This window comes from Stegodyphus dumicola, chromosome 1, assembly GCF_044657685.1.
Source record: "Stegodyphus dumicola isolate Sdum_Otavi_A_Nest chromosome 1, ASM4465768v1".
Taxonomy (NCBI): domain Eukaryota; kingdom Metazoa; phylum Arthropoda; class Arachnida; order Araneae; family Eresidae; genus Stegodyphus; species Stegodyphus dumicola.
Window position 1 is genome coordinate 235,639,360 of NC_140768.1, and position 144,179 is coordinate 235,783,538.

The 144,179-nt window shown below is 33.2% G+C and overlaps 1 protein-coding gene and 1 long non-coding RNA gene across 5 annotated transcripts; one reads left to right on the top strand and one right to left on the bottom strand.

Annotated features, from left to right (window-relative positions):
• Positions 1–6,088: 6,088 nt before the first annotated feature.
• LOC118185484 (uncharacterized) lies at positions 6,089–74,369 on the bottom strand. 4 transcript variants are annotated; one of them, XM_085826525.1, is made up of 5 exons: positions 74,143–74,369; positions 23,840–23,927; positions 13,782–13,908; positions 12,499–12,585; positions 6,089–6,616 (listed from the first exon to the last, which is right to left on the bottom strand). In XM_085826525.1, the coding sequence occupies exons 3-5, from the start codon at positions 13,896–13,898 to the stop codon at positions 6,260–6,262; spliced, it is 561 nt and encodes a 186-aa protein (XP_085682651.1). In that variant the 5' UTR covers positions 13,899–13,908; positions 23,840–23,927; positions 74,143–74,369; the 3' UTR covers positions 6,089–6,259. The 4 variants fall into 4 exon arrangements, with proteins under 4 accessions (XP_085682651.1, XP_085682647.1, XP_085682662.1 ...); XM_085826521.1 differs by lacking the exon at positions 23,840–23,927; XM_085826536.1 differs by lacking the exons at positions 23,840–23,927; positions 74,143–74,369 and adding an exon at positions 63,110–63,589.
• LOC118194635 (uncharacterized) lies at positions 43,605–50,026 on the top strand. The gene is made up of 2 exons (XR_004759120.2): positions 43,605–44,010; positions 49,465–50,026. It is a non-coding gene; the product is annotated as an uncharacterized LOC118194635 (long non-coding RNA).
• Positions 74,370–144,179: the final 69,810 nt, after the last annotated feature.

Sequence of the window (144,179 nt, forward strand, 5' to 3'; positions counted from 1 at the left end):
ATATTATGTTAATACATAAATTTAAGAAGTTAAGAATGATATTCTTGAGCCACTAAACCAGCAAACAACTTCCATCATGGAGGCCCTCATTTTTTTTCAGTTTTTAATATTGCACTTCAAAATCGTTTGCACTTTAACGTATAGTTTCATGTTGCGGCCATTTTCGTATATTCGCTTGTCAGGTAAAAGACCTCTTTCTTGAAAAATTATATGGCATCCACTTCTTATTTGGTAAATTAAAGATTTTTAACCGCATATTCACTGAAAATCAAGATACTTTTAATATATTAATGCTAATTTGAAACCTTTATTCACGAAGGTATGTCATATGGTCACTTTACTTAACCTGTTCCGCCAAGAGGTATGTCATATAAAATTTTGGTTTCATTTCCTCTTGTTAAAAGATTTTTATCACACATTTCTCAGGGCCCTTTTCGAGTGGACACCCTATATAAGCATCAAATCAATACTACCCTGAAAGGCCTTTTTTATGATAAGCGTTTGATCTCCAGGGGTGAAAGACTCTTCGTTTCAACCAAGAAAAACAACTAATGATTTGTTTCATCAATAGATAGTACCAGTAGCTTAACTCCTGTCCAGCCATTCTTATCTTATCTAATCACTCTTCTCGTTCGTTGAACGTTCTTCTCGTTCACTTATTTCGTTCATTTACGCTTTGGCAGCTGAGGCTGATGGGTCCGTAAAACCATCGAAACTAGTTCTGTAAAAAAAATTTGCGAATATAGCGCTATTTTTTTTTGTGACTTCTAAATTAATGACTCTCTTATCAACTGTATTCTTTTTCCATCCTATCTTTATAATTAAATAGGAATTGATTTTATAACTTTTCTGTTTACTGATTTTAGTAATTCTGTTAAGGCTATAATTAACTTACGACAGCAGGTTTCAAACGTTTTGGCTTACGGAGACCTTTTTGGCTTACGGAGAATCTATGCAAGATAATATTAATAATTTTTCCTTCCTGCTCGTGCCGTACAACAAATTAAAAATTTGAATTTTCTGTAAAAAAAAATCCTTTAATTCTCCAACTTTAAACTAAAATTTACTAAACAGCTCCGTCGAACTTAGCCCTATTTTTCACATGAGGGAACGTTTTAACGAGTGCATTCTTTGGCAATTCAAATGTATAGTATTCCTGGCTCATCCAACACAAATTTTCTAACGCATTTATACCAAATCCGTCCTCTAAGGAAGTCAGTTGTCACTATAACTTTTACACTTTGAGAACTGAATACAATACTAAATGGGAATTTAGCTGTTCAATGAAGTTAATTACTGAAGTTTTCCCATTGAAAGTGACTGCAGGTTTCATGGCAGCCCTTATGGTATCCACAATGATTCGAAATCCTTCCATGGGACTAACATTACTCAGCATCATAATTTCCAACCGTCCACTGGACTAACTGAACCGGTGAAAATTGCGATGCTGAGGGACCCAGACTAAATGTAGAATTTTCTTGAGGCACAATTCTTCTAGATGTTAGCGCGTCAGTAAGCAGTTTCATCCTCTTTGGTAACATAAACTGAGTAAGAACTCTAAAAGGCGTAAGGGAATTCTCATGTCTTGGAAGTCAGACAGACTTCGAAAACGTGTAAAAGACCTTTTTATTAACTTAGAAGGCACGGCTTGTGCTTTGCAGAGCCAGCTAACATTTATGGCCTAAATCAAAAATAAGAATTTAATTTAATTTAGAAAATTGTAGTTAGCCCAAAATTTACGCAGGCAGAAAACGCGCAAATTGGCTCAGAAGTGATATTGGCTTTACAAACCTAATAACGAGAATAATACAACGCCGCAGATAAAGTGTTTTCAAGAGAATGAACTAGTAACGTGGCCTTCAGTAGACGGAACACGCTCTGATTCTATACTCTAAATCTTTCCTTTAAATACTATTTCTTCTACCTTATATGAATGCACGCGATCTAGAAATTAGCATTCTGACAGAAAAACGGAAAGCGAGGATGACAGATTAACATAAAATAAAATAACATAAAATAACTGGTTTATCAAAATAAATGAATACGCTAGAAAGCTTTAGCCATTCCCGACAAATGCATTAAGTTATAAATGTCCGGTTATTTGAAAAAGACCTTTCGGACTCAATTTCTTTAGTAATATTGCGAAGCTATAACTATATATTTACCTTTAGGCAATAATTTAAGAATATACCCATAAAATAATCAAACGAAAATTGTATATTGTATTAAATATTCAAAAGCAAATTGTCAATTATTAACTAGCGAATACTAGAAGGTTTATTTAGGCGTTTTTCATTCGTAACTAAAGTAATTTTGGTAATGTTAAAGGAACAGGCAAAAGGGAGAGATATTTCATCAAACATTAACTCACTGTCACAGTAGAGTTCTTGAGATATAACTAGGAATAACATTAGAATAAAGTGAAAATTTCTTAGAATTAGATCGTAGTGTTTATTAGGCTTTTCAAAAGAAGGAACGTAAAAAAATCAGCGATCCCTTCCCGGAATTCCAACTACTGGCTTTACGATTATTAGCAGCAGGTACTTCCCAGTTACACCACGGAGGCTCGCATTGAAGAAAGATTATTCCTTACAACCCTGACAATCAGACGAAATAGACTTGGACCAGTCGAAAGTTTTCTCATATGTGTGAAATATAGATTAACCATGAACTCTCTCTAAGCCAAGGATTTCTCGGACTCCAGGAATGACTTACAAGATTACAGTAACGGCCTTAAAGCTTAACTTATAACGAGTTTCCTCAATTCTTGGGTAATTTCCTTTTCTAATTTATCTCTTAAGGGATCTAGATTTATTTGAATAGGATAAAGCACTTTCCAAAGGACTGACTCATATTCACGTTACACATAAGGGAAATTTAAAAGGCCCTTAAATTCAGCCCGTTTGCCAGAATTTGAATCAAGCTGCCATTATTCAGTGGTTTTATTCGCCCAATCACTGGTAGACTCACTGCAAATTTATATGCTTGAATTCAGTTTGGCTCACTCTAAAACTGGTTTAATATTTTAACGCTGAAGAATGAGTTCTATTCTCAGTTTTACATTTGAATTTCAAAATATTAATTCAACAATGTATTGACTTGTTAAGACCCTTGTAATTAAGACAACATAAGACAATTGAGATTTATTCAAACTTAGCCTTAATATGAATCTTTAATATAAAGGAGTTGTTAGTTAAAAGTACATGACAAAAAGATTTAATACAATTAACTTCAGTATACATGCAGCTACATGTAGTTTATAAATACGTAACAGTGATTCAAGGTATTTATAGGTCAAAATTTAAAATTAAGATACAGTAATCTGATTTAGCTATTTCACGAATTGCTTACTTAATTTCAGTCAGACAAGACTGTATCAGTGCTGACAATAACGGAAAACTTTCAGCACGGTTGCTAAACCTTTATTCTAAACTTAGACCTATAAAGTCTAGTTCTCTTAAGGAGCATACGCTATAGACTTCAAAAAGCTATTGAAGAATTATCTTCTAGATTTGTGAAACGAAATAAAAGTCAGAAAAAGGTTGTATAAGACCATTTTATTCGAAAACAACTTAACAGTTACCCAACCTAAGTTTACACAAGCCAAGCACTTCTGGCATAACAGAATAACGTAGCCGTTGAATAAATTCAAAATGGGGTTGATTACAGGATAATTTAACGCGCAGGCAAAGCTCTGGTATGTAGAAAACCGGTGAGACAAAGAGAAAGGGCTAGAAGACTCAACGTCATTAAATCAGGTCGCTAATAATCACGGCACAACGTGGCTTGGAACAGGCAGACACGCTCTAAAACAAACTAACGAAACTCTTCCTTAAATAGCACTTCTTTCTACCTTAATCTGAATAAAAGCTCGTTATCTCATTTACATTATGGCATGAAAAGCATGGATGAAAAGAGAGTAATTTTAAAATGCTAACTTAAAATGAACTATTAGTCAAAAATAAGTATAAGGGTCGTTCAAATGAAAGTGGTATTGCTCTAATGACTCCGCCATTTGAAAAGAAAGCTGACTGCCCATGCACCTGTACAGGGCGCTGACTGCTCGGGTTGCAGAGGATATCGTCAGATCTCGCCAGATGCCTGTGTGATAACGTCGGAGCACGTTAAGAGGCATCGTTCGCATCCTCCAAACGGTGTCAACGCGCGGTCTTGCAATTTTTAACAGCGGGAAATGCGAGTGCTTCTGATATCTATCGTAGAATACAAACTGTGTATGGCATGCAATATATGAAACGTAGATCGGTATACCGATGGTGTAGAAAGTTTCGTAGTGGAAGGAGCAGTACTGATGACAGGCCACAACCTGGTCAAGCGCATGTGGTACCCAGGAAGCAGTATTGTGCGCACACTTCCTATGCTCATAGACATTTCCTCCGTTATTTTTTGAGTGGTGATTCGCCGATTCATTTTCTCCAGACGATCCACATTTGCAACTGCTTCCCGGGTGATTACCACATACGTTTGACCAAGTTGTGGCCTGTCGTCAGAACTGCTTCTTCCACTACGAAAATCCCGACACCATCGGAATACCGATCTGCGTTTTATTTTACGTTACGTAAAACAAAAGAGCAGAAGTTATGAGTGTGTTGTTATATCACGTTTATCTATAATTGCCCTTAAAGTAAGCTGTTTGGCTGCAGTTTATGTGTCGGCGAGATAATACATAAATACCGGAATCCTTTTTGGCCAAGGAGGGAATTTCATTCCGTTTTGTTTGCTTATTTCACCGATTATAGCAAAATAAACGAATGCTATGGGTTCTATTGTATAGATCCGGAGAATGAGGATCCCTTATGTATGTGTAACTCAGAAGAAAAATGTTGAAAATACTATAAAGCAGCAAGAATCAACGTAACTTGCATAAATTTGCAGGAATATTTTCGGAAGTTTAAATAAACATTCTTTTTCAAGAGCAAAAATAAAAGTGACGAAAGAGAAACATATGTTCACGCGATAATGACAGACAAAAAAAATCGAGATAGATTTAATTAATTAAGGAAAGAAACAAAACTCCTGCACCATTAATTGACAAAAAAAATGAAAAAAAATATGAAATAGTTGCTTTAAAAGCTGAAAGTATAGAAGATTAGAATCTAATTCTAATTCTTGAAACTAATCCTGGAATTCAGTTCTAGAAACTAATCATGTAAATTTATGCAACTTAGACTGATCTATATTGCTTTAGTCTTCCTGCATGTGTAGGGTTTCAGATGTCCCAGATTAGTCTGATCAGTCTAGGATTTGTATTTATGTCAGTAGTTTTGTTCGGGATTTTTTTTAAAGTGATTATCTTCTTAATCAGCTTCTCCATTAAATGTTTCAGATTTAATCGAAAGGACTTTCTCAACTATGAACAACATTTGGTCTCTAGAAGAGTGGATTATATGTGCCAACAGTAAGGGAACTTTTAAGCTTGAAAGTGACTTCCAAATGTTCATATGATAATATCTATGAGCATATAAAATCCAACAAAAAGTGTTAATGAAAATACTTGCTAATGAAGATTATGCAAGAGTGAAATATCCCTCCCATCCTATCCTGTCTCATGCAGAACTGACAATGAAATTTCATTCCACATGATTTCGCTTTATTCCTTCACACCAACGTCTGCATGTCATACAGCCTTATATGACGCTGCAATCCTTATCTAATGACAAAACAGAATTTTTCATGAAATGTCCTGCTTTGGTTATACACAGAAAAGTTTCGGGGAAGGGGGAAAGGAATTGTATAACTTGTAACTGGAGGACTGACCACAGAATACAGTATTGTATAAACACAAAACGTATAGCTTGAATGGATCAATGCCAAAATCAGTTTTTTTACAGGATTCCAGTGCATTATATGTTTTACCCTGTCTTCCCTCAAACGTTCTTGGGGCTGGATTCTTTTTCTTAAAATATGGTAAGCTTAGGCATGTGACTTTCTAAGTAGAATCCATGCATATTCTTAAATGGTTTTTATGATTACAAATTATATTGAATTTTGTTAGCCTTCAAGTAACAGCTACTTCTCTTTTATTTGAAAAGATATGTTGAAAATATTCATAAAGAGTCACAAATGCATACATACAAATCAGTTTATTCACTGGGAACAAAGGAGATTTTATTTTAGACAAAAAGGCTCTAAAAATGCAAATGAAGTTTTACATGAACATGTTATGACTGAACTGGATATATTTAAGACTATATATATTTTAAACACTTGCTGTTATATATACTATAAGGTATATCCATTTTTAAATGCTAGTAGAAGATGTAAAATCATCTCCACGAAATTGCACACATGTGAGTTTCTTTAAGCTGTCGAAAATGAGCTTTAAACTTTTTATATAAGTTTTAATTATAATAATGTCTCGTACTACCGCTTGAGACTTATTTAGAGTCCAGATGTTTTCGGGAGCAACATCTATAGGCTGGGGAGTTTTCTCCAGCCACGAAGACATATGTTCCAAGAGTATTTTATTATCTTGAACAGTATATTTCAATCGTTCATAGTAGCTGATATCATCCTTTTGCCATTGTTCTTCCATTCTTTCAAAAATATTTCTATACTTTTCGAAAATTGTCCATACTTCTAGAAACAAATCTTCCGCCTGTAAAAATAAAAACATGTTTTTATATTCATTAAAATAGTTTTTTTATGTTTTTAAATGCTTAAAATTTGTGTCGAAAATTATGACTTTCCCCTTTCAGGCAAGGGCAAAGACAAATTAATAATTATAATGTCGAGGTGGTCTTATGTGTAACAATTTATTGTGAAATATTCTGCTACACGATCCTTAATGCGAATTTCTGCAAACGTTTGTAGGGTTCCTCACTTCTTTTGTCTAAGATGAACATCGAGGAACCCAGTGAACTGTGTAGCGACTTATCGCTGAGTTCAAACAACTAAAGACGTAGATTCGAGAAGGGTTAGAATACCCTTTTTTTCACTCATGACTAACAGTCGGCATCCTTCTCGGGCTTTGACTCAGAATACAAAATAAGAAACTGAACTATAATTAATTAAACGAGACTTAGCGAAGCTAAACGCAATTAAGGCAAACACGCGCTTCTAGGATTCCTAGCACTCTCTATAGAAGTAAGTTCTCTTTTATTTGTTTCTTAAATACTAAGAAGAACTAAATACTAAGGAAATGAATTTCTTAAATACTAAGAAGACTCTGAGAAGTTTCTTAAATACTTCTTCTAACTCCTTTGCATTCAACTCTTCTAAAAATTCATTCTGGTAGAGAGTTGTAAGCAGAAACAGAATTGACAGGAAAGGCTTCGAAATAAAATAACTGTCATAAAATTAAAATATACCTTACAAGTTCTTTACTTCAATAATCGTTAATTTAATGATCTTTTTATAAGAACATTAAATATATTATCTGCTTTTCTGCTGGTAAAATGTTGCAACGTTAATGTTGCAGCGCTAAACAATACTTGGGAACTTTTATAAATTATTTGCATTATTTCATATGGTGGCATAAGTTAACACCTGCCATTATGACTGTAATTAATTTAATCAAAACATATTACACATTCATCATATATTTTAAAGGCAAAAGTAATTTTTTGAGGATCTTTTCAGCTATAGGACAACCTGGTGGTACACGTTTTCTCATAAGAAACATGTATCTTAGTTACGGCATTATGTTTGAGCCCATTAACATGGTTATTAGTCCAAAGGGGCAATTTGACCAGAAGGACTATTAATTACGTTTTGGCATTTTGCGTTGAAAACTATAAACGGCGAATCAATTGTTGCCACGAAATATTACAGCCCTGTATTATATTTAAAGAAATTAAATAATAAAGAATCTGCGTGAATGCATGTATGTTTTTCGCACTGTGTTAAAACAACGGTGCCTAGAGCCATCAAAATCTGAATAACGTAATCTTCCACAGAATATAGGAATATGGGCATGTGGTAGCCGTCATTTGAATTTGAAATTTGTTTTATTATCAATTTCATATTTTGTAACACTTTAACGAATTTTTGGTTAACAAACTAAACGATTTAAAAGCGTACAATGGCAACACGGTATGGGAAAAAATTATCTCCAGTGCATGAGACTCTGTATCCAAAATTCTAAAGATATGCTCATTTTAAAATTGTGCGATATTTCTGTTGGACTTCATTTTATGGTTTGCACACGTAGAACATGATATATAATAAATAAAGGTAACACAGAAAACGGGGAAAAAACGCCCCTTAGGACGCAATTTAAAATCTTAAGTCTTTCAGAATTTTTTTCTTTTTTTTACATCTTTTCTTTTGCTTTATTTCGCACCAAGGCTCCTTCATTCCATGATTAATGCCGATTTGAGTAATAAGCAGTTCTATTCTAAAGTAACGCATAGCCGGTATGCTAGAGATTTTACATTTAAGCCGTTTGCGTGAAATCTGCCTTATGGAGAGCAACCGTTGACTCTCGTTAAATTGTCGCAAAATTAATTTAATATGTTTTTGAATTAATGTTAGGCTCTCACCTGAATCTTAAGGACGCTATTAGAATAAATTAGATATTGTAATTAGGAATAATATTTAAGGAAGCTTGTCTTCTCAGGCAGACCCAGGTGAATGGTACTTCTGTGTTGTATTTTAATTTAACTCACATGAGTGGTGATGTAGATAAATTTAAAGCATATCTGAGTTCGTTTGCTTTAATTAAACGTTATAATTCACACATACAATTTGCGCAATACTTAACCAGATTTGTAAGTTGAATTACTTAAGTCTGTTGAGCCCTAAATACATTAATTTTTTCAATAAAAAGAGAACTAAACTAGATTATTATTTTAATGTTCTCGTATTCAAAGTAGGTATTACCAAAAATTTATCGAAAATATTTAAATTTAAAACGAAATTAACAAAAAGTAAGAAAAGGCTGACAAAAGACGAAAATCTCAACTGCAATTTGTTCAAACCAGTTTTTATCTGTATTCCAGCTTCGTTATGAGAAACGACATTGAATGCAGTCGGGACACCAGGCATTTAACCATTTATTGGTACAAATATAGTTCCAGCGCCTTAATTATACAGCTCATCTCAAATTTTGAAGGAGTGCTCCCCAGCGGACGGGTTTGCTTTCCAGTATTTTAAATGCCCTCATGTATCATAGAGATTAAACGCTCAAAAACATCCATACATTCTCCGGAATTCGGACATGAACGCATCGATTATGATAGCCACTAACTATATCCACTATTCAGATCAGGGCAGCAAGTGATTTCACAAGGCATTCGCATAAATACGAAGAAGATAAAACATGACTCTTGAACACCTCTACCCATTTTTTAATTTTTTATTCTGTTTTCCCTCTTCCTATATATATATTTATAAAACACATACACACTCGTATATACGTATACACACTCGTTGCAAAATTTTGAATATTTGCAAATTATGTCTATTTTTACGAAACGTATTGAATCAAAGGTACTAACAATGTGCCCAACAATACGTAAATATTAGGCATCGAATGTAGTATAAGCGTACGCGTGAATGTCTGAAGAGCTACGACTGTAGATCGGATATAAGCGAACGAAGAGTTTTCTGCGATTTGTGTGCTCGTATTCCTTCACAACATTAACCGTGTTTCTCGCAAATGTTGGGCGAGTTTCTTAAGTTATCAGGTAGAATGAGTAGTCATAAATTGAATGAATGGAGATTGTCGATAGATTTGAGGCATGCCAATCACAAGCGCCGGATGGCTACAGAGCTCGATGCAAATTCTAGTGTCATCTGCAGTTTCTGGAAATAGTTTCAGGAAACTATGAAGATCTGGATAAGGTCGACCATGATCCATAACGAAGGATAAGAATCATTATTTGGTCCCTACAGCGCGATGCACGAGATAAGGCTGTATGCCAAAAGAAGCAGTATTTGCTTCCCGCTCACTGCAGCACAAAAGACAGCGTATTCATCATGGGGCGATGAATATGCATCTTGGACCACACTTTATTGGAGCACCGCGCTTTTTACAGATAAGTCGAGATTCAGCTTGGACACCGATTCTCGGAGTCCCTGTACGGAAGAGAGCGTTGAAATCAATTCTATCGCTCTTATCAGGGAAAATGATCATTATGGTGGTGGAGGTGTAGTGGTTTGGGCAGGCATTATGTTGGACTGCGGCACACTCTTGAATGTGCTTGACAAATGCTCCCTGATTGCTATGAGGTATATAGAGAAGATCTTAGAGTCCTATGTTCGATTTTTCAGGGGCGCAGTTTGTCCTGGGTCCCTGTTAATGGATGACAAAGCTCGTCCACATAGGGTTCAGCTAGTCAACGATTACCCGGAAAGTGAAGGTACTACCTAGCCAGATCTCCTGACTTTAATCCTATACAGCATGCCTGGGACGTTTTTAGGAGGTCATCGTCATCTCGCCAATCCGGAGCTGAAAACGGCCTTCATATGTAAGAATTTTGGTAGATGAGGAAACCAATTAGGGTGGGAATGGTGATAGCAGGTAGCTTGAAACTATTGGGATGATGACTAGAATTTTGGGATAGCTGGATAATGATAGCATCTTTATTTCTTGACCTCTAAGCTATTAAGACATAGTTTCTTGATTAGCATAGCACAATGGGTGCAATCAGCCCGCTACAATTTTATATATAGTAATTACATTTTAAAAATTAGAAGACACCTCTAGCGAAGAGACGTGGGTTATTCATGCAAAGCAAGAAGCGAAAAGAAAGTGCATATATAGCTACTGGAATATTAAGAAGCTTGGCCCCTTTATTTGAATCTTGGACAGAGATTGGGCAGCGCATATTACTGCAGAAGACTAATGAGTGTCAGTGACGGGAGTATATATGCTTTGAAGAGGGTTGTATTTAAGTTAAAACTAGGAATTAGTATTAATCCTTTAACTATATTGACAATATTTAGGAAAAATCCAGATAAGTTCTGTGATAAAAATATTATAATATTTCAATATAAAGAAGATGTTAAGATAGAAAATTGCGTATTATTTTACATTAAGGAATTTAGTGTAGTGCAAAACCAAAAGGACTGTCTGCTTTAAAAAAAAAAAAATCAGTTTTCTAGAACTTTGGTTTAAATACTAGCCTAACAGTACTGGAATGTGGTAATCGTATCATGTACAAGGAACATTTTAAGAAATTTTGAAACATTTTTAATGTAAGCATTTTAGGATATCACAGAATCGGATGATTAAAATCCTTCATAAAATATAACTTATATTGCACATGTTCGTAATTCCTTATTCTCTACCTGGGGCAATCGATTAAACAAATGAAGATTCATGAGAGAAAATTTAGAAAGTCTCCGAAGAGCCCATTTTATTTTAAAATCCGTAAATAATAGCAATAATACACATAAATAATCACATTAATAAAATATAACCACATTCATAAAATAATCAATAAGCAAATAATAAGAAGAAGAATGATAATAATTATAATTTAAAAAAATTTAAAAGGTTTCGATTTTAACCTTCGCTCAAAAAGGCTCTTTTAAAGTTTAATATGGTTAATAAGTTCGGACTATGGATAGAGATGGCCCAGGTGTAATAGAGAAACATTTTATAGGATACTAGATGAATATACCTTTAGACTAACATGGAAATTTATGTCATCTGTATATTTGAAAAATGAAAAATATATAACATAATTATATAAAAATATTTAATGTTTTAGTTAGATTTCTCACGAATTAAATGCATTTTTAGTTAATTGAACCAGATTCAAAAGCATGTGTAATATTTATATATGTTTATATATATATATGTCTTAAGAACCTCGTCTACTACTTTTAACTAGCTTGGTTTGTTCATTACCAGCAGACGTAGTAAATGTGAAAAATAAATATCATATATTTTTCTGAATGGCAGCAGACCTGAATGATAAGTGAAAAACGCAAAGTCCCGTTTCGAGAGTAAACTTTCTGGGTTGAAAAATCTGAAAGGCTTCAGATTTTAACACGTCGCTCAAAACCACTCTTTTAATGTTTAGTGTGGTTTACCACAGAGATTATCAATAGAGATGGGCCAGGTGGAATAGCGAAACATTTATATGATATTAGAATGAATATATTTGTAGACTAACCTGAGAATAATACATATATATATCTTCTGTATATTTGAAAAGTGAAAAAATATATAACGGTTCTCTAGAAAAATATCGAATTTAATTAAATTCTATGCATCATAAATTAAATGCAATTTTCATTTAAATCAATCTGTTTAAAAAGTAAAAAAAATAATATTCTTAAGAATTGCATCTATCGCTTTTAAAGAGCAGAGTTATTAATTAATAACAGACAGATTTAATTTGAAAGATAAATATTTTACATTTTGCCGAATGGCAACAGTCTCAATTAAATAACGCGACGCACTTACGCGAATAGTCTCGATTAAATAGCCGCGGCATTTAAAGTGAATCAGCGCAAAATCGTGTTTTGAGACTAATAGTCCATCTGGGTTAATGAAATAAGAAAATTAATAAATTTTCTACTCACATCATTTACATCTAGATTTGGAATTCGTAGAAATTCATATTCAAATTCTTCCAGGGAGTCTTCATTTAAAGAAGGATAATTTTCGAACTAGAAAATGACACAGAAAATAATATAAAGCCCACAATAATCTACAACGCAATCAATAACTAAAATATAATAGGAAAGGAGAAATTGCACATAGGTGTTTAATCGAAATATTGTAAAATATTCAAACACATATTTTATACAATTATAATTGAAAATAAAAATTTATTTTTAATGAATTTTAAGCTGTTGGTACGCATAGCTTTTGCTCTTTATGGAATTATCTGAATGGTGACATTCAAGGGCGTTATTTAAAATTTTAAATGTTTATTTGTAATGAACTGTGAGCAGCTGCCACTCAAAACCTTTCATCTTGTAAGAATCCCAATCTGGGATTTCCACCTGGGGTTATACAAAGTCAGGGTTTCATATGGAATTATTTAAATGATGACATATAAAATGACACAAGTTTATTTAGTATTGAAGTAAGGAAATATGCAAAATTTCATTACAAAATATTTCATACTTGTAGTAAAGGGTGTCCCAATAAAAGTGTCGGATTCAATATACGCAATAAAATATTTTATTTTTAGAAAAGGAAAACTATTATTACATACTTACAACGGGGAAATATTCGGATTTAAGACTGAAATATATTGTCTTTCGTAAAAATATAATTTATGTCTGACGTATGTTCTCCATGACTTGTTCTGCAGCACTGAACTCACCATTTTTGGTAATGAATTTTCACTATCAAAACCTGCTATTCTTCTTTGTAGCGCTCCAAGTCGAGTAAGCTGCAAAGCTGCGAATTGAACTGACAATGATAAATTGGAAGTTTCCTAAGGTCAAATCAAATTTAATACTCGTATTCTTAATTCAGAACATTTGCTTGTTGGAAAACATTAAAAATATTTTCTGAAAAGTAAAACATATTTTTGGGCATACTAAATCTGGCGCGTTTTGGGGGACACCCTATACTTAGGGAAGTTGTCTGGCGGATTTTGTACACTTAATCGTAAAAGTAGAGTATCACCATATTTCATGCTTATTCAACGAAATCGCGCTCATATTATTATTTTAAAAAATATGCATTTGAAATATAAATATCACAAATTGATAGTTGTTATTAATACACGTGGGTATTTATGAGTTCCGGGCACTACTAAACAAAGAAATTACCAGAGCGACCGTCATCAATATACAGTAGAAATGCGATTGTACAGAAAGATGTTCATAACAATAAAAATGCTACTTACTATGTAGTTTTTCAGATCTTGTACTCGCCTTAGCGAGGCTTGTAGATAGTTTAAAAAACTATCGAAATTATCCTTAGGGACTTTGCAATATTTAGATTTTAACACAGTTAATTCCATTTCTTAACACCTGAAACAATAAACAAATTAAATTACCTTCATAATAAAAGTAAATTAAAATGTTGCAGTATTTTGGTTTAATAAATCAGTTTTACTGCTACATTATCATTTGCATTTAATTTCTTTTATTTCAGTATTTTATAGAATATACAAATTAGATAAGTATTTATATAAAAAGAAGAAAGATTTTCAGTTAAGCCTATTCTTAGAGTGGTATTAAAGTTCTTCCAAAAGTCATTCCCTAATCAGTATAGAAGTGAGTATAACCTTATTCCAGGGCAGTTTGTTCCTACTGATTAGGAAATAGCTCGCTTCGGTAAGAGCTGTAAATGCAAATGCGCCTTGACCTTTCAGTTATGTGCGTTGTTGGATTTCTACGCTATTTAATATGGTCCTACATGTCCCAGGTGTTGAAGAAACGCGCAATTCTTTATTTGTCATCTAAACGTATTTAGCTGGCGATAAGGAAATCTTAAGGTAGAATCAAAGCTTCTTCCTCCATTAAGAGATAATCCAAACTGCCAAAACACCAGAAACGAAATTAGAATGTAGAACCATACTTATTATTAATTGTAAGAACGAAAAAATATTTTTCAGTGATACCAACACTGCCAAAGATCCATAGTGGAGTGTAAAAAATTATATAGCACTAGAGTTTCTGTAGCATCAAGTGTATTTCCAGTTAAGAGAGTGAAGGTGATGTCGGATAAGCAGCTTTCTCGCTTCCGTTTTCTACAGTGATTCCACAGCAGGATTATTTAGTGGTTCCGATCAGCCATGTATATGTTCGAAATTTGTGTAGATTTTACGCTAAATATTAAAATACAGACTTTACATGTTTTTCGAATATATCTCTATTTTAAGCTTTATAAGATATTTTTCCCGCCTTCTTAGCATGCCTTCGTGGTGTAGTGCTCAGCACGCTCAGCGCGTATTCGAGAGTTCCGGGGTTCGAGTCCCGGCCAGAACATTTCTCATTTTTCATCTTTCTTGCTTCGAAATAACCTAATGTCTCTACATGTTTATTACAAAATAAATAGCATTAAAATATTCTTTGTAACAAAGCAGTTTATTAAAAAAGCAGTTAATCAGTAACTCGCGTAATACTTTCGACTCTCGAAAAGTTTGTTGAAATGTTTCAGCAAGCGGTGTTTCTTGTCAGAATTTTGCGTTTTAAATGAATTTACAACACAATTATCATCTGCATTCGGAAAATTTTACTTGTTCAACAAAATATGTTTAATATACCAATATTTCCATATCAGAAAATCTTTTTACTTCCTTGTTCGAAGTAAAGGAAGTATTGTAATCGCGAAAAATTTCGGGTATCATAGTTCAACAAAAATATCCATTCTGACCACCCTCGAATTCATCTGAACGAAATTTTTGAATGACATCTGTGCGTAGGGACAGGATAAATGACTCGTTTTGCCAAAACTGGTTGAAAATGGATTTAAATTTAATTCAGAGATTCAAGAATTATCGTCTGCATTCGGAAATGTTTACTTATTCAACAAAATACCAATATTTCCATATTCGAAATGAACAGGGCAAGAAGTTGCAAATTAACAAAATGTTCTGTTAGACATATAAATTGTTCATCATTTTAAAAACGGTCAAAGTCTTTAAAGTATCCAACAAAAAAACAAAAACAAAAACAAAAAAAAAAAAAAAAAAAAAAAAAAAAAAAAAAAAAAACCCTCTTTGTGCGTTTGACTGACTTCCGATAATATAAAAGGGAAGAAACAATACTGAAAATGCACTGAAGTATGAACCAGGGATAAATAGAAGGGCTAGCTCATTTCTTTGTTCGACTCCTCGCCGACGCGAGCCTAATGGGGGGACATAACAGGCAATAATCTGACGTCACTGTGATGCCACCTGTCCTGATTTCCCGTTTAAAACAGTAGTTTCATTGAGCTGCGAGACGATTTTCTAGAGGTTACACATCCCAAATTAATTTTAATAATATATATATCTGTTTTCTAATAATGTATATATTTAAAATAATTTATATATATGTAATTTTAGTCAGTTTTTATTTTAAATTCTATATTGTAAAGTATCGTTTACGTAATATGGCTTTTTACGCTGCAGTAACGTGCCGTAGCACTTACAGAAGTATGAAAGGATGAGATATTTTATTTCATGGGACCAAAGGATCCAAATGAGAGTTTACTTTTGACGAAAGAATGGATACACAAATGTCCAAGAGAAGATTCTATTAATATGAAGAACGGAAAAATATGCAGCGAACATTTTCTATGCAGTGTTTATGAAGATGATATGAAAAATCGCTTGTTTGGATAGCCACAAAAAGAAACTGTTGAAATGGAATGCTGTGCCAAAAGTAAATTATGATGACAATAATAAATCGAAATTGATGATGACAATAATAAATCAATTTTTAATGATTTTGAAATAAAACTCACAAATGAAAATGTAGATCATCCTGAATGTTTAAGGATAAACAAGAATGCATTGATAATTTGAAGAAAAAAATAATATCCTTAGAAAATTGTATTAAATTGTATTAAAGTATTGAAAAATAGAGAAAAGAAAAATTTTAGAATGTTTGTTCAGCGACAAAGAAGGTGGACGACATCTAGACAGAAATTGGTATCAGAAATTAAAATATCAAATAGCGAAATTTGGGGGGGGGGAGCACAAATTGGAGAATTTGGAAAATTTTCTGAAGCTTATTTTTATAAAGACTTAGATTAATGCATTACTGAAAAAGAAGAAAAGAAAAAAATGAGGTGGACTAGTGAAAATATTTCACGTTGCATTGTCGTAAGAGCTCTGTCATCTTAAAGCTATGATTTTTGGAAAGAAAAGAAATTATTAAGAAAAAAATTGGAATATCTTTACCTAGTATTATGAAATTAAAGAAATGGTGTTTATTTTATTTTTTAGTGTTTTCTAAATCTTAGTGTAGTCCAAGAATTCAAAGTAATGTTCTTACTCTAAAGAAGGAAAGAGGCGAATATTTGTATTCTGTAGAAAAAATATGCGTTCTCAGTTTCGACGAAATGCATATAGATTGAAAACTTTGCTATGACTCTAAATTGGACTAAGTTGGTTCTTTTTAAAAAATGTGCAGTTTGTTTTAATCAGAGGTCTCATTTCGCGCTCTGCCTCAAATTACTGAGAAACCGCGTTTTAGATAGAGGATTTGTTTTAGAAGATGTAACCGTTTTAAATTTTGATATTATTAAAGAGGTTTTAAATAGAGATTGAGAAGAAATCAAATTGTGTCACAAACTAAAACCAAATTATTTAATGGTCAAGGGAAACGAGAGACAAAAAGTCGCTCCAGAGAAGACATTATTTTCAAAAAGTACCGCAAAAGGTATACTCTACCCCACAGGAAATCAGAAAGCATCTGACTTCTATGAGTTAATCGATAATATCTTCGGTATTATGAATAGTACCAAAATAGTACCAACAAGAATAACAAGTATTGAACAAACTAATTTTCTTAAGTATTTGTTAAAGGTATTCTTATTGTATCCTTCGTAACTAATTATTGATTAGATTTTGTGCTAGATTAGCATTCTAGATAAAACATAATAGTATAAAACATCAAAGTAATTGGCATAAAAACACCTGTTTCCTCTACTCACACTTTTGAAAAATTAAATAACTGTTTTAGGTACTCTGGATAAAGCTATTTTGTCAAAATTAAGGTGACAATCTTATATACATTTATTTAATTGTAATATAGATATAAGTATAAATTACAAAATTATTTAAAAAATATCTATTAAGAGAATTATAACAATGTAAAATTTACAATTAGGCAAAAAATCAAACGTAGGTTAGCAGAAATGTTGCCATATATATGTCATATATGTTTAAACTTATGTCAATGTAAATTTGTTTTTTGAGTAAATTTAAATAGCTGCTATTATAGTTATCTTAGAAGCAGTATAAAAATTCTCTCAGTTAGCATGCAATTAAAGAAATTATTAGAAATAAACGTGCATTAAATAAAAAACATGCAAATAAAAATTAAAAAAAGCCACGGAACTTTATGTTAAAAGAGTAGCACATTTTATCTATTATTTTAAAATTGAGTAAGCATTATTAAATTTTTAATGGTTCGTCTAAAATGCATAAAGCAGTAACATTGTCTCTTCCAAATTATAGCTATCTTTCACACACAGCTCATTTTGAACGCTAGTTCAAAAACGCTAATTTCCAAACTGTGAATTATATTGGCGCGCTCAGTGTCATCATGGCTACGTCATCACTTCTCACTTTCTGCTTCAGGGGAAAAAGCTCTATGAGCTAGCCCTTCTCTTCTAAGTCCTGGTATGAACCATGTTCTGAGCTAACACCAGAAAAAAAAAAAAAAAAAATCAGCGATTTATTCTACGACAGTGATTCTCATCTTTTTACTTTTTACTTCGAAGTAAAGGAAGTATTGTAATCGTGAAAAATTTCGGGTATCATATTTCAACGAAAATATCCCTTTTGACCGTTCTTGAATTCATCTGAACGATGTTCTTGCGTGACGTCTGTACGTATGTCAGAATAAATTACTCTTTTTTCCAGAACGGATTAAAAAATGGGTTTAAATTGGATTCAAAATTTCCGTTTCAGCAGACAACAACCGTTTTCCTAACCTTTAACCTAAATTTCACAAGTCTTCAGTAACGATCAGACTCATTACCACTGATAGAAATAACAACATAAAAGAAATTGACTTCTGCAAGTTTTCTGAAAAACTTAAAAAGATTCTCAGCCTCATTACAAATTCAGTAAATCAAGACAAAACACAGATACTGCTGGATTAGTAATAAACAAGTACCAATTTCGTTAGCAATTCAAGATTTTGACGTTAAAAATATTAACTACTATGGTTTCGAAAATCTTTATACTTCACTCCTATTTATTCAAAATATTCAATAGTCTCTTGACACTACCTAATATTTTTCCAGATATTCTTACAATAGTTACATGTGAAAATTCGTCTATTTACTTCAAAAGTGTATTATTTCACAATTACATTCAATTTAATAATGCCATTCATAAACATGTAAACGGAACCCCAATGGGTTCAAATTCTTCATCAGCTCTTTGCAACCTTTAATTCTTCATTAAAGAATTTCAATTCTCAAAAGCAAATGAATAAAATCGTATTTTCTTTTCGTATATTTTCAGATATGTTGATGACATTTTAGCAATTAATAATATTGATGAAATTGAAAAAAATAACATTGGTTCCATTTGCCTAAAGCTTAACAAGACTAATCAACAAGAAGAAAATATTACATTCTTAGAATTGCATATTTTAGGCTACAAAAAAAATCAGAATCTATGACAAAAGATAGTTTAATTTAAATATTATTAAATTCATTAACTGGCATCTTACACATAAAAAATAATTTTAAGTACTATTCGCATGCAACTGCTAAGAATTAAAAATGTTTGTAATGACATTAATTTTTTCAAGAAGTTCGTCTTTTAATAAATCCATCTACTTATTGAAAATGGAATGTTCAAAATTACGACTAGCCAAATACTAAAAAAGCACACATTAACTAGAATTTGTAAATAGCATTTTTACATCGATATGATAAATTTACTCTAAACGGAGAGGCGGGAAGAAAGATGGCTTACATTAACGCATGGAATTTAATATAAATATGTCATTAATCTCTCTGTAAAATATGTTTCTCTCATATTTACGTTTTTAGGCGTAAACCTCTTTATCACTTTCCTTTCATTAACAAAAAAACCAACTCCTTTCAAAGACGAATTAAAGCTCGATTAGGTGAAGCCTTTGAGCTTTTAACTACTTATTGTCATTTTTTACTCTGCTTTAGCCAGATTTAGCTTTAAAATCTAATTTCTTTATGACCAGCAATTGTCACCATTTTGTTTCAACGAGGACAACATCCACCAGTTTCACAGAATGTTTCTCAGGTTTCGTTAAACAATACAGTTAGGACTAGACCGAAGTCTTCAGACTAATGATCCAGAAAAACGCGCTTCAAAGAGCAGACACCATAGCTTTTTTGTTTACATACCTATTAACTTGTTTCTATCCTCCTTTTACGTAGTTTCAAGTTTCTTACACAATTTGGCAACCCTCTTTTCCCACGAGTTCAAACCATAGAATTTGTCAACGCGCCCTTTTGCGTGCATTTCAGCTTAAGAAATGTTAGAAATTTTTCTGGTCCTTCGCGGACTGCATACGTAAGTGTTTAGTAGCTACTTTTTATTTCTATAATTTTCTAGCTATCAGCATTTAAAGCGAGCTTTGTTTATAAGTTCCCAGCTCATGAAATAATAATGATTTTAGTGAAAATTTCATTTTTCGAAAATTGCAGGCTTTTAACGTTAAGAGTTTATATGATCACGTTCTTCAGTCAGCTATTTTTACTTCCTTGTACGAAATAAAAAGGAAGTATTGTAATCGCGAAAAGCTTCAGGCAGCATATTTCAACGAAAATATCCACTTTGACTGCTTTCGAATGCAATTTAACGATGTTTTTGCGTGATATCTGTACGTAAGGACAGAATAAAACTCTTTTCCTCCAAAAAAAAAAAAAAAAAAAAAAACTAAAAAACTGCTTTAAAATGAATTCTGAAGAGAATTTTTCGTGGCGTCTGTACGAACGGATGTACGTACGTACGTATCTCGCATAACTCAAAAACGAGTAGTCTCAGAACGTTGAAATTTTGTATATAGGACTACTATAACATGTAGATGTGCGCCTTGTACTTTGGTTGCAATCGGCCACACCAAACGTATATAAATATATTTATATATATATTCTCTCTGTTACCCGGCTCTGTGATCTCAGTTTCTTTACTTTTATATGTTTGTAAATTGTACATTTTTTGCTTTAAAAATGATTGAATTATGTTGCTTTTTTCTTCCGGTTAAGGTTTTTATGCCTTTAGTAAATCTGTATGCAATATTTTTAGAATTATCAACAATTTAAAAATTGTTTAAGTGCCGCTAAGCCTAATTTGATGGCGGCCATTCCTCTTGTTTACATTTGAAACAACTGACTAGCGGATTTGTTGCCAATCTAGAGAAACGTAGCTTCGCAACAACAAAGATAACGCCTTCATTTATTATTTAAATCATGCTTAATCCTTTCTGGAATTTTTTCGAGGAAATAAGCGTTTAAGATTTACTTCGTAATTTTTAATACAGATATTTTGAGTTTTTATGTATTTTTGCCTTGTCCCGAAGTGAGAACTGAATTAATTGAATGAGAAACACTCAATCGTCTGTGAAAAACTGTTTCTTTTTTGTTTTGTTTGCTTAATTTCTTTTATACATAGTTGTAGCTTTATTATAGTATTTGAATAGAACACGTGGCAACGATTAGATAATTCTTTAAATGATATAAATTTTGTGCATTCTGAGTTGTAATATGAACGAAATATAATACTGTTAAGTAAACCTAGCGCCAGAGTGTCGCTGTGGTAAACAAAGTGAATTTTAATGAATGCATTTATTCTATTGTGGTTTATGCGCTGCCGGCGAAGTAGGTATAATTCAATCTAATAAGTTTAAACAAAATGCGTATAATTTAATATTCCATACAAGGAAGTCACGTGGTGTACACATCAGATTTTTTAATTGTAATTTCAGGACTCGTTCGTCTTTTTTTTTTTTTTTCATAATTATGCAAATGAATAGCGTTTCGAATGTATTTTTGTACAGTTTTTTTACATCTTCCTTTCAGTATGCTTGGTCTTTTTTTTTTGTTGTTGTTGTTTGGTTTTTCCTACATTTTCCTTTCAGTATGCTTGGTTTAAACTTTTTGAAATCCGTGCTTGTAACGCATAAAGTAACGGACAGCTTGTCGAGGTAGTTCTTTACATCAAAAGACTACTAGAAATATTAATTTCCATGCAAAAACAATTAATTAATAACGGTTTGAGTCGCATAATGTCAAAGAGAACGAAAAATGTTGTTCGACACTCATTAATAATCCGGGTTTAACGTCTTAAATACTAACCCTTTGAAAAGTTCTGTTTGAAACATTAAATATAGGGGGATGAGCAGTTTTTATTTTTATTACTATCTTTTTATTTTTTAATTTAATTAGCGGATCCATTTATTACATTTTTATAGCTATAGTAGTACTTTATAAGAATAATTTACATCTCAGGCTTAAAATCCTCATACAAGATAATATATTTAAAAATAATTAATTTTTGTACTAATGGCTTATACACACACACACACATATAAAGTGTTTTAAGTGACAAAATATTTATGTTTTGGCAATGTCAAATTAAAAAAAAAAAAAATTGACCTATACAACCATGCTATCTCCCGTTTCCTATACTTAGGAAACTTTTATACTCGTTGTGAAAAAAAATCAAATTAAAAATGATTTATTCTATTACAAAAGTGACCGGGATATTTAATTTCAAAATTTGCAATTTTTAATGTCATTTTCAATTTGCCTTAAGGGATCGGCTATTAAGTTAGAGTAATTCGAGGAAATATGTTTAAATGAAATACAGCAAAAACTGTGAGTATCATTTAATAGCCCGTTCAAGGGAGTCATTTTGTGTCAACATCACACTTATTTTCAAATATCAGTAATTCATTGGTTGGGATTAAAATATTTTCTTTCAGTTCTTACACACTTGTTATTAAAAATAACACAAATATCAGTTTTATAAACAATAAAGTATATTAGTTTAGAACACCATATTTTGTCATCTAACAAATCAACAAAATCTTTATCATTTTGTCGAAGAAACATATTTATCTCCTTTTTCAGCTCAAGCATACGAGACAAAAATTTCTTCCTAGACCTATTTTCCATGTGCAGTGACAACGATTCATATTAGATTCCATAGCCTGGCATAATTGACTAAATGGGTGACATTTTAATGGTCTGGATTACATATAATCAATCATTTTAACACATTGGTCCAGCTCTATTTTCAGTTCTGATGGTAATTGTTTACTTGTTTTGTAATGCGTCTTTCCCGATGCAAAAGCAGATGCATTATGTTCTCTTGCATGTGCTAACCAATCCTTTTATAAATCCACTTATAATCAGAGCTATACAAATGGATTCGAAGTTGGAGTCCTAGTCTGTGCAAATGCCAATGCACAAATTTCGTGAAATTTCAATTTCTTGTGAATGCGAACTTCATCGAAAATATATTTTTCTTTTGTGACAGAATTCACGACAGAATCGGATAATTCACGACGAATTCAGGAAAAACTGAATAATTACATCATTTTCGTGAATGAATCGAACGAATTCAGTTAAGTGTGCTTTTCCTGTAATGCCGGCTGTTTCGTCTATCTCTACGTCTGTAGACAAGCTAAATATGTGTTAGGTATAAGCAATTAAAGACTGCAGAGGTTAAAGTTAAGAGCAAACATCTCAGGTCAGTATAAAGCTTTATGAGCTGTAAAACATATTATGCGCTTAGGGCATTACATTCATTTAATTTATTTCAAATAGCTCCTTCTCATTTTTGTCAACAAGCTGTATTATATTTTACTTTCGCATAAAACACTTTTGTCCCGCTTCTCCTAGATATTGAGATGCTTTGGAATCTAAATTTATCAAAAATGAAATGCATTTCACTGTTGAGAGACTTTGTGGTACTAATGTGATCATGCCAAATAAATGCAATAGAAACAACCCAAAATGGATATTTTGAAATACTAAGTGCCTTGTGTCGCTACTCTCAACATGAATTACAAAATCTTTCTATTAAAGCTGAAGCAAAAATGTTGAGGAAAAAATAACCAAATTGTAGTTTTTCTAATGATTGTTATTTGAGATAAAACACTAACAAGGATTAATGCATCCAGCAAATCCATACAAAATTCCATATCCAGCAAATCCATACAAAATTCCATATCCAGCAAATCCATACAAAATTCCATATCCAGCAAATCCAAATAAGATTAAAATATTAAATTTAACTACCTGCAATAAGTCTGCAACATACGTTATCGCAATACACACATGATTTAAGAACTCGTCATCAACTTTTGAGTCAATATTCAAGGAAGACCTGAAAAGGAAAAGTATCAATGGAAACGAGTTTTTAATGAAGACCAGAATGAGTGAAATATCAATTGACGTAGCTAGCAAATTTTAAAATAAAATAAATAATTCCACGGTGTTTATGGCAGACATTATACCGAAATCCATACGAGATGTAAAAATAACAAGAAATTAAGAAATATTTTAAGTAGTTAATTTAGAACTCAAACAACAAAATCAGCGTTATATTTTCAAATTTTCACAGGACTAGTTTCGATGGTTTTTACCGAACCATCATCCTCAGCTGCAAAAGCGCAAATTTCAAGTAGTTGTTACAGAATTTTTAGATTTAAAGAAAATACCGAATTATGTGTGTGAATGTAAAAAGTTTGTTTCATGAAAATTATGTGTAAGAATTAAATGATTATCTGATGCAATTTATTTCATCTGCAAGGATATGAAATTTGCGATATATACATGTTCATTAAAACTAACATTACTGTATTTTCTTCCCCTGATCTTGCAATATTATTAAAATTTATTTTGTAGAGTCATTAGGTTTTTTGAAGCAGGAGACGTGAAAAATGTGCAGTATCCTCGCCTGGACTCCAACCCTGGACTTCTCGAATACGCGCGGAATGTGCTACCGTTACACCACGAAGAATGCAGAAAGGAGGAAGAAAATACTTTATAACTTGTTACAATCATTAGAATCAAGCGCGAAAACTCTCACAGAAGTAAAAAGCAATTAAACAGAATGAATGGATAGCAGTAGAAAGCTACACAAATTTATTGTTTTTCATTTGGATAATCTATTTGGATTACTTTAGGTACATTTTTAGATTTTTAAAGCATGCAATTATGATTAAATATGGAAAATTGAAAACAAACTTTCTGTTCTTTTCTGTCCGATAACTTTATTCACGTTGTTTTATTTTTAATACATATGGCAATACTGATGTTAGTTCAAATATCAGTATCTGAGAGTCTGAATACAGCCAGTATGCACCTTTGAAGAATAGTTTCAGCTAATTGGCCAGCATGAATCGTAAAGACCTAGATAAAAATGTGGCTGCAGTATATTAATAAATAATATCATCTACCAGTGTAACTGTCTCATTGCTCAACTATTGCCATCATGCGTTCCACGCGCTTTGTCAGGGACAAAACCTTGTCTTATTCACTCACTTGGTTCTGAACTATTAACACCTGATTTGAAGTATTATTCCTTATCTCCTAAATCATTATTTTTATATTCGCAGGTATATCGGTGCTCTTCACCTGATTTCCAGCACCATAATATCTTACGAATGTGAGTGTATGAATCGATATACGTATGGGTAATGAACTATGATAAAATTATTCGTACGATATAGCCAAGAAGAATGAATATCCATTTTTATTATATTAAGAGGAAGAATTAACATATTTCTATCGACATGTTATCACATATCAACTCCGTACTACATGTAACCCCCAAAGAAATATATACATATTTTAATGTTTCATCGTTAAAAATTTCCTTTAAATCTTTGCGTTATTGAATTTTTGTTGGAATGTGGAATGCGACCATAACATTAAAGTAATCAAGCATTCGTTTTTACAACGTTTACTCATAAATAAAGAAGATTGCTGCAAAACACACAAAAAAATAAGCATACAATTATGTTTACTGAATACATGTGGCCACCATCTCCGAAAACGACGAATATTTCTGAGATAAACCTCGATTTTGAATTTCATTTTTCTAGGATAATTACCTCCACAGAAGTCAAAAATTATTTCGAGTCAAAAATGGTCGTATCGTAAGGAATTCATTGTATGATAATAAAGTAATTTTTAAATAAGGTGTGACATTCATTTAAATAAAGTATCACAATACAGTAACACTTTTGATTATTCTAAATCGGTTTGGAACAGAACCAAATTCAATTTATTATATGCAATGTTATCGATAAACCTGTAAGAAAATGTAGAAAATTCTCGAGAAATATGTAATATAAAATTCCTTTTCTCAAAAACTGAAAATGTCGAAAAAATCGCGAAGAATATTATTCGCCGTATTTGCTATTAAAGAAAATTGGTGAATTACTCTTAATAAAAAGATGCTTAGAAAGCATTTCAAAAATTAAAACTGACTTTAATTTCTGTATAGCTTTCATAATTTCCAAATTCAATGAAGCCGCTAATTAATTACACAGATGCTTATTCTTTTATAAGCACATAAATGCGTATAGCTAATCACAAAACTGTCTCAATAGATTACTTTTCTTACATTCTAAGTATAGTGTTAAGGAATCGTGGAACTAAGGAAAAAGAAATTTACAATATTATTTCCGGTAGAAAAATACTTTTACAGATTACATGTTATAGCTGTGTTTCCGAAGAATGCTGTTCGGGTATTCAAATTTGTGAAAATTTTGAAGTGTAAATAATTCAATATGCATCGCTTTCCTTTTAACACCTGAAAGATATCCTAAACCAATATCCTTACCCTATGAAATTTGCAAGCCTATCAAAAAGTCCTGAGTGTTTTTCATACTCGAAAATGGTATTTACTTGCAACATTCGTAGACTTTCAACAAAATTCACACACATCCTAAAGTAAGAAATTCAGAAGCTCAGAAATCTAAAAATCGGATTTTGTTGAGCTATATGGCAGGAAATCATACAAATATTTTGATTTTCTTAAAGAAAATAATAATAACTTCTATTGCCCTTATAATAAGAAAATTTTAGTTTTTAAATAAATTAAAAATAGGTGAGTTTAACTAAATATAGCTGTATAATTTTATTAGTTTTATTAATTATGTGTTTCTTTTAAGGTAGATGACTACATACATATAAGACAGACTGAAAATCTGAGTAGAACTATAAGGGGTGTTCAAATGAAAAGGTACGAAACGTCGTAATAACCAAACCGGTTGAAATTTGAATATGCTGCTTTGGCATAACATAGTGAGACATTTAATGACATGAATGTAGCGTCCGACGTTGTTGTGCGCATGCACAAGTGCTCGCACATAACGCCGGAGTGAAGTATACAGTTATGTGTTCTGTATAATTGATGCGGAAGTGCGTGTGAATACATCTTGTCGTTCACATTGCAAAATTCGACAATTCAGGAGCACTGGGAAGTTATCAAATTTCTGAGTGTGGAAGGGGTTAAGCCGGCCAATATTCATCGCCGGATGGTGGTCGTGTATGGAGCAGGCTGTGTGTCCGACAAGTCAGTCAGAAAGTAGAGTGCAAGTTTTCGCGAAGACCAGAGACCAGGCCAGGTAAAACGGTAATCACGGCGGACCTCATCGACAAGGTGAACGACTTGGTAAGAAGTGACATCTGGACATCTGAAAAGGAAGTGCTTCAACTCGGACGACGAGCTAAGGACACAGTGAAAAACTGGCTCCTGTCACAGCTACAGAAATTCCCGAAAGAGGGAATCCTTTGGCTCGTGAAACAGAGGGATAATTTTGCTCAGGCCTTTAGTAATTACTTGGGAATAAAAACTTCAATATATCTATAGAGCCGTTTCGTACCTTTTCATTTGAACACCTTTAATACATATAATGTATGAAGTTCAGATATCCAGGACTGAATGGTGATTTGGATTCTGAAAGCTAAGTATGCCTCGAATGTGAATTGCATAGCGTCTTTACAGAATGGTAAAATTTAAACATTCTTCGACCGAAAAGGTTTTAAAGAATTGAATGATAGATTAAGAAGAATTGAAAACTCTGGATTCCTTCGACTTGGAGTATTATCAAATCTAGAATAGAGATACCTATTTCGATTCCACATTTGATCACACAGTACTGAAATCTGCTGTTATCATAAAATGTTGACACATTATAGAGCAATTAGATATATATCGGAGCAAGAAACATAAAAAATCCACAGTGCCCTCGCCAGCATTCTGATTCTGTGCCTCCCGATTGCTAGCTAGATCTGCTTCTAACTACTTTTCGAAGCATGGCATAAGAAGGAAGAAGAATTGCTTAAATTCTCTCCCCCCCACACATTAAGAGCGACTGGGGAGGTGGAGACCCAGTCTAGGTGGTGACGAACTATCGTCATCACATTCTAGTTCCAGGGCCATTTGTAGAGTGATTAGATTTTTATCGAAACAGGAATTTATGAAATTATTGACGAAATAGGTATTGAAACCCTCGCCATCACCAAAACTCTCGCCGGAATTCGAGCTTGGAGTTCGATGCCGGAATTCAATGTGGAAGCATAGCTTGTACCTTTTTCCTGGTAGAGTTTAATTTCTTTTACATTGTGGAAAAAATATTAGCAGAGGAAGAAAGCTGGCTTGTTTCCCTTTTTAGCATTTCTTTTTCAAAGCCTCCCTCTTTTTTTTTTTTTTTTTTTTTTTCTCTCTTCTATATACAATTCATAGAAAATACACAGGCAATATACCCGGTGAAAATCCCTTCCTAATTAGCTTTTTGTTTCTCGTTTAATAAAATAAAGGAACTTTTCCTTTCTATTTACCGTTACGTCTCATTGTATAAAATAACCCATCTTATTCATGGTATACATAGTAAGAAAAACTAGCTTATTAAAAATATTCCTTTCAAAAATCCTAATTGAAAAGAAATTTAAATAAAAGTAATGGGAAAATAGCAATAATACGGATCTTTAACCAACCTGTGTTAGCAAGGAATATTTTATTTTTTTGATCATTATCTTACTGTATTGTTCGTCTAATTATTGCTTACTGAAAATCCGTTTTATGTTGAATAAAAATATATTTAAATATAATATTCAGAAACATATTATTTATGCCAAACAATTATATTATTTTCTCACAAGTTTCTTACTTATATTTGGAAAAGTTTTACGCTCGTCATGAAAAAAATAAAATTATAAGAAATTTGAAATTAAAAATTGACTTAGATATTTAATTACAAAACCAGCAGTTTTGATGCCATTTTCAACTTGGCATTTTCAACATTTCAAACTAAATAAATGTGATATTTTACGCTTTGAATAAGTAATTTAGAATTCTAATTGTGTTTTTATCTACACGTCTATAATGCCAGAATTTAAAAAAATTAAATGTTCTTATATGTTATTTTTGCAATTTTATAAGTGCAAAAACAACGCTTATATTTTGTATTTAATTATAAAATTAAAGAATCGAAACAAGATGCAATACAATTAATTTAATGATACGGTAGAGAAAAATCTGATGTGGATACTACATGACTTCATTCTGCGGCCTGTTAAATAATACATATCTTTTACTGTATTTCATTTAAACTCCCCGCCAATTTCTGCTAATTTCAGGTTTCTTATAATTATATTTTTTCATAACGAGTATAAAACTAACAAATAGCAACCTAGAGACCACATTAAAAGATAGATTTTACTACTTTTCAAAAACTACCTTTTTTTTAATTTGACATTGAAAACATGAATATTTTCATCTGTTAAAACACTTTTGCAATTAGAAGTATATGACTAGGATTGCCAAAACAAAAGCTGGGTAAAGACTGAGTTATGGAGATGGATACACACACACACGCATATATATATATATATATATATATATATATATATATATATATATATATATATATATAATTTATTATTAAAAAAGGTACATATATGTATATATACCAAATAAAAAATCTCCAATTAAAAAAATAATGAAAGCTATGAATTATTAGAGAAAACTTGAAGAAGTATTTTTAAGTAGCTTTCCAAGTCAGTATCCTTTCCAAGTAAGTTATCTAGATTTATTGTAGTCAAAAGTATTTAAAATTTGTTGTAGAAAAAATTATTTAAAATCTGTAAAGAAAAATCCTTTGACCGTTAAAATTCCAAATATTAAATTCAAAATCCAAAGTACTGAAAAAGTAGCTATTGTTATCGATAACAGATTAATTGACTTGTCAAGGGGTGCGAACCAAATTACTTTCAATTTTCGGAGTTTTTCATCTTTTTTCAAATAAGGATCAAATTGGTTATTTTGTTAGAGTTTGTTGATATATTAAGAACAATACTCAATTATTGGAAAGATATTGGTCTTACAGCAGTCCATATACAAAATACAAAACTTTCAACGTTCTACATTTAATCACTTTTGAGACCTGGGCGATACATACACTGACAAGCCAAAACATTATGATCCTCTCCATATTTTACAATGAACTCGTCTAGATGACATGATGGCACGTGATTAAATGGGAACTGTATTTAAGTGCTGCTGAAGAAGATAAGAAATAAGGAGTGCAGTTCGCGTACATCAGTCGCACGTGAAGGTTGTCTTAGCACGGCTCTCGGTTTTACCAAGTCGATTTGATTTTTCTTCTGCGATCAGTTGTTAGCACATAAAGGGTTGCTCACCGGTCTTAAGTGACCAAAGAGTAGTAAAAAGGCCTTAGTGCGATTTTACTGATTCTTTGCATCTATTTTTCCCTGATGACTGAACTGGTTTAAGGACTTGATCAACGTGTCACTGGTCAAACTAATTTTCGCTCGATATGCGGAATTAACTTCCAAAGAGAAGGATTTACCTTTGACTGAGGATGAAAGAATTGATCTGGATTTTCTATTAAAGCTTCTCCCTAACCTATCGGATAAAGAACGTACAAGTCTGAACTCTGCACGTGGCTCTGAACTAGGCTTAGCGCAAGCCGGTTCTAACCGGTTAGCGTCTAATGAAATTGATTCCCATCATGCTGATGTCTCACAACACGATATGCATTGGACTGCTGTTACCAAAAGTACGAAACGTACTCTGAGCGATACTGAATCGGACCCTCCTGAGGTGCAAAACAAATTTGATGTTCTTGCGAACATAACTGATGATGACTCCGCACTTACTGTCGAACAGTACACGCACAGTACCAGACATGAAGGTGATGTTAGCTTGAAACGAAATCCCAAACCGAAGGCTCCCAAAAGTTTAAAAATCTCGCCTAGTCAGGACATAGGTAGTAAAATTACACAAACACTGAGTTCTGAGTTTGCGGTCAGCAGCCACAATAATGTGGCGCCATCTCGTGAAGGAACTGAGAAACAGGCTGCAGCGAGTAGGTCTGGAACCGAAAACTCAGCGCGACCACTCAGTTATCCAGATGAGGTCACGTGCCCGACTGGGCGAACTGACGCTCATATTCCACAGGCTGGCGCAACTCAAATGAACACCATGGAGGAGAGACTTAGTGAAAATGCCACTAATGGTGAGGATAACAATAGTATGGACACGGACGCTAGTACGTCTAAACAAAATACAAGCTCAGATGAAAACATAGAAACGGAATTTGTGAAAAAGTCACGGATACCACCCATAACTATTAAAGTAGATTACCCTACTTGGAAAAACATAGCTAGGGCACTTAAACAGAGAAACATTGAGTTTAACTCTAATAAGAATAATAAAGGGATTAAAATTTTCATCAGAAACCCTGAACATTACAGGCAGACTGTTACTTATTTAAAAGACACGAAAGTGGAACATCACTCTTTCACGCTTCCTGAGGATAAAGACATAAAAGTTGTGATAAGAGGTCTTTTAAGAGATACAGATACGGTAGAAATACAAGAGGAGTTAGAGGATTTAGGATACAAAGTTGAATCAGTTAAACAACTTACGCGCAGAAGAAAAGGGGAGGTTATTAAACTTCCGCTATTTTTAGTTACTCTGCCTAAGAAACCCAAATCCAAAGATATACACAACGAAACTCACTTATGTGACCTAGGAATTAAAGTCGAAAATTATAAAGGTAGATCGGGCACGCTACAATGCTATAGGTGCCAAGGATTTCATCATACGCAAACTGGTTGTAACTATGCACCCAAGTGCGTGAGATGCGGAGAGGGACATTTGTCCTTTGAATGCCCTAATAAAAACTCTGACTTGCCACCATGTTGTGCGAACTGTAAACAATCTCACACCTCGAACTTTAGGGGTTGTGAGATGTTCCCTAAAAAGGAACAAGATAAACCAAAAGTCTATACTAGTAGGGTTATAGAAAATAAATCATTTGCACAAGCCCTGTCTACTGGTTTGTATGCAGACACGATCAAGGAAGCAAAAACTGTTTTTGCACACCTGGCCGAGCTTGTATCGGTCATTAAGAGCTCCGGCTTTCTTTTAACACAGCAAATAGGACAAAATGCACCTACTCATAAGGACAAAACTACCATAAATCAAGATCTTAATGGATAGGTACACCACACAAGGAGATCCCATAAAATTAGCATTCTGGAATGCTCATGCCATTCAGAACAAGTTGACGGAATTTTTAAACTTCCTTAACAATCACAATATTGATATTGCCCTTGTAACAGAGACTTTTGCCACGCCATGCGTGCGTATAAATTTGCCTAATTACCGCACATATAGGTGCGATCGTTTGAGTCACCGTGGTGGAGGGGCCGCAATTTATGTGCGAAACTCGCTACAGTCCTGTTTGATTAGCCAAGATAGAAACGACGGACATGAGATGGTCGCAGTCTCAGTGTACTTACCGCAATATGGTAATTTGAATTTCATTTCATTTTATAATCCGCCCAGGAAACTACTGACGGAAAGTGTTCTTTCCAAACTTCTCTCTGACACTAATAAATATATCCTAACGGGTGATCTCAACGCAAAGCACTCCGAGTGGGGGTGCCGTAAAACTAACCAAAATGGTAAGGTCCTCTATGAATTTATAAATAATCACCCAGTTGCCTTGCATGTTACTGAGGAGTATACGTATAGACCACAGAACCCAAGAAATGCAGACCTTCTTGATATTCTTCTGACAAATACTTCAATCCCTATTTATACTGAAGTAAAGCACGAATTGAGCTCTGACCATATACCGGTCATTGCTTACCTAGGCACTCCTAAAGAGGCAGAAAATGAAATGATCCGCACGACTGACTGGAATAAGTTCCAGAAGTTTCTCAGTCAGAATCCGCCCATCTTTGATACTCTGAACTCGCGGAAAGATATAGATGATGCAGTTGATACCCTCGCTGATTCAATCAATAATGCTATTGAAAATGCCTCTAGACACGTGAGAAGAAATAACGCTGGCATTCTGCCACAGGAAATTAGAGAGATGATTAAGGACCGGAATAGGATGAGGAAAGCGTGGCACCTTACATGGAGCCCTCACGTTAAAAGAGATATGAACAAATTAAATAAATTAATTAAAAAGAAAATAGATGAGCATAAGAGAGATGTATGGGAAGAAAAAATTCAGAATCTTAGTCCGAATGATGGCAGTCTCTGGACGTTCATGCGTAACTTGAAAAGGCAGCGTACATGCAATAAGCCGATTTATACTGAAAACTCTGTTGCTCTCAACAATAAAGACAAATCGACGGTCCTTGCGGACCATTTAGAAGAGCAGTTCAGACCTAACATGACGCCCATGGACATTAATTTTGTCAATGAGGCATGCTACTTTGTTAGGGATTGGCTTAATGCCCACACTGCTAAGAGGTACATGGCCACTGCTACCCCCAGTGAGATCAAAGAAATCACAAAGAAGCTTAAAGTCAAAAAGGCCCCTGGCATAGACGGTATTAATAATCACGCACTTAAAAATCTGCCCTGCAATGTTGTGACAAAATTCACGAGTATTATCAATGCGTGTCTTAGTCAATGCTATTTTCCCACAAAATGGAAAATCGCAAAAGTTATTTTATTGCCTAAGCCTGGCAAGGATAACACTAAGCCAGATGGGTACAGGCCCATTAGCTTGCTTCCGGGACTAGGAAAGGTCTTTGAGAGATTAATCTACAGCAGATTGAAAAACTATATTGAATTACTGCCTCCGGAACAATTTGGTTTCCAGAGAAAGCTTTCAACAACGAAGCAGCTGGTTCGGCTCGTCGAGTTTTGTGAAGATGCGCTTCACAAGAAACAAAATGTCGCCTTACTCATGCTAGACGTGGCGAAGGCATTCGACCGCGTCTGGCATGAGGGGCTTATTTATAAACTTATAAATCTCCCTATGGCTAGAGAGCTGATTCAGCTAATTATGTCTTTCATCACTAATAAGAAATTCACTGTGGCTATTGGAAAGGACATCTCCAGTTTACGCACCATGAATGCAGGCGTCCCACAGGGGTCCATTTTAGGACCCGTCCTGTATTTATTTTATGTTCATGACTTCCCTAGGGCTCACATTGGCAGAAATTACTTTCTTGGGTGCTATGCGGACGATACGGCATTAGCCGTAAAGTCCGCAAACGCACACCATGCAATCAAGAAATTACAGGAGCTTCTACCAGTGGTAGAAAAGTGGTGTAAGACTTGGAGAATTGCTATTAATGCCAGCAAGTCGCAATTATTATTGATAAGGAGGAAAAATACACAGTTGACTATTAACAGTAAGCTCTTCTTATTCTCTGAAGAGATTCCTAGAGTTAGTAAGGCGAAATATTTAGGAGTAATGCTAAATGAAAGATTAAAATGGGGAGATCATATAACAGAGGTCAGAAGAAAAATTTTCACTGTTGTAAATAGTCTAATTCCTATATTGGGTAATTATTCTAGCTTAGACCTCAGGAAAAAGAGGCTAGTTTATATCACGGCAATTAGGCCATTGATGACTTATGCGTCGCCGGCCTGGTGCACGGCTACCAAGGAGGATATAAAAAGACTTCAAATCATGCAAAACAAAGTCTTAAGGCTTATCACCCATGCTCACTTTTTTGTGAGCAATGCTACACTGCACTGTGACTTAAAACTGGACGCTCTAGAAGAGCACCTGAATAAGATCAACAGGAAATTCTTCACGAAAGCTCTGAACTGTGACCATATGAGAAATTTTGATATCTTTACCTACGAAATATTGAATGAGGACGCCAAACTGCGCCCACTTGCGGCCCACCTTATCAGGGACCCGAACTTTCCCACCTAGTGCCCACCTGTAAATGATGTACCCAATGTGTTTATTAGCATTCTTAATTTTGTATTTTACTCATTTATTGTACTGTGTATTTCTTAAATTCTCTAGTTTTATTCACATTCTACACTCATTTTATGACTCCCACTTAGTCACGCTTTTACCGGGCCGGTTACTTGCTTGTGTGCTCTTGCGTTGCTGGTCTTCCTATTCTTTATCCGTCTTTCTCCTCCTTACTGCGGACATTATGTGAAGATAGTTCTATGTTATTGTGCCCATCCGGCATAAATTTGATTGAGCCAGATAAACTACTGATCTCAGTGGTATTCTGGCTATAAGTTATCAGTCAGTCAGTCAGTAAGAAATAATAGCGGGCTCGGTTCCAGGGCGCGGGTTGTTCTACGTTTTGGGGCGCTGCGATTTTTTGGACTTTTGGATTTTTCGGATCGATCATGGACAGAATTAGCCTTGTTTTCGAACAGCTCATTGAGGAATTGGAACTTAAGCGTTGCGATGATGGTGCGCTTACCTGCGAACAGGAACGTGATTACAAATTCTATGTGCACATGCTCACATGCATTAATGCATATTTAGCTGATAAGAATAACAATGCAAATAAGGTGAAACATACACAAAAAACTGATGAAACTGATAAAAATAACAATGCAAATAAGGTGAAACATACACAAAAAACTGATGAAACTGATAAAAATAGTGACAATGAACGATCACGCAGTCCTCTAACAATTAATGATAATGAACGAACAGGCTCAGAAAAAGAAACTACACTTGACCAGGATACTAGTTCCGACGAGGAATTTTATTCTAAACGAAGAGGTGATCAGACCGTACGTACCAGATCGGCAAAACCGCCGGCGAAAAAGCAAAAACACGATATGCCGAATGATTTACCACGTGCCACCAGGCACATTAACTCTAATATTATTGATAAGAACTCTAATGATAATACACAATCAAAAGAAAAACAACATGAATTAACACAAAATAACAAACACAAACAGGGATTACCCAACATCGTGGAAACCGAAAATGATACAATGGATACCACTTCTCCGGAAACGGAACACTCTCAAACCGAAACAAACCCACAAAATAAAGATGAAAACGAAATAACTGACACAAACTTTGTCAGAAAATATAAAATACCACCTATTACCATTAAAGTGACTAACAAGGTTTGGAATAATATTAGGAAAACCTTTCAAGAGCGTAATATTGAAGTCGACAGCCGTCAAACTCCTAAGGGTATTAGAATTATGACCAAAGATGATGAAGACTACAGGGTGATAGTTAAGCTGCTTAAGGTCGCAAAAATAGAACATCACTCATTTATCCTGCCACAGGATAAAGATATTAAGGTAGTCATAAGGGGACTACTTCATGATACTGAAATCAAGGAAATTAATGAGGAACTAAAAACTAAAAACCTAGTCGTTAGTTCTATCAAACAAATGACTAGTAGGAGAAATGGTGAGGTAATTAAATTGTCTCTATTCCTTGTCTCGCTACCCAGAAAGGATAAATCGAAGGAAATACATAACATCACTAACCTCTGCGGGCTAAGAGTAAGAATTGCAGATTATAAGGGTAGAGCTGGGCCCCTACAATGTTCCCGTTGTCAGGGGTTCCACCACACCCAAGCTGGATGTTACTTTACGCCCAAATGTGTTCGGTGCGCTGAGGAACATTTATCATATCTTTGCCCCAATAAAAATAAAGAAAAACCACCAAAATGTGCCAATTGTCTCCAAGAACATACATCGAATTTTCGAGGATGTGACAAATTCCCGAAGAAAAAACAAGAGAAAGTGAAAGATTACACTAGCAGAGTAGTGGAAAGCAAAAGTTACGCACAAGCTCTTTCTACTGGAATATATTCTGACACTATTAGTGAAGCGAAAAAGGTGTTCGCCGACTTGGCTGAACTTGTTAATGTAATCAAAAGCTCAGGCTTTTTGCTTTCACAGCAAATTCAACAGACTGAAGCAGTAATTCAAGAAACACAACAATCCGGAGACCATAATGGCCAATCACAGCATTAACAAGGCCCCCATTCGAACAGTTTTTTGGAATACTCACAGCATTCTTAATAAAATCACGGAACTCCACAATTTCCTCACTACTCATGAGATTGACATCGCTTTAATTTCTGAGACTTACGCTACTCCGTGCAAGAACATAAATATTAATAATTATCGCACATATAGATGTGATCGCTTGAGTCAAAGAGGTGGGGGAGTCGCAATTTATGTACGAAACTCCCTGCAATCATGTTTTATTTCCGACAAAAGAAACTCCACAAATGAAATGGTCACAGTTTCAATTTTACTACCTTACATAGGGACTGTTTATTTTAGTGCTTTTTACAACCCCCCCCCTATGCTCAGCTTAATGATGATATTCTGAAAAGTATTTGTCCTGAAAATCATCGTCGCCGGGGACTTTAATTCAAAAAATAAAGAATGGCGATGCAGACAGACAAATAAAAATGGAAAAATTCTACATGAATTTATTACAAATCACCCCATTGCATTAGAGGCGCCGGCTGAATACACTTACCGGCCAAATGATCCTCGCAGAGCAGAGATTTTAGATCTCCTCCTTACTAATACTTCCTTTCCCATGACTATTGAAGTTCTACATGAACTCACCTCAGATCATCTGCCAGTGGTTGTCACACTAAGTAGCCAGGGATAAGAATGCAGATAAAATTAAACTCACAGACTGGAATCTCTACAGAGATATTCTTCAGATAAATCCCCCGAAAATCGGCACGCTCAAAACTAGAAAAGATATTGATGTTGCAATTGAAAACTTGACTAATGGCGTCAAAACTGCCATTAATAATGCCTCTAAAGAAATCAGCAGAGAACAATTAGCCAATTTTCTCCCCCGCAGCATTAGGGATCTTATTTCTGAACGGAATAAATTACGCAAGAGATGGCATTTGACCTGGAGTCCCCATGTAAAAAGAGAATGGAATAAATTAAATAGAGATATTAAAAAGAAAATTGCTGAATACCGTAACGAAGTTTGGGAAGAGAAACTTCTCAATCTCAACCCTGCTGACGGCTCTATTTGGAAATTTGCTAAAAACTTAAAACGTAAGCCTTGCAGCAACAGACCTATTTATACGGACAACCACATTGCCACCACCAATAGTGAAAAAGCACAGATCTTTGCTAATCATTTTGAACAAAATTTATGCCGAACAGAGAACCCAGAAATATCAATTTTACTTATGAAGTTTCCTATTTCATCAGAGACTGATTAAATGCACTGACCGCTAGGAATCTTACCAAGTTCACTTCGCCTACTGAGGTTAAGGAAGTTATTAAAAGACTTAAAGCAAAGAAAGCACCAGGTTATGATACAATTAGCAACAACGCTATCAAAAATCTGCCTGATAGCTGTGTCACTAAATACACAAGCATCCTTAACGCATGTTTGAATATGAGCTATTTTCCCACCGCATGGAAGCATGCAAAGATGATTTTAATTCCAAAGCCCGGAAAAGACATCACAAAACCGGATGGTTAGCGGCTCATTAGTCTGCTCGCCGGTTTTGCAAAAGTATTCGAACGAATTATACTTACCAGACTAAGGCCCTACTTATCTGTACTTCCACCTGAGCAGTTCGGCTTTCGCAGCCAACTTTCCACCACCAAGCAACTGATAAGATTGGTTGAGTTTTGCGGTGATGCACTGCACAAAAATCAAAATGTGGCTCTCTTCATGCTGGGCGTGGCGAAAGCTTTCGACCGCGTCTGGCATGAGGGACTTATCTACAAATTAATTCATCACAATCTTGACAGAGAGATCATCTTGCTCATCATCTCCTTCATCTCTAACAGAACTTTCTCAGTTTCCATAGGAGATGATTCCTCATGTGTCAAACCAATAAATGCTGGGGTCCCCCAAGGATCCATTTTGGGACCCATTTTATATCTCCTTTACGTCGCAGACTTCCCTAATGTAGACAATGATCCTAACTATTTTCTTGGTTGCTACGCGGATGACACGGCTTTAGCCGTTAAGTCCGCTAGCGCCAAACATGCTATTATCAAACTACAGCAACGCATGCCTGACATTGAAGAATGGTGCCAAAGATGGCGTATCTCTATTAATGCACAAAAATCGAATTTATTAAGGATTAGAAAGAAACGCAGACTTGCACAATTGAATGAAAATATTAAACTGTTTGGGGAAACGGTTCCGCATGTTGAAGAGGCCACTTACTTAGGAGTCGTTTTTAACAGACAACTCACCTGGAAGAATCATATTAAAAAACTTAAGAGAAAAGCATACAGCATTATTAACTGCCTCAGGCCTTTACTTGGCAAATACTCAAGCCTTGATCTTCGCAGGAAAAGACTTCTGTATATTACTATGATCAGGCCTATTTTAACTTATGCGTCGCCCGCATGGACCACTGCAAAAGATAATGAAATTAAACAGTTACAAATTATACAGAATAAAGTGCTCAGACAAATGACTAATGCGCACATGTACGTTAGTAACGTCACGTTGCATCACGACTTTCAACTGCATTCAATTAAAGAACACCTGCACAAGCTGAACTCACAATTTTTCAATAAAGCACTGAACTGCGACCATCTTGCAATATTTGATACTTTCAATTATATTATCCTTTCTGACGACGAAGAATTGAGACCTCTCGCGGCTTACCTCACCCACGACTCTAATTTTCCGACATAATTAAGAATTGTATATAATTGTAAAGCATCTTGTACATAGTATTTTTACATTCTAATTGTATCTTTAAAATTTTTGTACTTTGTTTATGTATTTTGTTTAATTCACACTGATGACTTACACACTTCCCGTCTGTCCATGATCGTCTCCTTGCTTGGCTCTGCGATGTTGGCCCCCCTTTTTACCACCTACCTCTCTTAACTGAAGATTGTACTACTGCGACGTGCCTTCATGGCAATTTTATGGAGCCGGACAAGCGGCCATGTGCTGCATTCTGGCAATATACAAACAGTCAGTCAGTAAGAACTAATTCTTGCACTTATTTTTGCGAGTGATAGGAAAGGCTGCTGATCTAAGGGAATTTGATAGAGGCCAGATTGTAATGGCCTAAAGTCTCGGAAAGAGTATCTCAGAAACTGCAAGACTGGTAGGTTGTTCACGGTCTGATGTTGTTAGCATTTATACAAATTGGATAAATGGTAATGAAACCAACAGTAGAAACCAAGCTGCTGGATGTTCATGTGTCATCAAAAAAGAAGGATGTCGGAGACTGTCCCTCTTGGTACAGCAAAAGTGGCGCCAGACAGTGGCTGAACTGACAGCCCAATACAATGCAGGTCCAAGTGCAAGTGTTTCGGGAAACACAGTTCAGCGGACCCTGTTGAATACGAGACTGTACAGAAGACGTCCCACCTTGTGTGCCTCTCTTCATCAAGTGTCATTGTCAATTGCGCCTAAAGTGGGCCCGGGGACATAGAGAGTACGTTATGGATAAGTGACAGTTACCTAGTCGAATGAATCACGATTTCTCATTCATCACGTCAATAGGCGTGTCAAAGTATGGGGTCTTCCTGGCGAAAGTGCTCCCTTACCCTGTACTGCAGGTCATACACAGGCTGGTGATGGTGGTATTAGACTTTGAGGAGCGTTTTGTTGTGTTTCTAACCACCCTCTTAGGGAGGAAACTAATGCAGAAACAGACAGGTGAAACCGTAACTAACTAAATATCAACTGAGAACTAAGCTCTTAAGAGTTAGCTAATTTCCACACCTTTAGTGATCGTATAAGTGAAATTTAAAGTGCATTGCGTTGTGTAAATGCATCCGGGACCGCGCCGTGAGAGGATCGTATAAACAAGATATAAAATCAATATACGTATAAGAAAACACATAAAAGATATTAAGAAAACATAAGAAATAGGTTTCCAGATTAAAATACAAGTTTATTCAAATTCCTCAACAATTAAAATTAAATCTTATCCTAATCAGAGACTCAATTTTCTTATTTTAGTTACAGGTTTCTTATTTTAAACACAAGTGAATTCTTCAATTTATCATTTTCTTTTTTTACATTTAAATCAATGATTTGCAAATCTACTATATGACTCATTTAATTTAACTTGAACTACTGTAGTAATTTCTAAGATGTTAAAAGAAACACATTATCTGAAATTCAACATCTATTCTAAGGATGATTACACAAACAAATTATATTTTTACATTTTACTCTATCTTATTAAGACTTTCCAGTTTGTCTCGGTAAATTAAGAAGGGGAGAAAGAGAGGCAAATTTAGTCTTTTAGAATTAATTTAAAGATTCAATGTTGGTTTTAAAATTCCAAGGAAGTTTCGGGAACTTTACTTAAAGTTCTTAGGAAATACATCAAACACAGAAAAAGGACTTATCTTAGGTAGACATCTTGAAGTGGAGAACTCGTATCCTAATTCCAGGCACTGCCCCTCGGTTACAAGTCGAAGTTTCAGAGGACATCGTCCTGTCCTAGCACTATTGGCGAAACACACGGCCGGGTAACTGGTTTTCTAACGACGAAGAATTTTCACTCTGGAAGGCAAGAGAACTGCTGCCCCGCACGGCTGCCCGCATGGCTCACAGCTCCACCAGAAAATCGTAGACTATGAAGCGAGGTATTTTTTTTTTCTAATACAAGACCGAAAGACATCGTCCTTGGTTTTTCCGATAAGGGCATAGAGCAAATCTGCGGCCGGATAGCATAACTGCCGTTCCCTGTCGTAGGCACAACTGGAGGAATAACTACCCTCCTTTATTCATTACCAGAAACTTCAATTCCACACCTCACCTTCGAAAAGTCGGGCCAAAAAAGTGATTCAAACTCGAATTTTCTTAGTCTCCTTCACAAACACAGGTTCCCACAATGGCTTCATTTATCGCCCCCTTAATCTGGACAAAATTTGCGTTTCTTTCCCCGAATGACCGAATTAGGGTGATCAAACATGCGCGCGTCTCTTCACTTAGCCAACAACCGGACCCCCGATCGCCAAAATAGAATGACTTACATTGAAAGTTAAGTGGCAACCTCTGACCTTCCTGTCACGTACTTCCTGTCCTAAAGGTCAATTGCACAAAGAAATTTCTTCTAGAACATTCCAAAGGACAAAACGCGCAAATCATGACTTAGCAAAATTACCTTCCTTCCCTGCTTCTTTTCACAATGAATCAAGCTTGGACAAAAATTGCAAATAAAAGGAAAATAAATAATATTCTTTGAAACTAAATAATATTCTTTGAAACTAAATAATATTCTTAGAAGCATCTGTTTTCCCCCAAAATTAAAGCATTAAAATAAATAATTCAAAATCAAATAAAATTAAGGCTTTCTTAAATCAGAAAATCATTCACCTAGTTTTTTATAACGTGATCAGACAATTATCTACACAACAGTTCTTATAAGCAGTTGTGGGACACGTAGCTGTGTTAGAACAGACTATGAAAACTCAAAGTATCTGAACATAACTGCGAATCAACATAACCGCCATGTCAGATGATAAAGATTTTAGAGCATTCATATTTGATTGCATAAAAGCGCATCACTTACGACGAAGTTTTGACCTTCTACACTCGAGCATACCACTCAGAGTACTAATACTGACCAGATTTTGTGCTCAACGATTTTCATTGCATTTTTTTAATAGAAAATATTCTTTTTTGGCCAACAATATGATCCCCGCTTATTAATCCAGGTGGTCAAACCCATTTTCGAATGATAAGTTTTTTTTGGGGGGCTTCGTCGTATTTTTATTCAGTTTTTTATTTCATCATATGGATGTTTTAGAATTATCTGAAAAACTGCAAAGCACGTAAGGGCTATTTTTCTAAAATAAGGACTTCTTTCGTGGATGACCTTTTATAGAAATTGGCTAGCTACATATGAAGAAATTCCGTAAATCCTCACGCAGCCAGCCCGCTCGTTAAGATGAGAACTGAGTCGAACTACCAGCGATGAATATTTTAACGCTCGCCGCTAGTGGCCTCTTTAAAATTATGAAAATTATGAAAAGCGAGGATTTTATCGAGCTCTGAGTTTAAAATCTAAGAAATGCGGAACTGAAGTTGAAAATCTTCAATTTTAAAAAAACTCGTTACACGATTATTTTTCCTTCTATATAAGGCAAACCTATTTTTGTGATAGGTTCCTAAAATTTTTCTTCTTTAAGAGTATAGTATAAAAAGCATTCTAAACTGAAAAATGTTTTAAATTTAAAGAGGATTTCAAAATTTAGAAAAGTTATTTTGACGATGTTTTCATATTGAAGATATGCTTCTAAAAACACTCGGACTGTTTGTGGGTTTTTGTAACACGACTATCTAATTGCAGTCACAGATTCAGAATAAATAAATAAATAATGCGTTGCTTCAACAATAAATATACAATTTGAGGAGATTTAGTTGCATTGAATTAAATTTATTTGTTAGATATGCTTTTGCGATTTAATTGATTTTCTTAAAACGTAAACTTCTTCCCACTTTTTCCTGAGGATTGCATTTTACAGACGATGGCATCTTAGAATAGAAGAAATATGATAATTAGTCTTTAAAATTCACGTTAAATGCACTAAAACCAAACATTGATGTTCAATATTTAGTTCGCATTTGCCAGTCCCATATGATTAACTGAAATTAGCAATCAAAAGAGCCTTGTTATAAAAGTTCTGATATCATTTCATTTCATAGTGTGTAAGCATGATTAGAAAGAGTTGATAATTCTTTGAGTGTTATGCTTCTGAGCGAATGAAAACCGCCACGTTGCAATATGTCTGAAATAAATTTCATTTATCACACTTTAGCCCAAGCTTATCTAAGCAATGACTACAACGAACCTATGATAAGTGATATAAAGTATCGGTACATATGCGTCTTATCTGAAGTCCTAGTTTAGTTTTGTAGCTTGAATTGGGAGTTTCAATATTTATAGACTTTTATATATATAATAAATCTTCCCTTCTTTTATATTAAGTTTTAAAGGTCAAGAATAAAAAAAAAAATAAAAAAAAAAAAAAAATTCCGAGTTATATTTGCAATGGACCTATTTTAAAATGGAATTCAACTAAAATTTAGGGTATAATCTTATATAACTATGCATTCTTTGTAAAGTGCATAAAAACTAGCTTTAGATGGAGGTTTTTTGAATTGCATACCTTCATAAATTAATTTATTTTTACAGATCACAATTCTGGAAAGAAGAAGGAAAATGTGAGTATTTTTGCTACAATTTCTTTTACTTCTTTTAGTCATTCTGATTTAAAAAAAAAATTATTATTGTAAAAAAGAGTTTTAAATAGTATATCACAACTCAAAATTTACAATCACGAAAGAAAATATTTTAGTGATTTCTGTGTCTATAGTTGAAAATGTACATCATATGTTTTAATAAAACTTTTATTTGAAGTGTTATACAAAATCAACTAATTTTTAATTTTATTCAAATTTTTAGGATAATTAAGAAATTAAATGTAGAATTTGGCCAAAAATGAACAATTTGACAAAATAATTTAGCATTTTGCTTCATCCATTTTGGTTTTTATAATGCCATATAAACAACCTCGCATAATATTTACTCGAGTTCAGATTTTTTTTCCTACTACGAAAACAAGCCTATAATAGAGACTTCAAACTGAAAACTGGATAAGCAGTTTTATGTTAGACATTTGGGATATGAAATTATAAATTTAAATTTTATATCATGATATTTTTCAATCTCATTTATCTTGTCATACATATTTCTTTCGAACGTTACTGAGGCATTTATATTATGAAAAATAGGTTTGTTAGCATAATGTTTCAATAGTTTAGTAAAGCTCTATTGAATGTTCTTCAGCTTCTCAGGAGTAAATTTTTAACTTTGCTTACATCTGCTCTGTGAAATTTTTTAGATTCCAATATGCTCCTTTTTGTTTCAATATTTGGTGAAGTTTCCTCACATGAATATTATTTCCATAGCCGTTAAAATATCTTCTGAATTTATCCTGTCTTTAAACTGATCGAAAATTTGGAGGGCGATATGTATCTTCAGTCAAAGGCATCCTTTCTTTGTTTAGAACCATTTCTGTCTTTTTGTGGCATAAAATTTTAAATGGCCGATAATATCGGCATAAAATTGCGAGAATGGTAATCAGCTGCTTAAAAGCTAATCTCAGAATGAATAAGACAACTTTCACTTAAAAATGTTGCATCAAAAATGTTTTCGACGATGTATTTTAGGACAATAAAGATAACGACGGCTCAGAAGAATCAGACTCTGAATGTGAAGTAAATTCTGATATTAAAATGAAGATAAAAACGAAACAGAACTAGTAAAGATTCAGAAGCTGAAGGCGACCGCGATTAAAAAGTAGATACTGAAGACTCACATTCTGATATCGATTCAAAGTGAAATGAGGAATTATATGCGTATAGATAAATGAGAATTAGTTTTATTGGTCAATCGAATTTGTTAAAATATTTATTTTAAGATTCTACTTGAGTTTTATAAGGTATTTCTTCCGCCTTCTTGGTCGTGGTTCGATGCCTTCGTGGTTCGATTCTCGGCGAAGGCGCTGCTCATTTTTCCTCTCTCCTGCGTCGAAATTACCTCATGTCTCTACAAGTTAATTGATTTGTCATTGGATCAAAGGTTCAATTTCATGTTTTTCAGATTAATATTTGCTTATATGGCAGATTAGAATAAAAGATATCAGTTAATATTATAATACTTTGAACGATTTCTTCTTAATGTTCTAATTTTGAAATAACTGAAATACAAAGGCATTGATCTAAAAACTGTGACTGTACAGTTATTAACCCCAAAGGAGCCGTTAGTCTCGAAATCGAATTTTGCGTCGAATCACTATAAATTCATCGTTTCACTTTTTATTCGACCCTGTTGCCATTCGGCAAAATGAAAGATATTGTTCTTCCAAACTGAATATCTCTACAATGGATTAACAAACTAAGATATTTAAAAGCAATACAATAATAATATTCCTCTCTTGCTATACAATAATAATATTCCTCTCTTGCTATACAATAATAATATTCCTCTCTTGCTTTTGAATCGGATTTATTTAAAAAAAAAACAAAAAAACTGAAAGCTTTCAGATTTTATATTACGCCTAAACGGGCTTTTTTTAATGTTTTGTGTATTACCTTTATTTACTAAATATCATGTTCTTCGCACTTAAGTTACTTCGACCATAAAATTCAATTCAACAGCAATATCGCAAAATAATTTTAAAATGAGCATTTCCGATACACAGTCTCACGCGCTGGAGATAATTTTTTTTTCGTACAGTGTTACCCCTGCTCGCTTTAAAATTGTTGAATTTGTTAATAAAAAAATTTGTTAAAATTTTACAGAATATGAAATCGATAACAAAACAAATTCAAAATTAGGGCTTACAGATGCCCACATTCGGTGGAGGATTACGTTATTCAAAATCTGATGGCTCTAGGTTGTTTAACACAATGCGAGAAACATACATACATTTATGCAGATTCTTCTTTATTTAATTTCTTTAAATATGACACAGGACGATAATATTTGGTGGCAACAATTTGAAAAATTAATCGGGCATTTATAGTTTCCAACGTAAAACACCAAAACGAAATTAATAGCTCTTCTGGGCTAACACCCTTTGAGATAAAAATGCATTCATTCATGATCTATCTCTCTAAAAATATTCAATATTTTTATACAATGAAGTTATATTTTTTTATTATTATTTATTTCCTATTTTGTGAAACTTAAATGAACTTTGGTAAACAGACTTAACAATCTGAAAGCAAGCAGTGGCAACATTATACTAAATAAAACATTTTTATCTCCAGTGCGCGAGAGTTCTATCAGAAATTCTAAAGCTGTACCGTGTTTATAAATATTTTGTGAGTTTGCTGTTGAATTCAACTTTATGTAGTATAAGTGCGAAAAACGTGACATTTAATAAGTTAACATAAAAAAGTTAATAATAAAATTCCCAAAAAACAAGTTTTGCAAATAGTCTTACTAAGAAAACTGAACATTGATATGATTAGGGTTTATACAAAAACCGGTTTTGGAATTCAGTAGTTCCAAAAAACCGATTTACGAAATTTTGTCCAAAAAAATAGAATAGAGAAAAATATATTATTTAATTTTATAAAATAACAGAAAACAAAATCAATATCAAAGTCAAAATATATTTCAAAAAATTAAGGATTACATATACATATTACTTACACAAAATAACGAAAACTCAAACAATAATTTCAAGTAATATTTATATTATTTTCACCAATTTTAATTTCTCCTAAGAAAACAAGATTTTAAAAAACATAAAATATCCAATGAACGGTGGCTAAGTGTCGTTCTTATTTTGGACACAATATTGCCGTGAAATTGAAAATACTGGTTTACTAGCTACTGAGCTTGGTTTTATAGTTCTCCAGAGCAACAAATCTAAGTTTTTCTGTTCGTGGCCTCAAATAATGAAAATTCAGTAATCAATGTCGTTGGATTTGTAAGTTTTTCTTCAGGGTCTTCAAGAAACTCATGAACTGGTTTTTTCCACGGCTTCTTAAAAAAAAAAAAAAAACCATTCCTCTGATGAGTAGTTTCTTCGATTTGCTCTTCATCAGCATCGGTTTCCACATAAGACTTTGGAAATATTCTAGACAATATCTTTCCAGATAACTTAATAATTTCGGTTTTTGAAGCTAAAGAAAGTACACTAGATTTCTTCGCTGTAATTTGCAAATACAGCAAAAGAGTTGCTAATTCTACTTGTCTTCTTTTTTGAATTCGTTCTTCTAAAGCATATAATAATTTCGAACTTCCTTCAATGTTAACATTTTTTAGTTCATTTAACAGAAATTCAAATATACCTTCACTAGTTAGTAAAAATGTGTTTTCTGCCAGTTGCATAGAATGAATAGCAAATCAAATAAGTTTAAAATTAATTTTTACATAACAATACCAATTCTTGAAAACCGATTTTCGAATGTGACAACTTTGCTTTAAAAACCTGTTTTTTAAAACAGGGTATGATAAACTGAGAAAAGTCTCGAAAAAATAGAAAAATGTTATGCCAACACTTAACACTCCATCGGGAATTCTAAACGCGTGCTGCTGTTAAAATTGTGTTTTACTGTTAAATTGTGTATGGAGTAAATGAGACGAATACGATACTTAACAATAAAGCTAAATGAGGGAAAAGGAGGAGGGATTAGCAGGAATGAGTGCATCAGCAGACTGGTAGGCTGTGATATAACACCCAGAAACTTTCAAGCGTATTGAAGATATTGATTTTCGAAGCTGCTGTAATTCTTTGGAGATTGAAGTTGCGTATTTAGTTTTTAAGACGTGATTAGCCTAGATACAGTTATGTAAATAGGTTGTGCTTTTCTCTAAGGTAATTATTCAGAACCACTCTGTAAACTTTACAAAAAAATTTTACATATATTTAAAAGCGTTATTAGATTATATCAAAATGCTTATTCTCATGCATGCAGCACCACAACATTCAATTAAATTATTAACTTATTATTTAAAAGACAGTTTCCTTTCAAAAATACCATTTTTAGGCTCAGAAAAAAAAGACTCGAATTTTCCGCATTTCTGTATCACTGATATTTTAGAAAGATGCACATTTTAAAATTTAAACGGTTTGATTTTTTACAAAAAAATTGTTTTTTAACGACCAGTTACAAAACCAACATTTACAGCAAATTTATAAGAAGAGTTATTAACAGTTTTATTCAGACAATCGGAAGCAATATATTCATCTGCGTCTTTTACTGTTATTAAATGAGAGATTTCACAAAAATGATGTAAAGATCGTGAATAATAACTTTTAATTAGGAAGGTCATCAATTTAAACTATGATTACAAATTAAGTAATTCATTTCGATGAAGCCTAAATTTTGCATGAACTTGATATATTGAAAATGATTTTCGTTTTACATTGAGGAATTTGTGCAACTTAAGATGCTTAGTCTATTACTTTGAAGCAAGCACTCTGAGGCCTTTACCAGCTTGCATTTTGGGATCATAACTCGTGTCACCATGACTACAAAACATTTACTTTCACTTATCGAAAATTAGGCAAGTCGACCTTTTATCTGCAGCTGCAGTTCCTCTAGTTACACGTCAAATAAGCTTGAAGTTCTTATTTTATTGTAACAAACTATGGGAAGTGAGAAATTTAATTTAGTGGTAGTCATATAGCATAAAGGGTTGCAAGTATAAAATGCAAAACGCTTCAGTTGTTTTGCATTTTATACCTGCAACCCTGTATGCTTTAGGCTTCCTTCCAAACACCTTACCTTAGAAAATATCCTGAAAAAAGAAATTCCGTGGATTAATATCTGGGCTATGCAAGGGCCGCTCTCTCCTACTTTCGTAATATTCAGAAGATTGATGTGACGTAATATCACATCTCATGAAGCGAAACAACATTTTCAGTGTGGAAGTACTCTGTTTTGCTTGAACCTTAGAGTTACTTTGCCATTGTCAGGTGTCCAGACATTGATGGGCACCATCGACTGTTCTCCAACGCAGAGCCAATGGTTTCCAGTTGTCGGCTCCATCCTGTTGCATATTACACACAAAAATGTCTTTGCATCATCACCAGACTCTTGGTTTCTCCTATAGAGTAATTAGTTTTTTTTTTTTTTTTTTTTTTTTTTTTTCAGAAGACGTGAAAATGAGCAGTGCCCTCGCCGGGACTTCAACCTGGACCTCTTGAATACGCACCGTGTGTGCTATCGTTACATCACGAAGGGATGCTGGAAGAAGGAAGGAAATGCCTTATATACCACCCCTTTTTAAAGAGCGACTGTGGATTAGGAGAACCAGTCGCCAAATCCTGGTGGTGAGAAATTATTGTCCACCACTTTGTCATGAGAAAGAAAGTTACATTAGAAGACGATGAGGTTACTGAAATGATCTTAAAGCAGTCATTTCACACTAATAGCGGCATGCTATTCGTACAAATACGAAAATCGCACTACACAAAAGCTTTGGTTGACTGTATCTCCGGAATCACATACATGGTTTGTAGTGATACACCGCTTGCTACTGTGACAATTTATGGTGTGCAACTGACGGTTAAATATGATTTCCCAAAACCCATAGACCCGGCAGATGACTGATCTTTATTGCAGTTCCTACAGTACTTTGGTAGCATGTAATGGCATCTGTAGCAAGTAATAGTGATTGATAATTGGAATAATAAAAATATTAATTTTCATTTAACTGCCTTGCAAGTTATGAATCCAGTGAAACTGGAAATTTTTAGACTGATTTTATTTTTATTTCTCATTCTATAAACACCGTTTTAACATCTTTTGCTGTTTTCATCATGTAGAATCTCATGCCATTTTGAAATCTTAATGTGTTGTAGAGTCATTAGGTTATTTTGAAGTAGCAGACGTGAAAAATGTGCAATTTCCTCACTGGGACTCGAACCTGGACCTCTCGAATACACGCCAAGTGCGATAATCGTTACATAATGAAGGCATGCAGAAAGGAGACAGAAAATACCTTACATACTCCCCCTTTTAAAGAGCGACTGGGGATTAGGGGACCCAATCACAAAATCCTGGCGGTGAAGAATTATCATCGAGCACATTTCGGGTGTCACTGTAGAGTCATCAAGTTTGTTTGAAGTAGTAGATGTAAAAAATGTGCAATGCCCTCGGCGGGACTCGAACCTGGAACTCTCGAATACGCTCTGAGTGCGCTGTTACACCGTGAAGGTATGCATAAAGACGAGAGAAAATAATTTATATCTAAAATTTTCGAGGCATAATTACATGACTGTAACCCAGATTTATGATCCATATATCCATATATCATGAGAACATGCCTCACTGACATGTAGTTCAAATATTCCATCACTTCAAAATCTTCATCATTCACTTCTATGTATGCAAGAGATCGCTGCTAGTTCACAGTTTATTTTATGACCACCCCTGTATGTGCACAGCAAAATCGTAAATGAGAGATTTGCTTGATGTTAAGATAGAAAATTATATTACAAGCTGGCGAGGTATCCATTTCAGTATATTCAAAATATAATTAAATTTATAAAAATAGAAATAAATGGGAAAAGTTTAGAAGTTTTCCAATGGAAATAAACTTGACCAACAAAACATTAGTTGATTTAGTAACGACAGAAAGATTTTTAAAAAAATACCTTATAGGGACTTATTGCTCCAGAAATTTTATTAAGCAGTTAGATCGATGAAATTCATTATAAAAATTGTTTAAATTATCTGATAATATAAACTATGGAAGTTGTCAGAATCAGATTGTTTGATTATACACTGACTACCAATAAGTATTTGGACACCTGTGATAGAAAAGAAAAACTAACTTTATTAAAAATCAATAGTTGGTAGAGCCTCCACGAGAGGTAATTACAGCGTGGACCCTCCAGGGCATACTTTCCACAAGTCTTTGTATGACAGCTAGTGGTATTTTCTTCCACTCGGCTTGGAGAAGACATAGAAGTTCCTTCACCAATTTTGCACAGGTAGTGCACCCCTGAATTCGGCGATGCAACTCGTTCCAGAGGTTCTCGATAGGGTTCAGGTCTGGACTCTGGGCAGGCCAGTCCATTTGATGAACTCCATTGGCACCATACCAAGCCTTGGTTAACGTCGAAACATGACAACTGGCATTGTCGTCCTGAAAGTATCAGGGGACCAACCCGTAAAACTGACACAACGTAGGAAGCCCATTGTCATCCAAAATAGTGCAGTAGGTATCGGAGTTGAGCTTACCATGAATGGGACCAAGGGTCCCAGCCCATACCAGGAGAAACACCCCCAGACCATAATTCCACCTCCGCCGAACTTGACTGTTGGCACAATGCATTCTGGCAGGAGACGTTCTGCAGATAGACGCCAGACCCAGACCCTGCCATCCGAACGGTAAAGGGTGAACCTTGATTCGTCACTCCAAAGAACCCGTTTCCACTGATCTACGATCCAATTTCGATGTGCTTTGCACCACATTAACCGAGCAGCGCGGTTGGACTTTGTGATCAAAGGCTTATGGGCAGCAGCACGACCATGAAAACCAACAAATCTCTCATTTACGATTTTGCTGTGCACATACATGTGCTTCCTTACGGATGGTATTCATAGAAACAATACTCCCGAAAGCCTGTTGAAACTTCTCGCGGATGAGGGCCATCGGTTGGGTGCGGTTCTTCCGAATTTCTCTGGACAGCACTCGTCCGTCTCTATCTCCCAGTTTCGTTGGTCTGCCGACTCGGGGCACATTCCGACAATCACCGCTCACCTTCCACTTCTTAATCACATAGGCCACTGTCGATTTTGGGTACTTCAGATTGCTAGATATGTCCCTTAAGGATCGGCCACATTTGTGATACCCGATAATTATACCTTTCTCGAAATCAGAGAGCTCCGAACTGCGAGGCATCTTGCATGCGACTAAAGCCGAGGCTGTTTCCTACACGATATATACCGGCGGAGTCCGTGAGGTACCTTAGGACCGCAGATATCGGCATTTGCATAGGTGTCCAAATACTTATTGGTAGTCAGTGTAGCTAGACTTTGATTAATACCTAAGTCCGTAAAGCCCTGTCCAAATTTTAAGGCTTCCCAAATCCTTCTATAGTGTTTATGATTCTTCTTTTTCTTCGTGAAAACAAAAACGTAGGTGTAGAAGTGCATGAAAATTATTACTTTAATACAGTCATCTGCTGCTATGTTCTTAGCTTCTGTAGCCGACAAAGCAACTATTGCTTGTTTCTGAGTCACAAATTTCTTCTACACAGAATCACTTATCCATTAATATTTCTGAGTGTTTCTTTATCACCTGCATAATCTGCTTCTCGAAAGTTTTATATTGTGTATTATTTATTCATATTCAAGTATTGTTTTGAGCATTATTTCATGTTTTCACTGTGTCACTGCAATTTTGCCTACATAATCGAGTATTGTATTGTACGTCTTCTAAAGTTTCTATTGTAAATTGTGCATGCCTCTTCAAGCTGTGCATATTTTAAAGTAGTGTATGATTTTTTTTCGGATCTTTCCCTATCCTATGTGTGTAAAAAGTATTTTATAGTTCATGCTAACTTCAAAGGACTTCTCCAAGCTCCGCCCATGATTTGTTCTTCTCATCATACTTGAAAAGTTTATATCATTGTCGCTGTTTCAAAAACAGAACAACTTCTTTGTTGTGCTTATTTCCCGCCATTTGGATTAAATTTCACCCACCTTGAGGTTAAACCCCAGTGTGATTGTTGTGAAGGGGATACTCAGATAACCAGCACTTGGTGAGGTTCCTGAAATCGCATTCGCCAACTTGGGTAATAGGCGCCAAATAGTGGGATGAGTGTTTAGGTTGCTAGCTCGTATGTTAACTATAGAGGAAAGAAAAGAACTAACTAAGATAGGGAGGAAAGAAAGGAATATTTTCTATCTATCTTCAAATCTTTGCATAACTGTATTTGCAACAAATGCATAACTGAAATACATTCGCCAACTTCATAAAATTGGGTTGGGGACCACCAGTTTGAAACCACTGTTTTAGACAACGTTCAAATTGCACATAAATAATATTTTACGATTTAACTTTTCATGGAATAAATACAAACAGATTCAATTAACCTTATCCTATTCTATTTGATTGGTCTCTTTCCGAAATTTAAACAATTGCATGATGCCGTGAAAAGCCATAGAAGCACTTGTTACAAATTTTGTTTCCCTGCAGTTATGCAATTCAGGATTACATTTCTTTGTTTACCTACATGAAAACTATTTTCTCACTTAAACAAGGAAAAAAGGGATAAAAATAACTCTCTTAGCCTTATTAAGCGAAATCATGTGCATAAAAGAATCCGGAATGTCCAATATAAACCGGACTGGATAATGACTGAATAGCATGGAATACATTTCGAAGATGTAGTATTGTTGTGAAAATACACTCTTTTGCAAAACCATCGAAGCACCATGAAGGAAGTGGTTTTTCTTGATGAAATTGAATATGTGTATAGCTCAGATAATAAAATGATTTAAAAATTAAGGTCATAGTACCTGTTCACGGCTCACAATCATCCACTGAGTTTTCAAATTAGTAGTTGGTTGAACCGCTCCTGGCGGAAATGTATGCTTGAATTAGTCGAATCAAGGAGTAATAGAGGTTCCTAATGTCATCCTGCGACATATTCTGCCAGGCATTCATCAGTTGTTGCTCCAGATCTGCAATATTTTGTGGTGCCCGAATCTGGCCCCAAACATGCTCGATTGGTGAAAGGTCTGGCAGCACGGAGACATTCCAAGATATGCGAGCCGTATGTAACCTGGCATTATCTTGTTAGAAAATGTCCCCAAAATGACGTGCCATGATTAGTAATGCAACTAGTATCGATATATCGTTGAGCTGTTAAAGATATACTGAAGATGACTAAAGATGACCTGCTGTCATAAGAAATAGCGCCCCATACCATCACACCAGGGGTTATGGCTGTATGCATTTGTAAAACGAAAGCTGATTGGGACCGTTGGCCCCGTCCTCTCCAGACACGAACACGAGGGTCATCTGCTTCAAGAATGAAGCGGGATTCATCGCTGAACACTATACGATGCCAGTTTGACGGCAGCCATGATGATCGGCTGCGACACCGCTCCAGACGCCGCTGTTGTGAGGGCAAATGTCTTGAAAATTTTTTCTTGTCCGTTGAATGAATACCAATAGCCACAGAAAATGCTTTCAATGCCGCGCGACCTCACCCATTTTTCAGAAATCTATTTACAAGTATTTTATTTGCAATAAAACATTTAGATTCTTTTGCACATGGGTTATAAATTGTTGAACTGAACATCTTACACAATTTGCAAATGACTTTAATCTTAGTTGAATACCCAAACATTCCCTTTGAAACCACATCTAAAGAATAATTGTAGCATTCATCACATTTAATATTATGCAACAGAGATGACCACATTTCGCTGTTCATTAAAATATACGAACAATTTTCTCTCTCTCCCATTTTGACTAGAATTTGAATGAAGACTGAACAGCTGTTTTTAGCTTAGTTGCACTTACACTCACTTTGACACTCACAATTGATTCTGACGCTGGAATTTCACCACTTGTCATGTCCTCTAAAGAAGATTTATTTTTAGTGTCAGTAATTTTTTCTGCCGTAACATCTACAGATGGCCATCTACGACATTCACGAGTTTCTTTAGACGGCCTAGTTTACAGACACACAGACACAAAAAGCAAGCACACAGATGTCTTGTTTTGCACCCGCTAAGTCTTTCTGCCCAAGATTCACACAGAAACCAGTTACAGTTACAGTTAACATGAAAGGTTTGCTCGTAGTAAAAAGTATTAATTGCGAGAATTAAAGTACCGCAAAATACTGTTTATCAAATATTTACCTTTTTACAAACATTTAAATGTCCCTTAAATGTCTGTAAAAAAGTAAACACACATATTTAAATGCTTATAACGTCTTTAAAAATAATTTTATTCACAAGTCTCTTTTTGTAGACGATAGAGTTAAAACCATAGAATATCATCATATTATTTTTTTCCTAATTTTTGGTCAGTTTTGCTTATCATTGTCCACTGTCTCCATTAAAACAAGAAAGAGTATCGTAAATTCCAAATTTTAAGGTTTGCAGACACACAAACACATGTTTTGGCACACCAGCCCAGATTCATTTGGATTTCGTGGTTTTCTGTGCAAACATTTTCTCAGGAGCTCAGGTTTGTCAAGACTCTAAGTATTGGGTTGGTGACTTCCATTACTGAAAGTGGAACATATGTATGCTTGGTGTGGTCTTGCGTTTCACCTTTTGCTTTGGCACGATGAAATCTACATCAACTTTCAGATCCAACTAGATAGACCATGATTTGTATTTTCATTGATCGACAGTCGATGAAAATATTCACACAAGCAGCTTGATGCATATTTTGAAAGAATCCGACATGTCTTCTAATGGCCAGTCATAAAGTCTGGATCTTCAGAATAATATTGCCAAGTGTTTCTCAGAATACTTTTTCCTTAACTCATCTAAACGACTTCCCATTCTTTTCTGAATGTGACCAATGCAGTATCTATAATTTCCTTGTAAACTTTAGATGACACTAAATCTGAACCCTTTTGAGTCACCATTACTAACATATTAGCTATATCAGACGTCATACAATGTTTGACATCAACTGAAAATGTCTTTGACACCACTGAGCTCCATTCCTCCACTTGCTCGGCTGTAATTAACTGTACAAGTATTCGAGTTAAGTGGCTGGTATTTTTTTTTGGGGGGGGCACTTACAACATTTAGACGTAATTTCTGTGTCTGTCACTTTACCTGTATCAACACTTGTTGCTGAAACAACAGCTTTATGTGATATCTCTTTGTTACAATACACAGATCTGTTATCATTATTAATTGATATGCATTCTTCACCTGCGTCTTTCATTTGTTGGGCGCAAACGTGTTCTGAAGCAGCAGTCGAAACGTTAATGTAGTGGAAAATTTTGTGGGTTGAGGTGATAAATTCATCACTTCATACAGAATTCTACCAGCTGTTCTACCTTTTCCAATACTGTAAAGAGCATATACAAATCTCATGTTTAAATCAAACATAGCTACTTTTTATTCAGTGTTTTCTAATTTATCAGTACTGAAAAATTTGAAAGAGTTTCTACAATTTGTGCAAAATATTTGTAATTCTGATGCAAGCCCTATTCCCTTTTTCAGTTGCACAGATCCATTACAATTTTTACAAGCATCAGATTCATCTAAAACATTCTGCAGAACATTTAATGATAAAATTTCATATTCAAATTCTGGGTGTTTTGTCAATTCATCGTACTGAATGCATTAAATGTCACTTTCCGTCACCAAAATTTCACTTGGCTCAACACAGTCTCACTATCTCTGATAACTGGTTTTCCAATATTTTTAAAACAAATGCTTCCTTCGTGGTATTCTAAATTAACGAATTAGCTATATAAAAGCAGTACAATATTACTTACTAGCAGCAGTATAAGTGTATCAGCCAAGATACGAGAGAAATTCAGAAAAAAAAACGTACGAGCAACAATAAAAATAATGTTACAGTTAACTTTACTGCTGCCACTTCTTCAATCATAAAGAAGTAGAAAAAGTTCAACAAAGATAATGATATATGTAGAGCATTAAATGAACGGCTATGTTGGAAGAGAGGTTTGTTTACTTTAACCAGCTCTTTAAATGGTGTATAAGATGTAAATAAAGTTCTTTGAGAAAGAATCGCAAATTCCAATACTTCTGTTGTTTTGATAAACAAGAGTGATACATCTTTGGAAAGTTAAAAGTTCAAACTATTTAATCCAACTTAAAAAAAATCGATTTTTTGCCCCAATTTCACTTACCTGGTCCTCTTAATGATGTATTGTTTACAACAAGACTGCATAATTTTCAAACACATCTTGTGGTTGAAATCCTGTTGCAACAAATCTAGCTCTGAACTGACCATCTCTTTTTATATTAAAAGTAACTTTACTGCTTAACATTTGTCATGACAACACTGAAGAGTTTTCGTACTTTGCTGGTAATTTTCTCTTTCTTTATTTTCAACTTCTTTTTTTTTTTTTTTTTTTTTTTTTTTTTTTCGTATTCATTCTTTTTATTCATTTCTAAATCATAGTGGAAACGTTTATTCTCATTCTTTTCTAAAATTTCATTTTGGTTTGCTTCTCATGTTTTTATATTTCGGTATTCTTCGTTTATGATTTTAAAATATCGCCAGATACAACATCTCTCGATATATTTATTTTTCTTACAATTCTGCCTCATAATAGTAATGTTTTCCATATCCAATAAAAATGTACCTTTCAGCTTCGTGAATCCAGCTTTTTTTTTTAATTTGCTTATTAACTTCAGCAAATGCAGTACTTCCAAAAATGTTCAATCCTAATAAATTAGGTCTTAGATTTAGCTAGATTAATTCATTGTATTTTTCTGTTGGCATTGTACTAACTGCTTCTGTTAGGATATAGTTTAAGAAATAAAAATGCAGTTCGAAGACCTTCTCCTCGTATCTCTTTTTCCAGTTTGGTATCTTTCAGAAAGTTCCTTGTTTTTTACCCTAGTAATGTTCGATTTATTATTTCCGCTTTTCTACTTAATTTTAGTGAAAAACGAACAGTATAATCTAAAATGATACCTTTCATTTTACAAGAAATTTTTAAATTTTCCTCCATTTCCAGGCTTTAATTTTGATACTTTCATTTCATTTAGCTTCTTATTTTACTGACGTTTCATACTTACCTTCTATTAAATATACCATTACAAATATTAAATATACCATATGTGTATAGTCATATAAAAAGATGGAAAATATTTCTTCTTATCTAAAGTTACTAGATCAACTTTATCACATATATCAGTTTGAATTACTTTTAGAAATCTCTTAGCTCTCGTTCTTCAGAATCAGAAGGCAATTTTTTTGTTGTCTAGCTTGCAAACATCTCTCACAGAGAGAATCATCCTTTGAGAATTTTCAGAAATCTTCATGTCGTTAGATAATAAAATATTTATATATTTATAACCAAGATGTCCTAGACTTCTGTTATATAATGCATTGTCAGTGCCCCCTTTCAGCTTAAGCTCATGCATTATGTAATTTCTTGTTAAAATCATATTATATAAATTATTTTCATTTCTATATCCTTGTAAATTTTTTTAATTTCTTTTTATATTTAAATTTTACTTAACTTTAACTTCATCATCATTATTAGTTACAGTTCATACTGATAAAAAGTTCTCACTTAGCTGTGGGACAAGACATAATTCAAAACACATTTATGAATTTTTACTTTATTTTACATAGACTGAGACGTTTAGCTGAAGAAATTTCTGACCTAATATTTTTAGAATTTGTTAACAGTACACCATAGGTTAATGATGTACACACACACACACACACACACACACACACATATATATATATATATATATATATATACCGTATATACCCGCGTATAAGTCGAGATATTTTGGACAAAAAAAATACTTCAAAGTGGGGGTCGACTTATACGCGGGTAAAAGAATCGGAAGTTCAAAAATTTCTTTATATAATGCAGTTGTTTTCTTCCCGCACTCAAATTGGACGACTTATCAAATAATTCACTTACTTGAAGTAATTTCATGACTTAAATTATGTGGCGAACTAATCACAGAGTTTCATACTTTAACTAGAGTAAGTTTCGATTAAACCAAAGAATTTTCGGTTCCCGAACAATAAAAAGCCCGATATTACATTAATTGCTCAGTGGGTTAAAGATGCTTGGAACGAAATACCCTCTGAAATGATTACAAAATCATTTAAAAAATGTTGTATTAGCAACGAACTAGACGGCACGGAAGATGATGCTGTTTTTGAAAGTGAAAATGACGACAAAGGCTCTAGTAGTGATTGTAACAATACAGAGTTCGAGACTGAAAATATGTATGACGAGCCAATGACGACAGAAGAGTTCTATGAAATATTTGGCGAATCTAACCATGAATCGGACGTTGAAGGATTTTGATTTTGTTTATTTACCTAGGTATTTTTTATCGTATATTTACTTTTTTTTCTCACATGATTTTGAATAAATGTAGTACTTAAAAAATTTTTTTCGAAGTTTCTCGATCGATTTCGGAAGTGGGGGGTCGACTTATACGCGGGTTTCTTATTTTCTACGAAATTTTTATGTGGAAGGGGGGTCGACTTATACGCGGGTATATACGGTATATATATATATATGTATATATATGGTACAAATAACAAATATATATGTATATATATATATTTGTTAACCGTATGTGATGATGAACCTGAATCAATTACCCAACTGCACTTCTTATATCATTATTAGTCCTTTAATTTACACTTAAAAATTATACTTGTTGATAATTAGTACTAACCTAGGAAACAATATTTATCCTTATGATTACTTTTCTTACATACTTTACTAGACTGTTTATTTTAAAAGAATTTTTATCTACAAGAATTAGCTGACTGGCCAGTTTTCTTACATTAGAAATAACTCTTCTCAGTTGACTTTTTTTTATTACATTGCATGCATTGTAATAAAAGAAATTAATTCATTAAACATGCATTGTAAATTAATTCATTAAAGTTTTATTTATTGAATTCGTTAACGTTTTGTCAACAGTTAGCATTGACTTCCATGCACTAATGAAATATTTACACTTAACAAACAAAATTACCAAAATTTAAAAAATTACCATCTTTATTCAATTTGGTATTTCAAAGATCTCAGCCTATAAACTTGTGATTACACTTCACGAGCACAGGAGGTTAATCTATTCTTTCTTCATATTTTATATTAAAAAATCTCGGGTGCTGTAGTATTGTTGATCAAAATCTCTTTCATATGAAAACCATAATGTATCAAACATATCTTTTGAATAAATGCAATTTAATATAAGCACCAGAAAACCTTTATCTGCAGTAGAAAGTATATATTTTGAAATCCTTGTCTAATGTTTTAGGTTTATCTTAAGTACCACAAATTTTACTACCCTGTTACTATGTTATGAAAATAGATAATTTAAGTATTATCAATGTTTGAAAGTTCCAGCATATTTTAACTTAATTCAGAAGTCAAACAACAAAAATCAGCGTTATGTTTACAAAGTTAACGCTGATTTTTGTTGTTTGACTTCTGAATTAGTATTTATTCGGCGTGTTATTGTGTCTTAATTAATATTTTAACTTCTAAATACATCTAACATCATTTTCATTCACAACCATTTTGCTTCTTTTATTTATTTTAGAAAATTTCTATTCACATTAAATTTTCAAAAATAAATATAACTCAGTTATATTATTTGAATCACGGATGTCTGCTAGCATAATGGTAATTTTGTAAATCATATTAGTGTCATATATTTTATTTTACGTAATAGCATCAAATAGCAAAACCAAAATTACTTCTTAAATAACAGAGAAAGAATTAAAACACTGAGCAGTAATCACTGTTGCCATTCACTTATAAATAACCGCATAAAAAATTAATCCTCAATAGTCCTAACACTGTACAGTTCGCTCATATGCATCCCGACATATGATCATAATCATGAAACAACTTTTTTGGATGAAATATCCTGACACAACAGTGAAAATGTGTTCTCAAGAATATCCTGATATTCAAGAGTAAAATCGTTTACCTGTGATATTCTCAAGTTCGATGGGAAGGAATTAAATAATCTTTCTCAATTTGTGTGATATGTAATATTCTTACTTCTTATTACATTAAAATTTTAGTAATAAATAATATCTAATTATAAATGTGCACTGAAAAAAATCTGATTATTACTTGAAATTATTTTTGTTTATTTCAGTGAAATTTTGCATGATAACACTAAAATACAATTAAAATGTTCCCCAAAGCAAATTGTTTTTTATAATAAATACAGTACTCATTTTGAAATTTGCACCTCTATGAAACATATAAAACACAATTTAAAACTAGATTTTATAAAAGAGACGTTCTTACAGTATTTCAATAGAAGCATAAATCCAAAATTTGACGAGTAATTTTCAGGTGTAATTTTTTATTTATATTTATGGAAATCAAATTAAATTAAATTTTGAAAATTATGACTTTAAAAGTATAATATTTAAAATTATACATAGAATGTAATAATTTTTTGTGTAATTTGAATGTAATTAGAAATGTAATAATTTTGGAATTTCTTCGGAGTTTTTCCCCATAAAGAAAAAAATATCCTTATAAAAATTTTCAAATTGATGAAAAGTAACTTTATGTTAAACATTTGTTGTTTGATGTTCATGAACCATCAAAGACATGCTGCTTATGTCACATCAAACCCCAGCAGTACATCAAACATATTTCCAAACAGCAAAAACATGTTTGATGCAGTGCAGTTTATAATTACTTATAGTCCTTTTTATATTATATTTAGTTTAAATTACATTAAAAATGAACATTATTTTAGTTGTTTTAACTAAACGTTTGTTTGTTTAGTATTTTATGGTATTTTTATTGCTTTTGTTTGTATATCGGTACCAAAAGCAAATATAATGCGAGTGAAATAATCTATTGATGTAGGGCATACCAAATATTTAAACATGCCTTTCAACTTATTTCAATATGTAATTCATAGAATTTCTTCAAATTTCAATAACAAAAACTTAAATCCTCTATTAAGGCTATAACTATCTCACGCTGACTTCTTGATGGTCAAATTTTATATAAACTGAACAAAAAGTAATTTAAAAGTTCAAACTAATTATTACTTACTCCCAAATTTAAATATATTAATTATCACTTAAGAGTTCTTTACCTTCTGAAATAATCTCACTATGCAGATCAGAGAAGTAATATTCTTCACTTCAACACTTCGCATGCAATTTGAAGCTTCTATAATTTTACGCCGGAAAACTGCGCATACACGTTGCCAGATTATACTACACCTACTCGACTAAACAGTGCAGCTTCTTCGAAATACAGAATTGTCCAAAATATTCTTTCAATTATAATAGCCTTTTATTGCTTGCAATGATTTTCTTCATATCATAGGGAAAAAAAGTTCCTTAAGAATTTTGTATCTCTATTTTAGTTTAGTGTTTCGCGGTTAAGTTGTGCTGTAACCTGCAGCATAAAAAAGGCTTAGCCGGAAAAAGTTCGATTTCCTTCTCTCTCTCTTTTTTTTTACCCCGCCGTTAAAATTCATATGAAAAATACTTTTTTTTCTTTACCTTCTGAAATTTTTCTGACTATAGTATACCTTTACTTAAGCTAAGACTGATTTCTCGTTTTGTTGGCATAAGGACTTGGCTAATTCAAAACAAGACATACATATAACTTTTTATCGGACTGTCGGGAAAAATCTGTTGGCTTTTCATAAGATCAAATGTTTTACTTAATGTTTACTAAATGTTACTTAATTGTTTTATATAACAAGATGCCGTGAAACTTTCCAATCTATTTATGATGTGATTTTATCAGAGTATTGGTCCTGCTCACAAATATCACGTCCTAAATAAGCAAAATCTGTACAGTATTTCAGTACGTTCTACCTATTGTACAAATTAGGAACTTCATATGACGTTAATGCCACAAAAGTTGCATATGGAAGAAAATGTTCTAATTTAGTACTTACGAGTTATTCATGGAACTGATTTGCATTTGTCTCTGCAAACTTTATATAGTTTTTCTCTTTTATTTAAAATTTATTGTTTTTTTTTTTTTTTTTTTTTTTTTTTTTTTTTTTTTTTTTTTTTAAATTATATGTTGTATATTATGTATTAACTTCAACTCACGATGCAGCTCCAAGCGCTCCTATCGAAGAAACTGCTACTGCGCATGTGACAGCTGGTCACTCCTTCTCCCTTGCACCTCCAAGCTCCAAGCTGCATCCGACTTGAGCTCTGATGCATCGTCAAGCGTCCATAGAGACCTTATCTCAAAGAGCCGGAAAACGTTGTGCAGGTAGTACGGGTAGCTCGTTATTCTCGAGATAACAGAAGAACCTATAGGACTTGGGAAGCCTGACACCGTAGTCTCTCTGTGCGAACTGAGATCTTACAGTCTCAGAGGTAACATGCTTTATAGAACGTTCCAGTTATATTTTAGTGGCATTAAGCACAAATTTCATCGGAATATGCAAAATTAATTTCAATTACATAACAGGAAAGAAGATCCTTTAGAATATTCTGTCATTAGTAGAGTTCAAAGCTTCCCTGTTAGGTAACCCTGCAATAGTACAGCAAAATGGCAACTGGCTTGGAAAAACGCTGTTGATATTTCATGAGACCAAATCATTTATTGAATGTAGCCGGAACTTCAGTAAAATAATGCCGATCTAAGGAAGCTGTATAATGCATATTTGAAATTAAGGGTAGCTGTGGGTATGTAACAAAAACACGCCGGATCAGAAGAAGAAGACAATTTATGAAAAGAAATTGACTCGATTTGGGTTTATTCCTGTTTGTGACTATCATTATGATGCTTAGGAATAGTCGGAATTCTTGGCCAAAAATAATTTCCTTTTATCTTGTTGTCTCTTAGCAACTATAGATACGCTTTAGACTGCTATCAAGAAATGATGGTTTGGGAGGTCGGATATTACAGCATTTGTCTGCAAATGAAACTTAATGTTTCAGCGTTAATGTTGTTTGTTCTGTCAGTGAGTATTCGAGACTATGGAATTTTATATTGAAAGTAAAATGATAAGTTTGTTTTTTAAATGAGATAAGCTTATGTTAGGAAAATAATTTACTCCATAATGAAACTTTCTCACTTATTTCGGCGCTTATGATTTTTTTGTTTTCGTCTTTGTGGATAGAAAGATTTAATGTTACAAGACAGCACACTTCTAGATTCAGACTGTTCTCGCTGTCTGCCAGTCAGAAATTCTAAGAGCTCAGTTTACAATCGATTTACTTAATTTATTATACATATATTTTACACATTTACATTCTTTCCTTTCATTTAAGAGTAATTCCTAAATGGATTCTATTTGTTTTTCAAATCAATAATGCTCCACCAGCGGCCAAATGGTTAAGGCTGCTGAATTTTCGGAGTTCGACCCAGGATTGATCTCAGTCGAACGGGCTGGATACATAGTTGCTCTTCGTGGTTTTCCCATGAGTAAAGGGAATACCAGACAATTTTCCCTAGAAATGCCTTCCCGACGACATCTCTTCCTTTAAGAAAGTAACCGTCATGTGCTTTGCCATAATCAAATAACCTAAATCGTATCCTGAAAGTTTTTTTACATTTTTAGAGAAAGATATAATTTTTAATTTTTGTATAAATTGTGAAATTTTTGAGAAATCTCCAGAAAAAATTCGCAAAAATACTTTCAATTTGTAAGTATATAAGGAATAAATCAGAAGGTGAAACAATCTTGTCGTTGGGATGGTAGATAGATGTCTTGAAAAATTTATTTTGTATCGAAATTATAGTATATGGATATATAGAAATACCTTTAAATAATTACGCTAATGGTAAAAATAATTATTAAAATTACGAATTGGATATATCATTCAAAAATAAATTTTAAAAAATGTTAAAAGAACGTATTCTTTTCTTATCTGCGTAATTTGTTCCATTAACGAAGCACGAAAGAAAAAATTCTCACTGCGTGGGGAATAGCATCAGATCTTGGCATTTGAGAATTTGAGATGTTTATGTTACAAGGTACTTTTCTCCCTCTTTTGTGCATGCCTTTGTAGTGTAACGGTAGCATATTCGGCTTGTATTCAAGTGGCCCAGGGTCGAGTCCCGGCGACGACATTGCATATTAAGTACATATACTGCTTCGAAAATAACCTAATGGCTATACAGTTTTTGTTCCGTTTAGTAGATCATTAAAAATTTCAAAAACAAATAGCAAGGTTTTTCTGATGCGTTTTGTTCACTTGCTGTTTCTCACTGTATTTATTTTTATAATTTTTTATTTCTGCACATTTTAATTCATATCCTTTGGTATGCCATGAAAGAAAACGACCGCATTTCGATCATTTTCTTTTCCTTTTAGGATTTAATCACTTAATTTGATTTAGTCTAATCAATAACTTCAGGAAGCAGATACAATTACATATGCAATATATACCCACTGAAAAGATAGGGTTGGGCAGTTCTATGATTAGGAGGTTAGCGGATCCGTACATAAGTGGATTCCATAATTTAACTTCAGAAAAAGTTTCTAAAGTTCTTGGCTTATATAGGAAATATGCGGTAGTAAAAATTCCTTTTTCTCCAGAAATGCAAAATCCACAAGCTTTAAAATCTACCAGTCTCTTATTCCATAATATTTTAACTTATTCTAACCAGTTATTTTTAGTTTGACTTTCCTGTTTCTCCTCATTTCAGTTTCCTGTCGGAATGTAAATTTTGTATGACGTAGATGTAAATTCTAAACGTGTTTCAGAAACAGTATTTAAGCTGCATTTCAGGAGTTCAACAGAGTAGTAGCGAACTTAGTTCCGATGTTTATGCTGTGAATTTAAAATGAGCTCTCTATTTCGGTGTTCGACATCTTTCAGTTTATACTGATATTTTTCTGTTCGGCTTTGCTATGTGCAGCCGATTTAGCGTTAGTTAAGCTAAGGAGCCAGTCATTAGGTCATCTTAATTTGCTATTGAATTATTACATTCTTATCTTCTGTTATGCAGCAACAAATGGTGGTGATTTAAGAGCACGAAGTGCGAGCATCAGTTTTAATTTTATTTAAATAAAAAGATTATTTAAACCTTTCTTCTGCAGTATTTATTTCCTAAAGACATAGCTAGAAATCGCTACTCAGTCTTTGACATAGGTTTTAAGAGTGTATGCTCCCAAAAAATACACGAAGACTCTATAAGTGGCGCCTGAACTTAAAAAGGTGGTGGATGATGATTCTCCACCATCAGGATTTGGCGACTAGGTTCCCCTAATCCCCACTCGCCCTTTAAAAAGTGGAGTATACAAGGTATTTCTCCCGCCTTCTTAGCATGCTTTCGTGGTGTAATGGCTAGCAGTATCGGTGCGTATTCGAGAGGTCCGTGGTTCAAGTCCCAGCGAGGGCACTGCTCATTTTTCATTTCTTCTGTTTCAAAAAAAAAAAAAAAATCTTAATGCCTCTAATAATTAATCTTAATCGCATTTGTCATTTTTTATTTTGGCAGTATCGACATTCTATCACAAGTATTTATGCCCATTTCAAATCCTCTAATCTTGATTGGGATTTTTGTTTTTATCATTTTTTCACTCTGATTAAGTAAGAAATGTTCAAAAGTACTTATCTGCTGGATCAAAGTCTCCGAGCTCTAAAAGCGCAGTTTTCGTAAGTTAGAAATTAAGAATTCTTCATAGTACACCACATATTTATACGAACATCGTTATATCGGTGTTAAATTAGATGCGTTGTTCCGTACGAGCAAGTTACAAAGCGTTAGAAGTTAGATAAGATGGCTTTTCACTTAGGTTTTACATGGCATTTCGCTTTTCTGCTCTTTCTCTTAGTAGATAAAAGTAGTTTAGTATTTTTACTCAATTTATAGTTTTCACCCAAACCGCATTGGCTAAAAACAAAAGTAATTTTTACCCAACTTGCAATTCATAATGATACAGAGGTGGCTGCGAAGAAATTTTTGTAACTTTCCTCATACGTGTGTATGAGCAAACTTTCTTTTCAAAGCCTTCAATGAAAGGCGTTCTGATAACAGTCGTTTTATGCAATTTGCCTGAAGAAGGTTGCTTCGAAATAACTACATCTAGTAACGAAAAAGGGGGATAAAGTTACTCGTAAGGACTATCTAAAAGGTCATATTTTCTCATAAGAAGAGCACTTTAACAAATAACTTTATATAAAATGGTACATGTAAACATTTCACGCTTAATAAATATAGTCGTATATATATGGGGCTTAAGTGTTTGTCGCCGATAGTTTATTGGTTGTTTGCGTAACTGTAAATTACTTTATTCCCCGTGCAGTGCAGCGCAAACTTCGCCGCCTGCTCTGGGTAATTCAGTTTGAATCAGTAGACAGCTTTGCACAAATCATTTTAATTACAATTTATAATATCTAGAACAGCGGTCATTTCGTATGACCTCCGGGCTTTCTAGTATAAAATAAAATAATAACTATTATATTAGTAATTCAAAATTTTTCCGGAATATATTCTTAATAAACGAATTAGAGCGCAGTTTCTCGTCTTGAATTCTTTTGAAAATAAACATTGGTAATTGAAACAATTACTAAATATTTCCCTCTTCCTTTTGTGAATTTCTCTTTTAATTGGATATTCGAAATGCTGATTTTAAAAAAACATTTCTTACTGCATATATTTGGAAAATATTTGTTATTTCTAGAAATAACTGTATTTCAACATCAGTATAATTTATTTATAAAAACCTAAACGCTGACTGTTCAGATACTGATATATAATTAAGTGGATTATAATTTAGGAAAAAAACTTCTTCTTGTAACTATCTCTAACAAAAGATGAATTTTTTCTTTTAAACTGAATAAATATAAACTATATCCAAAATTGTAATATAATGAATTTAGTTAAATAATATAAAACGTCAAGACACTTTTTAACCCTATTTCAAAATTTGTAATTTGTGAATTGTATATAGTTTTCTATGATATTATTTATTTTCAGAAATTACTCAACAATAATACAACACAAAAATAAATAAACAAATGGTTAACGCTAAAAGTTTCGATACCGAGGAACTTTTTACTAAAATAATCTTAAATTAGAAACAAAATGGTGATGGTCGCAAACATTACACATTCAAATATTTTAATTTATAGCTCTTAAGTTTTATTAAAAATTGCTATAATGTTCTATTTAAAATTTCACTGGAAAATTCCTGTAACAGTCCCTGATATTGCATTTAATTCATATAAACATTAAACAGTTCTTTACATCTGCATAGGTATATTCGAAGTATTTCCTATCTTTTCAACATTACACATTCACAGAAATTTAGGATATACACATATCCTCAAATAACGTTACATTTACATGACTATTATAAACTTCTCTGCCTACGCACTGATATATTTGAAATAGTTTTTACTATTTAATCATTACATGCTCATAGATATTTCAGATATATACATTTTCTCAAGTAACATACCTTTTACAAGTCTCTGCATGTGCGTTGCTATATATAGTATTTGGTACCGTAATTTGCATTTCCCTCATAGAGAGAAAAAAACTTAAATTCTTTCAAAAATTTTTAGTAAAATAAATTGGTAATAGCATGTGAGAAAATAAGCAAAAAAATCATTAGAAAAATAAAACAAATCTACCTTCACTTTCTAAAAACGTTGATACGCATTAGAGAACTTTTGCTGTAATACACTAAACAATAAATATAAACTCCAAACCAATAACTTTCGGTTTTATCATGGTTTTAGTTTATGTTATATATATGTATCTATATCTACCATTACACTTAGCATTTGAAAAATATTTGTTTCATTTTCTTGCCTTTTATCTTTAAAATAAAATGCTACACTAAACAATAAATATAAACTCCAAACCAATAACTTTCGGTTTATCATGGTTTTAGTTTATGTTATCTATATCTATATATATATCTATATCTATACCTATATCTACCATTACATTTAGCATCTGAAAAATACTTTTTTCATTTTCTTGTCTTTTATCTTTGAAACTAAAATGCTATAAAACATACAGCTCTTAAAAAATATCTGAACTTCCACTACCAGCTTCAGTTGAATAACCTGGCGGACAGACTTAATTGGGTTTTATGCTATCGCCTTCAAAAAATAGTATCGACTGTCACAAAATACGGCAAACTGTGGAAGTAAAACTTATTTCTTCCCTTAAGACATTAGGTTAATCGTACTATGCGATATTAACGATTGTTTTTGTTTAAAAAATATTTTTCTAACAGTTCCACTTATAATTCTCTTGCATCAGGTCACATGTAGGGTTAGCTTATTGCAGCTCTTCGAAAACCAATGCATTTAATTTTATTCATAGGTTATCATACAGTTTATTTAACTTGATTAATGCATTCGAATCATTAATTATTGACAAAATTTGCAATTTCAAAATTAAGCTTTTGTTTCTTGTTCATTAATACTTGTTTTCGGACGAATAGATTGATTGCTACAGAGTATACGTTTTAGTACTTATAATACTTTTGTATTGCATTTTCAAAATCAAATGGATAGCTTTAATAGTGATTTTACGTTTTTGAGTGGTAACGGATTATTCTTTGAAACTATGCTCATTTGAAGCAGTAAATAAATTTTATTATTACGGGAGATCTCTTGAACGTTTTTCAATGGCGGGCACCGGCCATTATTAGACGTTGGACGCTACTAAGACTGGAAGCTGTGGTCACTTTTTTATGGAGGCACCTAATAGATGGATCACCGTTGCGACCTATGAAGCGACAGACAATTAACATCCATGCCTTCTTCGGGATTCGAAGCCGGGCCCTTTGGTACGGCAGTCAGAGTCACTAACCACTTTCCCGTCTGGGCGACATCTTTTGTAAATTACTTGATCAAAAATTAGATGCAAGAAATCAGTCATGAAAGTTTACAGAGGTTTAGAAGGTAATTTATATGTAAAAAATTCATTCATAATATTTTAATAATAGAAAACTTTGGAAGGTATCGATAAAGTTTTTTTTTTAGCTTTAAGTGTCCCGCCCTCCATTTTAGTAATAAAATTAGTTTTTTAGTATTTTGAATAAAATTACTTTGGTTAAAGGAATTTTCTATGAATTTAATAATATTTCAGGAATCAGGCGGATTGTAATTACGCGTTTTACCACGAGTGTCTTTTTCAGTTTCTTTCAGTTTTGTTTCAATAAATTTGAAAGTTAAGAAAGATGCTAGAGTTGATTTCAACTTTTCTATGTTGCTCATAGGTAACTTTAATCTAAAAGGATAAAGCATTATGCATTTAAGAATATAAAGTAATTTTTTCAGAAACAATGTCTAATTAATATTTTCAAGATCTTGTTGTTTAAAAATGATCAAGTTCGGAGGTATAACAATGTTTTGACTGTATTATTACAGTTATTATTAGTGAATATTTTAGTTAATGTTATCTGTGTTACTAAAAAAATGAGTATTTCTATACCAAATCTATTATACGATGAATAGATGAAGATTTTTTACTGTTACTCCCCCTTTTCCCTTTTATACAACTTTCTCTAATCGATCTTTATCGCATGTTTTTAATTTTCTTTCTCCTTTTCCATTCACTTTCTTATTTAATTCATTTCCTTTTTATTTAATTTATCCTTTTTCTCCAATTTTAGGCCATTTCCCTTTCCATAAATTTTCCATTTTGCCTTTAGCCTTCTATTCTCAATGTGAATAACTTGGTTTCGTTCCACGGCATTAAAGAAACTGTCCTTGACTATTTTGTAGTCTTATAACAGCCGTTGCAATCAAAATTAAACTAGAATTCTTTACATTTCCTATGAAGCAAAATTACTGCTCTTAGGAGGTGCTAGCTGAAGTTTGACATAAAGATTCATTTGGGGATGGGATAGACTGTAAATGACGTTCAGCTGAATGTTTTTCAGTTCGAAAGATGTGAAAAATGGTGCGAGGTTATACTGTTTATACGCTCTGCAAGATGTAGTGAATTGGCATGAGGAAACACATTTATTTGCTCTCAGACAATTAAAACAAAGGGGTGCTTTTCGTACGAAGATTCCTTTTAAGAAATTTCTCTCAAATTTTCAAGGCATGGTAATTGGCAAAGTAGACCAGACTTCCCTGCTCAATTTTACACTTGTTTTAAGAGCAGAAGTTTTGTTAATGGATTTTACTGATCTGTCTTAATAATTATAATTTCCCTTTACACTCTGAAGCACTTGTTTTCCTAAAAATGAAAGAAAATGTTTTAAAGATGGAAAATTCTTATCCTCTAGCGTTAATTTCCATTTAATCTTAAGTGATATTTTAGCTTACCGTGCAACACATATATCAGAAAAAATTCCACTACTTCCTTATTATAGCGGCCTCCAAGATTAAATCGCTAATCTACCAAAATATCTCGCCGAAATCTCGTCACGTGTTCTTATACCTCGCTATATGTTACATCTCGCTTGATTAGAGATTAAATTTTTGGGAACCGCTATAATAAGTAATTACCAAAATTTCACTAACTGATTACATTCTAGAGTAAGCGTTTTAAAATTCCGAATTACTTCATTGCTGATATCTATCATCATTCGAACGGAATCAGATGTTGGTTTGAACCAATTTTAGATTAAATAATTTTCTACACTGAGAAAATACCTATGATTATCATATTGTTGATTAAAGTGTCAAGAGTACTTTTGTAATTCTCAGAGGTTATTGCGAATCCTTTAACAAGTCAGTAATCAGACGAAACTGCACTTTGAAGATGTTGCAATTTTTTAATATCAGTGAGAGATTCGTTAGAACCAAATGAACATAAAACTATAGATTTAAAACTCAAACTGGATTCAAGCTGGCTTGAAAAGGATGGAAGACAGTACGCTGGAATCTTTACATGCACTTAGGATGTGGCAGATTTCAACGTCTTATTATCATTGAGCAGAGATTTATCAAGTAGATTTAGATATATCTGCTAAATCCTGAAACTCACATAAGTTTTTGAATTCATATTCTTCATCAAAATTTTCAAGAATAGAACATGTATCAAGCTTGTCACGACATCTTTGTAAATTTGTTTTTAATATAAGAATTTTCTCTAAATTTCTGATGCTAAAGCATTGTCACCAGTTCCAGCAAACCTTCCAGTTTGCTTGAATTGAGTTTGGTACTTTAACGAATTTGATTATTTCTTTTTTGACATCTTTGATTTTACTCTAAAGAATTAAATTAGTTAAGTACAGATGTCATGAGAGTTCCAAATATATACTTAAAAATGTACAATAGAAACCTGAAACTGAGAATGAATTGTAAAGTAATTTGAATGCAATTAAAACTTCTTTAAATAGTTTTTCATTTATAACATAAAAATACATATTTTGATTTGTTTATAAACCTCATTGCTTGTTCTCTCATTTCTTGATGCAACGTTATTGAAAAGAAGAATTGATCATGAAGGTGAAGCATTTCTGTCCCGAATCATGGCAATTGATGGCTGGCATTGAAATTTTAGTCAATCCTGTGGAGAAGTCCATTCTCCCTGCGATTTCAAAATTTCAAAATGCTCAACCACTGGTAAAATAAATGCAAATGTCTGCCAAGGATTATTAAGGAATTATTACGAAATATAGAGTTTCATGTGGAAAACATGTTAACTCCAGTATATTACTGTGAAAAGGTGCAAAATTTGGGATAAAGTTGCATTTAAAATCACTCGATTTGCTTAGGGATGGGAAACGAATTTTGAAGGACACCCTCACAAGAGAAAGTTGTAACAAGTCTCCTGACCAGTACGAGCAGGAAACTACCTCACTAACCATTAAACCCTTAAATTTCAAACACTTTCCCAAACTGAAACAGCCCTGCGTGAAGGTTTCTTCAGCAGCTGTCCATACCATACAAGAACTGAATAAAAGTAGTACTCTACAAGAAACAGAAAATTTTCCAATGCATTGGATCACCATTGTTGTGAAGCAAAAGTAATTGTTACACAAAAGCAGAAACTGTCTGAAATGTAATTAGTCTGAGAGAAAAAGTAATTTACAGCATTACTTTTTAAGGTGTCTTCCCATTTGCATATTTATTTTGTGTTATTTTAATGGTCATTATCTGCTTTAAAAGCAACATGACCGTGATAGTAGTTAGTAAAAACGGAATTATTTGGATTTTTTTTATTCTGGCAATAAAAGTGCGGTTTGAAGTTTGAAATCGATTAAATGATTACATACATAACAAATTAAATTTGTGTTTAAAAACGAAATGCGTGATTGTATTATTTATATTTCAAAATGAGCTTATATTTCGAAAAATAAACTACTGTTTGATGCAAGCGAATCGAATTTAAAAGGCCCAAAGAACTGCAAGTATCGTACGAGCTGTAGGTAAGACATCGTAGAACAGCAGTCTGGTCATACCTGATATTATACTCTTCTAATAAAATTTGCACGTGATGTTCTTAAACAAACAAGTATGTTTTGCAGTACACGATAAATTTAATTTTCACAGTAATTATAGTATACAATTTTATACGTACAAACAATTCGTTATAATTTCAATATACTTTCTTACATTATTACATACAAATATAATAAAGAGGAATAAGTTCTTTAAAATAAACACTTCTAATGTGTTATATGTACAACGCATTCCCTAGAAAATCTAATCTTTTATAAACACATCTTAGCAGCACCTGAAATTTCAGAGAAATTTTGAAGGTTACAAGAATATAGTAATTCATATACATTATTTTTATAAAATAGCATACCAGTCGAAAAATTATAATTTCGGTTAAAATTTATATTAGTAATTCATGCAAATTGTTCCCGCTTTTTAGAGTAAATAAATGAAGAAATTTTCTGGGCAACACATTTGTTGTAATGCTGCAAATAACATATTACACTCATATTTGAATAACATCTACTTTTAGTTTTTTTGGGGAAAAAAGGAAAATAATCAAGCAAAAATAAACTAAGTATTTCAAAAATAAACATTTATTAAAATAAGATTTTGTGTAAATTTACTTTACTATCCTAACGGTACAAAGAAATGAGTATTCCGGAAATATTAAAGTTCAATAATTTGTAAAGTCTATTATGTTAAGACTGCTTTGAAAGAGTATTTCATAAATAAAAATATATTCATGCCTCTTAATAGGCATATATTACGCAAAATGAGTAAATTAGCGATTTCAGAGTAATTATAATGCTTACCAAACAAGATCTCGTATTCCTGCTTTGAATAAGAGCAATGTTGTTATCACTTTTCTCCGCCCAGATTCATACTTTTATAGAATTATACTGCACATGCGCATTTCTTTCCTGACGTTATATATACTTGCAGTTAAGTAAACTATATTTTGAAAAATTATTTCTTAATGTTTATTCATAGTAGCTTTTAGTGTATGTTTACTCCAAGTTTTAAAGATTCGTGATTATTACTACTTGCAGTTACGATCGCGATTAGGTTGAGGATCGCGATTAGATTTAGATTTGGGTTGCGGTTACGATGTTGAGTTGAATGGTTAATATTATGATTAAGAAGCTGATAGCCATCTTCCAGTCCTATTGCGATTTCAGCAACTATAAGCATGGTTATTGTAGCTATTTGTAAACTTTATACTGTTATTTATTAGTTTTAGATTCTATATTGTTTTATAAGTTTACGTATAAGTCATTAATAAATCTATACACGAGTGGTTTTTACCTCCAGTACGATTTTACACTTTGTAAACTTTTTTCTGTCTATATTAGAAAGTTATATTCCGTTTGAAACAGCAAAATGTTTATTACGAAACAAAACATTATACTTATGTATTTCATTAAACATCTTTACACGAGATTCCATGCTATCTAATTTTATGTTTATATCGCATTATCTAGGTGTACCTGAATTTGTTTGTTCTTTTCATAGGATGGGCTTGAGATAAATAAAAGCTGGTTGTTCTTCGAAGAATATACATGTCAATGAAATGCCAATAGTGTTAGTTATACACATAGATAAATACGCCTGAACAATGACAACATATTAAATAAAAAATTAAGATAATATCTACTACTAAATGAAAAACACACTTGCCAGATTATATGAAAACGCTCTATAAGACTATCCATTAATTTAATAAAATCCCTTAAATATTCTAAAAATTCTAAGACATTCTAAAACTTTATAGATATGTCAATATCTTAGTTAATATTAAACAGTAACTAATCAAAGAAGTACGTTCAAGTAGTTTCTTTCTTGTATATACAAGTTAAATAGTCCTTCATTATTAATTAAAAGCAACATTTCAATTAAGTAAGAGAAAAATATTTAAATCAGATTTCTATACTTCCTCTTATGTAATATTAAATCAGGTTTCTATATTTCCTCTTATATAATATTACATGAGGTTTCTATATTTTGTCTTACATAATATTACATCAGATTCCTATATTTTGTCTTATATAATATTACATCAGGTTCCTATATTTTGTCTTATATTATATTAAATCAGGTTTCTATATTTCCTCTTATATTTGTCTTCTCCGACAAATACTTTTTGGAATTCCTGTTTAAGAACATTTTTGAATGTCAAGAAGCATAATTGTGGTCGCATTAACAAAGATAAAGAAACGAAATCAGAATAAATCAATGCACAGGAGTTAAATCAATATATACATCGCAAAGTACACTCTTCTAAGTATATTTTAATAGCAATTATTCATAGGGTTTATAATTACCATGCATCAGTCCCTTAAAGCCATCTTTTAATCTTTCAATTGGTGCATTTAAATGTGAAGGTGCAGAAACAAAACACATTTTTCTAAGTATCTTTTAGTAGAAATATTTTTGTTCATTTTACTATTGCCCCAATCACAAGAGTTACAAAGAATGTTTTAAATCTATCTTTATAATTTACGATGGTTGCCTTTAATGTTTCGAAATACAACTTCAAATTGTTCCATTCAGTATATTTACAGGAAAATTTAAGAATTGGTAATTCTAGCAAAAGTATTTGTACTTTAAAATCAAATTTACTATAACCACTTCCATGCTTAGAATGTAAGATGACAGAATTTCCATAATTCTTACCTTCAAAGCTTCCGCTCTTTCTTCGATTTCGGCGATTTAGGTGAAGGTGCAAAAATAAAATTAAAATGTTCTTTTTTAAGCCTATTTTGATTCAAATGCTTTATAATTTTTATTAATATACATCATTCTTTTCACAAATGCTTCAGTCTTCAAACATTCTTTCTAGTTTTGATTAAAGAATTCATTCTTTAATAACTTCTTTTTGTTCATGCATTTGCAAACTCTTTTAATATATTGCCTGTTATTTTTAGGCTAACATCAGAAATTGTAACTTTAATTGCAATTATCCAAGCGTGGAATACATTTCAGTATTTTCCTTATCGCTTTGTCATAGTTTTCATATATTATAAATTATTATAAAATTTCTCTCAAATTATTTTACTTTTAGGCCAAAGAAAGTTTTTCAAATGCATATTTAATATATCGTTACTTTAAATGGTGCTGTTATTTAACACTTTTCAGTTGTTTCTCGTGTTTCTTATTAGTCTCAACCCAGAAGAATGTGAGGTATTTGTTGTCATTGCGCAAAAATCTGTGGTCGTTTCTAGTATTTTTGATAGAACAATTTTGGACGACCTTTTGTTTAAGGGGTGGTTGGGAGACCCTATTTTTATGGGCTTTCAAGAAATATACTGTAGATATACTCAAACGTTCAGAAGCTATAATGTTCATATATAAAGATTTTCATAATTACTTAACAAGCGAACCAGAAAATTTCTAAAGTAGCGTGAAAGAAATATAGCTTATTTTGTATTAATAACTCTATTAACGTATATTTAAAAAATAATTTTTTTATGAAAGTTAAGTTTTCTAACACATCAAAGGTTAGAAATAATAGTACGAAGAAGAAAATATCAAATATTTCTTTCTTTATGCAACTTGAAAACATGATTCATTTTCTGAATTTCATATATTTTAGTTTTGATTAAAGAATTCATTCTTTAATCACTTCTTTTTGTTCATGCATTTGCAAACTCTTTTAATATATTGCCTGTTATTTTTAGGCTAACATCAGAAATTGTAACTTTAATTGCAATTATCCAGCGTGGAATACATTTCAGTATTTTCCTTATCGCTTTGTCATAGTTTTCCTATATTATAAATTAACTGATCGTGATCTTGTGTTAAATAATCACTATCATGTGTAAATGCAACTAGTAAAAATATTTTCATTATAATTCTGTTATTGAAAAGTTAGTATATTTATATACATTTTTGATTTCTTCATATTTTTCTTATGTTTGAGAAATATTAAAAAATTTCTTCATTTTGAACTCGTTTAGTAGTTTTTATTGACCAGCACTGACACTTAAATTTGATTAACAAATAAGTTTGTTTAAATAATTTTTCTCTTTCATTCTTTTTCTTCTTACATTTATCTTTTAGAAAGACTTCACTGAAATGGTTTTAGGAGACGTAATCATTATTATCACGAACTCTTTTTGCCTTAATTATTTTGCACATTAAATTTATTTGTGGAAAAATCACGAAGCGCTGAACTCTGCCAGTTCGTTCCACGTTTGTTTTCCTGATTGTCGACAAGAATGACACACGGAGTTTTTCCAAACTTTTCCAGTGTATTAGGAATGCCAGCCAGATTTTTTGGAAAGATCTTCCTAAAAGGCCTAAATTTGTTTTAAGCAAATGGACACCAGTTACGTTATTGCAATTAATTATTCACATATTATATTGCTCATGATAATGATGTTAAATTATATTTTATTTTTTATACATATAGTAGATTTTGTTATTTCGAAGGCTAGCAAATTTCAGACAAAGAGATTGAAATAACTGACTTTAACTAGTTTAGTCCGGCACAGTAGAGAGCCCACCAGCGGCCGAGCGATAAAGTCGCTGAACACTGGTAGTTCGGTTCGAGGTTCGAATCCCGCGAACGGGCTGGCTGCATGGGTGTTTTCGTGGTTTTCCCCATGTGTAACCTTAGAAAGTCCTCCACGAAGGCATCCCTTCCCTTAGGCAGATAGCCCTAGTGTGCTTTGCCATAATTAAATACACACACCGGCACAGTAGAAACTAGTTTTTGCATTCAAAGAGGTATTAACTCGCTTGCGCTCATAAAATAACATAACTTTTATTGTTGTAGAGCAAGTAATGTAGAGAATGTATTTTAAAATTAAACAAAATCATATTAAGCAAATTTTTCTTTAACTAAACAAGTTTACACTGTTTATTCAATGTTATGTATGTTTATTAATGTTATGTAATGTTATGTTTCTTAATTTATTTGTGAATAAAATTCTGCCTGACCTTTTCCGTAAAGTAGTTGATATCGGAAGAATTTCACTTCTATTTCAAAACTCCCAAAATTTCTTAATTTATTGTGAACAAGTGAAAACCTGGAGTGAAAAACTTTGAAGCTTAGCAAGCACTACTTATAAGCAATGTCATCATTGCGCAAATAAGTGTAATCATTCTTCACTTTCATTTTCTTTCATTAGACCACTTTCTAGAAGCTGAAACCTTTTGCAAGACTTCATTGAACTTCATTTTGCATGAAACACTGTGATGACATAGTATATAGGTTTATGTCATGAAACAGTGTCTTAATATTTTCTTCTCTATTATTTGATAATTTAGATTTTATGAAACTTGAATGAAATATTCTAAGCCAGCATACTATGCTGAATTATTTTCTAATAGAAACTAATTTTGCTTTCAAAAAGCTTCCATAAGATTATCATCGGTCAACGAATCATCAGCGAAGTTTTACTAGCGGAGCAAAATAGTCAGATTTTCGGTTACACTCAGTTCAACAATAATAGGTTTTTCTTTAATAACTGCAACAAGCGTTTTATTTCTTTAATAATTTTGATATTATTTACCACTTTAATCATCAATATCAATATCATCTTCATGATCTTCAAAGATGTGTAAGTAATGTGAATGATTCTGAAAAATAATTTAAACTATACACTTTATTAATAAAAGTATTTAACATGGGTATACTTGTAAATAATACTTGCTTCACAATAGATTGAGATATTTAGAAAAAAATTCTTAAATAGCAAATAACTCTCACGTATTTTCGTTTTCATTTATTTTTAATTTTCACATGAGGCGCCCGAACTAAAAGGTGGTGGACAATAGATTTGGCGACCGGATATCCTCCTCCTCAATTACCCATTAAGTAGAATAGAGTGCACAGTTTTTCTGTTTCCTCACGTCATACCTTAATAGTTTAAGTGAAAAACACTTTCGGCTAGCAATTGAAAGTCCAGACTTTGAATTCCGGCGAAGGCATTGCATATTTTTGACGTCTCTTGTTCCAAAATAAAATGCCCAAAGGTCTCTATGGCCCTGTTGTGCTTTAATAATTCATCAGAATATAATCATTTCGGTATCTATCAATTACATACACTAACCAACTACTTGTTTCATCTTAGGGAACGTATAAATCCTTACGCACTAGTCATATATAGTTGTAAACTCAGCCGATAGGGTTCGATAGGGAGCCCTTGAATTTAAAACTGATTTGTTTACTTTTATCTTTAGAATGTAGCTAGATATGTAAGATGTGTCTTGTCAAGTGAATTGTTCTTCGTATAATGTGTCAATAAAGAATTAAAAGTTACGTAATTTTCAATTACTCTGTATTAGAAGCTCAAAAGATCAAGAACCAGGTAAGAGCTTTTATTTATATCCGATTTGTTTTATATATGCAGCAGCTAGATGGTCACTGTCATAGAAGGGAATATTACAACTACTATTGCCACATTAAATATCTCTTTATGCTTTGGAATTTTTTTAATGGTAACATATTTCAATATGACTTAATGTGCTGGTCTGTTCTTTTTTTAGATCTTTTTTTAATTTATACGAGAATTATCAGTAAATAATTAGATGATTTCATGATCGGCATATCTGAGAGCAAGCCTGTTTTCTGCTTAATTTTTTCTAATGTGTCGCGATCACATAGTTATTGATGCTCTTTTATCCTATAGGGATTAGCGTTAATAACATTTATGAAGGTAATATATTCAGAAATTATCTTCTATTAACTTCCTTCTGGGCATAAAAATAACAGATTTTCTCTGCTAAACTTTAGCAAATGTTAACAAATTGCATTCAAACTTGTTGTATGGTAAAACTTCTCACTAAACATAAAACTACTCCTGAAGCCTAAGAGCATGTCGTGATTGTAAGTCATACAGTTATATACTCATGGGGCATAGCCTTCAGTAACTCAGCTTATGCGATTAATATACTTGGAAAATGCCAATGAAAGTAACTGATTTTCCTTTCTGTAGATTAATTTACTAGTTTCTTTGATTAATCAGCAGGACTTATGAAATTATAACATCTCGTATTCTTTGGTAACATAAAATGGGCGAAACATCTTAGGACATAAAGCGAAATATCACTATGTCTTTTTAAGTATCACAGAGACTGTAAAAAGGTGAAAAGGATCTTTTCATTAACAGAAGGAACCACCATTAAGTTAACAGAAGGCACCATTCGTGCTTACAGAAGCCAGCATTTTCACCTTAAATCACACGTATTGAATTTGGCTTAACTGAGTAAAAGTAAGTTAGCCTAATGGCTACACAAATGGAGAAACGCGCAAGTTGGCTTTGACTAAAATCGGAGTGCGCGCTCTTACTTTTACCCCTCTGAAACCTTCCTTTAAATACTGTCTCCTTTCCACCTCAATTGAATACCACGCGAACTAGAAATTTACATTATGGAAGGAAAATGGGAAACAAGGAGGACAGGAAAGAAACTTAACATACAATAACTGGTTAATAAACTAAACGAAACAAAATTTCCTATCAGAAATTGAGTATACAAAGTAGAGGTCGTTAACAACCTCATTCAGAACTTAAATTCTAATGATTTCTGATCTATCTTCTTCAATAACATGGAACTTACGTTAACTTAATTAAATTTTTACATTAACATTATAAGGTATTTTTCTCCCACTTCCCTAGCGTGCCTTCGTGTAACGGTAGCACGCTGGGCCGGTATTCCAGAGGTCCGTGGTTCGATTCCCGGCAAAGGCGGTTGTATATTTTTCATCTTTTCTGCTTTCAATTAACCTAATGACTCTACAACATGACAAACTGGAAGTGAAGAATCTAAGAACTGATAAGCGATTAATCGCTTATCATAACTACGTTCATATATAATAACTACGTTCTGGCCGGAAGTAGTAAGTTGAAGTTAAGAATTTGACAAGAAAGGAACTTTATCTTAAAATTTAACTGTTAATAAAATTAACATAATCCTTACACCTGAAAGGAAAAATACTTTAGCAAAAGAATTCAAAACATAATATATTACTTCAAATTAATTATCTCTTCTAAACCTTTTCTTATTTAAACAATTCATTTAAATTTATCCGAACTTTCATTCCACTCATGCAGTCTGTCGTTCTCCAGTAAAATGTACTGTAAAAATCGAGACAGTGCCTTTTGTATAAGTGGTACAGATCTACCTGACCCACAACCTATATGTCAAAAATTCAGACTATTTAGACCTCAAAAACATCTTACTTTCAAAAAGCACCTAAAGTGTTAATAAGAGCCTGATTTAACTTTTGAGTCGGCTGGACAGCCTAAATTTAAATTCATACACAGAACTACTGTTTTGCTTTTAACTTAAATTTCTCTTAAATTGCTGACTTGCAGAAGATTTTAGTTCTTACAACTATGCAAGCTTTAATTTACTTAAACACATACTATATTAAACACTGTATCCTTTCTTCTATAAACGCAAACGCCGGCTAGCTCTAAAAGTCTTTATTAACAGAGCACAGCAACAGTTATAAACAAAATATTCGTCAAAACAAAGAACATACACCAAAACGGAAACCTAACATTTAGAATTAACATTCGAGTCACGCAAACATAGTATTACGAAACCTATCTTAATCGTAGCTGAAGGTCGACCGCTGTAAGTTGTTCTTGTTGCCACTAGATGGCATTCGATAAAATAGTTCGGTTATACCCGAAAAGTTTTGCTGCATCCTCTCCATCTGACTTCGCAGATGTCTCGGCAAGAAGTGAGAAACTGATATTTGTCTACTCTGTACAGTAGGTGGAGATGGACAGACTCGAGTTTGACGTGTAGTAGCTTTAAATTAAAGAGCTTCTTTTGAAATAAATACGAGTTTGGTGGGTATTACGCGTTTTGAGCGTCCCTTTTTCTTCAAGTGAGCCACTGGAATTATCTAGTCTGAAAGTCACTTCGCTCTTGGTATGATTTTAAACCAGAAACATGATATTTGCCGAGAATTTTGTCAGGTTCGGTGGGATCGGCAGTATTAAAAGACGTTGGAGATCATCTAGTCACTATCACATAAAGACCTTCTCGCATAGGCATGAATTTACTAGTTTCTTTTCAGCGTGCCTTTACTGATAGGGTGAAGACAAATCTAATCTTTATCTTCAGGAGAATTCGATAAAATAGTTTGGTTATACCCAAAAAGTTTTGCTACATCCTCTCCATCTGACTTCGCAGATGTCTCGTCAAGAAGTAAGGAACTGATATTTGTCTACTCTGTACAGTAGGTGGAGATGGACAGACTCGAGTTTGACGTGTAGTAGCTTTAAATTAAAGAGCTTCTTTTGAAATAAATACGAGTTTGGTGGGTATTACGCGTTTTGAGCGTCCCTTTTTCTTTAAGGGAGCCACTGGAATTATCTAGTCTGAAAGTTACTTCGCTCTTGATATGATTTTAAACCAAAAACATGATATTTGCCGAGAATTTTGTCAGGTTCGGTGGGATCGGCAGTATTAAAAGACGTTGGAGATCATCTAGTCACTATCACATAAGGACCTTCTCGCATAGGCAGGAATTTACTAGTTTTTTTTCAGCGTGCCTTTACTGATAGGGTGAAGACAAATCTAATCTTTATCTTCAGGAGTAAATTTCAGAGTTTCTTGTAGTTTCTTATCAACATATCACTTGTGTTTATTTTGATTTTAACTCGTCTTTTTCTCGTACCTGTAGTACAGTTCTCCAAAAACGTTTTAAATAAGGAGTGATTTCTGGAACTAAACTATTCTGAATTGCGACTTTCATATCACGTTTCACACCATCTACGATTCGTAACTCTCGTTCAAATTGGAAAAATATGGCAGGTTGTTCAGTTGAGTCACATTTGGCTGTGTTTAGAATAAACGTTATTTATGGCAGTTTATACTTCATGCTTGATGGTCATTACCAACAAGTGTTGCTAAACGAGGTTTCAGATCTCTATTCTTTCTTTCAGCTGGGTTAGATTATGGGTAGATAGGCAGGAGTAAAACGGATCAATATTCAAGATATGGCATAATTGTTGCATGACAGCACTTGTAAGTTGAGCACCATTACCGCTTATTATTTTTCTGGGTAACCGCAATCGAAGGGCGACTTCTTCCAAAAGAGACGTGTCACAGTCTTGCACAATAAAGATCCATTTTCATTAGGTGGTGTTTCAGGAAGCGGACCAAAAAGGTCAATTGGCAGGGTCTCAAAGCGTCGATCATAGACAGGAGTTTGAAGCAAACCAGACGGCTTTTTATTAGAGGTTTTATAGCGACAGCATTGGAGACATATTTTGCATAGTCTTCTGTACCGTTTCTCATTTCAACACAACAGTATCTTTTTGCTGTTAATAAATGCTGTTTGCAATAAAATGTACTATCAGATCCAAAGTGGCCTGCCACTGACGAATCGTGATATGCTTTCAAGACTTCTACTTTTCTTTCTTGAAGTGTAACCAGTCTCGCTTCTTCTTGTTCCGAATCAGGAAAATATCGGTACAACACTCCTCAGTTCATAATATATTCTCTTTTAGTCCAAGTTGTACGATCTACTTCTTTCTCTGGACTCTTAAAAGCTTTAATGATCTTTCGAAGATCATCATCTTCCAGCTGTGATTGGCGTAATTCTGGCTAGTTGTAGAGATTTCGACGGAAGCAGCAAAGACGTGACAAAAATCTCTACTTGAATGTTCACAAACAGAATGAGACAATAGATCAACAATAAAGTCCAAGCATGTAACTGATAGTCAGATTGTAGTAGATTTGTACGGCCAATCTTGAGAACCTTCCAGTTCGTGACTTCAACCATCTTTCCAGGTGGTAATCAAGGAAAGTTATCAGCCACTTCAATGGTTGGCGATCAGAGAAGATCGTAATTAGAATGGCTTTTGAAGTATCCTCTAAATTTGTTGAGTGTCCATACTACTGCTAGGGCATTTTTATATGGTGGAGTAGTTTCATTCTGAGAAGAAAAGCAAGCGGCTGGCATATTCTATGGTGTGTTCTTCATTCTTCTCTCCCTGGGGCAACATTGCTTGAATGGGTACATTGTTAGCATCTGCCCTAAAGACAAAAGGCTTCGTTACAACAGCTTTCTTAGGAATCGGCGGGCTACTTAATTTTGATATCAGCTCTTGAGAAGCATTTTCTTATTGCACTTTCCACTTCCACGTTGCTTTCTGTTTCGTAAATCAGTAAGAGGTTTGGACTTTGAGAGAAATTTTGAATATATCGACAAAACCAGGAGCACGTTTGTCTACAATAACAGCAGTCTTCTGTGGATCAACAGATATATCGTCCTCGATAATATAAGGCCTAAATATGTCTTTCTTTCGCAAACCAAATGACGCTTATCTCGGTTGGCAATGAGCTTGAACAAGGACAGACGTTTGAAACCTTGTACTTAGTCAGAAAAGCGTTTTTGGAAGGTAGGAGCTAGAACGATGTAATCATCCAAGTATGACAACGCAAATACATTATTCAGACAGAAACGGAACATATCCATCAATCTAGAAAAGGTGGCTGGAGCATTTCTAAATCCAAAGGTCATTCGCGTAAGTTTATATGCACCAAAAGGACAAAAAAAAAGCGGTTTTTTTATATTCTTCAGCTACTTTCACCTGATAATAATCTGACCTCAAGTCAATAGTTGACATGTGTGTGCTCTGCTTTATTCAATAAACTGTCTATGCGTGACAAAAGATAAGTGGCTGGAACGGTCTGAGCATTCAGGTTACGATAATCAATGCATAGCTGCACTTTTCCACCTGGCTTGGGAATCAAAATCACAGGATTTCTTTTTCAACAGTTCTTTCTTACTTGGTTTTATCCGATATTGAAGGAACTAAAACTGGGGTTTCTTCCATTCCTTGCGGTTAATAGAGTTTCAAGAAGTTAAACTTTCTTCAAGGTTCATCAGAAAAGTTCCACATATTTTCAGCAAGATTTTTTATAAAGGCAGTTCCTAGCAGAGTGGAGTTATTTTTGGCATCAGATAAAACAAAGACGGAGTTTTGAACTCTTTGCCTTCAAGAATACTTTGCTCCGCGCAAAGTATCTCTTTTTCAGATAGCAAACCTTCAGCAATAGACACCTCTAGTGTCATCGTTTCAAATACATCGTTTCAAATGATAAGGTGATTCACTTGCGATTGCGTAACTAGAGCAACTCTCGACGAAGGCAGTAATTTTTTGCAATAGCAGTTGGTTAGAAAAAGGGTATTCCAAAATATTTCAAAATAAAGAGCCACTACCGACGTAAAGAAGACGGAAAATACCTCCGATACTAACTTGGATACTAATTAAGTAGTCCGTGTATAACAGAAACATGGTCGAATTTGTACAGTCCCAAAATTAGATGAAGTCTTTTTGGAGTTCCTATTTTTAATCCATACAGCTTCGTAATCATTGAATTTCTAGATTAATTCAGATGGAACTATTTTTCCCAAGAGTCAACAAAATGCTCATCAACATCATTACTGACTATTCTTTTAAGCTGAACCGTGAGTATCAAGTATTTAAGTCATTCAAAATCTGTAAAATCGAGCCGTAAGATCACATAGCCCCATTTCGAGATAATTACTTAATTCGTAAGAAGGTCTTTCCATAAAATCGCAGGTTGTATCTGGTGTATAGTAAGTTTGAATCGAAATGATTCACCATTTAATTTGAATCTTTGGAGTATAATCTTCTTTACGTCGGTAGTGGCTCGTTATTTTGAAATATTTTGGAATACCCTTTTTCTAACCAACTGTTATTGCAAAAAAATTATTCTCCTTTTCGTAATCGCATTTGTTGATGATCAAATTATTTTTTTCATAACGTTTTCATACATCTGTCTATTTTCAGGGCAATCTTGTTTTGTTAAAAATTGCTCCTATGTCAAATATTCTGAGGTTGCATTAAAAGTTCCTGTATGTTGATATCTAACTTTCCAAGATTCTTTCTCAGAAGCTGAATAGAAATCTGAAAAATTCATTTCATAATCGCATAATATTGCTCAAATAAACAAGCACCTAATTTAAAATACATTATATATCTATTTATTCTTTGTAATTCCCAAAAGTTTAAAACTGTAATCTTTTCAAATTATAAATTTTCAAAACATAAGAAATTATGCACGAAGGCTGATAAATCATAATTAAGGGTCTATACCTGAATGCTTGAAGTCCTTTGCATTTGTTTTAAGTTTTAAATATTTAGCAAATGAACCTAATTTAAATAACTTAAAAGATTATTTATTTGAAGCAATGGATTATTTTTAAAATTGATTAGAACGGGAAGGAACATCGACATTTATTTAATTCAGAAGTACTAGTAATTTACTAGAAGTACTAGTAAATTAGTCTAAAAAATAAACATTTTCTAAAGTAACGAAAAATTCTAAATCTTATCATTATTATTGCTGTCAATTTACCACGCAAAGTTATTATGATTTTGAGCAGCGGGAAAACTAGTCGTAAAAATGAAAAAGGTAGAATTTCTAAAAATATATATGTTGTCCAGTGAGAATATAGACTTGTGAAGAGAAGCATAAAATCTCCGTTCTTTTACTTCCCTAAACATAACCATGAGCAATGTCTGAAAATTGCAAATACCAATCATTGAAACAAAGTACGCGATGTTTGGTAAAAGCCAATTTATGTTTGTCTCTAATTTTTGTACAAGATTGATCAGGAAATGGAGAGAATAGAATAATTCCTTGTAAAAGAAACCTTTGTCTCTCGTAAAGCTATTTCTGCATATTCTAGATATTTTAGTAATTCATTGCGTTGAAATAGTGACGCAGTTTTTGTTAATTCAATCACTGAAAATTTTAAATGTGAAGCTAACAATCCTGTGTTATTATATAAGCCTCAAAATAATTCAACTCTTATAAGGTCCAGCTGATCTAGATAATCTTCCAAATCGTAAAATATCATTCGCTCTCGGTCTTCAGGTATGCAAACAAAAAAAAAAATAATAATGATAAAAAGTTGAACAACGATTTTGTGTATCGATTCTACGCATATGAGTAGCCAGTATGGTTTTTACGTACTTTTTTAACCTTGTAGTACCTGATGAATTTGGTTATGGCTATCCGGTTAGTTATTTTATTACTAACTTTCTAGATGCTGACAGTCTTTACTGTTTGTTTAATAGTTTGATTTATCATGTACCAAATTTATATTTATATGTAATTTATATGTAAACTGTGCGATGAAAACGTTACATATTCTGCACTTTTTAGAAGTTTGGGCCAAAATGTTAAGCACCTTTTGTGTTTGTGGCATGTACGACAAAGTTGATTCCCACAGCTTCTATAGTAGTGAATAAGGAAGTAAGGCAAAACGTTCTAAGAGAATTAACAAACTATTGCATGAAAAAATTAGATCACTTTTCATGATCAAACAAATAAGTTTTTAGTGACTTATTAGTTTGGGAAAAGTAGAGATTTTGTTGAATATTTTTCGGAAAATTCTAAGAATAGATTAGAAAACTGGGATTGATGTTATCGAAACTTTCCGCATGCATTTCTAATACCAACATGTACTGTGAATCATTTCACAGTTAGTAGAAAACGTTCATTTTATGCCGAGGAATATAATAGACGATTAGATATTCTTATTTCTACACTTCCAGACATACATTTAAATCATACCTAAAATTATACGCTGATATAATCTCACAGAAATTTTATTTCTTGTTTCTTAAATAGACATCAGAAAAGAATGAAAATTATGGACATTGATGTAAATACATGCTTTGATAATTCTTGAAAGTTTGTTTCCAGACAAAAATTTATATATATATATTTAACAAGCTAGGTAGTAATTACAATACTGAAAGACCAATTTGGTCTAAAAATATATATATATTTATATATACCGTGCAGAATCTTTTTGAAATTTATCCGTGTAAGATTTTTTCTTTTATACAGGCCCTAAACTATCATGTTTGTCATTATGTAGTCACTTTTATCACTGCAATTGTTTAGATAAACTGCTCTGCACATAAAGTGAATTCATTCCTCAATGCAAAAAATATTCCTTAACCCCTTATGCATTAATATTGAATTGAATATGAATTGCAATGAAAATATGAAATCGATAAAAGTGTATTCTGATCCACAAATTATTGAACAAAAAGTAAATGCAAATGCGAAGTTAGCAGAAGAATTACTTCAATTAATGACAACCGAAAGTCGAAAATACCATGTTAAAGTGTGTTCGTGCAGCATTAAACAACATTAAATTCGTTAGTCTCAAAATATACAGAAATTTAAAACTCGGTTGAAAATTCAAGACCGCGTTCAAGTGCATTATAACCAGCTGCACCAAATCAAAAATTTAACTCACATTTGTTTAAAACGTTTAAAAAGCGAAAATTACAGAAACGTCAGCAATGCAAAAATCAAGATTTGTAATGATAATGTAGATGATCCAGAAAAATTAAATTTTTGAAAAGAAAATTAAATTAAAAAACATAGCCTTCGATTTAAAGAAGACAATGATAAATACCTGTATGACTTAACCAGAGTTGATGAAAATAAATCATATTCCTTTCCATCAAACGAAGGTATTTCTGTAAGAATTTTTCAAATCGGTTGTTACAGTTTCAATCCTTTTGCTTTAAAGACGTTAGGTCTTTATATCAATATAAGAAGAGAACTTTTTATAAATTTGGTATGTGCAGATTTTGTTAGAAGATGGTTATTTGCTGTAATCATTTTTATGCAAAATTTTAGAAAGTGGTAATGAATATATTATAATTTTGTTCATTCCTCGATTACCCAGCTTATCTATTTTTATTTTCAATTTTTTTCCCTGTTTCTTTGAATTATTTCAAATATTTATAGATTCCTGCTTTCAGAGATTCTCATCGGATTCTGATCATAGCAGCTTTTAAAAAATGATTTTTATTTACATGACTCTTTAATAAATTCATTCAATGCAAAATACATAAACTTAATTAATAAATGGTCTAATCTAATTAACAGTCAGTTACAAACTAATTGGTATATGGAATATTCAATGTCTACCGCATACTTTACAGAACGATGAAAGCATTGTTATTAGGCATTTCAGCATGTAAATAACATTCAATTTAGAAAATTTATCTATAATACTTTAATTGAGAATGTTTCACCTCACACAAAGCAAAACAATATATATATTTTCGTCAAAGCCAAACTGTTCAGTAAATATTAGAATGAATGAAGATTTGACAAAATCATGCTTAAAAGTATATGATATTAAAATTCACCATATATGTTGAAATCAACAGAACCTTTTATGATTAAGAACATTGTTTAAATGTCTCTTCGTGTTTTCGAAAGAGATGGCTCTATAATTCTATATTTCATGTTTTATTTTATTGAAAATTTTAAACATTTGTGAAGATTTTACCTTTGTTAAGTCTAACTTACAAATACCTAAAGCAAATTGTTGACTAAAGGGCCATTATTAACAAGATTAAAATCAGAAAAATTATTTTTAATCTCTGAGAATTTAAATTACCATTAAGTAATTAATTCTAGATGTGGTTTTTGAATTTTGTGATCCACGAAATAAATTGCGCGGGCAAGAGTATCGTGTTTTAATTCATATATAGTCTGAGGTTTCCATAAAGTATTTTTTAACACTAAATGGAAAATAATTTTCCCTTCCCATATTTTGTAAATTGATAAAATGAGCTGAGGTGGTTTAGTATCCTACTATGCTCATTGGAGGGTCCAGAATGAAAATTTAAATATGCCGGCTAATATAACTGAATTCAGGAAACTGATATACAAGAGTATAATTCAAAGTGATTGATTTATTTAAAATAAAAACAAAACTGAAATTAGAAATGTTTTTCGTTGCAGCATTTCATTCTGTTGGTAATTTTCAAAAGAAAGAAAATATTATGAACACATATTTTGCAGTTTTTTTTATCTGTTGTCATACAGGTTACAGTTTCTGTATGTATAAACGAATTTTTTCATAGTTTGCTTTATTCTGTTACAGATTGGTAAACAAATAAATATCCTTTTGTTTGTAAACTTTGTAATATGCTTTTGTTTGTAAACTTTTTTAAACTTGGTATTATATGAGAAAATTATTATAAAGAGGGCAACAGTGAGCTCCTTTAACCAAGTTGATATTCCCACATGCAGATGATAGGGAATAGTTCATTTTATGTTAATAATGCATTTTCGGGAACCTACATGCCAAACTTTTCTCTTATTTTCAAAGAAGAAACTAAGTTTGGTAAGTTTGGGTAAAATGTAAGTATCGTAAATATTTCTATCAGTATATAATCTCATAATACATCCGGTCATTTTTAGTATATCAGGTTTATGTTCTTAGAATGAATAGTGCATTGCTTTTGCAATTATCTCAGTAAGTTAATTTAGTCTCCTTTATTTTCAGTAGAGAATGATCAGAAGACTGGACGTACTTCAAAGTCGAGAGCAAAGTATACAAGCAGAATTTTCTGAAATTGAGGCTAGCACTATATCATAGATTCTTAAATAACACTGTTGAATATAAGTATTTATGCTCCATTCAGGTAATTCTATTTGTTATGTTTAGAGACTTCATTTTTAGTATATAAAAGATGATTAAAAGCTATGTACAATAATTATTATGTATTCTGAATAAAGTCTGGAAAACAAAAATGGTTCAGTTTTTATGACTATTTACTGAAAATTACTCCAAAGGTTAAGAATTAGTCATGTCAAGGAAGCATGCATAAAAATGTGCTGAATATAAATATTGTATCTTACAAGGCAGGGAAAATATAACATTATGGAAATTTCTTTTTTCCAACATAAGTATATCTTCATTCTTTATTTCATCATTATTGATATCATTTGATTTTCATTGACTGACATAAAAAAAACATATTTTAGTCATTTAAAATGTTAATACTTAGTAATAAATATGCTTGCATATTCATATATGCTTTACTTTACAAGAAGACACATAAATTAAACTTTTGCACATCCAAATAACAAAAGAATCCAGCTACAAATAACTGCACGTTTTAATTTTTCAATTCAGAAAGAAGGAAATATCAGTGATCTTACGGTTATTGGCTTTCTAAAGTTTCCTGTATATTTTCTTTCCAAATAAAAAAAAACTCTTACAATTTTTCTGTCTGTTTTACAAAATATATACACATTGGTGTATCAGATATATTGGCCTTAGAATGAGCAAAATTCATTATCACCTTTGCGTCTATAGATTAAAAAACCTACTGTGAAAATTGTAGAATGCATTATTATGGCTTTATGAATTTGTAATGTCCAATTTTGCTGTATACATTTTTTAGTATTTGTCCTTACATTAATTATGAAAAATAATTGAAAAATAATTATAATAAATATTGAATGTCTAAGTTTGCAGACCATTTTAAATTTTTCACTGTTAATTTATTACAAAATGAGACGGTATTCCATAAAACGTTTATGCATAAATCGTAGGTCAAATGTCATGCAAAGGGCTTGTCGTCTTTCACACATAGAAACATAGCAGAAGATAGACTTCTATTATGTTAAAGCCTTCAAAGAGTTAAATCTCTAGTAGTTTTACATAATCAATTCTATAATAAATCTATGATTAATAGTTAAAGAATGCCTGTTATTATTTTCAATGCATGGAATTTCTCATAAATTTGAATTTTTTACAGAATTCCAAAATCTTTAAATTGTCCTACACATTAATTAGAGAGTATTTACTATAAAGCATACATGTATTTCTTTTAAATTTGAGAATAATAGAATGTAAGTAAAATACAGATTTTATTTAAATAGGTAATGATTAAACAACAAGAATTGCTTTTATTAAGCTCAAAAATCCAATTGGCCAAAATAACATTATACAGTGTATAAATTGGTCAAAGTGTGCAGTTACAAGTCCCACACGTAATATTATGTAGTAACCATTTGAAGTAACATTTCTTAATATTTCCATTAAATGGAAAATTTTACAATACTCATTTATTCATAAATCTCTTAAAGAGTTTGTATCATATTATTTTAGCAATGATTCTTATAACTTAAGTGTTAACTATTTCATTAATGTCAAACTGTTTTTCCTCCCATAGTATATTATCAATATAGTTATAAATGTAAGTGACTATGACTTTCATTATAACACCAACTAAACAACTAACAACTAAACAGTTTGTAAAACCTTATTATTTATAGAATATATTAGTGCTATAAAAAGTCTACAGTCAGAAATTCTAAAAATTGGAACCAGTTAAATATTGTTAGTGAATAAAAACATCTCGAGCTTTCAGCAGTATATGGAGTAAAATCTCCATTTATAGAAAACGAGAAATAGACTCATTCAAAGAGGTATTTATAAATAGTTGGTGTTGGTGTATTTAATTATGGCAAAGCACACGAGGGCTATCTGCCTAAGGGGAGGAATACTTTTCGTGGAGGACTTTCTAAGGGAAACTGGCTCGTATTTATAAATAAGTACTGTACTTATAAATAAGTACTGTACATAAGTAAAAAACCAAACAGTTAAAGTGTTTGCAGTGCATTCTTGTAATCAATTTTTCTCATGACATTCTGTTGCAAAAAGGGAAAATAGGCTATCAGAAAGTATTTTTAGATACAAGACATTGTTCTATACCAATTTGCGTGTGTTATACTGAGAAATACATGAGATAATTTTCAGTTTCAAGCATTTAAGATAGGATTTAACCAGAATATTTTATGTTATGGAATATCATTCATGTATGTGAAGTTTTCAAGATATAATTTTGCATTTTCAAGCGAAAGATCACCACTACAAAACATGAAATGTACCTTATAAACTTTGTAAGGTATAAGAAAAACATGAAAATGGGAATTGGTTGGTTGGTGTTATTGGGGCAAACTAAGTACATTGTACTGTTTCAAATAGATGTCGAATATTATCCAGATTTTTAAACTGATAAGTAAAGATAAACACATACAAGTATGAAGACAAATACATACAAATAATAAAATTATCATAAATGTCTAAAAAACACCATTCATAACCTATCATGATACATAATCTATCTTTTATATGTATAAGACAGATCTCGATTTTCCAAATGTATATACAAGTATATATATATAAATATATACATATGTATATATTGTAATGTATTTTGTAGGTAATTGACAAAATAACAGATAATCTTCTTAGTAAAACAATTTTATGTTTATTTTACGGAAATAGATAATTTGAATAAAATTCTTTAGTGGTAAAATTTTCATACAACTACTAGCTGGTCAAAGTTCAGAATTGTAATCTTAAAACAATTTCTTACGTTGCTGAGTGAAGTGTCTGGTGTGCAAATACAGAAAAATAACACTTCTCTGACTCCAATGGAAGCAATATTTTATTCCTTACGATGTTATAGATTCTTATTCATAAGATTTATTTACATTTTACATGCACGTAGCATCGCGTGACAAAAACTCGAAGTTTGTTTACTTCGTTCTTCGCGGAGACTAGAAGGTGTTACCATTCTGCTTTAACTAAATTTAATTAGAAACTTAACGGAACTGAAGTGACACTACACAACCCCTTCCTAGTGACAGCGATTATGGAAGATAGTCTTTAAAGTGACTGGGAAACCTCACATGTCTGCCGGTTCTAGTAGTCTTGGTTTTATGATGAGTTTCTGAATTTTCTTCAGTGTTCTTGAGTGCAGGTTCCGCTTTCTTGGAATGGAAGTTTTGGAAAGGAATATCAGAATCTTGCACTAGGAAACATGGCTTTAGTCTGTCTATTGAAACTCTTTTAACTTTTCCTTGGATTTCAATATCGAAGTACTTATCCTTTCTTGCTCTTACAGGATACGGTCCAAGATAGACAGGCTGTAGCGACGAATTATTAATGTTGTTGTATAGGAATACGTGAGAACAGTTGGAAAGATGTTTAGAAACAAAGACTGTTCTGTTTCCATGGGTGGTGGTAGAACTTGGCTTCATAGCTCTTATTATTTTCTGAAGGTTTTGAGAAAATTCAGACTGTTTCATATGAGGTACTGTTGAAATGAATTCACCAGGTAATGCTAAAGGGGTTCCGTATACAAGTTCTGCGGATGAGCAACTTAAGTCTTCCTTGATGGCAGATCTTATGCCTAAAAGAACGAAAGGCAATGCTTCCAGCCATGATTTTGATTCGAGTAGATGACATTTGAGACATGCTTTTAAAGTTCGGTGTTGTCTTTCGATCAGGCCATTTGCCTGTGGATGGTACGCAGTTGTAGTGTTTGTATGAAAACCAAGGTATTTTCCTAAAGCTTGAAAAAGTTGGCTATCAAATTACCAGATGTTATGCGATTCGGAATTCTAAAGCGTGAAAACCAAGTATAAATCAAAGCTTTAGCAATAGATTCTGCTGATTGATCTTCTAACGGTACCGCTGCGATCCATCGTGTATAACGATCGATGATGGTTAGAAGGTATTTGAATCCTTTGCAAGGAGGTAGCGGACCCACCAGATCTGTGTTTAAATGCTGAAATCTGTGTGGAGGTACTTTGAATTCTCCCAAAGATGACTGTGTATGTCTGTGAACTTTAGATCTTTGGCAAGAAAGCATGCTCTAGTCCATAGTTGGCAGTCTTTATTCATATTGGGCCATATGAAACGTCGTGTTATAAACTTTATCGTAGATCTTATTCCAGGATGAGATAAATTATGGATTGAAGAAAATATTTTCTGCCGAAACTTTGCAGGGATGTATGGTCGATTATAATTTGTAGAAGTATCACAGTAAATTTTCTTGTCGCTGTCCGGTATAGGGATCTGTAGGATTTTTAAGTTTGGGTTGTTTTTTAGTATCTCCAAGTCGTCATCTTCTTGACAGTCTACTATAGCTTGTAAGTCTATTGCAGATGGTACAGAAATGGTGTCTATGCGAGAGAGAGCGTCAGCGACGGTATTTTCATGCCCTTGTATGAATCGGATATCGGTTGAGAACTGGCCAATATATGACAGTTGTCTAGCTTGTCGTGGCGAAGCTTTTTCCAAATTTTGTTGGAAGGCAAATGTTAGTGGTTTGTGATCCGTGTATATTGCAAACGTTCGCCCTTCTAAGATGTATTTGAAATGTTTTACTGCTGTATAGATGGCTAAGAGTTCTCTGTCGTAGGCACTATATTTTTGTTGTGCTGATGTCAAATTTCGGGAAAAGAAACTTAAGGGTTGTTTTTCATTATTCACAATCTGATGTAAAACGGCTCCAATGGCAGTATCGGAAGCATCAGTTGTTAGCGATATATCAGCCTTTTCGGATGGGTGAGTTAAGTTTGTGGCATGAATAAGTGCATCTTTTAAGATCTGGAAGGCGTTTCTTGTTTCTGCCGTCCAGATTATTTCTTTTCTGCAGTTCTTTTTAATACCACTGAGCAATGTTGTTAAAGGTTGTTGCAGTTTTGCACAATTTGGTATGAATCTGTGATAAAAATTCACCATACCTAAAAATCGTCTTAAACTAGTAAATGACTTTGGGTCTGGGAAATTTTTGATGGCATCAACTTTCGTTGAGAGAGGTTTAAGTCCTTCAGCTGACACTTCGTATCCCAGGAATGCAAGTTTTGTTTGACCAAATTTACACTTTGCCGCATTAATACACAGGCCATATTCGTTTAGTCTCTCAAGGACTGCTCGTAGATGTTTTTGGTGAGTTTCTTTATCTGGAGAGGCTATTAGAATGTCATCCAAATAGCAAAACACGAATTCTAGTCCATTCAACACACTGTTCGTGAAACGTTGGAACGTTTGGGCCGCATTTCGTAGGCCGAACGTCATGCATGGGAACTCGAATAAACCAAAGGGAGTGAGAATGGCCGTTTTCGGTATATCTTCTTCGAACTGGAATTTGTTGGTACGCTCTAATGAGGTCTATGGATGAGAAAACTTTTTATCCAGCTAAAATGGAACTGCAATCTGTTAAAAATGGTAGAGGGTATCTATCAGGAATCGTGACGTTGTTTAACGCTCGATAGTCTCCACAAGGTCTCCAATCACCTGATTTCTTCATAGCGAGATGTAGTGGGCTCGACCAGTTACTTTTGGATGGCCTGCATAAACCCATTTGGAGCATAAATTCAAATTCTTTTTTAGCCGCTTTAAGTTTCTCAGCTGATAGTCTTCTGGCTTTAGCGAAAACTGGTGGACCTCTGGTTTCGATATAATGTTCGATGTTATGATTTTTAACTTTATTATTAACTACATTCAGTTTTAACAAATCCGGAAAATCGTTAATGATACGTTTATATGGATCATTTACGGCATTTAAAATCGGAATATTATTATTGTTATTTTGAAAACAAGGAGTTCCATTGGTTGTTAAGAATGTAGTACCATCAATCAACTTGCGATTTTTAGAATCTACCAAAAGGTTAAAATTTGCAAGAAAATCCATGCCTATTATCGGTTTGTTTACGTCCGCAATTACAAAAGGCCATGTGAATGATCGTCTGAGTCCAAGATCAAGCTTGAGTAATTTTTGGCCATATGTTTTAATTTTCGTACCATTTGCAGCAAAGAGTTCTAATTTTGAGATTTGTTTTTTATTTGCAGGCAAGAGAGGAATGACAGAAATTTCTGCCCCAGTATCTATTAAAAATTGGGTAGCCGTTTCTTTGTCGCTGATGAAAAGACGACTCAGCTGCACCCCTTGTCCCTCCGTCGTCATTGAGAGACGGGGAGCTGGTTTTCCGGACTATTTGTCTGTGATGTTGATGAGTAGTTGCAGGGTTGTTTACACTTAAATGACTTATCACCGAATTTTTTATGATAGTAACAAATATCACTAGATCTGTTACCACTGTAACTCCTATCTCGTGATTTGGATCGGTTACGACAATAGGGACGATTGTGGCGTTGCTTGTTTAAAGCAGAAACTTGTAAGCTAAGTTCACTAACCTGTTTTTGTAAACTTTCAATCACTTCCGTCTTTACCGTTATGGATGATGCAGCAGCTATTTGGGGAGTAACAGGGTTTAATTCCCAAATCTTATGGCCATTGTAGCCACTTTTGACAAATCTTCACTATTAACAAATATAATGCTACGCATAGTAACGGGTAAACGTTGTAGCCACAATGTTTTAGGAAAGTATCTGTTACTTTATCGCCCGCCAAATTACGCATCTCACACAGTAATTGAGATGGCTTTTTGTCACCCAGTTCTAACTCACTCAGTAATTTTTGGGTTTTTTGAGTCTCTGAATCAGCATATAATGAAATCAGTCTATTTTTAATTGCCTCATATTTATTATCTTGCGGTGGACTTAGCAAAATATCAGATACCTCTGACAAAATATCGGGTTCAATGGAACTTATAACATAATCATATTTTGTTTGATCTGCATTAATTTTTGCATTTCTAAATTGTGCTTCTAGTTGAATAAACCATATTTTAGGATCTGGCTTCCAAAAACGAGGAACTTTAACGCTTACCTTGGCGACAGATGCAGTTGTTACTTTAATTTCGGTTTCGTCTTCGTCAGCCATTGTAGAATTCGATCACGCCGAGATACACCAGTGAAGTGTCTGGTGTGCAAATACAGAAAAATAACACTTCTCTGACTCCAATGGAAGCAATATTTTATTCCTTACGATGTTATAGATTCTTATTCATAAGATTTATTTACATTTTACATGCACGTAGCATCGCGTGACAAAAACTCGAAGTTTGTTTACTTCGTTCTTCGCGGAGACTAGAAGGTGTTGCCATTCCGCTTTAACTAAATTTAATTAGAAACTTAACGGAACTGAAGCGACACTACACTGAGCAACGGTTACGTCATACAAATATCATTTCCACTTCAGTAATAAATATAGTTATTTGTTAAATAACAAAATATTACATCCTCTCCCCAACTCCAGATAAACTTTAATTTATATTTTTATAAATTAAAGTTTACAATTTTTTTTTTCAAAATAACAATATCAGCACAATACAGAATCGAAATACAGCAAATAACGTAATAACATACACTGAGGAAGAGAGGAAAGAACAAAATATTTTTTATCTATATAGAGAAATAAATTATTTAATCAGGCCAGGGTGTACGACTTAATGCGTCTACATTTTTATAGTTTTTACCACTTCGATGAACGACCGTGTAATTGTACGATTGTAGTACTAGTGCCCATCTCATAAGTCGGGGATTTCGACTCACATTAGTTTTGAGCCAAACTAGGGGATTATGATCGGTCATGATGAAGAATTTAGTATGCCCGTTTAAATAACATTAAAGTTTCTTTACAGCAAATATGGCGGCGCATTCCTTTTTCTGCTGTAGAGTACTTTTTTTTTTCAGTTTCTGTAAACTTCTTACTGAGGTATAATACTGGATGTTCATTTGTTTCGTTCATCTTTTTGAGCTAAAATGACACCCATACCTGAGTCTGAAACATCAATTTGAAAATAAACACCGTATTGAAATCTGGTGAGTGTAATAGAGGCTTTTGCGGCAGTTTTACTTCTTCACTTGCATATCAACTGGAGAACTTGGCAATTCATCTAGAATTTTTAACTGAGAATCGACTAAATATGTCACTTCTTTCTTTTTGGATAGTTTTTGCTCGTTGCTAGATGAACTTTTGTTTTTATCTGTTACTTGCATTCTCATTGAATTTGGCAACTTTGAGTATTCTTTATCATGTTTATTCAATTAATTTCTTTGCTAAGTTTTCTGACGCGTGCTTAAATTCTAAACGTATTTCTGATTTCTTAGCTTTAGAAGCACTTTCATTGAGTTATTTTATCAGAAGTTTCTTGATATGCTGTTAACAAACTGTCAAACACATCTTTGCTTTTTGGAGAAGAATGAACTGAAAAACTTGTAAGGACTAGAATCATATACACTATCCATAGAACGTGAATCACGAGGTGAATAAGGTGAGTCAACTTCTATATTAATAACTTCAGTTTTCATATTAGGAGGTGAGCGTTTAGACTGTCTGTCAGATTTTTGTGAAGCATTGACAATTAGGAGGTTAAATATGGACCAAATTACACTGAGTTTTAGCACTATTATTTGCTTGGTTCTGTATCAAAGATGTATAGTTCTGCATTTAATCCCTATATTTTTCAGGAATAACAATTAATTCCCATTCATTTCCATTTTTATCTATTTTCCTTTTCACCAACAATCTGTTTTCTTTTACTTTGAAATCATGTGTCTTGCTGGAATTTTCATTTTTAGCTTCGTTAAGCAATTACGCTAGATCTCTACTTGATCTAGTGTCAGACCTAGATCTCTACTCGATGCTGAGATTTAATTAATTCCTTTGAATTAACATTAATCACTTTCTTAAGTTGTCTTCCTCATCAGCTTGAAGTAAAATATCTTCGTCAGTCTCAATAAACGTCAGTTCTTCTAGTTTCTCCATTTCGGTTTCTCTGCTTCGATCTTCTTCACGAGATCGTTTTACTTGAGATCGTGTCTAAACCGCATTTATCTTTTCTAAATTTCAGAAGCGTTTATCTTTGAACAATTGAGCAGTTTTCTTAGACAATACGTATCTGCCAGGATAACAACAGCTGACTTTGTCTTTATATGACCAAGTTCACAATTATTTTCAACTTCAGCTAACGGTAGACACCCTAAATGATCATATAAAAGATATTGTACCCAGACATGTTTTCCAGTCATTTTTGCGTTATCTATGTATTTTCGAGAAATAACATCTACTGTGGCTCCTGTGTCTCGAAGAATAAGCAATTCATACCCATTAACTAAACCATTAGTTATACATATCTCTAACAAATCATCATTCGAAAATACGCAATTTACCTTTCCATTTGGTTTTAAGCGAGGGCACTGAGGTTTAAAATGTTCGTATGACCCACACTCGAAACAACGTGGTCGATAACTTTTGTCATATAAATTTTCTTGGTTCTTGTTTTGAAATTGACTTCTTTGTCGGTGATCTTTCTGGTGTTTTGAATCATCCCATTTATCAGAATGCTTAAAATGAGGCGGATGCTCTTTTTTTTTCGCAAAATTATCATAACGAGGTTCACATGACCATTTGTTAATTTTCTGAGTCTGATTGGCAGAAAATTTCGGTTTCATCGTTTTTCTCACATTGTTTAATTCCACGCTTATGTAATTAATTTTCACCTTTTTGTTGCCCTGCGTTGACAACACGCTTATGAGATTTGTCGTTCGTATAATGTGGTCTCTAAAAGCGTAGCTGACCTGTAACGGTTGTAAATCTTATTTTAAAGCTTATCTGTACTGCTGAATTATTACTAGATGTTTACGTATGAATGTTTTATTATTAAATGTATTCAGTTTGGTTCGAATAGAACGAGATTGCTTGAATTTAAGGATATTTAAAATCGAAACTACATCATCCATTTCGGCGCCATTCTAACACAGGAACGTAAACACACATCTTCAAAATCGTCAATTTTCTTAACCATCTCAGTGGGTGAAATTATGGTAGTCCATTCATCTATAAAATGTTCTTTGAAATCAGAAGTACGCTTTTTAATTTGATCAACCAGCATGAGATCTTTTAGCTGTTCAAAAGTTTTAATATTTAATCCTTTAAGCCATCCTTCTAAATAATTCTTTTACTAAAAAATGTATGTGCGCTACCCACCAGGCTAGAGATTTCACTATTCTAAGCTTACATTCTCTCCTCCACTTCAGACAAGGAGGTTAGAATACTTTTGCTCTAACCATCTTGACTCCAGATCTCCCAGGCATTAACTCTTCATGCTGTCATGCAAATTTCTACCTCTCCGTTACCACTTCTCTTATACTACGGGTCTCAACATAGATATGCTTATTGTCATGACCTTAACGGACCTATTTTAATAAAAAAAAAAAGTACTCTTTAGCTGTCTCTAATGTATCATAAGAGTAGTACTAAAGCATGAAGATAAAAACAATTGCAAATGAAATTCAAGCATCAAGCTAAATAGACTCGTTTTGGTACTTTCATGTAGTCAATATTTGCGGTTTATTAAATTAATTGCTATAATTTTTTTCAGTATCAGATTTAAGAGTGTAAATTGACCCAGTATATGATGCAGATATTAGAAAAATGTGTATTCATGAGAAAGAGGAAAAAATTTTTCAAATACATTCTATCATCGAGATACACTTCCAGAATTCTGGTATTTTTGCGTTTGTGGCGCCATCTATTGCTAACAAAATTAACTCTTATTATTTTTCCTGTGTTTTTAAAACCGAAAAGTAAAGGCCCTCCATAATTACAAACCTAGCCATTTCTATAAGATCCTAAAACTACCAAGTTGCAAAAAATTCTTCTTAATATTTAATTCATAGATGTCAATACAAAGGATTAAAATACATGAAAGATATTGAAAGAAATCTTTTTTAATATATTATTTCAAAACTTTTAACTGCCCTTTCAACTTTTCTTAGTTCCAGATGAATCTTTGTTTCTATAAAATTTAAAAAACAAAATACAGACAAATTTTATTTACTGTCAGAAATATTTATTTATACATTAAATAATAAAGGTAATAAATAACATTTATCGCTGAAAGTATTACACAGATTTCCAGATATTTACACATTTTCCTACGAGTCAACTGATGCTTAGAACATTGAGATTAAAGAAAATGGGATAGAATTTTCTGCTATTTAGGAAAAAATTCCAATTTCTTATCTTCAAATTAAAAGGATGTTAATAGTTATTCTCCTGACTGTAATATTTCATAATTCATTTAAAGGAATTTCTTCGGAAATTTCCGGAACTGAGACAAAATTTAGACTGATTAAACTGAGAAATTTATCAGATATCTAAGGCATTAAGCTTTTCAAGACTTTAAGACGATTTTCCATTATTTAGTTATTCAGATATGAGGTTTTAATTCATCCAGAATTACTAACTCTATCTAAAGGGAAGCGAATTATCGCTGTGCCTAAAGTACCTCCAAACTATGAAAAGGTTTTTAATAACCTTTTATATTAAACAGAAATTAGAATAGAAATGCACGTTTCTGTGCTTACAAAAACCAACCACAACTCGTGGTAAGGCAGTTAAACAGGAACTGTCAAATTAAAGTTAAGCGGGGAACAGTACTCAAAGACTACAGAGTTTAAATCTACTCTAAGTCGGCTCAGAAACTCTAACCAGTGCATCAAATCCAAATGTCAGCAGTAATGTAACATAAAACCGAATAATTGTAATTTATGAGAGCTGGCAGGACTAAACGTAACGTGCACGCGCAGACCGGAAACATGTTTTCTCTTAAAATCCGAATTTGTCAAGTTTAAATACTAGCCAACTAGATAGGAAACAGAAAGTTGAAGTTAAAGTAAAGGCTGAAATTATAAATAACTGGTTAATTTGCATAATAATATTATAATTTTCCCCTATTAGAATTTAAGTAATCACAACGAAGGTCTTTAACGACCCTGCTAAGGTTGAAATTATAAAGGCTGAAATTATAAATAACTGGTTAATTTGCATAATAATCTTATAATTTTCCCCCATTAGAATTTAAGTAATCGCAACGAAGGTCTTTAACGACCCTGCTAAGGTTTTAAATTCTAAACCTACAACATCCAACGATTACAAAAACGCGAGTTTAAAAGTCCAAAACTAGATATAAAATTTTACAGAAGTTTCAAATCCCACGGACATAACTTATGAGATCTGGTCTTCTTAGGTTAGCATACAATTAGCCTAGAACTCTAAAAGACAACTTGTGAATTTTCCCAGTGTATTATAAATGCTGCAGAGACAGAGAAAGATGTAAAACTCCCTTTTTTAATCCAAATAAAGTTTAACAGACGTTTAACAGTTTTTAAAAGCACCAACACGTGCCTTCAAATCAAGAATAATGGATAAACTAAAGTTAATGAAATTTAAGTGTAGCCAAACGGCTTCACAGTTTAACTAGCGCGCAAGTTGGCTCTGATCAGAGTCGGCTTAAACAAAGCTAAGGGCAAGAATAACTCAACGCCACAGAATATTGATCGTTAAAGAATCAAATTTAGCAACGTGGCATTCAAGGAGGCAGAACACGCTCTGATTTCATCCTCCAGAACCGTGCTTAAATACTTCTTTCTATCTGCCTAATTTGAATATCGCGAGCGCTGGAAATTTACATTCTGGCAGAGAAATGAAAAAGAGCCTTGCTAGAAAAGTATATTAACATAAAAATAACTGATTAGAAACTTAAATGATACTCTATAAGCTTTATGTCTATAAGCTTTATGTCACTGCATTTATTTGACTCTGGACTACTTCCAGGCATCTGGGAGTTAAAATATTTAACAAGCATATCTTTAAAAAATCTATGTATTTCACTTCATAAAAACCTTTCCTACTTTCTCTACCATCCATTTCTCACCTTTGTTGTCCGCACATGATCCTTGCAGACAACTTCTTTCCTGAGTTTTGGAGAATATACCATTATGTTGGGCTATTAATAAAGTTCTATTTATAAGATAACTGTCCAAGATTTTGAACAGATTTAATGGACATTGATCTTCCTTGAGCGCGCTCTTTATAGCCGGCAACCAAAAGGTGTCAAAGGCGCTCTTAATGTCTATTGAGATAAATTCCACACGGAGATTTACGTTTCTATTTCCTTGCATTTTTTTAATGTCTTCTAAGGCATTTGTTGCGGAGAAGCCAGTTTTAAAATCATATTATTTTGAGCTAAAAATATTACTGCTGTGGAAGTGAAAGTTGAGTCTATTGATATGAAGCTTTTCGTAAATTTTTCCCGGTGCAGACAGCAAACAGATTGGTCTTACAGACCGAATATCTTGTGAGTCTTTGTTCTTTTTAACAAAGAATTCCACTTGGCCTATTTTGATAAATTCTTGAAAAAAGCTTCTGTTTGAGTAGATTTAAATATTAATAAAAGAAAGAAGGGCGTACTTTATGTGCAATATTTAGAATTGGGTAGCCCAAGCATTCAGGGCGTGGAAGGTTACAGAAGGTTTTCCGTGGAAGGTTACAGAAAATCTGTTGAATTTTTTTAACTGTGAAAGGAATGTCGTCTTCAATCGCAAAGATATGTCTTCTCTGAGCGCCTTTAACTTCGCTGTATCATTAGCCGAATTACCTTTCGGAAAACAATATTAAGAAGAATGCTGGCTGCGTTAGATGCGAGATGTGGAATATTGTGAGGTCGCTGACTATCGCGGTAAATTGGTGTTGGTTGGTAGACTTTTTCTGTTGTTAATTCATGAAAGATACCACAAGAATTTGAATTAACGCTGCCTAAATTTCTCCAACCGTTGATGTTTGCAGATAAGATGTTCCGTCTATATTGTGCTCTTTCTGTTCTGAATGCAGTAAGAAGGTTATGTATGTTTTTGTCGTCTGTAGAGGCACTCAGTCTTCTTCGCAATGCTCTGCATTTTTGCTTTTGTTGCCGTAGTTCCTTTGTTCACCAAGTAAGGCTCTTAGTTTCTTAGATATTCTTTTAGAAGTAAACATAAGATGAATGAAAGGAAGTACGCATAAGATGATGAAAAACAGTTTCAGACACCTATAATACTTTCTTGTAGGTGTCCTTTAATTCTTCCAACTTTCTCGAGAATTACAAAAAAATTTCGAACTGGCTACCGATACTGAGAAATTTGATTAAGTTATTTTAAGATTAAGTAAAAAAAATTCTCCAATTATTTTAACTATATCTATAATTATCATTTTAAAAATAAAATTATTTTAAAATCATTTTGAACTCTCATATTCTACCTACTACCGGAAAAAAAAAGCCATTATTGGAACAAATCTTGCTAAAAATTCTCCGTTTGTACATGAAAATATATAGTGTTTGCTTTTCCAAATATACTAAATTTTTGGACTTCGAACTTTATCGTAGCCCCAAGGTAACACTGGATTTTCGTCTCGGTGGCGCGTTAGACAATATATTAACCATTTCCAGCTTCCTTTCAAGGCCAATCCAAATTAATCCAAAAGAAATAGCCCCATAGGGACTAGAGCATGTTTCCCAACGTGGGGCTCACGCCCCTCAGGATGGCAATTTGATTGTTAAGGGGGACAATTCGAAGATGGGCTCGACTAGAGTTTAAGGAGACAAGGGAGGTTCAGATCTCCGAATTTTCCTCACGAAGTCGAAAATTTTCAAAATTTTATTTTTTATTTCAAAAAAAAAAAATAATAATAATAATAATAATAATATAAGTGATGTATACTCAAAAAAAGTTTTTAAATTGCGGTGTGTTTAAATATTTTATAAAGAATTTCTTCTGTAGACAGGGACATTTAAATACTTAGAAATTTCTTCCTAAAACCTATCATTCAAGTTTCTTTCGTGAACATTTATATTCTTGAATATTAAAAATTAGGTATATGCTAGGGGGAGTTTAAGAATTTTAGAGAGAATTAAGTGGGGCATAGCACAAAAATGGTTGGGGAAACACTGGACTAGAGGCTTGAATAGCTATGAAATATGTTAGGTTTGATTCATAAAATACTCTGCAAAAGAGCCGAATCGTCTACGTGTAAAAAAGTAGATGTTTTTTCTTTGCAGTATGTAAAACAAGGAAGAAAAGTGACGAAGCATTTCTTGTCCACCGAAAGTGTCAGTCGTTCGTATTTTTTCTAGCTAATTTGTGTTGAGCAACATATATTTTGCTTTTACAAACGTCGTTTGCACGTAAAAAATAAAACTCGGTCACAGATAATTTAACTCTTATTTCGCTTTATCTCCGCGTGACCGGAATTGACGGCAGAGGAAAACACACGTGGTCACGACTTCGCTTACTTCTTGAAGTCATTGATGCAAAAAAAGGAAGCTCTTTTCATCAGCATTTTATCCTCTCTTAACCATTATGCAATAATTATATAAATTACTATTTGTCTTCAGATTAGCGTCTTTATGCTCTATACATCTAGATTTGTGTCTGTAATGACCTCATATGAAGCAAGATTAATATTTTATTTGTTATCTAACATTGCGACTAATTCCGATTACACTCACTTCTTTTCTTTGCAAAGATAAAATTACTAGATGTGAATGATTATTCTTTGTAAATATATTGTACTCTGTTGAGCAATGAAATTTAAATCCTCTTCCCAACCCCCTCTTAAAAGAATAATTGCAATCTTTTAGTTAAACTTTTTATCCGTGTCCGAATTCAATTTTGAATATTCTTCTGCATAGGAATTGGAAAAGCCTTCAAACTTACCTAGAAACTTTAAAGACCTCGTAAATCATTCTGATCAGAACGGCCCGACGAAGCCAGCAATACTCACTGTAGCAGTGTTTCCCAATCTTCTCAGTCTTATGGAACCCTTGTGCCCCCAGAGCCCATGTAATAATATTTTTTCATAATATTTTTATAAACTATCATTAATGGAAACAAAAAATGGCTATCATTTCAGTCATTTATTTTAAAAAATGCATTACATGCAATTGTTGTAGTTCTAAATACTATAATTAGGTTTTAATAAATAATAAATTTCTTTAGCACAGCAGTTTGTAACAAATATGAATATGAAATATTAGCCTATTTATCTAGAACATAAATGTGAAATTCTGGACCTAATATTTTGATATACATTCGCGGATTTCATCTTCCACAATAAAAAAAGAGATAATTTCCATTCTTACTCTTAAAATAAGAAAAAGCATGAACACATGTACGATGTTCAAAACTGCAGCAACATATTAATTGCTTTCCTATGAAATGCTGGATACTCACTTTCAACAGAAATTCAGAATTTGTCTAAAACTATACCATTCAATACTATATTTACAATAGCCGTTCAAAATATTTTTGTTTGCAAAGCTACATATACAACGATACCTCTCAAAGACCGGCTTCGATCAGTCAGGATTCATTATAGTTCTGTTAAAAATTTAAAAACAAACTAAATTTTAATTGACCAAATTAAAAATGAATTCTAAAGAAACAGCGTATATATATATATATATATAAATTGTAGTAAGCTCGCCTAAAAGTTACCAAGAGCTGCTGCTCTAAAAGGTTCAACACGTTTTATAAAAAAATTAATACATATGAAAATCAAACCATTAGGACATGTAAAACATTAAAAAAACAGAAACTTTTAGGCGAGCTTACTACAATTTATATATTTTACTTATTTTGCAGCATATTGCGCAAGATGTTTTCTAGACCAAAATTGGTTTTTTTTTAAATTATAATTACTACTTTGCTTGATATATTATATATATATATATATATATATAATATATCAAGCAATATAATATATATATATATATATATATTGTTTTTGTTTTTAATATACAGGTGTTCTTTACTCTTTCTACATTCTAGGTCTTCTTTTTCGTGCAGATCATTTATTTTCTCGCGGTTTTAAAAGTAACACCATACAATATATATTTCAGTTTTCGAGTGTTTCCCTACTATATATACTATATCTACTATGCTGGGATCGTTCGTTCACGAGCTCTAATAGCGTCACTGGAGGAGAGAGAGTCACTAATACAAAGTGGAATATTGTACAGCAACTTATCTTCAGCAAGTTTTCCCTCAAAATAATTTAAACACTGACGAAATTAGGTAATGAAACAGATTAGGTAATTAAAACAGATGAAAACGGAAAAACAAATTAAAAAAACAGATTAGGCAATTAACGCTAAAAAAACAACTGTGTTGAGGTGCCTGCTTAAGAATTAACAAGTAAACAACTGTAAAAATTACTGTCTTGGATTTAGCATTCCCAGAGCATCTTACCTGTGCAGTAAAGAATGAAATCCATTGCTATAAATAAATGTATGAAGAAAAAAGAAAAACAAGAAAACAAATGGGCAAATCTCGATATTGTAATTTTTAACTATTAAAAATTGAATTATAAAAACATGTCTTTTTAAAACTTTTCTAATAGAGATACTTGCATTTTATTAATCATGTTTTATTTACTGAAGAAAAGGCAGAATTTTTGCGGAACTATTTATCAATTTTGCTCCCTATTTATCATCTCGATTAATCCAAGATATTTGTGTTAACCGATTACCCGTACTATGCGAAGTATTCCTGCTTTGGTTTTTCAAAATTACTAGCACAATGTTCCGCTAAACTAATCCAAAATTATGCATAAAAATGCATCAATAACAAATTATAATTTTTATCAAATTTTAAGTGCATTATTCATTGTAAATAATTAAATTTAAATCCACTATTTTAAGTAGGTGAATTTTAGAAATTTGTCATTCATACCAGAATATGTATAATAGTATTTTTTATTATATCAGGTAGTGTTTTCATTGTTATTTAACCTAGATTACAAAGTATTTCCAGCCATCAGATAAACTGTTTATTTGCGAAATTTCAATTTCGCAAATAAAATATCTAATTTCAAGTTCATCTTTGATTTTATTTCTTTATCTCTTATTTTCTTCATTTCTTACATGATACTCGGTGTGTTCGCTTTGTTTTCGACAGCATGCAGTAAGCATGGTATAGGTATCACAAGATTAGTATTATGCGTTGAGAGTCGTATGGTTTCACGAAGCTGATATGGCATTCTCAATTATTTAGAAAGGAATTATTCACTCGAAACAGAATCAGATGAGTTCACGTCCATGTATCCGATACTTAGCGGCTATGAAACACAAATATCAGCACGTTATATTTGTTCTCAACTTCTGAAATTACCCCACACAGCTTACATTAGTTCTTATTTAAATTCAGTTCATTTTTTAATGTGATGCCAGATTCTTAATTATATTTAAAAATTAAACAGGATGTAACAATGAGGTTAGAATAGAAAGAAGATGAGATTGCAGTTTCTTCCATTATTCGAAAATGAAATTTGCCTAACAAGCGGCGGCCATGTTTATAATATAACTAGAACGCCCTGGGGTCATACGAAATGACCGCTGTTCTAGATGTTATAAATTGTAATTAAAATGATTTGGGCAAAGGAGTCTGCTAATTTAAACTGAATTACCCAGGGCAGGCGGCGAGGACGCCCCTTTGCTTACTACCCCACGGGGTTTCCTCCTTCTACTTGCTTGGGAGTGCAACGAAGGAAACCACTGGCGGTACATTTCTTGAGAGCCACCGCTAGCTCAATCAATAAAGGTGATTTAAATAATAAAATGTTAATTCGCATGTCAAAGATCTCTTTGTACACAACATTTCTTGTGTAGATCTTTCCATCATTTCTTAACTCGCCTTGCAGAAGACCATCCGTTATTTTTAATTTTACATCCGTTCTTTCATGAACTCTTGAACAGGCAACATGAAGTTGACCATGTTCAAATGCAGGCTCAGGTAAAAAAATGACAACACGCTTAAGCGTTTGGCCCTGAGACTTATGGATGGTCATAGCAAAGGCAAGTTTTACAGGAAATTGTCTACGTCTCAATTGAAATGGCAAACCTGTGCCGTGGCAACTTCACCCCATTGGCTAGTACAGCTACACAAGCAACCAATAAACTATCGGCGACAAACAGACACTTAAGCCGCATATATATATGGGGTGAAGTAACATCATCTTCTTCGAAACGACTGGCTTCCGGGCTTAGCGAAGTACACCGTTGGATTCCGCAGGTCCGTGGCACGCCATTTTGACCATTCGCTTCTTCTTGGGAATTTAATTAGCCGAGATATTAATTAAAAACTAATTTTCCCCTACGTTTTTTCTACATTTTCCACTTTCTTTCTTGGGTTTTCCCTATTATAGGGATTTGGCAACGTGCCAAATTCTTTTTTCTCGAATATCTACGAACGGCGCCGAGTTGAAATTCGAGACGCGTATCCTCGGATTCCAAAAAATTCTCCGAATCCATCGATACCGTTCTCATCTTCGTACGGCTTTAATCGGCCGAGACATTAATTAAAAACTGCAGAAACATTAATTTCCGCGCTCATTTTTCCTAGTGGCAACAATAAACTATTGGCGACACACACTTTAGCCGCTTAAATATATAAAAAAAACATTGCGGTAATGAAATGTGCTTGTCTCCAGGATGCTCCATGATGTAATTTTAAGTAAAAAATCTGTTAAACTAACGATAAAATTCAGCTCGATTATAAAAACTTTGCTTGAAATTAATAAAGATGATATCTATGATTTACCACGTACAGAAAATTGTTCAGAAGAAATCTAAAAGCGTATGTGTAGCTAAATCTCTTAATTTCCAATTTTCCCTTATAAAAACAGATAGTTCTGATTTATTCGCAATATTGTCGTAATTTAGCAAAGACTTATTTCATATAAAATTGTCTCAAAATAGGAAAGTTATTTTAATTCAGTCCGCTTTATAGTTCAGAAAAGTGGGTAAAATATTCAAAATAAGTAATGTTGAATCATCATAAATGATGTAATTTAAGAAATGTTATTATGAATAATTTTCAAAAATATTAAGAAGCAGAAATCTGAAAAAACAAATTTAAAATATTGTACTAAAAATTACTAAGTACGATTTATAAATTCTTATGCGTTTTACATTTAGATTTTTCTCTTCATGCTCCAGAACAATTTAAGAATACAGATACAGAAATAAAAACTTACCCATATAGAAATAAGCTGACTCTCTTTTAAGAAACCTTTTAATATGCTCAATTTACTACTCAATACTGTAGTTTGAATGGGATATAATACTGGTGATAGCGGCAGATGCAAAATAATCAGAAAAATACTTTGTACTTTATATACTTGTATTATTACAACATATTTGATAGAGCAAAGTTTCGAAAATGTAAAGTTTTTTTCTTGTTTTATTTAATGGGTATTTCTACAATATTTTTGCCCATGAAATAGAAAAAGTATACATAATACGCAAAGCAAAGAAATGTTCTGCTTCAAAATAGTTGCAAATGTCAAAATAGTCAATGGCTGACTTATAAGTTAGGAAGCTCGTCTCACCTAAATTTTTAGAGTCCCTCATCTTGAACACAGAATATATCTATTATTATTATTATTATTATTATTATTATTATTATTATTATTATTATTATGAGTAAGGATTAATTTGAGAGCCCCTTTGGAACAGGAGGCCCTTCTCTATTGCAATTCTGCGACTCGTTAAATGCTCCTTTAAATAGAGATCCTTAAGTATCTATTCATCTTGTTAAAAAAAAAACTTTCGACATAAATATATTTAATTATAGAATTAATTGTACATTTTTCCATTGCTGTTAGAGAGGCTCTGAACGGTATAGTGGTTAGCGATGCTTACTCTCGTATCGTCGAATACGGATTCGAATTTTTGAGAAGTTATGGATGTTTTTAAGTGCTTAGTGTCTGTGCGATCCGCCGGGAGCACTTAATACTGCCAAGCCGAAAATCCTGTTGAGTTGTCTGCTGTTAAGGGAAAGAGGAGTAACCTAACTATGCTTATAATAACTCCCCTATATCCCTAACTATCCAGCCCTATAATGTGCATGAGAGTTTCATAGAAGATCAAGAACATTTACAACTAAACAGCAAATACTTTGCAGTGTTAGAATAAGTTATAGTTATATAAAAAGTTGAGAGGATTTCTGAATGACATTATTGAATGTTTAAGATTTCGTATAATATTTATCATGGCGCATGTATTTTATTTACATTTATTAAGTACAATGAGTATACAATATTGTTAAGTATAAACAATATTGTAAACTCATTGTACACCTAGCCCAAATGTACCTTTAATATATTTTTAATGTGTCTACCATTTTTATTACGCATTCAGCACACATTATTTTTACGTATACCAGTAATGATCCTGCAATTAGTGACAATATACATCGTGTTGTTCATCATTTTCCAAAAGATTTCAAATTCTGGGAACTACATTATACAGCTCTTGATAAATAAATTTTTCGGTGAAAAGTAGAAAATCCTAGAAAAATTTAGTAGTGTAAATAAAGACGCAAGGTAAAAATATGCGACAGTCATTGATTTTTATTTAAAGACATGAATTCTCTAATTTCGGCAAATAATAAGAATAGGTTAAATCGCTCGTACGCTAAGAAGAAATTGCTTTAATATCTGCCTTCTTCTTAAGCTATTCTCTGTTATTTATTGTACCGTGTTAGTTAATTATTGTAATAAGATGATAATTTCTTCCTATTTATCCAGACTGATCTCTTAAAGAGATATCAATGAGAGAATCAACAATATGCATATTATTGATACACCATTGAAAGCATCTAGGAGTTCTTATGAAGTATCTTAAGTCATCTGCTTCTTCATGAAAGTTTTATATAACTCTTCATGTAAATTTTTATACTTTTTTCAATGAATCTTCCACTGAATATGGTAACAATACTAATTTTATTATTCATAAACTAAACATGAAACGTTTTATAATCATTTGTCTCAGGAGACTAAAATCTGAATAACTTCTCATCTATAAATATCAGATGAAATATTACAACTAAAATTAATGATAAGGTAGTGAGAATAATAATTTGACTTAAATTGAGAGATATTTTTTTTATCTCTTTTAGCAATTTTCCATCAACTTATGCAGTCTGCTTTATTATTTTTGCTAGTATTATTAATAACATTATTCACTTAACAATTTCGCCTATCCGTTGCGCGGAACGTTTGTGTGGTCTTATCATCAGAAGTTAACGTCCGAAAATTCAGAATTTGGTATAGCAAAAGTTTCTGATTTGTTATTAGCAATACAAACAAAGGCAGTAAGACTATGATAGGATTTATTAACAGAGTTTTAGCTTTTAAAGATTTTAAGTTTTTTCAAAATAGTCAGAGGCATATCATTTATCAATATTGTGCAATGAATTTTACTAAATTGCGAACAATGTTACTAATCAGTTCGTTTGCTGAGGAATAATGACTGAGAATTTTTTTAAATTGATTACTAAATCCTAGTTTCATTTTAATTAATTTTTATATTAATTACAGTAAGTAAAAGCATTGAAAAGTGATTTAATTACGCATAATTAAATTCATACTTAATTGTAAAATTTTCGTCGTTATAAAATACTTAATTTCATCGCAACTTTTTAAGTGCATGCTTCAGAAAATTTCTTAATAAGTTTGAATGATTAGCCGGGTATGATTATAAAACCATATTTAATATCTCTCCGTTTCAGATAATATGAACGGTTGGAGTCGTTAAATGATTCAAGAAAAGAATATTTATTGCATCCATTATGATGAAATTATTAATTAAATTATCATTGATGATGATGATGATGACGAAAATATTTTCTGTAAAGGAATCTTCTATTTCTTCTTAATTATTTTTATTTTGCAATACCTTTCAATTTTATTTTACTGAGGATTACTCAGCGTGAAAATATCAAGTCTTGATCAATTATATAAGGGTAGTAATTTCGTTGCATAATAGAGTGTTTGGAGCGGGAAACGAGAACTTGCAGGGTTAACATTTATTTTAAGTTTAAGCTATCTTTCCTGTCAAGCCTTTACTTTCCCTAGAATTGCCAATGCTAGAGTATGTAAATTGTAGTAGAGCGCGCAGTATATTCAAATTTTAGCAGAAGTAAGTTGAGTTTAAATAGAAGGAAAACGAGTTTGTAGGTATGCTTCTTGAATCGCGAATGTGAAGGTTGCTAGGTAGAAATTTAAGGACCGCGCGTTTCGGCCTGTGTGCCTATCTCGGCAGTTTTTGCTGAATCCTTCAACTGCTTAATTAGTAAGCTCGCTGAATCTCAGTTGTATTTTAGAATGCGGTTAGATTAGTTAAGATCCCAGAGCCTCGTGGGTAGTGATCTAGCTATTTATTCATCCAGTCATTATTTTTCAGTTTTACATTCTGTTTTTGTTAAACCACCGGGTCGGCGTAGTTTGTGAGTGTCAAGTGGACGCAGCTGTTATTTTTAAAGTTGAATAAAAAAGGGCTTTAAACCCTTCTTACGTGTCTGTGTAAATTTACACTTCGTAGCAGTCACTACCACAGTTGCTGACAAGTTGGGACCACACAACACTACAAGCTACGCTCTCTTCGGGTGTTGATTCAATTGGATTTTTTGGTTTTGACAGAGCGTAAAAACAACGTCTACCTTTGGGGAGTAATGCCTTCATGGAGGACATTTTAAGGGAAATTGACTCAATAAAGAGGAAACTCCGGGTGTCGAAACCGGATTATTTAATTGCTCGCTGCATACGTTAAAACCACACCATAAAGGCCCGCAAGGCAAAATACTGTAATTGTTACTCCCTAAAACATAAAATGCAAAAGAAAGCAATTGAAAGTGAGTTTGTACATTGTTACTATGTCATCACAAAGTGCTTTATTTTTATAATTAAGCTATTCTGGAAAAGATGCAAGAGAGATTTTTACTATAAGATTAATTAAATAATTATCAATAAAAATGCATTTTCGGTTTTTGCATACAATGTTAACTTTTAAAGTTTCCAGTTTGGTGATGGCTCAGAATAACAACTGGAATTTTGTAACGCATGGATTTAACACATTAAAGGTAATTTAGATTTATTAATCGAAAACGACGAGCCTTTACTCTTGTAATGCATTTTATCACATCACTAAAAATTATAAGAATATTGGAGATTGATCTAGGGTGCTAACTTTTGGCATTTAAAAAAAAATATCTGCATTGTAAAAAAAAAAGAAAAAAAAAGGATTCTAAATTTAATCTTTTAATGAAATCAGCTAGTTGCCATTCTTAATTCAATTTTGTTACATTAATCAAGACTAAGCTGGTTAGTAACTAACATGTTTTTAATTTGTGACGTACTTACTTTATGTTACTTTAAGTTGTTGTTTCAAAATATTTGTTAACATTTATCCTTTTATGAGAAATGTTTTTGGGGTGAGTATAGTATTCATTATAAGGAGTTATCTTGTATCAACTTAGCAATATGATCGGTGCTTCTTGAAAAGTAGGTGTTTATTTAAAGCATAGTGCATTCTTTTAATAAACGGGTCTTCGCATTTGATGCATTATGGTATTATTGCTAATGTCTGTAAGAAAATATTTATTTTTGTTGAAATTAAAACCAAAATAAGATTGAATTTTACAGTTTGAGATAACATATGTAACAAGGTTGTAAATATCAACAAAAATCTGAGTAGTTTTGTTTTTTAGATATAACTCTGAATATGCGTGGGAAAAACATTTGTTTCGAGCTTCTTGAGAGCCTTTGAAAGAATGAGTATAGGGCCATAGATTGTCTTAATCAGACCAATCCAGTGCATTTTAATCTCATTTAACTTGTTTTGAAACCTGTTATTTATGTAAACAGTTTGTAATAGTCCATGTGAAAACAGTGTACGTCCCTATGCTCAGCATCATTTCAAAGGCCTCTAACAACCACTTTTCATGCTTTACTCGGAAAAAATTATGATTATAATAAGTCTTGAATAACTTCGGGCTCCCTTTAAGCCTGGATACCTCGGCCCATACTTTGTGGGCATAGGCGGCGATAAGGTTTTGGAACTGCTACATAAAAAATTGAAAAAAATAGGTGAAGTTTCGTGGTATTCTAAATAAATGACTTAACTACCAAAGAAACACTTGTATTTTATTAAATCTCAGTAAATACATTAATCAAAGTAACTATAGGCAACGTCATTCTGTTATTTATTACTGTTTATAAAAAGATCATACTGTTGCGTTTTTCTCTTCCTTCTGACACCAATTTTTACGTTATTTTCTTCCTTCACGTTCGTACGGGTTTGTAGATTTGGAGTGAATAGCGACAACACTTGATGAAGCACACTTTATTTAGCCAATATTAATCAGGACAGCTCCAAAGTCACTTTTACAGTCGTCGAAGATCTACTATAAACACGCTGGAACAATCAGCGACCCAGTCTTCACACTGTCAGGCAATAACGGTGGAGACAGCTTCCTGTAAAGCACCCGACTCTTCTTTCCGGAGTACAGCTCCCGACTCTGCTTGGTCGTTTTCGGAACTCCACGTACTCTCAGGACTCTCCACCCTACAACTCGCGATGCACTCGATGACACACGAGCACAGCTCCCGACTCTTCAGTTCACGGAGCTCAACACGCTCTCTCGACGATGCACTAACCGCGATACACTACGAGACTCTTTCGGAGCACTCGACGACCCACTCGGCACTCGTTGCCCGGCTGTCAACTCGATCGACTCCGCAGGGATTGACTCACTAGATGAGACACCAACTCGATACTGATTCTCTCGCACTCTATGCGAGGCACACTCACATTAACTGACTGCGGACCAGCAGGGTTTATATAGCTTTCGGCTTGTGTTCGGGAATATTCTGAGCTAAACCGGTAAGAATTCGTTCCAGAAGGTTCTCTAACCGTCCATAGTATATCGAAAATTTTGTCGCGAAATATCGGCAAATGGGCGATTTCTCGCTAACATTGGCAACCCAGCCCTCCTTGCTATTTTATGGCAACCCTAAAACTCTTTGCGGGGAAGCCATCTTACCGCGCCTGTACATTTCGCAACAATACTATAAATACTTAGCAGAGGTATTTAGTACAGGCTACTATTAAATCTTATTAAATTAGTTCTTTCTTTTCTCAGACTAAGAATCTAAGGACTAAGTCTTATTGTGACATAAATTAATAATTTCCATTCGGAACATTTTGCTTTTCCGTGTACTTAACCACCCGGAGCGATCCCACTTGTTGCGTCTTGCTTTTCCTGCATATTTTCTTTTTAATTAACTTCCATAGTTATCGTTCTTTTGATGTTAATTGTCATCTGTCACTATATTTTTCACACGCTTCTGTTTATTAATTATTTTTTGCATATGTCTAATTTGTACGCGTATTCTTTTCTTTTCGTTAATAATACTATTCTTGCTATTTTATCCGAACGAAGAAATAACATTCCTAAATGATATTCAGTTATATATTTCAGGATGTACTTCATAATGACAGATATAATTCACTAGCTGGGTAAATGCACTCTTTAGGGTGTTTTACACTATTATTTACTACCTTCTTCTCATAGGATAATATAAAATTACTAAATCAACATATGTCTGATAAATATGAAAAGAAAAAAGCTAAGTCTTATTTCACTCTCGTATAACAGTCATTTATGGTTTCTTTTTTTTTTTTTTTTTTTTTTTGTTTGTTTTGTTTGTTTTGTTTTTTTGGGTTAAAAAATATATCTGAGTTTATTTCACATGCAATTTACATACATACACACGCATAACTAAATATATATTATGTAATATATATTATTTAATACGCTGTTACATACATATTCTTACAAGAAAAATACCAGACATATTTATTAATTATTTAAGCAGACATTTCCTAAATTAAATAACTCGTAAAAATAATAAAGTCATTCCCAAATGAATGTTTTCATTTTTCCTTTGTCAAAAAGAATCATTCTTTAAGGGAGTTTGTAGCTGATGCTGAAGAACGGAGAGGCACAATATCGCTTTAACAACTATTGTTAAATTAAGGAAACATTTGTCCTTCTTTAGCATTTTGTATTTCAGAACTTTATTCTAAAAAAATCTGAATTCTTAATCTTTTTTCGGTGATTCTACAGTTTTCAGTTAATTCCAGTTTCAGTCAAGATCTTATTTTTTAAAGTAAGATTTGAAAATTTATTGGCATTACAGCGTATAAGAAGTTTAATTTGTACATTTTAGAATTCAAAATCACCAAACATTTTAATACATAATTTCTTAAAATTATACGCTTGAAAACTTACTTGAAAACGTATCAATGGAAAAATATTTTACAAATATCTCTTTGTAGAATTTTAGTTTCATTTACATTCTACAGAGAGTGTTTACATTTTGAAATGATTTAGAGGCCTTTTTTATTAGTGTTTAAACGTGAAGAATAATTTTTTTTTAATGTTCGATGTAATAGCAGTTTTCTGGTATATAAACCTGCATCGTTATTTCCATGATATAAGAGCTTTTCGTAAAATTTCCAGGAGTACCGATTTTCATTCCTCTTCCACTTTCAAGAGTGGTGAAATTGAGTGGTGGGCACTTAGAAAGAATTTTTTTCAGGAGCCAAAAGACATAATACTCCACCGAAGACCCACTACAAAATTTCGTACGTTGGTAAAGTATATATGGAATAAATACCTGTATCAGTCTTAACTTTGTAAACAAATGCAGACGTAATTTTAGAAGTGCAGCTTAAGGTTTTTTCTTGATAAAGTTTCACCCTTAGAAATAATTGGGATAAAAAAATGGAATTTCTTCTGTAAATATCGGACGTAAAACTTTCTCTTGATAGAACGTTGAGCTAATTTTAACATTTCTTCACTCTTCCTATTTTTAATTTTGTGCTATAAGACAATCATAAATCAATGGTGACCATCATAAACCTCTTACTGAAACTTTCTCCGCATTCACGGAACTTTTGTATATTTTTACTTAATTGTACGAAGTAAAGGAAGTACTGTAATAGCGAAAAATTTCAAGTATCGTATTTCAAAGAAAATATCCATTTTAAACACTCTCGAAACCATTTGAATGTTCTTGCGTGATATATGTAAGTACGGATAGAAGAAAGTACTGTTTTTATATGAGGCTGTTATAACATGCAGTTGTTGCTCCGCCGCCCAACCGGTATAGTGGTTAGTGTCTGCCGTGCCGAAGAGCCCGGGTTCGAATCCCGGAGAAGGCATGGAAGTTTGTAAATGTGTAGGGCCGGTGCGGCGTGGCGACACTCTAAATATGCGGCGAGCCGAAAGTCCTCTCGTGCGGTTTGGTGGAAAGGGAGAGGGATGGAAGACCCTCGGAACCGTCCTCCCGTGGTGCTCTCCATCAAAATTGGGGACGGAACTGAGCTAAATCGCACTGTCCCCTGTAAGGTGCTCACGAGGAATTTCGTGGGTTTTGGGCTGATGTTACTGTCAGATAAGTGAGCATAAGTAATAACAACAACAATTGTTGCTCCTCTCTATCTCGTTGCACTCGACTGCCTCAATCATATATAAATATATATATGTAATATACTAAATGCGCAGTCATGAATACGGTACTTTTAACTTCTGGTTGTAGACATGGCTGGCTGGATAAGGCAGGAATAAGATGTTGACGAAACTAATTTCGGCGAATCGCCATCTTTACTTTTAGACACATCAAAAATTATTTCTTTGGCAGTTCGATCATAGTTGAATACAAATAATTTTTATGTACACATAAAAAAGGCTACGACATCATTTCAGGCAGAGAAGCATAAGCGACGCAGAGTTGTTTGTATGGCAGAAGTCAAAAAAACATTTGTAGGTGCATCCCACTCTGTTATCTGGTTCAGTGAGCTTAGTTTTTTTATTCTTATATGTTGGTAAATTGTGGTGTTTTACTTTAAAAGTGCTTGAATTATGCGGTTTAATGTTCCGGTTAAGGTTTCTATGACTTTAGTTAGTCTGTATGGGATACTTGTAGAATTATCAATAATTTAAAAGTGGCGAGTTAAGCCAAACGAACCGCCATTTGCTTACATTTGAAACTTAGCAGAATAATGAATTAACTCAATTTCTACACCTTCAATGTCTTTTGCCGAGCGGGAGTGAAAAGTGAACGTCCAGCTTTGTGCACCGAAGAATCTGCTTTCCTGCGCGCTCTCTTAAATGCATGTTTTTGCTTAGAAACTCTAATTTTAATTATAAAAATTATTTTTTAATTGTTTTAGCTGTATTTGGCGTTTTATGTTTTTTCTGTATTTTTCAATTTTTAATAAAGATATTTTGAGATTCTATGTATTTTTTCCTTGCCACGAAGTCAGAACTGACTTAATTGAATGAGAATGCATCTCTAATGAAATGCGGGGAAATAAGTTTAAATGAAATGCAGCAAAAAAAAAAAAAAAAAAAAGGGGGGGTATGATTAAATATTCCGTACAAGGAAGTCATGTGGTGTATACATTAGATTTCTTCAATATTTGTTTACGTTTGAAACTTGCAGAATAGTAAATTCAGTTTCATTTTGCCGAGTGGGATCAAAAGTAAACTTTCAGTTTTGTGCACCGAAAAATCGGTCTGCTTGCCCCTGACCGAATTGCTTGTTTTTAAATAGAAACTAATTTTAGTTGTAAAATAAAAAATTTTTTAATTGGTTTAACTGTATTTAGTCTTTTATGTTTTTCTGTATTTTTCATTTTTTAATTTTGAGTTTTTAAGTATTTTTGTTTTGCAGCGAAGTGAAAACTGAATTGATTGAATGAGAAATACATCTCTAATGAAATTCGAGGAAATAAGTTTAAATGAAATGCAGCAATAAATTGTGTATAATTTAATAGGCCATAAAAGGAAGTCAAATGGTCCTATCAGTTGTTTTCTCTTCGTTTTCATTATTAAACAGACAGTTTTTATTACGATCATTTAGGTAAACCCGTACTTCATTAAGGGTCACATTGTGTTTTCACTTATCTCCAGCTGAACAGTTTTCATACAGTTATTCTGCGCTGAGCTTGAAGCCTCCACAAAAGCTGGGGAACATTATATTCTTTTAGCTTTTCTAAGTTGTAAATGTATGTTTATGATTTTACTCATTGCTGTTGCAGATGTATTTAAAGACTTTGCAGATGACTTCTGCTGTTGATTTTTTTTTTTTTTTTGGGGGTACGCCCAATACGTGTATACTCTAACTACGAGAATAAAATTTCCTTCCCCCCCCATTGCCTACAAGGTTACAATTTTACTTTTTAAAGCCAATTGTAGCCAAGTGGAAAATAAAAAAATAAAATTACATATCACAATCTGGAGAACAAGTAAAGAAAATCTAGCAAGCAGGCGAATTACTTGAATAACAGGAACAAATGCGAGATCTAACAAAGAAAATAAAAGGTATTAGTAAACATACATATTAGCATTACAAACATCTTTCATTAATTACAATATTAGAGCAAAGAGTATTATAATAATATCATAAATTAAATAATTATATTTTTTTATAAATTACATCAATAATAGGCATGATGTCTGAACTAGACTGAAAAATTTAATGTAGTTCATTGGCGTGCAAAATTATTCGGTACCCAAGTATGTTTATTATGCTAAGAAGATTTTTCTAAAATTTTTCTAGAAGAAAAGAATTAGATAAACAGTACTCCAAATTAATATAATCAATCAGTCCTCTCAATAAATAAAAGCTTATTTTTTAACCAAAAATTAAAAATTGGGATGCAAAAATATGGTGTAATAAACTTGGAATTATCTGAATAGCATTAGCAAATCGTTGTAATTTATACTTTTTTTTTTACTTCCTTGTTAAAGGAAGTATTGTAATCACGAAAAATTTTAGTTAACATATTGCAACGAAAATATCCATTTTGACCGCTATCGAATTCAATTTAACGATGTTTCTGAGTGACATCTGTAAGTAAGGACAGAATAAAGGACTCTATTTCCCCAAACGAATTATAAAACTGATTTAAAATGGATTCAGAAGAGATTTTGTCATGGTGTCAGTACGTACGTATGTGTGTATGTATCTCGCATAACTCAAAAACGAGTAGCTTCAGAACGTTAAAATTTCGTATATACGAAAGCTATAACATGTAGATGTGCACCTGCCTTTTTTGGTTGCAATCGGCCGAACCAAAAGTATATATACTAGAAAACTTTCCGTATGCCATCTCCAAGGAACACAAATTCAATTTAAAACCATGAAGAAAAAAAATTGTAGAATTTAAGTTAGTATTTTAAATAGTAATTTCAATCTCCTTGTTTAAAAAATCTGCCAAGAAAAATCTTTAATCGCAAAAATAACAAAATCAAAAGTAAATTTTTTTAAGTGTTCAAAAAGTAGCTATTGTCATTGATTGCAGATTAATCGACTTATCAAGGGGATAAATGTATAATAATAGCAAGGAAAAGACACAGCAGTGTTGGATGGGTACGTAGATCCATAGTGAAAAGCAGAACTCCGATTGCGTCTAAGAAACTTGGCAGTCGAAGCAGTTTTTTTTATTCCCAGTTGGCATTTGTGGCCACAATCACCTTGCACTCTAGTCGTACCTATTCACAGAATATTTACATTTTTGATACTATGGCGATATCAAGCAAGCATAGCGAAATTACGTCCAAACAGTGCAGAAGTTCAAGCTAAAGTGCGTAGTTATGCAAGATGGAAGCACACGAAGAGAAAGCGTTTGGTTTCAGTTAAAAGTTTCAGTTCCCGATTATTACGTAATCAGCGCTGCTCAGGCCATGGAAAATGGAATGATCTAGAAATGGCGCAATCCATGCAAGTTATTACGATTTGTAAAACAGGCAGGGAGAATTAAAGTGTTACCGTTAGTTTAAATTATAATTTTGATTTATATATTTTTTATCTTACATATATATATATATACTCACTCTGTTACTCGGCTCAGTTATTCTGAAGATGCTCATAATTATCAATTTGTTAATTAAATGTATATTAGAAATTAAATGTATGCCAAAGTACATCAGGTAGAGTAACAGGAAAACAGGATAAATATTTAAAAGTTTCCCCTAATATTAAAATATGGAATTTGTAAGAAAGTTAAATACTTTAAAATAACTTCAATGTTAAAAAATGGAAAGCTTAATAAGGCATACATTGCAATAATATTAGCGGGAACTCAGAACCACTTAAGAAATCCAATTTTTAGATTTAATAAACAGAATTTTTTTAATTAAATTAGAACTGTTTACCTAAAATGGTAAATTTGACAGTTAAAACCATTCTAAGAAGATTTGTTAATATTTATCTAGACAAGAAAACTTATTTAAGATGCGTTACAAATCCGATATTTGATAGGTTGATTATGTATCATTTTTATGTATGTCAATCTATCAATTTTATTATTCAAAATTGATATATATACACTGGTTATCATAAATTAAGGAAAAGTAAAAAAATCACGATTATTGAAAAAGTTACATGTAGAATTTAATGAAACTTACCCACAATATACAACATATAGTGAGGTATCAAATAACATAACAAGAAATTACCAGATAAATATGGTAGTATAGAAATTAACACATGTATAAAATGAACAAATCGAAGGTGTCAGTTTGCTATAGGAAAAGTATCTTCAATATGGAATATGATCACCTCTAAAAGCAATACAGCGATGTGTGATGCTTTCAATTATGCGGTCTATCATTCCATAGGAAGCGAAAGCCATTGCTCTTGCAAACCAGTTGCAAGGGCGACAAAGGTTTGAGGAGGCAGACTGAGAGCAGCTAGACGTCTCCCAAAAGCATCCCAAACGTGCCCGATAGGATTCAAGTCCGGAGACCGAACTGACCACTCCATGCGCTTAATTGTTTCCTGTTTAAGATAATCATCTACGATGCGAGCCCTGTGCGGTCTTGCGTTGTCGTTCTGTAATAGGAAAGCATCACCTATTGCCCCGGCATATGGGCGCACATACACATCAAGGATGTCATCTCTATAAATCTGAGCATTCACGGTTCCCCTTACAAAGACATGGAGGTCTGCGCGTCCACCCAAACAGATGCCACCCCAAACACAGACGCTGCCCCTTCCGTATGCATCTCTTTCACGGAAGTTTGACTGATGATAACGGGTTCTAGGTTCTCTCCATATCAAATAACGCCTACTATCGCTTTCTAGACTAATCCTGGACTCATCCGTAAAGATAACCGCCCTCCATTGATCAGGCGTCCAGTGGACATCTTGTCATGCCCACTGAAAACGGTCCCTCCTATGACATGACGTAAGCGGCACACAAATGGTTGGTCGCATCGCATACAGACCACCTTCGTGAAGCCTTCTACGCACAGTTGACGTTGACACGAACCTTCCGATGGCTGCAGCAAGGGAGGATCTAAGAAGAGTCGGAGTATTCCTGAGTGCACATAATGTCAAATATCAGTCATCAGCGCTCGTCGTAGCAGTTGGCCGTCCTTGGCTGAACCTCCTAGGTACCGAATCTGTGATTTGAAATTGCTTCCAAAGCCTATGAACCACAGAAGGACTCACATTTAGCCATCTGGCCACTTCTGTTTGACTTTGTACTGCCTCTAGTCTCCCAATGGTTTTCTATCGTAGTTCTGTATTCAAATGATGCCTGGAGATCATTGTTACAAATTGGCTATTTCAGATTTCTGATATCACTATCACAGTGAAATATGTGGGCTTGCTCTCAAACATGGACTTTTATGCTCCTCGTAGATGACGTATTCCGAAAGCAGCGCCACTAATTTGCATATCGCAGTTTTACTCAGCTACTCTTACTACTCTTACTTAGCAACATATTCAAATTTTACACGGTTTGGCTTATATTTGAGGGAGTTATTGCTATTTTTGTGATTTTTCCTTAATTTATGATAACCAGTGTATATCAGCAGCTAAAATCTACAACTTGGAAAGTTTTTAATTCTTATAGGGAATAAAAAAGATCTGGCTTATGATGATTTTAAGCATCATAAAACTTTAAAATGAGTTTAAAAGAAATTCATTTTTACTTTAGCATATGCCAGATTTTAAATTAATATTTGTTTTGTATGCACAATTTTTACAATATCTGATAAACGAAAGCAGAGGCTTGTCGTCTCAATAAAATGTCCCATTAAGGGCGATAAACGATTTTTTGTAGCATTCATCTACTTGGGATGGATGGATGGATGGATTATTCAGCTAAAGCAAAGCACACGAGGGCTATCTGCATAAAAGGAGGGATGCCTTTCGTGGAGACTAAGGGAAACTGGCTCGTATACACGTTACACATGGGAAAAACAAAGAAAACGCCCATGCAGCCAGCCCGTTCGCGGGATTCGAACCCCGGACCGAACTACCAGAGTTCAGCGTCTTTACCGCTCGGCCGCTGATGTGCCTCCCATTTACTTGGGAAATCAGGTCTTAAGGAACTAGGAAACGTTGCGCAGTTCATGGATTAGATAAGAAGGGGGGTCTTCAATTAAATTTCGCGCAGTTCGTATCCAATACTTATCTACGCTATACCGGCTTGGACCATTGCTCTCAAAACCCAACGAAAAAGATTGTATAGTTTTCATAACATGGTCAATGCTCCATGTTTACGCATTATAATATTGTCTTAAGTGTTCTAAATAAAGTTCACTTTCATCACTATATTTTAATTAATTGCCACAAAATCCTTAATAAGACTTCAGCTTCAGAGTTCCCCCACAGTTTCAATACTCATAGTCTATGATCCCACGGTATTAAACGGAATATTAAGCATAGTGCATTACGATTTTAAATGGTGAAGTAAGATCAGTAGTTAATCATAAATTAATTGTTATGATTTTCCAGTTTTCAAGGTATTTCCCATATATTTATTTATTTACCTTTATATATCTCCAAAAGACTTGAACCCTCCTATCTGACGTGGCTTTTCCTTGTTCTTCACACGTGTAACGTGAATATGAGTCATTTCTCTTAGAAAATCCTCCACAAAGGCATCTCCTATGCAGGCAGATAACACAGTGGATTTTGACGTATTCAAACAACTTAACCTGACGAACCGGTTTCGAACCGGATAAATGGGCTGGCTGCATGCTTGGTTTTCGTGGTTTTTCTCATGTGCAACTTGAATATGAGCCAATTTTCCTTAGAAAGTCTCCACGAAGGTATTTCTCCCCGTAGGCTTCTGTGGCTTTCTGTAGTCAAGTAACCTAACTTTTTCTGTTTTTCTTTGACTTTTTCGTTAGTATATATTTCATTAGAATCATTCAATGATTAGCATATATTTCATTATTTAGGTCTCTTGTGTAATCTATTAGTAAATATAATCGGATACTGCTTGATAATCGTCATAGAGTTCGCGATTTTTCATCCTCTACCGTGTCACTAGGTTAATAACACTCTTTAGCCCTCACGTAGTGCCCATTATTTCATATTTAAAGAATATCTCCCTACATTCGGGTAAAAACCAGCAAATGGTTATAGGCCTGAAGGCTAAGTTCCCCGAAATCTAAGTATCATTTCCTTTATGACGGTTACTTTAATGATTTTAGGGTAATTTTCAGTTATATTTTAACTGTAACTATATAAAAATTCTCATCCAAATGCTTATATTTAGAAAACTAACAACTTTCACGTCTACCAAATTCCTAACTTCATATATCTTATTTATTACGCTATACTTTTATGAGCTTAAATTATATTTCTGTTGAAGACTTTACTGTACGTTGATCACGAAGCATAAAATTAAGTCAATTGACATTTTCAAGACATTTTATGCAGAAACTAGAGAAGATAGCAAATATGTTTCAGCCGGGCAAATTTTGTTAACCTTTTGAGGCCGGGGCTTTGGTAGCAGTAAAAGCTACCAAATGACGGGGAATCTTGAACCGAATGGTTTCCCCCTTTAAGAAATCACCTCCTATTTGCAACAAAGATTCTTGTGTGTAGTTTAATGGATTCTCAGAGGGGTGCACCTATGTCGCAAAAGGAAGTCATTTGAAAGAGATAAGTGGTTAAAACCCCAGGGACGTCAAATTTGACATTTCACCCCACTTTTCAGCCTGGAAAATGGGGGAAAAAACATGGCCACTAAAGTGGACAACCCCGTCTTTTCAAAGAGAGGACTCTATGGCCACTATAATGGACATCCCGTCTTCAAAAGGTTAATCGAATTTCCGCGAAAGGCGATTTCTCAAAGAATGATAAACATCACTTGATAAGGGCAATTTCTCGCCAAGTGTGTCCGCAGTGCCAACCTTACATAAATCTTTAATGAATGGTTCCTGTCCTGCTTCTATATTGTGCCGTGACAATTAGGACACCAATGCTGTGTTACTACTTCCTCTTAGGGAGGAAACTAATGCAGAAACAGACAGGTGAAACCGTAACTAACTAAATATCAACTGAGAACTAAACTATTAAGAGTTAGCTAATTTCCACATTTTTAGTGATCCTATAAATGGAATTTTTGTGCATTGCGTTGTGAAAATGCATCCGGGACCGCGCCGTGAGAGGATCGAATAAACAACATGTAAAATTAATATTTATATAAGAAATAACACATAAAAGATATAAAGAAAACATGAATAATAGGTTTCCAGATTAAATACCAGTTTATTCAAATGCCTCAACAATTAAAATTAAATCTTATCCTAATCAGAGACTCAAATTTCATTTTTAGTTACAGTTCAATTTTCTTATTTTAGACACAGGTGAATTCTTCAATTTATCATTTTCTTAGTTACATTTAAATTCATGATTTGCAAATCTATTACATGACTCTTAATTTAACAGGTACCCGTACTGTAATTTCTAAGAGGTTAAAGGAAACATTATCTACAATTCATCATCTGTTCTAAGGAAGATTACACAAACAAATTATATTATTACATCCTAATTCATATGAGGACCTTAAAGTTTGTCTCGGTAAATTAAGAAGGGAAAAAGGGAGGTAATTTAGTCCTTTAGAATTAATTTAAGATTCTATTTGGAGTAAAGTTCCAATTCCCAAAAGTTCGAAGGAAAATTGATAACGAAGCAAAACTTATCTGTTATGTAGACGACTTGAAACGCACCCGGAAATGTCTCGGGCTGGCCTTGCATGCTGGGAGAAATCAGGGATAAGTAGTCCTCCTTAAGTCCTGGGAGTAATACATTCCGTAAGGGGAACACTGACGTCTAATGAGTCCCACGTTTTCAGGATCACTGACCGCAATATAGAAGAACACCGCCTCCATCATTTTTCAGCAACACATCCGCAAGCTCAGCATGGAAGAAAATTTGCCACTGGAACAAACACCCGAGCAGAATCTTCAAAGCTCGCTGTCCGGATGTCGAGGATAGAATCTCACATTGACGTGGTGGAACTTGGCCGATAATTTTAGGAATTTAATACTCGTTGGAGGAAACTTTCTTATTTTAAGATACTTGAGAAAGTCCTCATCATCCCCGGTTTTTTTTCCGATAGCAAATAGGCGGCCGGATAGCATCCGCCGTTCTCAGCCGGAATCACAACTGGAAATGATAACTATTTTACTTTATTCGTCACCAGAAGATTAACAATCACACACCTTCGAAAGTCGAGCAAAGTCTCTTTAAATATTTCAGTAAAACTCGTCAACTCATCAATCTCGCCTTTTAGCCAAAGCGCGGAAGAGGAACAGGTTTGCCGCTCCCCGCCGGAAAAACATCTCACTTTCGTAATTTACATCTCCTTTTCTATCGCTCAACCCAAGAGCAAGTTTCAAAAGTAACGTCCAAAGAGTACGTCTAGTAAGTAAGTCTACACAGTAAGTGATTCCAAGAGTAAGTGATTCAAACTCGAATTTTCTTAGTCTCCTTCACAAACGCGGGCTCCCACAATGGCTTCATTTATCGCCTCCCTAATTTGGGCAAAATTTGCGTTTCAACCCCTGAATGAGGAAATAAGGGTGATCGCGCATGCGCGCCCCTCTTCAGTTAGCCAACAACCGGACCTTCCGATCGCCAAAACCTGAATGACTTACATCGAAGGTTAAGTGGCAACCTCTGACCCTTCTATCACGTACTTTCTGTCCTAAGGTCAATTGCACAATGAAATTTCTTCTAGAATATTCTAAAGGACAAAGCGGGCGAAATCATGACTTGGCAAAATCGCCTCCTTTCCCTGCTTCTTTTTCCAATGAATCAAAGCTTGGACAAAAATTGCAAATAAAGGAAAATAAATAATATTCTTTGAAACTAAATAATATTCTTAGAAGCACCTGTTTTTCCCCAAAATTAAAGCATTAAAATAAATAATTCAGAATCAAATAAAATTAAAATTTTCTTAAATCAGAAATCATTCACCTAGTTTTTATAACGCGATCAGACAATTCTCTACACAACATCCCTTCCCCCTAAGGAAAATAAATTTTGGTTCACCAAAATTTACAAACAGATACTACCAAGATACACTAATACACATAAAATAAAAATACAATTAAACTGTAAAAATTTCGCACATAATTCAAATGAGCATTGAGATCAGTGATATATAAAAAAAGTTTTTAAACTGCAATACCTAAACAAATACACAAGTAGTCATTACATTAAACCATATCAAGTCATACATATTTCACTTTAATTCAAATCAAGCCAAAAAAATCTACCAGCAAGAGTGAAGTGTCGCTAAAAAAATTTCAAACCTCAAAGTATACACTAGTGAGTAACAACACCAAATTTAAGTCCCCTTAATAAGACAACAAAAAAAAATTCAGTAATTCTAAAAATGCACTAAGTCCACGAAAAAAATTCAAACTAGTCAAAGAAAATCAATCAAAGCTGGACTGAAGCACGTTACTAGAACACTAAATAAAATATCCCAAATCACCAAAGTGTTGAAAACAAACCCCCCAATTTAGGCAAAAACTGAGATCTATTCTGCATCAGACTCTTCCAGAACGTTGAATAGTAACTAAGTAACAGCTTTCAGCAATACCTCCACTCAAACAAAAGAAAACAAAGTAACTCTTTACCGCGTCCATGTAAGCTGAGAAAAGCGCTGTATTATAAATGACAGACTCAAACTTTACGTATCAAGCAAACCCCCAGACACGTTGAAAGAGAACATAAGATCTCTTATCTCGGGAAGAAAGTACGCTGACTGAAACGTTACAATTCTGAACTAACACAATGAAAAAGATACAACAATAGTTTTCTCAGATAACAAGTTCCTGTTTGCCCCGGTGTAAGAGGTCAAGTGCCACCATGAAGTGTAAGTATTTACAAGAAAACCAGCTTTCAGGACATTACAGCTTCACGCAAGACCTAACTGCAAGCAACAAATGCAAAGTTCTCAAGAATGCTAAACTAAAAAAAAAATACTCATAAATCAAAAATCCCTAAACATCTCACAAATCAAATCTACAACTCAAATTCTACCCTTTTCCTATAACCACAGAAATCTCAATTCTTCCACAAAAACTAAGCATCAGAGAACTTACATTTTACGGACCTTGGCAGAAACCACCAAAAACAAAACAAAAACCTTATACAACAATCTTGATACTAACAATTCAAATACAAAATTTAAGCCAAAACAAGAATTAACCCCAAATTCTGCAACAAGTCCAACCAAGAAAGAAGATTCAATAACTCAAATCAAAACTATTACGATTCACTTGTAAATTCAAGACAAACTACCTGTAATCAACAGAAAATTCCCACTCATGAGTGCAGAGCAAAAGTAACCAATCTTCTCAAACTTATTTCAAAATTTCTACAAAACAAATTCCCGTTGTCACAAAATTCTCATTAAAATTCACTTTCTACAATTCACAAGACTAAACTCAATTTCTTACCGTTTAAACAATTCTCACGTGACAACTCTTCACAAACTTAAACCTCGGAAGATAACTAATCTCAATTACTCTGACTCATTAAACTAATCAGAACTTCACTCAAGCCGAAGAATTCAATCCAAAAAAAATTAAATAACCAAACATCACTATTGCTGATCTCAGGCAAAAATTCAATCTAACCCATGTTAACTTCAAAACAGAATTTTTCAATTGAAAAACAATCTACCATTTTTTAACTCATTCATTTGTATCATTATGCCTTAAGATCTAAAATTCATTGGTCAATACTAAATTAAATTTACTAACTCAATACTGCAATCATATCAAAACATTGAAAATCAAAAAGTAATAAGATACTAAGCTAGATAATCATGAAAACATTACATACATTTCACAAAATATTATTCAATCAAGTCAAAAAAATTAAAGTTTCTCTAATGTTACCCCTCACAATTACACATTTCACAAGATTCTAGGTTAAATAAGCAAAAACAAAAAAAAAATTCTAGCTACGCATAGCTATGGCTTGTCTCGTTCAGTAAAATAATTAGAGTCTCTAAGTCTCGTTCTCTTAATAGTGCTCCATGAAAGAGTCCAGTTTTTTATCGACAAGCACTCGAAAATTTATACAAGGATACACAAATAGCATAGGATTATCGTGAAATAATTCATTTTCCATCTTGTAACATAAATCAGAAATAAAAAATATACATCCAGAAAAAACTCAAGGATTTTCAACAGTAAAAATGATCAGTACCTATTCTGCTACATAAAAAAAAATATTTTTCCTAATTTTTTAAAGTTCAATTCTGTTTGCCTAACGTTAAAGTCCAAAATTCCTGAAATTCACAAAGATTCTCAAAATTTATCCTCTGGTATTAACAAATAAGCAAACACAAATCAAAACTAATTAATCCTAGCACATAGACTTAACTCCTTCATTAAACCAATAAATTACTAAAAATAGGTAAATTCAAAGTTCAAATTCAATTCTCGATCCGATCCTTCACTAAGCAGAGGTTACGGCACCAATGTCCTGCCTCATCATCCCCAGTTTTTTTTCCGATAGCAAGTCGGCGGCCGGATAGCATCTGCCGTCCTCTGCCGGAAGCAAAACTGGAAAGGATAACTATTTTACTTTATTCATCACCAGAAGCTTAACAATCACTCACCTTCGAAAGTCGGGCAAAAAGTCTCTTTAAATATTTCAGTAAAATTCGTCCACTCAACAATCTCGCCTTTTAGCCAAAGCGCGGAAGAGGAGCAGGTTTGCCGCTCCCCGCCGGAAAAACATCTCACTTTCGTAATTTACATCTCCTCCTTTACTATCGCTCAACCCAAGAGCAAGTTTCAAAAGTAACGTCCAAAGAGTACGTCTAGTAAGTAAGTCTACACAGTAAGTGATTCCAAGAGTAAGTGATTCAAACTCGAATTTTCTTAGTCTCCTTCACAAACGCGGGCTCCCACAATGGCTTCATTTATCGCCTCCCTAATTTGGGCAAAATTTGCGTTTCAACCCCTGAGTGAGGAAATAAGGGTGATCGCGCATGCGCGCCCCTCTTGAGTTAGCCAACAACCGGACCTTCCGATCGCCAAAACCTGAATGACTTACATCGAAGGTTAAGTGGCAACCTCTGACCCTTCTGTCACGTACTTTCTGTCCTAAGGTCAATTGCAAAATGAAATTTCTTCTAGAATATTCTAAAGGACAAAGCGGGCGAAATCATGACTTGGCAAAATCGCCTCCTTTCCCTGCTTCTTTTCCCAATGAATCAAAGCTTGGACAAAAATTGCAAATAAAGGAAAATAAATAATATTCTTTGAAACTAAATAATATTCTTAGAAGCATCTGTTTTTCCCCAAAATTAAAGCATTAAAATAAATAATTCAGAATCAAATAAAATTAAAATTTTCTTAAATCAGAAATCATTCACCTAGTTTTTATAACGCGATCATAAAATTACACAACAGCTAGGTTTTGGCGATCGGCTCTACACAACAGCTCCTTTAGAAAATTTAATATCTACACATACCTGGATTCAGGTTTGCCGGCTATTTAAAATATTACAAGTCCTCATATTTAATTGCGTATGACATTTTGTTGATTTATGTAGGAAATTTGCAGTTTAAAATTTTGAGGTTCATATTATGCGGGTGTCATCTTTTATTCTAGTGGCCTAAAGACGCAGATGGTAGTATTTCATAGTTATAAAATACATATTTATATTTTATTCTTCCATCTTTGAAATCAACTTTTTAGTGAAACTTTTTTTAAACCAGTTTGATGTCGAAATTATAGTGTTCTACAATTTAACCAAAATTCAGCCTTCTTCGACTTCATTATTATTGCATTTGAAATTCCAGGAAAAATAAACAATATTTTTATGACACAAATTGTTAAAAAGATTTATAAACATGATTATCTATCGTAAAAACGAATAAGCTCCCTTGCATGAATCCAAAAAATTCACCTTATGCATTAAATTTATTTTCTAAAATCATTGAAATACTGGAACTACACATGTATACAAACACAGATCTGACTATCCGGATTTCAGTTATCAGAAACTTCAGCTATCCGGATTCCTTGTTCTTATTTCAAGACCATGTGCATTTAAACTTTTTGTTAGTTCATGTTGGTTGTGCATTAGCACTGAAGGCGTAATGAGTACGTTTCCTCAAGCACAGAATTAAAGAATCATAAGTCAAAAATTTTAACTACGAAATCTTTATGTAATAGGATAATTTTGCTTAACTTAAGCATAACAAAAGTAATAATGTTCACGTACATTAAAATTCTGAAGTATTGAAAAGAATAACTTACAGAGAATCAACATCAGTACTAAATATCATCAGGCTTACCTATATTAGGCAATAAGAAAAATAAACAGGAATATACTTTGCCGTAGTACCTGAAAGAGAAGAAAGTACTACTGGATTAGACCTTTGGCCAGGTACAAGTAGCTAGGGTGAAAATCAAATATTCTGCATTGCACACGAGCTTTACTTTCTCTCGCCAATATATACATTGGCGCACGTTCGTTTCGTATGCCTTTGAGTTTCATTATGCAAAATACCTAAATTTATGCTAACATTGACCCTGTTTTGCTAATGAAACTCGTACCAATTGTAATTCATTCCTGCAAAACTGAAATTTAGCTTTAGGAATTGGTTTTGTCATAATATCAGCAATCATTTGCTCTGTTGAAAGATAAGCAAGTTTTACTATTTCTTTGTTATTCAAGTCGCATATATGATGAACTTTTGTATCAATATGTTTTGTGCGTGAACTGAATTTTTCAGATTCTACAAGTCTTATAGTAGACTGATTATCTTCAAATACCTTTATCGGTAGAGTTTGGGGTAGATTGAAATCTTCTGTTAATTTTAATAGCCATAATAGTTCTTGCGTAGCTTGCGATAGTGCAACATATTCAGCTTCTGCTGAGGATAAAGAAACACAAGTTTGTTTTCTTGAAAACCATGAAATACAGTTCCTTCCTAATAAAATAACACTTCCTGATGTAGATTTTCTATCTTCAATATCTTGTCCCCAATCAGCATCTGAATAAACTGTAATATTAGGTTCTTCACTCGACGAAATTTGTAAGGATAGGTTCTTTGTCGTGTTTAAGTATATAATGATTCTTTTAACAGCATTCCAGTCCTTTTGGCGTGGATTATTACACCTTCTGCTGAGTATGTGAGTTGAAGCTGTGATATCTGGTTTTGTGATAGACGATATATACAAAAGACTTCCAATAGCTTGGCGAAATTTATCATTTGAAGTTAGGAGAATTTCTTCCTTGTTTAGGTTATAATAGTTTGTTTCCATTGGTGTGCTGGCGGGTTTCGCTTCTTCAAGTTGAAATTGCTGGACAAGTTGATTTATTTTATTTTTCTGTGATAAGAGATAACTTCCATCTTCCTTGCGATTTATTTCCATGCCTAAGAAATATTTAGCTTCACCAAGATGCGTTATTTGGTAACGTTTCTTTAAATCATTAATTGTTTGAAGAATTATTCCTTCTTCTGTAGAACTTGTTAGGATGTCATCAACATACACTATTAAATTAATTCTTTTATCACGAACCACTTTTGTGAAAAGACACGGATCTGCTTTGCTTTGACTGAACCTCAGATTCTTCAGTGTATTTTCAATTTCTGCATTCCAGCACCTAGCTGCTTGTTTGAGACCATAAATCGATTTCTGTAATTTACAAACTTTATGTCTTTCTTCCGGAACCACGAATCCTTCTGGTTGTTCCATATATATTTCTTCATTTAAGTTGCCGTACAAAAAAGCTGTTTTAACATCTAGTTGATGTACCTTGGCATTATTATACGCTGCCCATGCTAAGAAAACTCTTATCGTAGTGTGTTTCACTACTGGTGAAAAAGTTTCATCATAATCACTGCCGTATTTTTTAGTAAATCCTTTGGCTACTAAGCGTGCTTTGTATTTTATATTTTTACCAGTTTCATCATATTTTGTCTTAAACACCCATTTGCTGCCTACTGCATGTTTTCCTGGTGGTAATTCTGTAAGTTTATAGGTTTCATTTTCTTTTAGAGAATGTATTTCTTCTTGCATAGCCTTGATCCAAGCTTCTTGTTCACGTTTTGGTAAGTTTAGAATTTCTTCAAAGCTTTCTGGATCTTTAATTTTAAGTAAGATTGATTCTTCGTCTTCTGCTTTATAAGAGAATCTTTCCGGTGGGACCCCTTTGGTTGATCTGCTAGAAACCCTTCTTTCTACATTTTCTTCACATTTAACTCTTCGGAACTTTTTGAATCTTCTGTAAGATCATCGCCAAGAGATGTTTCTTCATTATTTTCTTCATCTTCTTGCGAGTTATTGAAGTGAATTAATTCTATATCTTCAGCATTATTTTCTGCAAGTTTGTCAGGTAAAGACGAGTTTTCTGAAAATTTAACAGTTCTACTTACTATTATTTTTCTTCCACCTACATAAATCCTGTATCCCTTACTTCGTAAATCGTATCCTACGAATATTCCTTCTTCAGCTCTGTTGTCGAATTTACGCCGTTTTTGTTTGTTCACATAATAAAATACTGTACAGCCAAATACTCGTGACTTAAGTTTGGTTTTCTACCATTCCACAATTCATATGGTGTTCTATCTGTGGCTTTAGTTGGTAACCTATTTTGAAGATATGCAGCAGTAGCTGCTGCTTCAGCCCAAAATCCTTTCGGTAATTTAGAGTTTATTAGCATGGCTTTAGTCATTTCTATTAAAGAGCGATTTTTCCTTTCTGCGACGCCGTTCTGTGCCGGACAATAAGGAACCGAAGTTTGGTGAAAAATGCCGAGTTTCTTTAAATAATTTTCAGTACTTTCGTTACAGTATTCTGTACCGTTGTCGGATCTGAGAACCTTTATTTTCTTTTTAAATTTATTTGTTGTCGATGCAACATACTGTTTAAGTTTCTCGAATACTTCATATTTTGAAGTAATAAAATAAATTTGAGTATAACGCGAATAGTCATCAATGAAAGTTACGAAATATCTTTTCCCTCCTAAGCTGTTGACTTCAATTGGCCCACACACATCTGTGTGCACTAAATCCAGTGGATTTTTAGATTTAAACTAGTTTTGGGATAAGGTGTTTCAGTTAGTTTCGCTTTTACACAAGTAGAACATTCCACACTATGAGTGCATTTGCCAAGTTTAATGCCGTCTGCCAAATCATTTTTCTCAAGTGTTTTTATGGCATCTATATTTCTGTGGCCTAATCTTTGATGCCATTTTAGTATACAGTTCGTATTTGAACATGAAACATTATTAGCTAAGTATGCTTTCTCATCAATTGGGTTTACGGTCAATTTATATAAACCTTGCTGAGCGTTGCCGTCGGCTACGAGTATATTGTTACGCTTTATGTAACACTTATTACTATCAAATGTAACAATGCAACCTTTATTGGTAACAGATTGAACAGAAAGTAAATTACTATCTAAACCTGGTACATACAATACATTTTCCAATTTTATTTGTGTAACCTGACCCTTTAAGTTTTGAACTTTAAAATAACCTTCACCAATACCATAAGAATTTAATTTAGCACCATTGGCTACAGTTACTATTTGTTTATTAGAGTCATTTAACTGAGAGAAAAAATTTTTATTACTCGTCATATGAGTGGAGGCTCCTGAGTCGATAACCCATTCTTGCGTTTGCGTATTTTCATGTTTATTTTCCACTTTTAGAACTTGATTAAACTGAATCTGCGAATTTTCAGTTTCAATACTTTTAAGATACTTATTTTCTTTAAGTTTTGTTATGTTTTCTACACTTTGCGTATTTGCTATTTGGCATGCATTACTTTTATAATTTTGAGAATAATTTCTTACTTTACATTTATTTACATTTGTTTTCGGGGAAGTTCTAGCGTTGCGTTTTAAATGAAAACAGTCGTATGGTTATTTCTTTCACAATAAGTACAAAATTGTGTAACATACTTTGGTTTATTTTCGCTTTTACTTTTTAAAGCAACTGAATCGTACTTTTGAACTTTCTTAGTTTCCACACGTCTACAATACTCATCTATTAGTTTGTTTTTAACATATTCTAGCGACAATTCAGCTTCCGATTTACTTTCTATTGCAGTTATTAAGGAGTTGTATGAATTTGGTAAAGAACATAGTAGTATTGCGATTAAGTTATTTTCTTTAATTTCTTCACCTATACTACGCAGCTTTTCAGCCAACTCTAGTACTCCTTTGATATGTTCCTGCATTTTAGAACTTTCATTATATCTAATGGAATATAATTTTCTAAGAAGAAATAACTTATTTGTTAAATTTACACGTTCATGGACACATTTTAACTTCTGCCAAACTTCTTTTGCAGATTTACTATGTAAAACATGGATAATTTGCGAATCCGAAATGTTTAGACATATTAAAGCTTTAGCTTTACGATCATTCTTTAACCAAATATCAGTATCAGTTTCCGGTTTTTCTTCGAATACAACATCATCTAAACCTTCTTTTATTAGAAGTTGTTTTATTTTAAATTTCCATACTGAATAATTTTCATCTGTTAATTTTTCTATCCAAATTGATTCTTTTAGAATAGACATTATTACTTGTTACAATTATTCTTACAAACTTTGTAACTAGTATTTTCAACAAAGAGTTTTAACACTTTATGCCCCTGGAATCTTACAACATTACAAAATTTCAATTTCTCAGTCTCATAATCACTTGTTGGTTGTGCATTAGCACTGAAGGCGTAATGAGTACGTTTCCTCAAGCACAGAATTAAAGAATCATAAGTCAAAAATTTTAACTACGAAATCTTTATTTAATAGGATAATTTTGCTTAACTTAAGCATAACAAAAGTAATAATGTTCACGTACATTAAAATTCTGAAGTATTGAAAAGAATAACTTACAGAGAATCAACATCAGTACTAAATTTCATCAGGCTTACCTATATTAGGCAATAAGAAAAATAAACAGGAATATACTTTGCCGTAGTACCTGAAAGAGAAGAAAGTACTACTAGATTAGACCTTTGGCCAGGTACAATTAGCTAGGGTGAAAATCAAATATTCTGCATTGCACACGAGCTTTACTTTCTCTCGCCAAAATATACCTTGGCGCACGTTCGTTTCGTATGCCTTTCGAGTTTCATTATGCAAAATACCTAAATTTATGCTAACAGTTCATTTACGAGTTTTCATTTTTTTCATTAATTTAAGAAAACATGCACAGTTACACAGAAACTGTGTATGTTTTCTTAAATTGTGTATGTTTTCAGTAATTTAAGAAAACATACACAGAAAACAAACTGTATAAAACAGTTTATTGTACATATTTTTGAGAATTAATGACATAGATTAATTCATAATACTTGTTTATTAATCTATAATAATTTTTATTGTAAGCCAATGAAAAATCCATGCGTACTGATCTCATTAAATTAAACAGCATACCGTTACATATCATTTGGAAAATATGTAAAATTTAAAGAAAAAATCAGCTGTTTATCCTCCCATCTTTGCTTAGCAATAACAAGTACTAACAAACGTAAAAAAAAAAAAAAAAAAAAAAAAAAAAAAACTAAACAAATGTGGCCAGCATTATATTTAATTTTAAGTAAGACGAACGTTATATTTTACTCCATAAAAAGAAATATCTTTTTTAAAAAATAAAGTAAAAATTAACATAATATTGTTCTTTTAGTTTTAGAATTAAGTAATAAAAATTATTTTCGTTGTTTTATTTTACTTAAGTATGAAATGAATTATGTGTTGAAACATTGAGCAAATAAGAAGTAAATTCATTACTCAGTGTCGTTAAAGTAAGAGTGTCTTACACTTTTTAACGGAAATAAAAGTATTTTATTGTTTTAAATTACATTTTGTTGAAATAAAACAGAAAAAATTCTTTTCTTACAGTAAATCTAGTAACTATTGATTATTAGTTACACAGACTGGACATTGATCTGAATCAGTTCAGATAAGTACAAATCTACTGACCTTTAAATATATAAATATATATATATCAGGCAAACTGAACAAGAATTAGTTCACCTTCCTGCGAAGGAATGTCGAGTCAAAAAGGCAGTTTCGTATTGATAGAGTACTTTGCTTACCATCATTATCTTTCACGTGACTTATTTAGAGCAGGAAAAAAGAATGTCTGCTGTTTGCTTTTTCATCTATTTAACCTAAGAAAATCATGCAGCGGCGAAGCCTTGTCGATGTTAACGTTTGAAGGAAAACAATTAATGGCAGTCATCAAATATTTTCTTAATGTTAGATTTTACTATTTGTTATAGTTTCTGGAATTTCTGTCTAAATACAGTTTCTGAAAGCTTCTTATCCTTCATATAAGATTAATAAAAAAGTAATGGCATTTGTTTAATATTAAAATTTTTAAATAAAGCAAAATTTGAAATCTGTAGTTTAAAATACTGAATTTAAAAAACGCGGTTTCTAAGAATACACATTTATTTATCAAAAACTTGCGAATGAAATTTAATAAATGAGCTACATAATGGAAAATCTTGACTCGTCATGCTCATTTTCTTAACATAATTGACAAAAAATAATTGAATAACATTTGAATTCTTTTTTTTTTTTTTTTTTTTTTTTTGCATATTTAAATATATTTTCTTACTTAAAGTAAATGTAGAAGGGGAAAAATTATTTCAAAAATTACAGGTAAACATTAAACACGAAAAGCTAAATCCTTTTTACAAAATTAAGAATAAAGCGCTCAGAGAGTTTACTATTTCGTAACTTGCACCAAACTGATTTTTCTTATTATTATTTATTTAGAAATGAGAGAAAATATAAATATTTCATTGCGAACTTTTTTTTATAACTGAAAGTATGTGTCTACGGTCCTACGACCAACGGTTGTGAAAATAAAGGCCAGCTAAAGACTTTTATGGATACGATATACACAGGGTGTTCATAAAATATCTTCCCCAATTTCCCCGATATATGAACTAATAGCTGCCTATCCGCTCTCCCATTCGAAATGAAATTTCAGATATTATTGTTTGAAGATATACGCTCCATGCTGTATTGGTTATTTCGGAATTTTTGAATAGCAGCATTCATTTTTTTTTCTGTGTAAATTGATAAGCGCATTGAAAATCCATAAATGGCATTGGAACGATACACATATGACGAAAACTGCTAGCGTAAGACATTCACAAAGAAGAGAAATGTAAAGAACCAATGACAACACAAGACAGGACAGAAAAAAAAGCTTTTATTGGAATCGCAAGTTTTCAACGTGCCCACAGACGATAAGGCACTGCATGTGGGAGATTATTAACAACAATAACGAATATAATATCGCAGAAGAAATCTGTATAACTTTTCGCGTTTTATGGCATCTTTCCGTTCTGACAAATTTCGTGGATTTCATGTGTACACGTTAGATTTCAGATAACCTCAGAACCAGAAAATACATCGCAGTGAGATCGGAAGATCGCGGTGGCCATGAAACTGCAAAGTTACCGGAAATGACTCGTCCTCCAAAGAGATATTGCCGCACTTGCCAAACATATGTGGCGACGTTTTAGGAGCCCATCTTGCAACTATACAATGCTTTCCTAATAACCTGATGGTCAATGGCCAGGCATTTGATAAATACTATACAATGTCATTAACAACATTTCGCTGCTGAAATTTTCGAACTAGGTAAATCTGCAACATTGTTACATACCGAGCAGATTTTCATGCCTGTGAAATAAATCTTCGAAGAAGTACGGACTGAGAACGAAAAGGGTTGCTATGCCACACCACACAGTCACTTTAGCTTCGTGTAAAAGAGTTGGTACCACAGTTTGAGGATTTTCGTCAGTCCAGTGAAGGTACTTCTTTCAGTGAAGTTTACGTTCCCAGTTAAAACAATTGGCGTAATCAATACTCTGCTGCTCTTCTTCAAGTTGAGGACAACCTGTGGCCGAACGGTAAAGTTGCTGAACACTGGTAGCTGTGGCCTGTGTTCGAATAAAGGCGAATGGACTGGCTGCATGGGCGCTTTCATAGTTTTCCCTATGTGTAACGTGCATACCAACCAATTTTCCTTAAAATTCTCCACGAAGGCGTCCTTCCTTTTAAACAGATAGTCCTCGAGTGCTTTGCCATAAACCAAACCTTCGCTAAGCTGCAACATCTGATAATCATTAAAGAAACATCCACAGAACTGCAGTAATCGTATTATGCACTTCCGCAACAACTTTAGCAGGAACACAAAGTTGTCCGGATCGCGATCTGTCACAGATGCATTCAGTTCCTACAATTTTTTTTTTTTTTTTTTTTTTTTTTTTTTACCAAATCAAGCATAGTTTTTACGGAACATGGGCCTCGTCTTAGCTTGTGATTTCTCTTCGGCAGAATGTCTAATAAAACAGTCATCCCACATTGCTTATTAAAGGTTATACATAAGTAATGCTTTTCAATGTTGCTCTGTGATACGTGCTTCTAGTATCTTATGCCTGTCGATTATGCAAAGTGTGTCAATGCGCTTCCTCTCTGTGTTGTCAATGATCCTTTACAATGCTCATTTTTTTCAAAAGTTTCACGCCTGAAATTTTTCGTCATATGTGTATCGCTCCAACGCTATTATGGCGTTGTCATTCGAAAATTTCGAAATTTTTTTAACTCTAACCGTAACAGTGTGTTGTTTTAAATCAACACAATGTAGAGCACTTATTTTCAAATAACAGTACCTGAAATTTCATTTCGATTGGCTTAGAAGATAGAGTCATATATCAGAGAAGTTATTTTATAATTATCCTGTTTACACATATATATATAATTACACGTACCGTTTATTTAGCATTTAAACTGTTTACTTATTCTGCATAATATGATAATTATATTCCTTTCCCTCATTTTGCGATTTCATTTATCAAAATACATTGCTGGCTATCCGAAACGCAATAGGAAGAAGGATGAAAGATATAAAAATTAAATTTATTGCAGAGATTACACATAGTATCATTGTTAATTGATTTGAAATACAGCCTTCTTTGAGGCGAGGAAGATAAGAAAATCGGTAATGAATGTTACCTTCATATTTGTCAATAACCATTGCTACACGCCGCGGCATTGAGTGAAAAAGGCTTTGGATGTGTGGTTTGGAAATGATAGCTCATGTTGTTTCTACATGTACTCTGTTGAAGTTAGTGTACGCGCGGTTGCAGCATGCTGGCCTAGGCGTTCTCCAGTCGTTGACCAGATATGCTCGATGAGGGATAGATCTGGGAACGGGCAGGTTAGGCTAACTATGCAATATGGTGGGCTAAGAAGAAAGCTTAAACATTGCGTGCAACGTGTGGTTGCGCATTTTCCTGTTGAAATATGGCCACAGGCAAGTCCTGAAAGTAAGGAAAGAGAACATGCTGCAAAACCTCAGAGATATAGTGTTGGGTGGTAAATGTACTGATCATGCATACTAGGGGGTAATGGAACCCAGCATCACCGCACAATATGACACTGATTACAGAATCAATATTAGGATACGTAACACAACAGTCGAGCAGCTTCTCTTCAAGGGGTCTCTAATCCGATCATCGTGGTATTGCAAGAAGAAGCGTGATTCTCCCGAAAACACAATGTTCGGATGTCTGTCTCCACCGTTTAGTGCACGATTGCGATGCCTGTCTTTCCGTGGAGCGACGCGACAAGGCGGTTGCAATTGCCCTTGTTCGTCAGTCGTTCCCTCCTGCATCCATGAATTCAATATTCGTATAGCTGTTGCTTAGCTGCGTCCAACTCGATGACCGATTTGCCGATAAGATTACCCGCAGTTTATGTATGCAATGATTCTGCCTTGGTTGAACTCAGAAACTAGCTCGAATGATGCTTGTTTTCCTACAAGGCTTATTGAAGCTGCACACGCAAAAAACCTCACGAAAGAAAAATTCACATTATTCAAAACTTTGATCTTTTCTCCCTTTAGGTATGGATCGCAAGGAGAGTTGCAATCGCTCATGATGTGCGCGTCGCTGAAATCGTAATCATCTACGTATTCCATCGTGGTACAGACATGATGCATGATTCATGCTGTTTGCATGCTTTCTTTGTGGTGTTGTATTTTGGATAACCAGCAGTTTACCTGACTATAAGACTTACCAAATTTTAGAATAAACATATAGGAAGAAAATGTGGTCTTATTTTCGACTAAATATGGTAGTCACCCAGACGGTTAGGGGAGGTAAACCGCTAAGTTGACTTCCGACCCAGGTATAGATATATCCATGCAGAATTGGTCACCAACTCGGCGGGAGTCAACCACTAGCTACCAGGCCGCAGCCCTGGGCAGCAACAGCTGAGCAGACGACATTTATAAAATGCATTATACATCCATACATATGCGTTATCATAATAGTTAAAGTTTACAAGAAGCATGCCATTGAGGTACGCGTGATCCTTAGTATAAATTAGGTACCATAAATAAAAGATATAAGCATGTACAGATACATTACAGCATTCAGATACAGTACGAATTTTATGTATGAGAACCTGGCACAGCATAAATACAAAACAACATGTTGAACATACATATCACATACTCTGTTGCTGACATATTGAACTAGCTTATATAGACATTTATGACTACTATCTTCCAGCGTCAGAAGAGTAATTGCTAGTACAGTAGTCAATCATTGTTTTCAGTGGTTAGGGGAAGGTAGGTAAGGTAAACCGCTGAGTAGGCTTCCGACCCAGGTATAGCTATATCCATGCAGAATTGGTTACCAACTCGGCGGGAGTCAACCACTAGTTACCAGGCCGCAGCCCTGGGAAGCCTCGGCTGAGCAGACGACATTTATAAAATGCAAAATAAGAGATATACATATGCATACAAGTCACTTGAAGAAGAGTACAGCAATGTATAAAGAAATATATACATGTGCATACAAGACACTTGAAGAAGAGTACAACAATGTGCAAAGAAATATATACATGTGCATACAAGGCACTTGAAGAAGAGTACAACAATGCACAAAGAAATATATACATGTGCATACAAGGCACTTGAAAAAGACTGCAATAATGTACAAAGAAATATATACATGTGCAAGAGACATGGATGTTTGTAAAAGTATAGTGTAAATGTAGTGTCGGTGCGGCATGGAGGCACTCCAAATATGTGGCGAGCCGAAAGTCCTCTCGTGAGGATTGGTGGAAAGGAAGAGGGGTGGAACACCTCCAGTTCCCTCCTTCCGAGATGCTCTTCCTCAAAATTGGGGATGGAAAATAGAAGTCCAACCTCTCTTCGGAGTAGGCTCTGGCAACCAGTGTTCCATGTAATATGGACAAGACAACAATAACTAAATATGGTAATTATAGCCTTTT

Coding starts and splice junctions, on each gene's coding strand:
- LOC118185484 (XM_085826521.1), bottom strand. CDS start 13,898: ATGGAATTAACTGTGTTAAAATCTAAATATTGCAAAGTCCCTAAGGAT. Junction 12,586..13,781: donor AAGATCTGAAAAACTACATA/GTAAGTAGCATT, acceptor GTCATTTTCTAG/TTCGAAAATTATCCTTCTTT. Junction 6,617..12,498: donor CAAATCTAGATGTAAATGAT/GTGAGTAGAAAA, acceptor TTATTTTTACAG/GCGGAAGATTTGTTTCTAGA.